The sequence below is a fragment of the Ixodes scapularis genome, unplaced genomic scaffold (assembly GCF_016920785.2).
Source record: "Ixodes scapularis isolate PalLabHiFi unplaced genomic scaffold, ASM1692078v2 PGA_scaffold7__128_contigs__length_106722199, whole genome shotgun sequence".
NCBI lineage: Eukaryota > Metazoa > Arthropoda > Arachnida > Ixodida > Ixodidae > Ixodes > Ixodes scapularis.
Genome location: NW_024609882.1, coordinates 25475863 through 25620041, shown reverse-complemented (window position 1 = coordinate 25620041; position 144179 = coordinate 25475863). Strand labels below are relative to the sequence as shown.

General features: G+C 45.8%; 6 protein-coding genes and 1 pseudogene across 6 annotated transcripts; 2 read left to right on the top strand and 5 right to left on the bottom strand.

Annotated features, from left to right (window-relative positions):
- Nucleotides 1-3585: 3585 nt before the first annotated feature.
- On the bottom strand, nucleotides 3586-4443 carry LOC120851157 (elongation of very long chain fatty acids protein 4-like). The gene has a single exon (XM_040223750.1). The coding sequence runs from the start codon at nucleotides 4435-4437 to the stop codon at nucleotides 3586-3588; it is 852 nt and encodes a 283-aa protein (XP_040079684.1). The 5' UTR covers nucleotides 4438-4443.
- Nucleotides 4444-49388: 44945 nt separating this feature from the next.
- On the bottom strand, nucleotides 49389-54116 carry LOC115310986 (annotated as a pseudogene).
- A 412-nt stretch (nucleotides 54117-54528) lies between these two features.
- Nucleotides 54529-60409, top strand: LOC121833212 (putative nuclease HARBI1). Its single transcript, XM_042286338.1, has 5 exons — nucleotides 54529-55037; nucleotides 55549-55818; nucleotides 56439-56586; nucleotides 57345-57469; nucleotides 60094-60409. The coding sequence occupies exons 1-5, from the start codon at nucleotides 54623-54625 to the stop codon at nucleotides 60216-60218; spliced, it is 1083 nt and encodes a 360-aa protein (XP_042142272.1). The 5' UTR covers nucleotides 54529-54622; the 3' UTR covers nucleotides 60219-60409.
- A 700-nt stretch (nucleotides 60410-61109) lies between these two features.
- Nucleotides 61110-63929, bottom strand: LOC115323692 (nuclear apoptosis-inducing factor 1-like). The gene is made up of 6 exons (XM_029984069.4): nucleotides 63433-63929; nucleotides 62735-62926; nucleotides 62537-62581; nucleotides 62337-62381; nucleotides 61737-61823; nucleotides 61110-61270 (listed from the first exon to the last, which is right to left on the bottom strand). Exons 1-6 carry the CDS (start codon nucleotides 63686-63688, stop codon nucleotides 61110-61112), a joined length of 786 nt encoding a protein of 261 aa, XP_029839929.1. The 5' UTR covers nucleotides 63689-63929.
- Nucleotides 63930-75986: 12057 nt separating this feature from the next.
- Nucleotides 75987-78457, bottom strand: LOC120851156 (elongation of very long chain fatty acids protein 4-like; the record flags this gene model as incomplete). The annotated part of the gene is made up of 2 exons (XM_042286412.1): nucleotides 77696-78457; nucleotides 75987-76001 (listed from the first exon to the last, which is right to left on the bottom strand). Coding segments are annotated over exons 1-2 (777 nt in total), but the record flags the coding sequence as incomplete, so codon positions are not given.
- A 26078-nt stretch (nucleotides 78458-104535) lies between these two features.
- Nucleotides 104536-107322, top strand: LOC120851155. The gene is made up of 2 exons (XM_040223747.1): nucleotides 104536-104551; nucleotides 105884-107322. Exons 1-2 carry the CDS (start codon nucleotides 104536-104538, stop codon nucleotides 107320-107322), a joined length of 1455 nt encoding a protein of 484 aa, XP_040079681.1.
- A 3412-nt stretch (nucleotides 107323-110734) lies between these two features.
- Nucleotides 110735-111789, bottom strand: LOC8037936 (elongation of very long chain fatty acids protein). Its single transcript, XM_040223756.3, has one exon. It carries the CDS (start codon nucleotides 111781-111783, stop codon nucleotides 110932-110934), a length of 852 nt encoding a protein of 283 aa, XP_040079690.3. The 5' UTR covers nucleotides 111784-111789; the 3' UTR covers nucleotides 110735-110931.
- Nucleotides 111790-144179: the final 32390 nt, after the last annotated feature.

Below are 144179 nucleotides of genomic sequence, written 5' to 3'. Positions count from 1 at the left end.
AAAGTTTGAGAACCCCGTACTTATTATACCTTGACATTCTGTATTTCTGCAAACCTGGATTCACAGATGGTTATAGAAGGTTAGTACCTTAATAGATCCATGCAGACATGTGGTTTCGGTGTGTGTGAACGTTTGCAAGGACCTAATAAAGAGTAAATGGCGTCTCCAAACGTGGGTTTTCGGGTCTCGACTAGACAATCGCACATAGACGTCAGTGCCAATGAACTTTTTTTTCACCGAGCTTTTACATTTGGTTATTAAACCCGTTAGATGTCGACATGGAAACTTTCTCACGTGTGAGAGTTACCCTACATTCTTGATAACTGCCAGGAGTGGTTTAATGAACAAATTTTGTGTTTCTGTGGTAGTTTCTGTTACGTTTGTAGGCCCGATTGTTTCAGATATATCTGTGAAGTCACCGTGGAATCATATTTATTAATTGGGATAGAAGAGGCGTCGCTATACATTGTCTCGTCAACGCTGTTCTCAAGAAATACTAATCTAACAATTCGGAATCCGCTCAAAAGAGAGCATTTCACTCAATGCATTGTAATTATCGTACTCACATATAACAACCACGTCAGTCAACTAAACTAGGCACCCTTTTTCTCCGCCGCAGAGTCACAACGGAACACTCAGATAAAATTTACTATCGACTCATGACCTTATTTTTCGTCGCTTCGAATATTCTTGGAAATTTAGTACGGGGATGAGTTGAGCTAGTTGGTTATGATACATTACGGGTGTAACCCGTAATGCATGTTCTCCAAACCACCATCGAAGAAAAAGGGCTCACTAAATTCCAAAAAGCCGCAGGAATGAGCTTAGGCACCTCCTTGGAAATCTTAAGATTCTACCTGTCAGCGACGGTTGTGGCCCAACAAGAGCACCAGTATGTGCAAAAGAGTGGCATTTGCATTGGCTCTCAAGTAACCCCGCATCTATGCTAAATCTTTCGTGCGAGGTGTGGACAAGCCATCCAGGAAGCCATTCAAGATTATTTTGAGGTATGTAGATGATTTTCTTATTTTGTGCACCACAGAAGTCGACGACCAAGCCGATGGATGCCTTAAAACCACCTTGACACAATTCGAAAAAATCTGCATGGGCCTCACTTTCACCCACGAAACTCCAGTGAAAAAATCAATTCGGTTTCTTGATCGGCGTTGAAATCCCAAGCAGGGTATGTCTGTTGGCAATACCAAGCACAATCGGGAAAAGAGCTTCTTCCTTATGAGTCCGAACACTCAAAAAATGTTAAGCAAGGAGTGGCCATCGCAGCCCTCTCCGCAAGCCTAAAGAAGACCCGCCCCCATCAAGTCCAACAAAGCTTTGATGCACAGATTTCACGACTTCACAATGTCAGATATCCAAAAACATTATTGGCCTCCATATGTGAAAAAATATGCCGCAGTGTCAAGAGGAACAATGCCCAAGATGAAGAACAAGCAAGGAAAACAAAGAAGTCCTTCGCGGTAGTTCCGTACATTCATGAGGTCACCCACAAATTTAAAAGAAATAGCAGACTGGCAAAACGTTCAAGTTGTGTGCTCGGCCCCCAGTAAGGCTTATTCCTTATGCCGCAAGATTAATCAGACACAAACGGACATGCAAGACAGGTGCGACACCCGACACAGGACAAAATACCTTCCGGTCCAAAAAGGCGTCGTTTACAGCATACCGTTAACATGTGGACGATGCTATATTGGACAGACCGGGAGACGCATAAACGACCGTGCACGTGAACATGTGGCCAACGTTAACAATCTCGCGGCTCCAGGACACCTCGCTGCCCATTGTCGAACTTGCAAGTGCAAACTGGAAACCAAAGCTTGAGCAAGCCAGCATCATAGGGCACCATAAAAACCAGCTTGCGAGGGAGATGTTGGAGGCCTTGGCTGTAGACAACGAAGAAGAAAACTGCGTGAGCTCCGCTTCAATAACCCTGCAACCGCAAGAAAAACTATTTCTGAAGGGCGCCCTCTCTGGTAAGTAAAAATAGGAATAAGGAAAAACACAACTAGAGAAAAAAAATTGATACCCATAAGATTTAGTAGAAGAGGAGGACGATCTATTAAATTATTTGGTAGTCCAGGGAGTGGTTGACGTTTCTGCTTCTCCTTACTTTATTGTTCAGCTGGTTCCACGCGTAATTCTTGGAAATGACGCGCAATTTCCTTATCCACTGTTTCTTATCAAATGTTTACGTTACCATTAGTGATGAGAGGTGAAACCTATTAGTAACTATATTTATTTATAAAGGACTAATACATTTGCATTAGTGTACTCTCTTTCTGTATAGCCCCAGTGACTACGTTGAAATTAGTTTAATATTCTGTCCCGTTCTGATGATTGCTATTTCATATATGCCCATTTTATTATGGAATTGTCACTCGGACTTTCAAAAATTAATAAACATTATTATTGATTAAACGCCTCGGTTTTCATAATTAATTATTTCAAATAGGGTCGGAATACTTCCCGGTAATCTTATACGGTGAGGAATGGTTTCTGCCGGTGTTTCTTCCAACTCAAGTTTCAGCCCACGTATATAAACTTACCTGTCGCGTGTGCATTCGTTTTTGTACGAAATAGTCTTGCTCAATAGGTATATATTTTATTTATGTGTCCACCCATATAACAGTACAAATGGCGCCTTTAAGCTTCAGTGTTTTTATTCGTTTGACTGCATGATTATGACAAAAAATGGTGAGGTCATGAGATTTTCCGTGACGGGTGAATGTTGATATGAATTGTGTGAAGTACTACGTCAACAGAAACACTTTTGGTTGATAAGAACATCATGTTCCCAAGCTGTGAGTTACAACCCGAAAGAAGGTGCTAATCTACGTTCGGCAAAGAAATATAAAAAAAAATTTACAAGATTAAAGCGAGTATAGAACGAAACATGATACATTAGTAGAGTTTTTATACTCTGCTGAATATTTTACAACATGAAAAATATTTAAAATATGGTCTGTGAGAGTACCGTAAAAAGTATCAAGTGTTCTTATTTCAAAGCACAACTTTCTAGCCTGTCAGAGTTAACAACGACGTTCTTCGTATTTGTCCGGCCGCTGCAATTTATCAAGAATAAAATTATTCACTCTAAAATACGGCATGACTGAGATGTGACTAGTTGGCGAACGTAACGATAAAAATAGTCCTCCATGAATAACTATAGCTGAGCTGAAAGTGCCGTTCATCAGCGTTCACTTGTCGGCGTATACTCTAGAAATATTTGCAAGACGCTTCGACGCTACGATAGACGCTTCATCTATCGTAGCACAAATTCAATAAGAGTATACCGTCCTGTATATCAGATGTTCATCTAGCCTACCTCAGTTGTTCGGAAGTAAGCTCATGTTGGATATAATAATTCGATGTCATCAGAACCAAGCAGATGCTTTTAGCCGTCTTAAAAGATTAGTATTACCCGATTAGAATCATTGGTACACTATTTGAGATACTGAGACAATGATACGATTGAACTGCCTCAAGCATGTCACTACATGGTTCATGAAACGAATCATGAATAATACATCTGTGTTCATTCCTTAGACTCAGTTACGCGGAATTCTCTCACTAATCGCACTTTCCATTGACGGCCTTGCCGTTCGCATGCTGAGCAAGATCGACTTGACCCTTTGTCAGTTTGGGATCTCTTCGTCTCATATACGATTGGATATAGAAGTTTACAAAGAGACTTAAAATAAGAACCGTCTGAGCAATGGCCGCGTGAATGAGGTGCCTCGGGAAACCGCAGTCCACGAAGAGCGGGATGGACATGTGCCCGATGAAGATGACAAACTGCACAATCTGCATCGTGGTCAGGTACTTCTTCCACCAGAGGTACTGCCTGACATTCGGACCTAGCGTGGCAAGGAAGTAGTAGGCGTACATGACAACGTGGACGAACGCGTTCATGGCGATTCCCAGGGCGGGCTGACCCTCTGGAGCGAATAGCACCCAGAACCACGCGTTCACCGCCACCACGGTGTGGTGAATGACGTGCAGATGCGTGATGTGCGTGAACTTCTTGCGCAGGACGAAGAAGACGGTGTCAAGAAAGTCGGCGTACCGCACGGCGACGTACCAGGACGCAGCTTTGTACAAGCCGGCCAACTGTTTTGTCTTCCGGCCCGTGATCCCCTGGCACCAGAGGCTGTATTCACCTCCCGGAAGATAGGTGCAGGTGAGGACGATGTAGAGAAACCTCGCGTTGAGGAGGACCATCGCGAGGTTGTAGAAGCGGATGAGGTTGATGATCTGGAAGGGTTCCTTGTCCTTCATCCACCGTGGACCGACCACTTTGACGAAGTAGAGGTAGGCCATGACTAGCGGGAACACGAAGAGCGGGTTCATTACCAGCGTGAAGTTTCGAGTACGGGGGTCTCCAAGCTGTTGGAGCTCGCTGAAGAACTTAACCGGGTTCATGGTCAGCGTCAAGCCTGTGGTGTCGTTTCCCAACATTTTTGTAGGTCTTGTTTCCTTCAGAACAATAACAAAACAGAAACTTGCGGATTGTCAAAACAAAAAATAACAAACAAAAAAAAACATAAAGCGCGCTTCTTTTTTTTTTGCTTTTTTGCATTATAGCAAAGTATCTATTCTTCGTTTCAGCTTCGGACCGAGCGCGGCCGATGTTATGAGCCGAACGGCCAATCAAACAGCGCAAAAAGCGCAGCGTCATGGTGTGCTCTCTGCGCTTGATAGGACTAGCCGGCGGAGGAGCGCGCACAGAGAGACGGCGAATAGCATCTGGTCCTATCAACTGCAGAGAGCACCCCATGACGTTGTGCCTCTTTTGCTGTTTGATTGGCCCTTCGGCTCATAACATCGGCCGCGCTCGGACCGAAGCTGAAACGAAGCATAGTATGCTCAGTTTTACGTCGTCCGAGCAGAGCCGACGTTACGAAGCTGCTTCAAAAGTGCATACTTTTTGCTTTGAAAAACCGTGTTTTTCGCATGTGTGAAAAACTTTTTCTGTTTTTATTATGAAACCTCCGTGGGATACGAAGGCAATAAATACGTAGATAAGAAAATAAAATCGTCTCGGCGCTCGTACTCTCTGTTTTCTCGCCATCACCGGGTAAACCAGTCCGGCACACTAAACACGCCGTAATTCTGCTCTTTTATCTTTGCGTGATTGGTTTAACCAGTGATTGAAAACCAACAAAAACGACGAGAGCAGTGACGAGGAGCTTTTGACGCTGCTTGACAGGCGCCATCGGATCGTAGCATCGACTGTGCTCGGACTGGGGTGTGAAGCGGACTAGGAACAGGACACATTATGATCCGGCTTCTTGATTCTTGATTCGTTCTTCGCCGTTCTGATTGGCTAACGTCGCGGTCTCATTGGCTGAGGAGCGGTAATTAGATGTCCGAGACTCGCCAAGCGCCGCCTTTCTTGATCTACCAGTGATTTTAGACTCGGTGTTTTATTTTATAGTCTCTAAAATAAGACTTGACAGCCCCATCGAAAAAAAAAAAAAGCCGAGATTCTGAGTCATCGAAAATGGGGAGAACAAAGGGCTAGCGTTTTATTCTTTGGTTGCTCAGTTTCAATTCGAAGCGATCGAAGACCTTGAGCGTGGCTGCCTGCTCCCCACTACAGCTTAGTTCATTCCGTTTCTCATATTAAAATCTAACTTAAATTTTTAATGAAGGCAACTCGGTTTTAATTCAACCTTCACAGTTGGCGTATTCAAATCTCGGCCCAGGTAGCTGCGATCTGGCGAGAGCTAGTTGATTCTTTGGTCGTCCTTTAACCGAGATTTCGCTTCCACGCTGAAAAATAGAGGGTGGTCCGAATTAATCCTACATCCACAACAAGGATCTAATAGGTGACCATCGGTTGTTAGACATCAAAATTTGAGCACGCCGTGAACCCAACGCTGCTCTCTACAATCGGAGCCTGACTAATACGACGAGAAAGTAATATTACTCTTTCTCTAAAAAAATAAAATTCAAGCTGAGGCACTGAGCGCGACGGGTCGCTCGGTGAGTGTCTCCGGTTGGGCATGCCGTCTTGGTAGAAACAACCAAAGCATCAAGACTGAGGAGAGGACGCCACTGATTACCCCTATCCTCGGATACTCACGGCATGAACTATCTTTTAAGCTTGGGCGTTTTATACTCTCGCGTAACTTTTCATCGTACTCAGTAGAAACAACGAGCGAAAATGCAAACGGGTGGACTTCGCCCGTGCTGTCTCAACAGAAAACGTGCTCCGATTTCTGAGGAGCGAACAGGGGCCCTAGGCTCTGGTCATACTCAAAGTTGCCTTCGATGTTTACGGAGCTCACCGATCGAACTCTCGTGATGATGACGCGGCGGCACTTTTGTCGGCGAGTCCGCCATCTTTAGTCTCCCACTTCGTATTTAACGAGTGTATAGCACCCGAACGAGCTAAACGGCACTGATATCACCGCATTTTCCGGGCTATAGTCCGCAGGGCGAATTTGGGGTCAAAATTAAAAGTCTTTGCTTAAATAGTCCGGACACACTGTATAGTCCGCACGCCGTGCATAGTCCGCATTTGGTGCTTGGTCGACGCGAAAATCTCCTCATAGATGTACGGCACACCATGACAAATGTTTGCTTTCTTAGCTTACGAAGAAGCTTGTATTGTACATAAATCCTCGTTAACATCCTGTTTCGTTCACGACATCTGTCACGTCTGGTCATAATAAACGATTTTGAAACACAAGATTCTTGTATAGTCCGCACGTCCTCAAATTTCAAATTTTAAACATGTGTAGTCCGCGGAATCTAGCCGGGAAAATACGGTCCTCACGCACTAACGTCACAACCAGAGCAAAAATGCTGAATGCTTTAGTTACTTTAAGGAACACGTTATCCGAAGGCAAGTTTTCTTCTTGTCCGACGAAGCAGCACCCTTCAGCTCAGCGCCGATCTGGACTCCGGTGTTGCCCGTCGGAGGTCCAGCCGAGCTATGGCAGGCACTGTGACACCAGTCTCCGTTCTTGTAGACTGCCGATCTCACAAGGTCCTCTTCCTCAGTGGTAATCCTCGGGTGGTGCCTTGAAAATGTGTGGACCATGCTGCTTCGGCATTTATTTTATATGCAGGAAACACTTACACGGCCGTAAACAAGAGAGCGAAAACAACCCCTACGCCCGAGATTACATTTTGCCATATCTGTGTCTCTATTTCTTGTGCGCGTTTTTTGTTATGTTAAGTGGAATCGTAAAATCTTTTAATCTCGGGAAAGCACCCCCCCTCCCCCCTCCCTGCCCCTTCGCCATATCAGTGTTCCAGGAGAGCAAATTTGAGAACAAACAAAAGTGCCACTTAAACGTTAATGCCATTGTCTCCCTTTTACTAGAGTCATGGGGTGGTGTTTCCCTCGAATTATGTCGCTCCGTTCGCAAACACGCCTTTTCTGGTGACACGTGGGGATTGTTCTTTCAGCGCATGTTAATTGTCGCTGTCATCGCGAATTGTCGCTGCCAAATTGTCGCTGCTCATTATCGCTGTAATCGCGAATTGCCGCTGCCAAATTTTCGCTGTAATCGCAAATTGTCGCTGCCAAATTGTCGCTGTTAATTGTCGCTATAATCGCGAATTGTCGCTGCCAAATTGTTGCTGCAATCGCGGTTGGCGTCAACACAACACTGCCCGCCCACGTCTTGTTTTATATATTGTCACGGGTGGTGACCAAAAACCAATAAATAAACAGGAAGAAATAAACGTTTAATGTGGCGAACTTGTGCCAAAAATCAAATGGTATAAAAGATAATAATAGAGCGTCGCGAGCGTCGAAGTCGGTGTTAACACCAGAGTCGACCGCTGGGGCGAGACTAAATCGACAAGGTCACGGGCGGCCTCTTATCTAAGGTGAGTCACTATCTCGAAGATTCGGCGGAGAAGGTTCGAGCGTAGCGCGCTCGGGGTGAGAATGAACACGCACTTTCTGGAACAACTAAAGCAGGGATAAATGATAGAAATTACGTCTGGAACAAGAATAAACGGGAACTTTCTAGAGGTTCGTGATCGAGCGTTGCTTTCTCAACCCTGCGCGCGGCATTATCCCCCCCTTTAAAAGTGCATCGTCCCGATGCAACATAAAACACAAAGCCACAACAAAAGGATAGCAGAATCGTGAGTCACAGTTCACGGTTTGACGAGAGTTCAAAGTTCTATCGTTCGTAATACGGCTTGAGGCGCACGACGTGGACTACTTCGGGTCGTGGTTGGCGTTGTCTTGATGGTCTAGTTCCGTCGGGAGGAACCTCGTAGTTTAAGTCCCCGAGACGGCGAAGAACCTTGTAGGGTCCAAAGTAGCGTTTGAGAAGCTTCTCGCTGAGACCGCGGCGCCGTATTGGTGTCCAGACCCATACCCGGTCTCCAGGTTGAAAGTGGGCGTCACGCCGGCGAAGATTGTAGCGGCCGGCGTCGACATGTTGCTGGTCTTGAATTCGTAGTCTGGCTAGCTGGCGGATCTCTTCTGCCCGTTGAGCAACCACCTGGGCCTCATCGCTCCCGTCGTCGACTGACTCGTGCGGCAACATAGAGTCTAGCATAGTCGTCACCACCCGGCCATACACCAGCTGGAAGGGCGTCACTCCTGTGGGCTCTTGCACTGCTGTGTTGTAGGCGAACGTGACATAGGGCAGCACTTCGTCCCAGGTCTTGTGCTCCACGTCGACGTACATAGAGACCATGTCGGCGATTGTTTTGTTGAGCCGCTCCGTCAACTCGTTGGTCTGCGGATGGTATGCCGTTGTTCAACGGTGTTCCGTGTGGCTTAGACGAAGGATCTCTTGGGCCAACTGTGCCATGAACGATGACCCTCGGTCTGTGATCAGTACTTCGGGCGCACAACAAACCTTCCGACGTCTGGAAGGGCAACCCCAGTTCTTCCGCACTGAACAACCGGCGCCAAGAAAGACGGATGTGCGGCGCACGGTCGATCGACGACCGCTGTGTCATCACTGCGGCGAGGCCGATCATGTGTACCGCCGATGCCCATACCGACGACTCGGGCTGCGCGGATTCCACCCAAACGACCCGCACCCCCGGTATGGTGAACGCCCTCGGGAGATCGACGAGTACCTGCGACGACCTCAGTCCCCCGAGCTTGCGTCCCGCCGAGAGTTCCGATCGCCTTCACCACGACGTCCAGCTTCGCCGATGCACCGACCCCGACGTGAAAGCCTGTCGCCCCTCGCTCCTCGCCGGGGAAACTAGGCGCGGCAACTCCTGGAGGTGGAGTTGCCGAAGACGACCGACGTAAAGAGCCTCCAAGAACGACGGAGCGCTCCCACTCTCCCGACGCTACGCATCACAACGACGCTCCTGCTTCGGTGTCCAACAACCTAAACGTTGTTATCGACGGCCTCGACTCATCGGCACTCGTGGACACCGGAGCAGACTACTCAGTCTTGAGTGGGAGGCTCTCCCGCCGCCTTCGAAAAGTCATGACTCCGTGGGATGGACCACAAATAAGAACCGCCGGAGGACACCTGATTACATTAGTCGGGAGATGCACCGCTCGCGTCGTGAATCACGGCGAAACATGCCCTGTGAAGTTCGTCGTTCTGCAAGACTGCTCGAGGGACGTCATTCTCGAAATGGACTTCCTGTGTGAATACGCGCCATTATGGACCTTGCGGAGAACAAGCTGACGCTTCGGAAGCCTGTCCCATCGGTGGAAAATCCCAAACCGACGTTAGCTGCAGTGCAAGTCCTCGCCAGCCACGTAAACCTGCCGCCGCTGTCGAGTGTCTTCGTGCCCGTCGGGACCGAAGGAGCCACCTGCGGTGTAGCACTACTGGAAGGAAGCGTCTAGCTTCTCCTCGGACGAGGGATTGGCATTGCAAGAGGCGTAACCGAGCTCCAGGACGGGCGTACCGTAGCCCTTGTCACCAACTTCCGGCAAGAGTCGCAGCACCTTACAAAGGGTACAGCTGTGTGCTACGTCGAGGAAATTCAAGACTCAGCCGCGATCGCCGTGATCTCAGAAGACGCCTCTCCCACGCAGAAAAAGACAATCACGTCCTTAGAGCTCGACATCGACCCGCCCCACCCAGCCCCACAACGACGACAACTCTGTGACCTTCTCGCCGAGTTCAGTGAGTGCTTCTCCGCGTCGTCGAAGGTGCGCCAAACGACGGTTGCGAAACATCGGATAATTACTGATGACGACGCGCTCCCTGTGCATCGGCCGCCGTACAGGGTCTCCGTCAAAGAAAGGGAAGCCATCCAGCAGCAGGAACAAGAAATGCTCGACGACGACATTGTCCAGCCCTCAAGCAGTTCGTGGGCTTCACCGGTAGTCCTGGTGAAAAAGAAAGACGGGACTTTCGGTTCTGCGTGGACTATCGCCGACTGGACGCCGTAACAAAAAAGGACGTCTACCCGCTGCCACGCATCGACGACACCCTGGACCGGCTGCGCCACGCCCGATACTTTTCGTCGATGGACTTGAAGAGCGGGTACTGGCAGATTGAGGTCGACGAACGAGATCGTGAGAAGACAGCCTTCGTCACGCCGGATGGACTGTATGAGTTTAAAGTAATGCCGTTTGGGCAGTGCACAGCGCCGGCAACCTTCCAGCGCGTTATGGACACCGTCCTTGCCGGCTTGAAATGGCAAAGCTGTCTCGTCTACCTCGACGATGTTGTGATGTTCGCAAGCGAATTTGATGAGCACCTGAGACGACTGCGAGCCGTGCTACAGGCCTTCAAGGCTGCTGGGCTGACCCTCAAGCCTTCCAAGTGTCGGTTCGCCTATGGTGGGCTGAAATTCTTGGGTCACGTCGTGAGTGCTCAGGGTGTAAGCCCTGATCCCGCAAAGATGTCCGCTGTAGCCGAGTTCCCGAAGCCATCAGACAAGAAGACCTTTCGAAGATTCCTTGGGCTGTGCGCCTATTACAGACGTTTCGCTCGTGATTTTTCGCAAATTTCTGCACCGCTGACGCATCTGACGAAAGACGACGTGCAGCTCCAGTGGGGAGAGCAGCAAGAGCAAGCGTTCGGCGAACTCAAGCGAACGCTCCAGTCGCCCCCTATCCTCGTACATTTTGACCAGTCGGCGGAGACTGAAATTCACACGGACGCCAGCAATACCGGTCTCGGTGCGGTAGTCGTTCAGAGACAAGATGGGACAGAGAGAGTAATCGCTTACGCAAGCCGGGCTCTGTCTAAGGCAGAACAAAATTATTCAACGACCGACAAAGAATGTCTTGCTGTCGTCTGGGCGATAACCAAGTTCCGCCCGTACTTGTATGGGATCCCGTTTCACGTGGTCACAGACCACCACGCCCTCTGCTGGCTCGCAAACCTCAAGGATCCGTCCGGACGCCTCGCCCGCTGGAGCCTTCGACTGCAGGAATTCGACGTAACCATTGTGCATAAGTCCGGCCGCAAGCATAATGACGCTGACTGTTTGTTTAGGGCTCCAGTTGAACCTCCAATCTCCGGCGCCGACGACGATGACGACTCCCGTTTTCTAGGCGCAGTTAACGCTACCTGATATGAGTGCACTGCAACGCGACGACGCGGAACTTAGCTCCGTGATCGACCACCTCGAAGGTCGAGGAGGCTGTCCCACGGGTCTTTTCTCGGGACCTACCGAGCTTTGTACTGCGGGGAGGCGTGCTCTTCAGAAAGAATTTCGGAACCAGCGAAACTCCCTGTTGTCCCCACCAGCCTCCGAGAATAAATTTTTCAAGCGTGCCACCACGACCCAAGGGCCGGACATCTCGGCAACAGCAGGACCCTTGCCCGGATTCGTGACAAGTACTACTGGCCAAAGCTTCCGAAGACCGTCCATCTCTACACACGATCGTGCCATGAGTGCCAGCGACGCAAGAAACCGCCATCAAAGCCAGCAGGTCTTCTCCGGCCGATTACCCCGTCAACCAAGCCCTTCCAGCAAATTAGAATGAATTTGCTGGGTCCTTTTCCACTGTTGACGATGGAGAACCGCTGGATAATTGTCGCCACCGATTATCTTACTCGTTACGCCGAGACGAAAGCCCTTCCGTCGGGGACTGCGGTGGAAGTCGCCAAGTTCTTCATCGAGTCCATCGTCCTCCGGCATGGCGCCTCCGGGAGGGCATGAACCCCCAGCCTTCCGGTTAACAGCCGAACAAGCGTTTGCGAACAAGGCCACCGAAGATGTCATTCCTCACTCCTCTCATTACACTTTTAGAAAAAAGGGTATGGATAGTCCTCCCTTAGGCGAGGAACGGTCTTGTAACCTATGTTCCTTTAGAAAGGGAGAAACTTTCGTCCCTGAAGCAGGGGAGCAACTAGTTCCTCCGCCGCCTGCATCTCATTATGGCGGCCCTGAATCGAGCACATCGAGCTCAATAAGGCTTAACGAGGACGCTACGTCTCTTGTACGGGACGAGAGGAGCAGCAAATAAAAGCGTAACACGAGCTTTCCGCAAACTGTGTTTATTTCCGAAGCCAGATCCCCCCACAAGTATAGAAACTTGCGTTTCGAATGCTACTCAGTCTTCTCGTCGACAGCACTGCGATGTTAAACGGAGACAACCGATACCCAGTTACTTCGCGCACTTTGCGTCTTACCTTTGGTGTTCCTCGAGTCACAATTCCTTCGTCAACCGCACATCACGAAGGGCAAACTCAATCCGCAAAACCAAAAGCCGCTCTCGAAAGAACAAACTCGAAGCCGCTGTTTATCGCGTTGCGTGAAAAAGGTTAAGTCGCTAACCACCAGATGGCGGGGTCAAGCAGAGTAATTGCAAGTAGCTAGGCTAGATGGCGCTAGGTACCACCCAATTCATGTTCTACAAAAAATAATTTGCTTTTCTCAGGCCACTGCTGCGCTTGGGGATCCTCTACTATACACACATTACGCTTATTACAAGCATCAGGTGAACCACTGATCTCAATGACAATTGCTGGATCGCGCTTGCCGCTCCCGCAAGTGAAGCCAGCGGACGCAACCCCGCTGGGATACGATTTCCCGTTTTGCTAGCCTTTTGCTGCGGTTTTCCAGCGTGCTGTAGACACTAGAGCACTGCACGGGCCCGGGCCAGCCCGAAAGCCCGAGCCCGGCCCGGCCCGCGGGCCGGGCTCGGGCCGGGTAGCACGTATTTTCTCGGGCCCGGGCCGGGCTCGGGCTTGAACAAAAAAGTTCTCGGGCCGCGCCGGCCCGGGCCGGCCCGGACCGTGCCTGGGCAATCTTGTGCCGTAAATCATAAATTGTTGTTGATAGCAAGAAGTTTGCTCATTAATCTTTTAGGTTCATTGAATACAAAAAAAGCGAAGTGCAAATTCACCACAGCGTCGTTAAAAATAATAACTAAAAGACGTCTTGAAGCTAAAAAACCTTCAAGCTTTTTCCGTGTAAGCGAGGGTTCAGTGTTATAAATTGTAAACAAAATAAAGTCCCAGTCATATGCTTGTCTACCTGTCTGATTCGTCGCTCTCAAAAATATCTAGTTCACTATTAGGAAGATTTAGAAAAACGTACGCAAGCGCTTTGGGTACCGTAAAAATAGCGTTCCGATGTAAAACCTATGGCGATGCTAATTTTAGTTTGCCCAAAGTGCTTCAGTACGTTATTCTAAGACTCCCTTATTGCACAAAGCGCATTAGCGCGAACAAGCGATCGTCGTGTTTTTATGTTTATCTCATAGAATCAAAACGCTATTTTAAACACTATTAGTGTCTTTAGAAGTGCTCATCTGGGCCACAGACCTAAGCGGTATACTTTGGTGCCTACTACCACCATTTCGAAGTAAAATTCGAAAAAAGAGCCAACGTCGTGTTCGCGGTATCAGTGTCGCGCAGTGTACATAGTCCGTTCCGCGCTTGCACGTTTTGGGAACCATTTTGAAAAAAAATGTTTTAAGGGGTTAAGTAGGAATATATTAAACTTAAGGTTGCCTGAAAGGGTTGTATATTTTAAGAACGCGTTGACATGTAAAGCTACTTCAAAACATATTCTTAAACAGAAAAGGTGCGCAGACTAGGCTTAGAACGATGGAGACTATTTGCGAAGAGGTTGCAATGTGCAGGGCCTTATAAAAGTAGGCTGAAACGGGACGCGTTTAAACGCAAAGGGTGTTTCGGAAACTGGTTCAGATAAGAAGGGCGTTTAGGGGATGGGTCGAAACAGGACAAATTCAAACGAGAAGGGCGTTTAGGGAACTGGTCGACACAGGACGGGTTCAAAGCTCGTTTCGGGAACGGGTCGAAACGGGACGGGTTCAAACGGGAATGGGTCGTCTCGGGCTACAGCCATCGGGCCGGGTCGGGCGGGGCCTAGAAATTGAAAATTCTGTCGGGCTCGGGCCGGGCCGGGGCCGTGTCTCTTGCGGGCTGGGTCGGGCCGGGCCTAGAAATTAAAAATTCTGTCGGACTCGGGCCGGGCCCGGGCCGTGTCTCTACCGGGCCGAGTCGGGCCGGGCCTAAAAATTCCGGCCCGTGCAGTGCTCTAGTAGACACGTTTTCTACTCGTTCGTCGTCATTCGCCGAGGAAGTTTTTTGAGACTCAGTGTATTGTTGAGACTTGCCGTTGTGAACACGTGGAAAATTTTACGAAAGTGCAGTGTCGCAGGAAAAAGGCACAACGCGTCGAAAGGAAGGGCTGGCGGCGTGTTCAAAGCTTCCTTGGCACGCCAAAGTGCCGTGTCTCTGTGCCTTCGCGCGCTTGGATACCGATCAAGAATCGACGCCGTGTGGATGTGTTTTGCGAGTGCAATGTGCGTGAAGCCGTATCAAAAGGTACAACTCGTCGAAAACAAGTGTCGCCGGTGTCGCGGCGTGATCAAAGCTTCCTTGGCACGCCAAGTGATGCATCTTTGTGCCTTCGCACGCTTGGATACCGGTCAAGTATTGACGCCGCGCCAAAGTTCTGAACGTGTGTCGCGCGTAGATGCCTTTAGATCATTTATATATATCGGCCACGGAGTTCTGGATCGTCCAGCTGTTCCGGTGAGTTGCTATCAATAAAAGGGGGAGATCCGTACGTGTTCGTATGTACTATATTAACCATGGCTATGTCCCAAATCTACTCTAATAGATTCCGTGGGAGCACGAATAGGGCAACGTTGTGGAGCCAGGGGGTTTTCGAAAGCAAAAGTACAAGGCGGCGAGAATGAAAATCTTTGAAGCGCGGCCGATATGGTCGTGTGCAATCTGTTGACCAATTACAATTAGGCGAGCCGCGCTCAAACGTCAAGTGCAATTAAGTAGGTTGATAATAAGCCAGCACTGATCAGTGATGAGGAGCTGTTGTGCACGGTATTGTGTAAATCGTCTAAGGACGAAAAAAAGACGTACCTTCCCCCCATCTTCCGTCGCTAGTGGACGCTGGATTAAGCTCGTTCCTAAACCGCGAGGGGAAAAGACGCTGATCCAGAGGCACGAACAGCTTCACGCACATTGCACTCGCTAAACACATACACACGGCGTCGGTTCTTGGTCGGTATGCTAGCGTGCGAAGGCACAGAGACACGGCACTTCGGCGTGCCAAGGAAGCTTTGAACACGCCGCCAGCCCTTCCTTTCGACGCGTTGTGCCTTTTTCCTGCGACGCTGCACTTTCGTAAAATTTTCCACCTGTTCACAACGGCAAGTCTCAACAATACACAGAGTCTTCAAAAAACTTCTTCTTCGAATGACGACGAACGAGTAGAAAACGTGTCTACAGCACGCTGGAAAACCGCAGCAAAGGCTAGCAAAAACGGCAAATCGTATCCCAAGCGAGTGAAGTCCGGTGGCTTCACTCGCGCTGCAGCGAACAAGCGGGGAAGCGCGATCCAGCAATTGTCATAGAGATCAGTGAGGTAAACATACACTGAGCACATACACGGCACACACAAATATCTATACAACGGAACACCACACTGACCCGAACACTACACCCGTGCTCTGCGCTCCCGTCTTTTATACTGGTCGTTTTGAACGTACGGACCTTTTCGGTGACTCCCTAAGCAATAAAAATATTCCCAGCATGATGATTTTTTCCCAGCAATGTCATACTTCTGAGAGTATTTAGAATGGCTCAGGTGACGAATCTCTTATTAAAAATTAACGCTCGATCATGCCGTAATTATTTGAAAGCCAATAAATCAAGCCGCTCCAATGCGGTTCGAAGCCATGAGTTTGTTTCCCCACACGGCACGTCGTAGCCTGTATTTCTATTGGTTTTTCTATTTGTGCTGTTCGCGCAAAGCTGCAATTTCCGTCTTGAATTAATCTCTGTAGAGCGGATATTCACTCAGCTGGAAGTGATGCTTCTCGGGCAGAGAAATTGCTTTTCGATCAACTTGAATGCAGTCAAAGCCGCGACTTGCGGCAGGTGTTAAGTGTACGGAGCTACGCGTGGCGAGCCCGAAACCTTCTAGCGCTTATCCCAGCGCGCCACTTGGAGGGCAGTTTCTCCAGGAACCGTAGTATATTTAAACAGCAAAATAAAAGGTAGCTTTTTTTTTTCCGATTTTACCTACTATTGTTTTTTAATGCCGAAATTCCATACTGTAAATATACGTACTCTCCGTTACGATTTCGTACTGTTCAGTCCTTGCCCCAGAGCGCAATCGCTCTCGGGGACGAGACAATTCCGACAGTCACATTGGCCACTGTACGATAGGAGCTTCTACTGTTTAGACCAGCGTTCCAACATGGCTATCCGGACGTCGATCGATTGCACGTAATCCCTCAAATGGTATTAAAGTTCTTAATGTAAAGCGGAATGTCAACCTGCGACACCCCGCCCCCTCCGATCACGGCCCGGGAAGCGGCATCAATGCCCAACAGTTTACGATCTCATCTTCTTGTTACACTACTAATACGGGAACACACGGTCACATCGGCGAAAATTCCAGTCTTCTGTTCACAACCCACAACACTGCCATCACGATGTTGCAGCTATATCGCTGACACGCACAAACACAGATCCACGTTGAACGCCGGTTGCACTCGGCATCGAAAAACAGAACCGAACTCAGCACGGAAGGCACCCAGGCAGCCGGCAGCCAGACTTGTACCGTACGCATTACAAGCAATCAAATTACTTGTAATCGATTACTTTTTGAAGTATTTTGTAATCAGTTAGTTACTTTTATTAGGCAGTAATCACAAGAGTAATCTGATTACTTTTTGAAGTAATAAAATTACTTGTAACCGTTACAATTTATCAGACTTGTACCTAGTTCAACTACTCTACTCAAGTTACTGTAGTTTAACTACTTTTCTAAGTAGTTTAGTAACTTCCAATTACATTTTTATTTCGGTAATTAGTAGTTTGCTTTAATTACTTTTTCTGAGTGAGTTCTACTCAAATTACAAATTACTTCCGAATTTAGTGGTTGTTTTGCCTATCAACAAACATTCCTGCACAGAAGAGGTAAGATTTTGGAAGATCAGCTGATATTTGCAAAGAGGGAGAAGCATCTGGCGTAGGAAGGGGGAGGAAGAAAATGGTGTGGGGATTCCGAAACCTCCGAAACATTTTCACGAGCCGAGTCCCCACCCCCTGCAACAACACTGCTACGAGGCGCGGGGAGCGAACAGACACGACGCAAGAGGGGTCGAGTAACTACGAGATTAGCGCCGAAGACTGGCGTTTCTTTCAGTCCCGAAGACTGGCGTTTCTTTGAGACCCATTTGAACAAATGGCTGGTCTCCGCTTTTCCTCAGCGTAGAAACTCTCGCCCACTACAGGAGGTGCACAGACTGCATCCTCACTCAAAGGAGGCAACAAAATGCAGCACATGCTCTGAAGCTCATCTGGTACTCCCGTAGTTTGTGCTGTACTCGAAGAATCGCGTGTCAAAGGGCAACGCAGAGAGGACCTTTTTGCGTTGCCTTTCCTCCCAAAACTTAGAATATGCAGATCTTCGAAGATTCGAAGATCGTTCGAGAAAAATTAATAATTCCCCCAACGTTTTTATATAAAAAATAATAAACAAGCAGTGTTGGGAAGTACTCTAAGTACATGGTACTTAAAGTACTACTGTTTAGAAAACTTGTACTTTACTTGAAGTACATTCTCTGAGCATGTGCTTGTACCTTCCAAGGAAAGTAAAACTCCCGACTTCAGTGTACATTCCCTGAATTTGAAAAAAAAAAAAGAAAGGTGTATTGCCGTGTGAAAACGCGCTCTTTCAAGATGTCATCTGCTCATTTCTCTGAATTAAGTAATGGCAGCTATAAAACCGATACCAATAAGTGCCTTATAAGTTGATTGTGTCGAATAGCTCGTCAGGGAGAGTACAACTACTCTGTGGTGACATGACTTCATACAATATTTGCTGCCATTTCCGTAAAAACCGATGCACCTCCGATTACCCCTGGAGCAATGCATACCAGTTAAAAGACACTGTATAGGGAATGAAAGGACCTCGTGAAAGATTGTGTTAAAAGTACTTGTACTTTACCTTCAAATATATTGTATTTATAGTACGTTACTTCAAGTACATTGCACCCGGTGTACTTACTACTATACTTGAGGCACATAACGTCTTATTTACTTTGTACTTTCCTTCAAGTACTTTTAAGATGTACTTTACGCAACACTCTACACAAGCGTGCACTCTCTAAAAAATCAATCTCAGGAAGTGCTAAACCTCAAAGTAGAAATGACACATTTGCAGTACATAATTGACCAAACAAACAAGGAAGTACAAAACAATTAGGCACGCAGAAGCAGAACCAGCTATTTAAGCATTTCTGTGAAAGAACAAGCCGATTTATATTTGGCAAGCACAATTTCGCTAACGGATCAAAACCTGTGTACTTTCTTTTTACCATAAAAAACATATAAAAGTAACTTCAAAAGTAACTTTAAAGTAATTCGCTACTTTTTTGCGGTAGTTAGTAATTTACTCAATTACTTTCCATTTGAGTAATTGGTACTCTACTCAAATTACTTTTGAGGCCAATACTCAGTAACTTAACTTAATTACTTTTTTTAGTAACTTGTACATGTCTGCAATTTATCCACGGGACCCCCCCCCCCCCCCCCCAACCCCGCCACACACCATTATTTTTTATAAAATAACAAAAATAAAGAATTTTTTTTTTCGAACGGAAAAAGGAAAGATTTTTGCTGAGCTGTAGGAAACGAGGTCAATCTCTTTCTATGTACAGTTTCTGTAGAATGTCCGTTTTTTTTTTTTTTTTTTTTTTTTGAGCTGGGATTGGGAGTTGGAAGCCCCGGGGAAGCCACAGTGCGTGACAAAGGCTATTCAGGGCGAAGTTTGAGGAAGCAGAATGTAGCTTTGTGAGTCCTTCGTTCAAACTAGCCCCCTCACGCACACACACACAGAAATAATAATGAAAAACAAAATCCTGCTTATGGTACCTACTCGCAGCCCATAGGAGAACCAGAAGCGAAGAATGCTTAAAACGGATGCAAAATATAACAAAGGCAGTTGAAATATTTCCTCATTTCCCCTACGTGGTCTTTTTGACAAGCAATGTTTCGAGCTGAGAAGTGGTCGGGGCGATCTCTTCCGCTAATGGATACTACAGATGATCCGTTTCAAGTCCTGGAACTGCTGCTCTTTTGTATAACGTGCGAGCTCATCCACATGTGAATAATAAAATGAGCGACGCAAACTTTGAGCGACAACCCTTGCTCAAGCTTAACAAGATCTAGAACCTCCTCCGCTCCCCCCCCCCCCCCCCCCCCCCCCCACAGACACACACACACTGGCGAACGCCCAAATCATTAAACGTCTTCAGACGAATTCTATGCTTGTGTCCGCATTGTGAAGGTGCAACGACCACGAAGAGGGAGTCAGTTTTTCTTCTTCAATACTCGTGAAAATGTGAAATATAGGTTGGAAGTAGTTCATTGTTATGAGCGCTAAAGATGTGTCTTCACACAATAAAGTAATCGGAAAAGTAACGATTACTTCTTTAAGTAATGTCCAATTACTTTTGCCGTCGAGTAATCAAGTAATCTAATCGAATACTTTTTAGCCAAGAGTAATAGTAATTGTAATCGATTACTTTTTTTTAGTAACGCGTACAAGACTGCCGGCAGCAAACCCTGCCTGTCTTGGACGCAGTTCCTGCGGTTTCCATAACGTCGAAAACGTCGACACAGTTCCGCGTGGTTTCGCTACTGTAGTGACTGTAGTTCCGTGCCGGCGCGAGTCCCGCAGTCCAGAGACGGCCATCCCCCAGTGTACGCGGCGCTGCTGGCACTGCTCCGGAACTTCGCTGTTTCTAGCGGCTTCGTTTGCTCGTTTGATAAAATTAGTGATAAAAGCGCCAATGCAATTGGAATGTTCTGCACGTTTAGACTAGAAGACAGAATTACAGGCGGCCTTCGCTGCCGCGGAAGCTCAATCAACTCAACAGCTATTTATTAAACAACGTGCGCGACCTGCTCGAAAAACGAAACCGAAAGAAGATGAGTCGGGAGGGCGAAAGCTTTCTCCGGTCTGCCTGGAGAAGGAGAAAAACGTTTCGTTCCTCCCCTTTTCTCGTGTCCGCTTGGGGGCGCGTCAGTAGAAGGGAGGAAGACGCGCCGTTGCTACTTTTTTCCTCCATTTTTTCTTAGTGTAGGACGCGCAGCTTCTTCTCCTCGGTGGACTGAGGGTCGGCGCGGCTGCTCAGGCGGAGGACGTCTTCAACGAAGCTGGTGACCGTTTCGTTGGGCCCTTGAGTTCGTACTTGCAGGAGGTCTTCCGCTCGCTGTCGTCATGTCTGGTTCGTGAATGTCTCCTTCAGGCCAGCGATACAGGTGTCCCACGACGTAAGCGACGCCTCGTGGTTCTCGAACCACTGCCTCGCGGTACCCTCCAAGGAGAAGTAGAGGTTCTGGAGGCGCTGCTCAGTGGTCCATCCATTATGGCGTGCTACACGTTCGTAGTGCAGAAGCCAGTCCTCTACGTCTTCGTGGGTCTCGCCATGGAAGGTCGTCGGGGTTCGCTGGGCATCAGGCAGGTAGATGAAGGCGGCGGCGGTCGGGGACTGCGATTGCTGGTCGTCCATCGTCGGCCTTGTTGGCTGCTTGGTCCTGGGTGGCAGAAGTCCGTATTCCGGGTGTAGACCTTGGGTGCGGCGACTGGTCCGAGTTTCACGTTCCGCGTTGAGTGGTCTTACCGGGCTGGGAATCGGGCTTGCACTGCGGGCCCTGGGAGGGGAACGCTGCACGGGCATGCGGTACCCCGCACCTCCACCAAAATGTCACGGGTGGTGACCAAAAACCAATAAATAAACAGGAAGAAATAAACGTTTAATGTGGCGAACTTGTGCCAAAAATAAAAGGGTATAAAAGATAATAATAGAGCGTCGCGGGCGTCGAAGTCGGCGTAACACCAGAGTCGACCGCTGGGGCGAGACTGAAGCGACAAGGTCGCGGGCGGCCTCTTATCTAAGGTGAGTCACTATCTCGAAGATTCGGCGGAGAAGGTTCGAGCTTAGCGCGCTCGGGACGAGAATGAACACCCACTTTCTGGAACAACTAAAGCAGGGATAAACGATAGAAGTTACGTCTGGAACAAGAATAAACGAGAACTTTCTAGAGGTTCGTGATCGAGCGTTGCTTTCTCAGCCCTGCGCGCAGCAATATATATATATATATATATATATATATATATATATATATATATATATATATATATATATATATATATATATATATATATATATATATATATATATATATATATATATATATATATATATATATAGGGTGTTTTTTTAAGCTTTATATATATATATATATATATATATAGGGTGTTTTTTTAAGCTTAACAGAATTGTTTTTTTTTTAAACATGAAAGCTAGATTAATGCGGCCTGCGCAGGTGAGTCATACGGCCAAGGGGACATACTATAGGAGGCTAATCGTAACAATCAGTCGGCTAATTAGTTAACATTCGTTGATTAACTTCTTAATTAATGAAAATTGACATATAGTTCCAATTAGAAACTTGCTCAGCGTCATCGAAAACCACTAAATCAGTGATCTTCAGAAAGACTTTGAGCGCGTGAGAAGCGTAGTAGTCCACTCAAGTAACCACTCGTGGAGCACGTACAAAGCTATAGCGGTTGCGGTAAGGCGCCCGCGCAATTTTTCCGTCTCTTATCTAGCCCCAGCCTTGTACCTCCTCCACGAGCGGTAACTTTAGTGCACTACTACGCTTCTCACGCGCTGAAAGTCTTTCTGAAAATGACTGATGTAGTGGTTTCCGATGACGCTCAGCAAGTTTCTAATTGGAACTATATGTCTATTTTCATGAATTAAAAGTTAGTTAAGAAATTTTAAATAATTACCCGACTGATTGTTACAATTATTCCCCTATACTATGTCTCCCTGGCCGTATAATACACCTGCGCAGACCGAATTAACCAAGCTTTTATCGTTTTCTTTTTAAAAATTCTATTAAGCTTTAAAAAAAACACCCTTGTATATACATATATATATATATATATATATATATATATATATATATATATATATATATATATATATAAAAAAAATCGGGGACTTTTTTTTTTTTTCTTAGCAGCACCAAATTTTCAGAAAAAAAAAAGGGGGGGGAACGTGACACAGGGTAATTGGAGCCTTGGGGAAGTGTTAGTGGACATGGCGGCCTCTAGAAAAAGGGTGAAATTAGGTAATTAGCTAATTAACTAAGATGTTTCAACTAACTGTTTAATTTTCACTTGAGGACACAAATTGTATTTATAGGATTGAAGATCGACCACAGCATAGTCTAGCCTTGTTGTCAAATTTGGATAAAAAAAATTACTAGTAGGGCGCTACGGGGTCAAGAAATGTCACTTTAATAAATGGCGTCAAACCGAAACTAAACAGGAAAGAGCGCCGGTAAAGTTATCGCTCCCCTCTTCCGGGCATGCGATTCGTCATTATCACGGCCGGCTCCACTTGCTTAGGCGAGCCGGCCGCGATAATGACGAATTATGTTATGTACATTATGTGCCCTCAAGTGAAAGATTGAAAATTAGTTAAAATATTTTCGGTAATTAGCAAACTAATTACCTAATTTCACCTTTTTTCTAGAGGCCGCCATGGGCACTAACACTTCCGCATGGCTCAAATTACTCTATCTCACGTTCCTTTTTTTTTTTTAAATTGGGTGGAGCTAAAAAAGACACTTTATATATATATATATATATATATATATGGGTATTTTCATCTCAAATCGGGCAGGCCTAAAAGAATCTAATTTTTAATTTTCACAAAAAAAAATATATGTTTTGGGGGCATTTCTCAAATGAAGGAGGGCGCAAACCGCATGTTCCCCAGATTTTTCGTTCTCGAGTTACGAGCCGTTGAAGCCGCAGTGGCAGAAACTAGTGTTTTTGCCTGCCGTCGCAGGTCGCTTGTTTGACACCCTTTGCTGGCGCTATTGTTTTCTGTCACCCTTTTAACTTTTCCCCCTCATTTAATAGGTATTATAAAAAATACCCTTGATGTATTCAAATATTTTTAGGAATTTGATTGTTTTCTAAAAAAACATGTCAAACTCGTCACTCCGGTCGTTTTTCGGTTAAATTTGACAGGTCATTAGTTTGTCTGTACTTAAGGTAAATTTTCTTTCTTTGGCTCCACAGAAAGCCCAAAGCAAGCCCATCATAGATATAATAATATCATTATAATCTGTCGACTAGCCACTCCGCTACCTTCACGTAAACGTTGTAAGAAATAACATAAGTTGAAAGTTTGAGGTCGATTTTCTCAACAATCCCATTTTTGTAAATTTTTACTTTTTAAATTCTTTTAGACATATTAGTCGACTACAAAAAAAAAAACAGTCTAGAAATGTAATATTTTGGTTGTATGTCCTCTGCTTGAGCCACAATCGCGTGAAATGTGTGAACATTTGTTATTTTTTACAACGTTTACGTGAAGATAGCGGAGCGGCTAAACGGCAGATAATAATGATATTACCCTATTTATAACGGGCTTGCTTTGGGCTTTCTATAGAACTAAAGAAATAAAAGGTACCCTAAGTACAGACAAAGTAATGATCTGTCAAAGTTGACTAAAATTCGACCTAAGTGACGAGTTTGACATTTTTTTTAGAAAACAGTCAAATTATTAGAAATATTTGAATACGCCAAGTTATCTTTATAGTATTTATTAAATGAGGGCGAAAAGTTAAAAGGGTGACAGAAAACAATAGCGCCAGCAAAGGGTGTCAAACAAGCGACCTGCGACGGCAGGCAAAAACACTAGTTTCTGCCACTGCGGGTTCTACGTTTCGTAACTGAAGAACAAAAACTCTGGAGAACATGCGGTTTGCGCCCTCCTTCATTTGAGAAATTCCCCCAAAACATATATTTTTTTCGTGAAAATTAAAAATTAGACTCTTTTAGTCTGCCCGATTTGAGATGAAACCTCCTTTATCGGGCAGGTTGACACCCCCTATCGGATAGCTTGAAAGGGTCCAGTTTTTAATGTTCATGAAAAAATATGTGTTTTAGGGGCATTTCTCAAATGAATGAGAGCGCAAACCTCATGTTTTTCAGATTTTTTGTTCTCGAGTTACGAAGCGTAGAACTGCAGTTCTGCGCTTCGTAGAACTGCAGTCCTCCAGCAGTTCTACGAAGCGTAGAACTGCTGGAGGACTGCAGAAACACTAGTTTCTGCAGTGGCAGAAACTATTGTTTTTGCTTGCCGTCGCAGGTCGCGTGTTTGACACCCTCTGCTGGCGCTAGTGTTTTTTCTACATCCTTTTAACTTTTCCTGCTCGTTTAATAGGTACTATAAAAATACCTTCACCTACTCAAATATTTCTAATAGTTTGACTGTTTTCTAAACAAAATGTCAAACTCGTCACTCAGGTCGATTTTTGGTCAACTTGTCTGTACTTAAGGTACATTTTATTTCTTGGGCTCTATAGAAAGCCCTAAGCATGCCTAGTATAGATAAAGTGATATCATTATGATGTGCTGAGTAGCCGCTCCGCTACCTTTACGTAAACGTTGTGAAAAATAACAAATATTCACATATTTCACGTGATTGCGGCTCAAATAGAGGACATACAACCAAAATATTACATTTCTAGACTGTGTTTTCTTGTAGTCGACTAAAATTTCTAAAAGAATTTAAAAAATAAAAATTTACAAAAATGGGGTTTTTTGAGAAAATCGACCTCAATCTTTCAACATTTGTTATTTCTTACAACGTTTACGTGAAGGTAGCGAAGCGGCTAATTCACAGATCATAATGATATTATTATATCTATAATGGGCTTGCTTTGGGCTTTCTGTAAAGACAAAGAAAGAACATTTACCTTAAGTACAGATAAAGTAATGACCTGTCAAATTTGACCAAAAAGCGACCGGAGTGACGAGTTTTACATGTAGTTTAGAAAACAATCGAATTCCTAAAAATATTTGAATACGTCAGGGTATCTTTATAATACCTATTATATGAGGGCAAAATTTAAAATGGTGTAGAAAAGCCACTAGCACCAGCAGAGGGTGTCAAACACGCGACCTGCGACGGCAGGCAAAAACACTAGTTTCTGCCACCTGCGGCTTCTACGGCTCATAACTCGAGAACGAAAAACCTGGGGAACATGCGGTTTGCGCCCTCCTTCATTTGAGAAATTCCCCGAAAACATCTATTTTTTCAGTGAAAATTAAAAATTAGACCCTTTTAGCCTGCCCGATTCGAGATGAAAACACCCATATATATATATATATATATATATATATATATATATATATATATATATATATATAACGGGCATGGTGGCGGGAGGCCGAAGGCGTGGGTATAAAACTGAGAATAAAAAAACCTTTAGTGAAAACAGCAACAACGGACGATTTAATCTTCGGCGTTTCGGCCGGAGTCCGGCCTTCGTCAGGAAGAACTTTTACAGATGAACGCGGGTGGTATTTATACAATGCTACGGTCGAGTCCAAATTTCGGAGGGGTGACGGTTGAAGCTTTCGAGAGAGGGAAGCGTAGGGCAGTTCTTATCCGGGTGAAGAAGCTTGACGGTCGGTGCCAAGTTTCAAGGACGGCGGGATGACGGTTGTAGCTTCTTGAGAGGGGGCGCAGGGTGACTTTGTGTCCGGGCCGGCAGCGGTGACCTATATAGACGATAGCGTGCAATAGACGAAAGTTACACGCGCAAACTAAAATGCTGTCTCAAAACAAAAAAAAAAAAAAAAACAATGGCGGCACGGTCACTTGTGTGCATGCAGGCATGCATGAGTCAAACCTGGAAGGGAACAATGTTAAACCTAGAAGTAAAAAGAAAAACAATGGATATCAGAACCTGGAAATAAAAGAAAAGTTGATGGTCCAGTTCCGGCCCCAAACACAGTACCACTGTTAACAACAAAATTAAAAAAAAAAAAATAGTTTTTTGATTGCTGTTGTTATTCGTCTGTTAGCATTTTAATCGATGCCAGAGTACCGGGGCTTTCATGTATTCCTTGTTTAATAGTGTTAAATCGGTAAATTAGGTAGGACTCGCGCTGTTCACGTTCGCGATTTGATTTAAATCCAGATTCTAGGAGCGTCACCGACAATTTATCAAACGAACGTTTTGGGAGAGCGAGATGTTTGGATAAAGGCAGTGCCGGAAGATTTATGGCGTGAGATTTGTGATTATTAAAGCGCAGTCTAAATGACGTTCTAGTCTGCCCTATGTATTGCATTTTGCATACCGTACACTCGAATAAGTAAATGACATTCGACGAGGCACATGTTAAGTTCCCTTTAATTTTGATCGAGAACTGCGAGTGCGTGCTGCTGGCCGTGCTTGTGTGCTGCATCTGTTTACAGATTAGACATCCTGGGTGCCTGCAAGGCCTACATTCGTTAGGTGGTGGCGATGAATTTATCCGAGAGTTTACTAGCGCGTCTTTGAGGTTACGCGATCGTCTGTGGACTACCCCCGGGGCGGATGGAAACGCGCGTTTAAGGCGCTCGCTTTGTTCGAGAATGTTATAATGTCGTCTCAAGACATTGTTTACATTAGGATGGTTTATGCTATAAGTTAGACATAGATTTGTGCGTTGTGTATCGCTTTGCGTGGGGCGCGGGCTGATGAGGTCTGCGCGGTTCAGTTGTTTGGCTTTTCTGATTGCATCGTCGATTATACGGGGTGGATACTTTTGTTTCTCTAGCACTGACTTTAAATTTTGACTGCTCGCATCAAAATCTGTCTCTTTTGAACAAATTCGTTTGAAACGATGAGCTTGGCTATAGGTAGGGTGTGTACTTTCCGGTGTTTATTTGTGAGAAAAATCGGTGGATGTTTTTCGGTGTTTATTTATTTTCAAAACACCGGTGTATTTCGGTGGAGCGTCTCACGACGAAGCTAAAATCGGTGACTATCGGTGAAAAAAAGCGATTGATCACAGACAGAGAATTCCAATTTTATTCACATAGTTCATACACTTCTTCTCTAGGAAGCAACTATTTCTCACACTTGGTTATTATAGTAGATGCAAGCATTATAGTACATGCAAGCAAACATGCCTTGCGTGTAGATGCTTGCATCTACACGCAAGGAACGTGCTGCCGTCATGGCAGCACATTCCTTGCAGTTCGCAACCCGCAATTATGAAAACGCACGCTCCTGTGCGACACGGACGTTGGCCGTGTCTTCCAGGAACCACAGGAACCTCTGAAAACATGGCTTGCACCGACATCACTTGGCCAGACACAATGAGGAAAAGGCACGTGAGAGCCTACCCTCCACTGCGTTAATTTTTCCACAAAAGGGGGCCATGGGAGGCACAATAGGGGAAAGGCGTATGAGAGCTTAGCTTCCACTGCGTTAACTAGACGCTTTTGACCCCCAGAAAGGAGGGCGGACTGGCGCCACCTGCAAGCCATGTATAGGCACTGGAAGAATGCAGGATCCACGAGATAACACGCTTGACGAACCTCTACGGGGGAAGTGTTTTGCCAGGTCAGAAATTAGCAACGACCGGTGCTTTTCGGTTTTAACCAGGGCGAAAATATCCAACCACCGGTGTTTTTCGGTTTTAACCGATTTTATATTTTCGTCACCGACGGATGTTTATCGGTGTTTTTCGGTTAAAACCGGAAAATGCACACCCTAGCTATAGGGAATGCTGTTCTTGCAATGGTGTGGGTGGTCGCTTTGATAATGAAGGTATTGCTGTCGATCTGTTGGCTTACGGTACAGGCTCGTGGCGAGTTTACTTTCGTCTATCTTAACGTTGACGTCTAGGAAGTTTATTTCGGTTTGAGAGTACGAATGTGTAAAGCGGATGCTCGGATGAGCAGCATTGTATCGACCTATGAAGTCCACCAGCTCCTCCTCAGTGTGCGACCATACAATAAATATATCATCTATAAACCTTTTGTATATTAGCGGCTTTACGGGACATTCAGAAAGGAACTGAGATTCTAATTTTCCCATGAATACGTTGGCATAGTTCGGGGCCATTTTGGTGCCCATCGCGGTTCCGCTAACCTGCCTAAAGTATTTATTGTTAAATTCGAAGGTGTTTAGTTCTAAGACAAGCCTCGCTAGGGTAGCGACGACGTGTCCATCTGGGGTGTCCAGTTGTTTGTGGAGTTCGTACATGTCAATTAAAGAGAGTATTCCATCATCATGTGGGATATTCGTATACAGCGATGACACATCGAGTGTAACGAGATATGATTCTTTTGGTATGCATAAATTTGATATTTCTCTTAAGAAGTGAGTTGTGTCTTTAATGTACGAATCAAGACTTGTAGGTATATGTTTAATTAAACTGTCTACATATCCTGATATGGGTTCGGTTACTGTACCTATTCCGGATATGATTGGACGCCCTGGGTTACCAGGTTTGTGAATCTTAGGGAGCATGTAGAAGCGGCCCGGAGAAGGCTGTACCGGTTTCATTAATTTATGTTCGTTAGCAGTTATTCTGCCCTCGTCTAGGAGATCCTTAAGAACCGAGGTCACAATCTGAGTGTGGTGCACCGTAGGGTCATCCGCGAGAGGTTCATAAAACTTTGAGTCATTTAGTTGGCGGTTTCCTTCTCGGATGTATTCAGAGGTGCTAAGAATCACAATTGCTCCTCCTTTATCGGCTGGTTTTATTGTTATGTCTGCCCTATTGCTCAGGGTTTTTAAGCTAGCCCGTTCGGATTTAGTGAGGTTATCCCGTCTTCCCGCCTGCCTGCGATATTCCCGCATTATGTCTTTTTGCACAGCGGCTATGTATAAGTCAAGACAATCATCACGGTTAGCTTTTGGTGTCCAGTCGCTCGTTGCACGCTGCTGAGAGGTGTTGGAGCTAGAAGTTTTGTCCAAGAAGTATTCCCGCAATCTTAAATTTCGAGCAAAGTTGTCGAGGTCGCGTAGTAATTGAAATTCGTCAACAAAACTTGTGGCGGGACAGAAATTTAATCCTCTCGAAAGGAGTCTTTCCTCTTTTGTTGATATAGTCACGCCAGATAGATTAACAATTGTAGTGCCACAAGGGGCACTAGTGCTTGACCTATCGTCTGTTATGCGAAGGGCCGGTTGAGTATGTTCGTTATAGTTAAATGATGTCGTGAGCTGAGGTAAAACAGGGTTAGGAACCTTATCGCGCTGTAGCTTACGTAGCTTGATTGTTGCGAGGTCATGGCCGATAAAGGAGGAGCAATTGTGATTCTTAGCACCTCTGAATACATCCGAGAAGGAAACCGCCAACTAAATGACTCGAAGTTTTATGAACCTCTCGCGGATGACCCTACGGTGCACCACACTCAGATTGTGACCTCGGTTCTTAAGGATCTCCTAGACGAGGGCAGAATAACTGCTAACGAACATAAATTAATGAAACCGGTACAGCCTTCTCCGGGCCGCTTCTACATGCTCCCTAAGATTCACAAACCTGGTAACCCAGGGCGTCCAATCATATCCGGAATAGGTACAGTAACCGAACCCATATCAGGATATGTAGACAGTTTAATTAAACATATACCTACAAGTCTTGATTCGTACATTAAAGACACAACTCACTTCTTAAGAGAAATATCAAATTTATGCATACCAAAAGAATCATATCTCGTTACACTCGATGTGTCATCGCTGTATACGAATATCCCACATGATGATGGAATACTCTCTTTAATTGACATGTACGAACTCCACAAACAACTGGACACCCCAGATGGACACGTCGTCGCTACCCTAGCGAGGCTTGTCTTAGAACTAAACACCTTCGAATTTAACAATAAATACTTTAGGCAGGTTAGCGGAACCGCGATGGGCACCAAAATGGCCCCGAACTATGCCAACGTATTCATGGGAAAATTAGAATCTCAGTTCCTTTCTGAATGTCCCGTAAAGCCGCTAATATACAAAAGGTTTATAGATGATATATTTATTGTATGGTCGCACACTGAGGAGGAGCTGGTGGACTTCATAGGTCGATACAATGCTGCTCATCCGAGCATCCGCTTTACACATTCGTACTCTCAAACCGAAATAAACTTCCTAGACGTCAACGTTAAGATAGACGAAAGTAAACTCGCCACGAGCCTGTACCGTAAGCCAACAGATCGACAGCAATACCTTCATTATCAAAGCGACCATCCACACCATTGCAAGAACAGCATTCCCTATAGCCAAGCTCATCGTTTCAAACGAATTTGTTCAAAAGAGACAGATTTTGATGCGAGCAGTCAAAATTTAAAGTCAGTGCTAGAGAAACAAAAGTATCCACCCCGTATAATCGACGATGCAATCAGAAAAGCCAAACAACTGAACCGCGCAGACCTCATCAGCCCGCGCCCCACGCAAAGCGACACACAACGCACAAATCTATGTCTAACTTATAGCATAAACCATCCTAATGTAAACAATGTCTTGAGACGACATTATAACATTCTCGAACAAAGCGAGCGCCTTAAACGCGCGTTTCCATCCGCCCCGGGGGTAGTCCACAGACGATCGCGTAACCTCAAAGACGCGCTAGTAAACTCTCGGATAAATTCATCGCCACCACCTAACGAATGTAGGCCTTGCAGGCACCCAGGATGTCTAATCTGTAAACAGATGCAGCACACAAGCACGGCCAGCAGCACGCACTCGCAGTTCTCGATCAAAATTAAAGGGAACTTAACATGTGCCTCGTCGAATGTCATTTACTTATTCGAGTGTACGGTATGCAAAATGCAATACATAGGGCAGACTAGAACGCCATTTAGACTGCGCTTTAATAATCACAAATCTCACGCCATAAATCTTCCGGCACTGCCTTTATCCAAACATCTCGCTCTCCCAAAACATTCGTTTGATAAATTGTCGGTGACGCTCCTAGAATCTGGATTTAAATCAAATCGCGAACGTGAACAGCGCGAGTCCTACCTAATTTACCGATTTAACACTATTAAACAAGGAATAAATGAAAGCCCCGGTACTCTGGCATCGATTAAAATGCTAACAGACGAATAACAACAGCAATCAAAAAACTATTTTTTTTTTTTTTAATTTTGTTGTTAACAGTGGTACTGTGTTTGGGGCCGGAACTGGACCATCAACTTTTCTTTTATTTCCAGGTTCTGATATCCATTGTTTTTCTTTTTACTTCTAGGTTTAACATTGTTCCCTTCCAGGTTTGACTCATGCATGCCTGCATGCACACAAGTGACCGTGCCGCCATTGTTTTTTTTTTTTTTTTTTTTTTGAGACAGCATTTTAGTTTGCGCGTGTAACTTTCGTCTATTGCACGCTATCGTCTATATAGGTCACCGCTGCCGGCCCGGACACAAAGTCACCCTGCGCCCCCTCTCAAGAAGCTACAACCGTCATCCCGCCGTCCTTGAAACTTGGCACCGACCGTCAAGCTTCTTCACCCGGATAAGAACTGCCCTACGCTTCCCTCTCTCGAAAGCTTCAACCGTCACCCCTCCGAAATTTGGACTCGACCGTAGCATTGTATAAATACCACCCGCGTTCATCTGTAAAAGTTCTTCCTGACGAAGGCCGGACTCCGGCCGAAACGTCGAAGATTAAATCGTCCGTTGTTGCTGTTTTCACTAAAGGTTTTTTTCTTCTCAGTTTTATATATATATATATATATATATATATATATATATATATATATATATATATATGGCATAGGAGCCAAGGAGCCGAAGGCGTATATGTAACGAAGTGAAAAACTCACGGTGAGAAACAACAAACAGCGGAAGTTTAATCGACAGTTTCGCCGAGAGACTCTGCTTCGTCACGAGATGACTTACAAGTGAGGTCATATCGCTGCGGCAAAGAAATTCAGAACTAGAAAAAAAAAAAGGAGGTGTAGGCAAGGTATGCGTTCCTACATAGCAAGCAACTTGGCTTGAGCCCGCTCTTCCTGCGGGGCGGCAAAATACAAAGTGCGCTTGAGCACTTAGAACAGTGGCTACAATAAGCCGTGAACGGGCAACGTCTTCCTGGCTCATGGCCCCCAACGAGCCAATGCATCCCCGCGACGGTCACCCCTGGGGCTCCAAGCGTCTCAAGGAAACCCAAAAAGCAAAACATCCCAAAACATGTTTAACCCATCTTCAAATTGCAAAAAAAAAAAAAAAAAAAAGGAGAGAGGGTATGGAGTTGGGGAGGGGGGGGGGGGGCGGGGGGAGGGGGTACGTTTGTGAGATGTGGTTAATGAAACACGCGTGTAAAGGCGCATTCCCACCGGCGATGTAAGCAGTCGCGCGGTGCGACTAGATCGCATGGCAAAAAAATTATACTCCGTTTCATACATGGCGTGCAACGCAGTCAAAGCTAGCGCACCGGTTTGCACTGCCGACCGCCTACGTTCGCCCCATAAAAAAGTGCTGCCTCTGAAAAAAAAAAAAAAAAAAAAAGTCGTAAAATGTGCATTTTTGGAGCTAGTAACTGATAGTGGCGTTATGATTTCGACGGAACACCGATTTTTTTTTTTCAATAAAAAGGAAAAGATAATATAAACTACTCCAAAGTCCAAATTGTTTTCCGTTTTCGTCCGCGCGGCAGTTGCTTCGGCTTTCCTCTCCTGCTCGGATATTTTCGGAGATTCGTTGTGTGATCTCCAAAAAGTGCAAGCAGGTGATCGCCAACGTGTGCGCGAGTTCAAGAACGCGTTTCCCGGACACGTCGATCCGTGAAGTCCTGGAGACGGTCAGCAACGACACCGGAGTGTCTGGCAAGGTGGCGTCCCCGAAGCGAGGACCTCGCAACGTGAAAGTTTCGAGCACGCGGACCGTGTTGTGAACTGCTTTCTGTTATTTCTGGTGTTAAAATCGGCCTTGTGGCTTCAAAGTGAAACAAGCCTCAAGAAGGAACCGTGTCGGTGATGAATCGTGCCTACGGCTTCGTCTTGATCGGCTAAGCGGACGATGCCCGTGGTTGCATTCCGAAGCATCTGGGTTCGTTTGCCTGCCGGACCGTAACCTCGGTCGGCTCCGTCTGCCTGAGGCACCTTAACCTTGGTCGGCTAAGTGGACGACGCACATGCCCGTGCCTGTATTCCGAGGCCCCTGCTTCCTCGGAAAAGGAAACAACACTCGATCCTGATCTCGAGTGCCGTGCGTTGTGTACGCGTCTATTGTGAATCACTCTCGGTTCATGGGGGCGCCGGCACCAGAGCAGCGAGATACTGACGTCTGGATGACTTCCATACACCGGCGAGTATTTGGACTCTGAAAGAAACTTGCATGAAGTCACATCACGCGAGGGAATGCCAAGCCGTCTGACCAATGGCAGTGCGGTCCCCTAATCCCAGTATTCGTTGCATAAAGGACCGTCCACCGCACTCTCAAGGTACTCTCTGATTTTCACGCTACCATGTAAATAAACGGCTTTATATAGAGACGCCCTGGATCTCGACCGTTCTTCCGTTTTGACGAGGCCGGCGCAGGGTTCAAGCGGAACACCAGCCCCTAGTCTACCCCCTTATAAATGAAAAGCAACAAGAAAATAGGAATTGAAATATACACTTCCGCAGTGCGCACAATTTTGCACAAAAAATATGTCGGAAAAAAAAAAATCCTTTCCGCCCGAAGTAGATTCGAAGCACCGCCACCGAGACGTCGGTATCGCCAGAGCAGCGCCTTGTACCGCTCGTCCACGAAACGCCCGGAGTAACACATTTTTTTGTGTTTTTTTATGCGCACTACTTCAGTACCTTTCCCAGCGTTGCACGCTATGTTTGAAACGGAGTATAGATAGTCACACCGGTGTGCGTGATGAGCGAGTCCAACGTCTTCGTTGGCGAGTCGTTTCTCGAAAACTCTCGCTCCGAACGCGGTTGATTGGCTCAGCCGCTCCGCAAGATCGCATCGCAAAAAAGTCGGGTCCAGAGCCGTTTATCGAGAGAGTTTGGCCATACATTGGTTTGAATAGGCGAGCATCTCGGGGCCAACCACAGGCCGCGAAACAGCCCCTAGCGGTGGTCGTCAGCTCTAAATTTGTGACACGACTAATTCAAGCCGTTTTAGCGTCGCTAGAGTTAAAAGGTGCGACTCTCAGTGACTGAAAACTTTGTACGTGCGAGGTTTTTGTCACGCCAATATTCAAGTGTAGAATAAACGAACGTGCGCTCCAAACCAGGGCCAACTTGCTAGAAACAGCGTCTCAGCTGAGACGGTGAAAGAAAGCACTGCCAAAGCCAGCGCACGAGCCGAGCGGGACACCGCGTCTCCAGACGCTCGCGCGCCCCACCCTTTGCACTGTTTTCTTTCTGCCAGTCACAGGACGCTGTTCTAACAAGCCAACATCAGCAGTGCAGAGAAAGGCATGGGCACGAGCGCGTGGCTTTGGAAAGTGGCTCCTACGCACGAGTTCACGTACAAACAAAAGCGTTTTGCTGAGCTAGGTTCACGCGCCTGTACCTTTGTCTTCACTGCCAACATTTGTGAGATGGAGCAGAGGGGCCGAGATTGAACGCCTATATTTCACGCTTTGAATGTCGTTTGCAATATTCTGACGTCGCGCTCTCCTGATTGGTCGACGCTGTGTCACAAATTTAGTTTACGCTCTAAGCGCGGGGGGAATATTCGGCGCTGGCGGCGGCCTTTGCTCCGCCTGTTGGCCAAACTCTCCCAATTCACGGCTCTGGTCGGGTCGAGTAGCGACTGCCCAAATCGCGTCGCTTTTTGCCCGCGATGGTCGCTTTTGCGATGAAAGTTATCGCGCGACTAGGTCACGCGATAACACGAGAAAAGCACGGGAACAGCACGGTTCCATAGAAGATAACATCCGCAATATAGGAGTCGTAATAGAATAATCACGGTGGTCCCATTCCAGTCGAAAACACAGTATTACTATGAAAAGCTAGTCCAGGTTAATGCTCTACATTATGTTCCAGCTTCATGATTCGTGATTCGTTCTTCGTCGTTCTTATCGGCTAACGTCGCAGTCTCATTGGCCCATTAGTGATAATTAAATGTTCGAGACTCGCCAACCGCCGCCTTTCTTGACATGTCAGTGACCTTAGTCTCGGTGTTTTATTTTATAATTTTTACTGTGAAACTTGATAGCCCCATTAGAAAAAATTCAACCAGAGACTATGAGTTAACGAATATGGGAAGAAGAGACCACTAGCGTTTTAGTATTTGCTTGCTCAGTTTCCAGTCGAAGATATTCAAGTTCCTTTAGCGTGTCTGCCTGTTCATCAAATCAGCTTATTTTATTCCGTTTCCTGTGTTCAAATCAACCTTGAACCTTGAATAAACAGTGATATGGTTTCAATGCAGCTTCCTGAGTTGGCGAGTTCACATCTTGGCTGAGGTAGTCGCAACCTGAGAGAAGCTAACTAGTGTATAAGCGTCGTTTGACTGAGATTTTGTTTCTAAACGGAAAAATAGAAGCTTGTCCAGTTAATCTTCCCTCCGTCACCAGTACCTCCTAGGTGACCATCGGTGGTTGTAGTAGATGTAAATTTGACCATGCCGTGAACCAACCGCCGCTCTTTACAGTCGGAGCCTAATTTATGCGGCAGTAATATTACTTTTCACCCAGATATAAAGTTTCAGTTGAGGCACTGCCCTTGACGTATCGCTAGAAACCCATAATAGAGAGTTTTAGTATACCGTTTTCATTTTCCGCTCCGCTCCGGGGGTGCCAAACTGCGCATGCGCGGCCTGCTTCGCCGGAATGGAAAGCAGAGGTCCAAAAACGGGTTTTAGTAGAGCGTTTTTCTTCAGCGTAAGAGCGTTTTGAGCGGGTTCGAAAAATTTGCTTGCGTAGCCTCACAAGTGGACGTTTATAGTACTAGTAAGACAAAACAACCTAAACGTGAACACCAAGAGAGTGAAAGGGAGCTTGTTTGTAGAGGTAGTAAAAACGAAGGCGACAATAATGAACACAAAAGAGTAGGCACACACCTGAAGAAATATTATGCTATAAAATATAAATATAATCGTTCTACCTTGTCTGCGAGTGAAGCCGAAGGTATAAGCATGTGCATGTTGCTCTAAACGGTACTTGCACTCCACGAGCGCGCGTGCTTATCAAGGACGCTGAAAGGCCAGCACTCGCTCTTGTAGCTTCTGCTCCACTCAAATTAAAAATGACACAGATTTACTTATTCGAAGTAGAAAAATAAAAGAAAAGGACGAAGCTTGCGCATTGCGAGTACATCCTTTTGCGTAGTACGAGTACAGTGTTGCTCAAGGCTAGCAAGGCTTCTGCACGATGAATCCCCGCTGTTCTCAAGGAAGGAGACTTCTACTAACTAGATAAAGCTGGCGAGACATCGAATCTATGATTCGTATCCCTCGTGCCATCAAGCGCCGAAGCTTCCTTTCCGAACGCGGTTTGCTGGATATTTCCAACGTAGAAAAGAAATCCTTTAGGAAGCTATCCTGCTTAAAGAAGGACCTGGCTGCTCTGTATGCGGGCCTCCAAATACCAGCACCCGACAGATCGGCGCAGGGTGTTGCCAATCTGGCGAGACGCTTTGCAAAGTTCTTCCTCGACTGACCTACCCCAACCGTCTGTTCGTACTTGGATGAGCGTTTGGACGGAACTTGTCGGTGTTCTTCAGTTCTGTGAACCTCATCGTGGGTCACATCAACGAGAGGTTCGGCTACCTGCTCGCTGACATGAACAAACATAGGTGGTTGACGCCGGCGAAACTGGAGCTGTGCTCACAGGTGAGACCCTGCATGGTTTGTGTAAATTTCGCATTTCCATTGTTTCTAGCACAGCTGCTCTGTCTGGTGAAAATGTGTACATGGGCAGTGTCAGGACAAGGCACGACGAGCGCGTTCGTAATCTGTGAGTATTAGTAGGCCACTTTTATGAGCCCTCTTTGCTCTACTTTACGCTCTGCGAGAAGCATCGTCCCCACCGCGCATGCGTGGCCCACTCTGAGTTGGAGCGTATAGTTAGCGGAGTGAGCGTGCGCTCCGCTTCACAAGTTGTAGAGCGGACTGTTCTCAGCGTCCTTAGCGTGATCGCTTAGATCTCAAGATGGCTGCACTTACTCAATACGCGTCGATGTTTTTGACCGTGACCTCAGCTTGAAAGAGGCCGAATCAAGAAGTAAAGCGTACGCCCCGCGCGTCAAAAGTAAACCATTCGATTTGAGTTCTATGTAACACAAAACAGCATAATCAAACGAAGTGAACGAGCATCACTTTGCAACTGCAACCAGCACGGCGTCGGTAAAGTCGTCGCGTTTTGTGGACGGGCTATGCAGTCAGATTTACGGGTGCGCGTGCTTGAACGCCGATTATATCTGTGCATGCGCCCTCCTGTCGAAAATGCCACTGAAAGCTGACCACGAGCATAGCGCTCGCAAGCTGCACCAAAGAAACCATTCCCCCTCTCAGCTTTATTTATTCACACTCGCTCGCAACTTTTGAATTGTTTAACTTTCCCCAAAAAATGTACGCAGTGGATTTCCTTGGTAGATTTAGAAAATAATAGAAACTTGAATGCAGCCTTTTTAAAAGTGCAACCCATGGTGCCGCTAGTCTTCAAGGCCGCCTTATTTTGGCCAAGTGCCTAGGGAGCAAGAGAGCTACGTCATTGTTTGTTGCGGATGCGAGTCTAAATGTATTAGACACGAATGCTGCATCAATACTGAATATGAAATTGGTTCTAGTCACAAGTCTCGCACTAAAAGCGATGCCCAAAATATGGCGGCCGAATATGTTACCCGGTGGTGTTTTGAAAAGAGTTACCAATAACGGTCGAAAGAATATATTCCACGTCAATTTTCTGTCTCTGGTGAAAACCAGACAGGCATAAACAATGCAAAATTTAGCAAACACAACCCTGGACTTCTAAGCAATAGCGGTAGATAAGAACAGTTTTCAGAAGTTTCGTTTTGAATTCCGGCGTATCGGGCCTCGCATGCACAGTTTGACGGCCTCAAAGCTAGCAGAATTAAGGAACAACTATATATATATCAATTTACGATACCCAGTTTTATACAACCCTACAATGGAAATACGCTTTATCTTAGAGGAGTAACAAGTCCCATATCACATGTTTTGGTAGTGTTTAAATACTGCCGTGTTGTAAGAGTGTTTTTCTTTGTCTTTTTTATTAGGCCGTCAAGGACAAGGAAACACCCCTGAACAACTGTTGTGGTTTTGTTGACCGCACAGCATGCCCATATGCCGTCCATCAAAAAATCAGAAGACCACAAGAGGGTGCTCGTCGTGAAGCACCAGGCAGTGATGTGCGCAGACGGCATAATTTGACGGCTGGACGAAACCTACAAAGACCATGGGCATTTTTTTTTTGTTTAATATTAGAATGCATAAAATATCACAGTAAATCATATTCAAGCTTTTGTACTGAGCGAAACACCTGTCCAACTGCGCTGAAAGGCATCTAGAAATATTTTAATAAAAAACGTTTACTAACGACTCCCATTTTACTTTCAGATGTGCGTGTGAATATTGCATCTAACCAAATTACAGTGTTACTGTTGAATTCAGCATTGTAAGAGTAGCCTATGTTGCGTGGCCTTCTATTGCAAGAAAAGACCGTAGCACAAGTGAGGCAGAAACTAGGGAAACGCACTTTCATAAAAACACAAAAGAAATAAAAAGAAGTGTATAGTCAAGCAAAATAATTTCATGTCACCCCCCAAGGCAGATACATACACTGCGCTCCACTGTTAATACAAACACGAAAAAAATCGCATTTATTTGCAGTTTATTTTTTTGACAGCTATTGAAAAAGTTGAAAATTTGTCGCTCAGATTAGTGCCCCAAACGAGCGCTTTATTCCACACCAATAGGCAAATGTCAGCCCCTCGAATTTAAGGTGAAAAATGAAAACAGGATATTGAATGCTCCCGCTAACAATGTCGCGCAGTGTACATAAACACCAAGGCACTTTATCACAAGCCGAAGCATACCAAGAAGAAGAGACTCATTTCATTGGGCAAAAAAAAAGTAGAGATATAAATAGAGCACTCGCTTTCGCTAATTTTCACTGTCTTGCTGCCTGAAGTAACCAAACAAAATATCTGTCCGTTTGCCGACTGTTTTAGTCTTTGGTCTTTAACCTTTAATTGTTGGCTCTGAAGAGCCGCGGCACCGCGGAAAGTAGCAGCCCGTACCAGCGAGGCCCGCGGTGCCGCGTCTAGGGAACATGGTAATGTGACGAGTATATACGTGCAAGATGACGACGACATGGATTGTTGATATTGGGGAGGGTGGCAGTCCGATTCGCAGAAGTCCAGACTTCGTGGAGGCGGGTTGGGCGGGTGAGCAGCGAGCTATGAGGATCTTGCACGCCGTTCGATCAGTGCATGAAGGAGCACCAGGAACATAATGGCGCTATTGCTCACTGGGGTCCACTGGGGTCAAAGAATCATGATCCAAGGAGGTAGTCCAGCCGAAGTAGAAGCTGCCGCCTCCGAGGAACCGAGGCCCAGGGACCAGATTGAGACACCGCCGTCGCCCGGTGTGTCATCCTCTCAACGTCGTCGTCGTCCTCTCGCATAGAAAAATCGAGCCCGCTGGCTTAGACAAGGCAGCACCTGTTCCCACCGTTCAGGGGCCGTGAAAGGATTGCGGCCATCGATTTCTCGAAGCAGCCAGAGGTTCTTGACCACCGTGAAACGTTTTCTGGGGGACGCCTTCCCAAACAAAGTCTGCGCAGCCATCTTAGTGCAGTGAGGTTCATAACGGTCAAGCGCGCTCCCAAGCATGATTTCAAATAGCGAGCACCCACCTTTCCAGAAAAGCACCACCTAGTGAACCTTTACTGAGAGTGGAACGTACTTCTTAAAATGGCGACGATAGCGGAGCTGACGCTACACGCTCAAATCCCAGAGCGGGTCACGCATGCGCGATGGCGACTCCGCTTTCCATAGAGCGGAGCGGGAAAGCGAAAACGGTCTACTAAAACTCTCTACTATGACGCCATTGATTACCTCTAGCTTCGCATACTCTCGGCGGGTACCAGCTCTTATGCTTTGGGGGTTTTGATCACTTATGTAACTTTAAATGGTACTCACTAGAAACTACAAGCGAAAATGCAAACCAGCAGTCACCGCTCATATTGTCTTTGCAGACAACCTGTTCCGAGCTCTGAGGAGCAAACAGGGACCCTAGGCTCGTCATACACAAAGTTGAGTTCGAAAAATTCGGAGCTCGCTGATTGAACGTCAGCGAGCTCCGAATTTTTCGAACTCAACTACGTGAAACGCGAAAGTCCAGCGTCATCATCATGAGAGTTCATCTGATGATGATGACGCTGGACTTTCGACGGCGACCTCGTCAACTTTCGGCTCCAACTATGTGTCTGGCGACTCTCGAGCGCCCGAACAAGCTATCGGGTAGAGAGCCGCATATGGAGAGAGTTCGGCCTTTCATTGGGAAGTATAAAAGTCAAACGAGGAGACGCCATTGGCCGAAAGCGTGCTGGGCGTGTTCCAGGGCGTCTTCACAAATTTGAATATGGTCAACCAGAAACCGGAAATAACGCCCTGGTGGTGGTCGGGAGAAACCAAATTAACAAGTGCGTCGGAGTGACTCTTGGTGACTGAAAATATGGTGCACGGGATGTTTTAATCACGTTCATCCAGAATCATGGCGGAAGAGCACGGCTAGCGGAACGATCGACATAGTCCGTATGCCAGGCACCGAGGGCCGGAAATCTGCCGTCCGAGGGGTCAGACTCTGTTCGAGCAAAACAGAGTTCGAGCGACACGTTTGTTTCTCACACCTTTCTGAATGATCAATATCGCAACATCACGTGAACCCTAGTGTCAACCGTAAAGGGTTTCTACGTTTAAGTCTTGCGCTCTTATTACAGCCACATATCTATGCTTGAAACTGTTTCTCGCTACCACCGCTAGGGGTTTCTTTTCGGCTTCTGGTTGGCCAAGAGAGTGTAGGGCCAGCAAGAAGGAGAAGAAGAAGAACCAGGGGCTTGAGATAGAGAGCTCGAGACCGAGGACACCATCGCGGACTGTCGACCGAGATGGAATGTACATATAAGTAAATATATGAAGGGCAGATGAACAACCCTTCATATGGTGACCCGGACGTGATCCCGACCTCAGCAAACTGAAATCAACACCTGACAGGACAACGCAACGGCAAGTCACCGTCGTTTTTCCCTTCACAGCTCTTCCCACAGTAGCCCGACATGGCTGACGCTAACGCCGGAGGTGAACAGCCGACCACCGAACAATTGGTCCACCAACTCGGCACTATCAGCCGCCGACTACCCACATTCTGGCCTGCGGACCCGGAATTGTGGTTCGCGCAAGTAGAGCAGGAGTTTGCCCGTAGAAACATCACCGCACAAATGACAAAATTTCGTGAGGTCGTCACGTCCTTGTCGTCTGCAGAGGCAATGGAAGTGAGAGACATCGTCATTTCTCCACCAGACCAAGAGCCCTATGAACACCTCAAGCGAGAATTGATCCGGAGAACCACCGCGTCAGAACAGCGACGCCTGCAACAATTGATCACGGCTGAGGAACTTGGAGACCGCAAGCCGTCGCAGCTCCTACGACGCATGACACAACTTTTGGGCAGTCAAGCCTCCTTGCGGGATTCTTCCCTTCTACGAGAACTCTTTTTGCAGCGTCTGCCTTCGGATGTCCGCAGGATCCTGGCAACATCCAGCAATATTCCTCTCGACGACCTCGCCGAACTCGCCGACAAGATTCTAGATACGGCCCCACCAATGATTCAGGCGACCACTTACCCCACAAGTGGCCACCCGCTGCCTGCGACAGAGGCGTCTTCCTTTGATTTTCAAAGGCTGCAAGATGACGTAGCCCATTTGATAACTGAGGTGGCTGCTCTTCGACAACATCGTCCTAACCTGCCTCAACCGAATCACATGAGACGCTCTTTCTCAAAAGGCCGAGCAGACACACCACCAGTTTGCTGGTACCACCGTACCTACAGACCCCGTGCGCACAACTGCTCTCCACCTTGCAGCTGGCCGAAGGAAAACCCCAGAAGCACTTACTGAAGGTGACAAGTCAAGTGCTTCCTCCCTCTCCAGGTCACCTTTTCTTTATCGTGGAACAGAACACAAAAGTGAAATTTCTAATTGACACCGGAGCCCAAGTAAGCGTAGTACCACCGTCTCCCACAGAACGGAAATCTAAAAATGTCGCTTCGAGCTTACAGGCAATAAATGGATCCGGCATAGCTACATACGGACAGAAGTCGCTCACTCTCAATCTTGGGTTTCCGCGAATTTTTCGCTGGATTTTTCTTATTGCTGATGTCCACCATCCCATCTTGGGAGCAGATTTTTTGTCATATTTTGGTCTCTGCGTCGATGTACGCCATTCACGTCTTTCTGACACCACAACCCGACAAACCGTTACAGGGGCCATCACAAAGGCATCTCTGTCACCCTCACCTGCTCTTCACAGCACCACTTCTATCTATGACAACTTGTTGAGAGAATTTCCAGACCTCGCTAGACCAAGCAACATTATGCGGCCTTTAAAGCATAATGTTACACACCATATTGTAACCTCCGGGCCACCAGTTTACGCTAGAGCTCGAAGACTAGCTCCGGAACGCCTTCAGATCGCCCGTCAAGAATTTGACCACATGCTGGAACTGGGCATCATCCGACCATCTTCGAGTTCATGGTCTTCTCCACTTCACATGGTGCCTAAGGTGACTCCAGGGGATTGGCGTCCCTGCGGCGATTATCGCGCCTTAAACAACGTAACACAAGCTGATCAATACCCCGTGCCTCACATTCAAGACTTCTCAAGCAAACTCCACGGGATGAAAGTGTTCTCTAAAATAGATTTAATCAAGGCTTACCACCAAATTCCCATCGAACCAAGTGACATTCCCAAAACGGCTATTACCACTCCATTTGGACTTTACGAATTTATCCGTATGCCATTTGGACTTCGAAACGCTGCACAAACGTTCCAGCGATTTATCGACCAGGTGACAAGAGGACTCGATTTTTGTTTTGCCTACCTTGACGATCTCCTCGTTGCAAGCAGAAATCAAGAAGAACACCTGGAGCACCTCCGCCTTCTCATGACACGTCTGGAGGAGAACGGCGTCATCATCAACCTAAACAAATGCCAGTTCAGCGTTCAGGAATTGATTTTCCTTGGGCATCGCCTTGACACCAACGGCATTAGACCACTACCGGATAAAGTAGACGCAATTATTCGTTTTCCGAAGCCCCAGAACCTCAAGAAATTGAGAGAATTCCTGGGATTCATAAAGTTTTTCCGGCGTTTTCTTCCTAACTGTGCTACTACCATCCAGCCTCTTACAGAGGCCCTGTCTCCTAAGAACAGCAAAGACCAAGACATCATCTGGACGGATCGCAGAGTCCTCGCATTTGAGAGGATTAAGGACGACCTCGCGAGTGCCACGATGTTGATTCACCCGGTGCCTAACGCTCCAACGCGTGTCATGACCGATGCGTCCGAAGAAGGCGTCGGGGCTGTTTTACAACAGAACATTGAGCAGCAATGGCAACCTCTCTCCTTCTTTTCTCAGAAACTACGCCCATCAGAAAAGAAGTATAGTACTTTTGGAAGAGAACTCTTGGCAATACATCTCGCATTGAAACATTTTCGATACTTCCTCGAAGGACGCTCCTTTCACATAGTCACCGATCACAAGCCCTTGACTTATGCCCTAACATCCAGTGGACATTCATACTCTCCTCGAGAAATCAGGCAAATGGCGTTCATTATAGAATTCACAACCGATATCAGATACGTCAAAGGTTCTCGCAACAACGCAGCCGACGCTCTCTCCCGCGCAGATATACAGTCGTTGGAAGGAACCTTCTTGAGTACCGTCGATTTTCATGAGATGGCGCGCTCCCAACAGTCAGACCAAGAACTTCAAAATCTACGCTCTGGACACACCGCGCTCAGGTTCGAAGATCTTCATCTTCCATGGTGCAGTGCCACTCTAACGTGCGACATCTCTACAGGCACACCACGGCCGTTTGTTCCTCAGCGGTTCCGTCGTCAAATCTTCACGGCTCTGCACTCACTCGCACACCCTGGCATTCGGGCCACACAACGCCTAGTCACATCACGATTCGTCTGGCCCAAAATCAATGTCGATGTTCGCACATGGACACGTACTTGTCAGCAGTGCCAAAAGGCAAAAATTAATCGCCATACCGTTGCGCCAGTCGCCAGGTTCAAGCTCCCAGATACCAGATTTTCCGAAGTTCATATCGACCTTGTTGGACCCTTACCACCTTCAAATGGATTTACGTACATTCTCACGTACGTTGATCGATTCACACGCTGGCCAGAAGCAACACCACTAACCAATATCACAACTGAAGAGGTCGCCCAAGCCTTTATGACAACATGGGTCTCACGCTTCGGCGTACCGGACAAAATCACAACTGACAGAGGCCGACAGTTTGAGTCCCGCCTTTTTGCACAACTCCTACGGATTTTAGAAGCAACGCGAATCCGCACCACGTCCTATCACCCGACCTCAAACGGTCTATTGGAACGGTTTCATCGGCAACTGAAGACATCGCTAAAGGCCTGCAAAAATCCAACAAACTGGTCAGAAGCACTCCCACTCGTTTTACTGGGTCTTCGTACGGTCTACAAAGCAGACCTCTCCTCTACACCGGCTGAACTCGTTTATGGTACGACCCTAAGGCTGCCAGGCGAGTTTTTCCATACTCTCGAAGAAGATGCGGTACCAGACATGCAGAACTACGTATCAAGACTCAGGACGACAATGAAAGCTTTGCGCCCACCACCTACACGACAACCGCTTAACAGAAAAGTTTTCATGAGCAAAGACTTAGATACGTGTACACACGTTTTCGATCGCAGAGACGCAATGCGGACACCTCTGCAGGCCCCTTATGAAGGACCGTTTTCCGTCATTCAACGGGGCCCCAAGGCTTTCCTTTTAGACCTAGGAAACAGACACGACATGGTGTCTGTTGATCGACTGAAACCCGCGTACATTGAGAGTGTACGAGTTTCACCCCAGACACCATTGAAACCATCGTTGCGACACCCTCCACGACTTCAGACCAAGTCATCAATTTGCCGACATGTGCATTGGCAAACCGTGCCTTGGCCTTCCCGGACGGGGGAGTAATGTAGGGCCAGTAAGAAGGAGAAGAAGAAGAACCAGGGTCTTGAGATAGAGAGCTCGAGACCGAGGACACCATCGCGGACTGTCGACCGAGATGGAATGTACATATAAGTAAATATATGAAGGGCAGATGAACAACCCTTCAAGAGCATGTCAAGCTCTCTTTCTGCGTCTGGTGCACGCTCTCGCTCCGCCCGCTCCTTCCATTGACCTAACTCTCTCTATACACGGCTCTGATCGGGCATTGAGATAACTCGGGGTACTCACACTCCAGTGTCGCAAACAGAGCAGAAACGGTGCTTACCTTCGGTACCATGAGGGACACGTCACCCGAAAGGAAGGTTCCTTCTTGTCTAACGAAGCAGCACTCTTCAGCTCAGCGCCAGTTTGGACTCCGGTGCTGGTCATCGGAGATCCTGACGAGCTATGGCAGGCACTGTGGCACCAGTCTCCGTTTATCTAGAATGACGGTCTTACAAGGCTCTCTTCTTGAGTGGTTATCCTTGATCCGCGTCTGGGAAACGTGAGGTCTAATTTGCTCCAGCAATTAGTTCATATTTATACTTTGTCTTACCCTACGATGGACTGAAGGCAGAAGCTACGAACCGCCAGATCAAATCACGAGCCACTTACAAGTTGCGTGGTATTTCGCTTCGATGCACGTATCGGCGCCCGAGTCTCGAATCACTAATGGGGAGGGGCGAACGGTAGTTCGGATTGAATAGCACTGAGTGACTCAACAATTTTACATTGCAAAGAAAGCTATGTCACACAAGCTCTTTGCAGTGTCGAAGCTATAAAAATGATGCAGCGTTTTTAGACTCGGAGGATCATTCGTCTACCCCAGAGCCTTTTAGGAGAGTTCGGCGGGTGGGAGGGGCTTACGGCCCGCTAGGTCCAGCGGACTCAGCGGGCGCCGCTTCCGCCATGATGTGCCTCCGGGCGAGTGGGTCCCCATTGACATGCGATGTATACGCGTGTAGGTTTTGCCGTTTGCGCTTTTGTTGGCGTAAGGAGAAAGTCGAAAAATCAAGCATTTTGTTACGTTAATCATACGTTAATCCTAAACTTACCTCGCACAATCGAGAACTCGGCTTCCAGTCAGCCCTTCTTGGTTTGGTTTCCCAGATCTTCTGCCTTGCGCGGTTTTCTTTTCCTTGAGGGAACCGGTACATCCTGAACCCCTTTTTCGCGTTGTTCGAGCAGCCAACGGCACTGCAGCCCCCCATTTCTTTTTCATCTAACGTCTGGCGGAGCGCAGCGCAGAACGATCATTTTCATCGTCGTCTCTCGCTCCATGGACTCTAGCGAGCCGACTGCCGGCTCGAGTCAGTAGGGCAAACGGGTTTTATCAGCCGCCACCAGCCTTACACCAAACAAGGGTGAAGCTTGCAATTTAAGGTTATAATTATAATGCAGTTAAATGCAAAGGTGCAATCAAGCTAGACGGCAAGGCACATCATGGCGGATGCGCACAGTTGCCAGACTGTTTGATCAGTGCTGCCAGACTGGCGGCTGGATCAAAGAACCGCCGAACTCTCCCAGTATAAAAGGCTCTGGTCTACCCATAACCAATGCTAAGCGTGTCATGTTTTAGCTTGCAACAAGATTGGACCTTGCGGCCCGTGGCTTTGGCCTTTAGTCCATCGTAGGATGAGACGAAGTATAGGAGACAATTACACGGCCATAAACAACTGACGACGAAAAAAAAAACGACACCCGAGATTTCATTTTCCAATGTCATTTTGTTTGTTTTGTTGCGTGTTTGCTCTTATATTCACAGCAATCGTAAATGCTTTTAGTCTCAGGGAAACATCACAATGCTTCCCCCCCCCCCCCTTTTCCCCAATATCAGTGTTCCAAGCGAGCAAATTGAAAACACAATTCCAGCGCCACTTAAAATTTAACGCCATTGTCTTCCTTCCTTCACAAATGCCGCGCGGTGGTGTTTCCCTCGAATTATGCAGTTCCGTTCAGAAACACGGATGCTCTGGTGACACGCGGGAATTTCTCGAGAACTCGAGTTAATTTCGCTGACAAAAACATCCCATTCATCGTGGAGTCTCTCGACACGGTACTGCCCGTAACCGTCTCGTTGTTGTTGTTTTTTCGTTTTGTTTTTACTATAAGCGCAAGTCTGTTCAGATCCTCTTTGTGGTACTAATTGTTCTGATATGTTACTAGCTGACACGGTTTCTCTGTTTTCCTATGGGCTAAACAAAATATTGTACTTTACGCACTATGGTCTGCGGACTATACATGTTTAAAAAAGATTATTCTCTTCTTCTCTTCCTCTCAAGATACTCTACGTTCTCGCCCTTGTACGTTAGATAACACTGCGCACAACTATAATGAGATGGAGTATACTAGTCGCTGGAACCTTCAGAAGGTATGTGTCTCTACCCTTGCCGAGGAATGCCGAACCTTAATCCAAGGCCGGCTATTCGGCCAACCATTGTGGTGATAACCTAGATCCAACATGTCGCTCATGTGCTTTAATATGGTTGTTAGGAGGGACACCTTTAGCCGGGCCGCTGCTGCCGTCCTTTTCAGTCACACATGCTGTACTTACTTCGCTTGCTACACTAGCCACACTACGTGCTCGTATCGTCTGCTGAGATCATTTGCAATACATACGTATTGCACCAAACGTGCAATACGGAGCGGACAAAGCGCACACGAGTGTTACTAAACACGAGTGTGGTACTCCACTCAAACCCTTGTCGTCGGCTTCTCCCTCTTATATGCCTTGCATTGGAAAGGCTGCAATCTCACCTTGGACCGCTTCAGTCATAGATGAGGTTACTACGACTATACTCCGCGACAACTTTTGTTGGCAATGCAGTGGAAGGTACGTCCCGCATCCCCTCTCCCATCTTGAGTGTACACAGGCTCTCCTCCACTCCCATTTCCGGGGAGAGGAGGAAGGCCTGCGTACACTCAAAACGGGAGAGGGGACGCGGGACGTACCTTCCACTGCATTGCCAAGAAATGTTGTCGCCGAGTATAGTAGGTTGCTTGTTTTGCATCATTAGTTCACATGAAACATAATGCTTTTAATGTCTCCTGAATAAAGCTCCAATTAAGCAGCATTAGTACAGATAGGATTTTGTTGACGCCGGCGCTAGTGCCGCTTTCTCGCTCACCACACACAAGAAGGTGACCCCCGGAGTTCCGGAAACGTTTCTGTTTTATTAACGCCGTTCTAGTGAAGCACGCTCTTTGTTATGATTCTTTTTTAGCTAAAATATTCTAGTATTGTTGTTAAAAGTGAACTTTATTTATCGAAACAAGTGTCATTTCTGCTTCATTTGCTTTAACTGTAAATATTTACGAAGTTGTCGCCTTTTTACTAATCTATGTTTCGTTTTCGGCATTTAGTAAAACGAATAGTATAGCGGGTATTAAACATAAAAAAAACTTTGCGAAGCGATACCGTCTCGCTCGATATTCGTTTCAATAATGACGTAACTACCACGATTTAATTTATTTGTTTGGTGGGCCAACTTTTATGTGCGTTTTATTTATTTCCATGTAATACATTAGACAGTGTCATTTAAAAGCTCGTCATTATTTACTGCTATCCGAAATATTCTGGTCATGCTTTAAAAAAGTTATAAAGAGTACGTACGGTATTTCAGACATCGACTTGTAATGATTACTGCCTCAAGCGGTTTGATTATTGAGAACCCCATTTAGTGCCAGTGACGTTTTTGACATAGTGAACAGAAAGTAGAAACGAAGCGCTTTGTCTGTGCACTTCTTTCACTGTCCTTTGTTCAATTTTTTGCGCTGTTTTCACGTTTGACGATGTTCAACCAACTAGCCCAACTTACCGCCTTGTAGAAACGTTCGTTGTAACTCCTTATGGGGGAAATAAGTGCTGCAGTTGCTTCATGTTTACTGGATTTGCTAAGCGTGTGACTCATACGTAAGGACCCAAGGAATTCGCCGGTTCAATTACATAGCTTATGATGGCCGGTTTGAGATTTGGTATGCTTCTACTGGAAGCAGTGATTCAGTTTGGATGACACTGGAAATAAATTGGTCATTGCAGACACGTCATACCATGATTTATTTTATGGCTCAACTAAATGGGGGGGGGGGGGGGGGAGGGGGACAATGAGGATCACGCTGTCAACAAGCGCACTAGTTTGCTTTATGAAGTTCCTAACAATGAAAAAAAAAAAAACGTTCAAAACGAGAGACCAAAAAATAAGAACAGTTTGTAAACTACCCATAAAACTTCATAAACACTTAGAAACATTTCTATCTCATTAATTAAAAGAAGTTAAGGTGATGAGCTTGATTTGTTCGAATTACTAGATCCTTAGAATAAAAGTGATTTCTCTACATATCACGCAGTTCGCAGTTTGCAACATTTAACCCTGCGTTGCGGAGAGATATGTTTACCAACATATTCACATTTCCCGGATATACGTAAGAATTAAAACAACATCAGTTACGGCTCTACAAATGTCCAAGCGGCTTTTATATTTAATTACTCTTTGCCTGACATAAAAAAGCTCAAATTGACAAAACCTGCATTTCCTCAGCCATGTTGGAAGTTTTGTTCAGGGTTTGATGACAAGGTACAGCTGCCACGTCTTAAACAGATGTTATGAAAGTTTTTAAAACATGGCAAACCAGGAAATATTTTAAATATTTGTCAGTCTGGGGAGAGGGGGGAAGGGGGAAATCCGACGCGTAAAGCTGCATATTGGCTATTCAAGCCAAAACGTATTTTTTTCAGAGTTACGTAGCCTGCAGACTCCCTTCCCAAGACGCTCATAATCATTATTCATGAGAGTATGCGAGTTTTTACGGCTATGGGTATATAGCTATAAAAGGCGCATTCATTTTATAATAATTTATCTTATGTTAGAAATCTCCCTTGCTATAAAAAAAATACTCCACATTTTTTCCGCAACACTGAGGGATATCCTTTTTTTGTAAGATTATGAATCGCCCACATATCTAGACCCTAGGTTCTCAAACTTGGTTTCCAAAGACCCAGGGATTCCCAGGAATTCCCTCAAGGGTTCCTCGAGGTATCGAAGTTCCTGGACCTAATTGAAGAGTTCTTTCATTTTAAGCACTATTTTAGTTACACAGCAGTGAACAACCGCTCACTGCTGTGTAACTTCGAGCCAAGCGCTCCCTAGTATGCAAATGATCGTTTGCGAGGTCTACTTCTTCACTGTTGTACTGTATCAGTGCCAAGACCGAGAAAGGTTCTCCGGCTGCCATTCGAGGCTAATAGGGGTTCCTTGAAAAACCTACAAAGAAAAATAAATGCCAGCTTGGTTAAAACAAACGTGCCAAAAAAGAAAAAAACATTTACGCGCAAAAACGTTAGAGCAGTATTGACGGCGGAAGAAGCGATTTAGTCGGGAGTCACCTCCTTTCCACTTGTTCTCTCTCGGTATTTAGGGCATGTGGAGGAAAGGTGGATCGGCTTCACCTTCACGACCGAGATGGTCCTTTCGGAATGACCCGTGACGTTTTGGACTTCGCGCGCAGAATTTCAAATAAATCTCTCGCCGTGAATTTTGGTCTAAACTTTTTTTTTCGCGTAAAACATATTTATTAACTCGCGTGTTCCAACCGGACTGCTTTAAAAAAGATTTCTTTTTCTTTTTATGTTTTTTTTTAAGATCTGAATTTTGAAAACCCCGGATTTAGATGTTGACATTCTTTATTTCTGCAAACCTGGATGCAAAGCTGGTAATAGAACGTGAGTGTTTTAATAGATCCATGCAGAAGCATGAGTTTGGTATGTGTGTGTGTGTGTGTGTGTGTGTGCGCGCGTGTGTGCGTGTGTGTGTGTGTGTTAACGTTTATAATGACCTACAAAGAGTAAATGGCCAATAAACTTGTTTTTTTCTGTATTTTTTACCAAGCTTTTACATTTGGCATAAAAACCCGTAATAGGTTCGACATGGAAACACTCCTCACGTGCGGGAGTTGCCCTACTTTCTTGAAAACTGCCAGGAGTGGTTCGAAGTGACACATTTCGTGTTACTGTCGTAGTTTGTGCTACAATTGTAGGTGCTATTATTTAAGATATATTTTTGAAGTCACCGCGTAATCAGATTTATTATTTGGGGTAGAAGAGGCGTCGCTATACATTAATCTCGTCAACGCTGTTCTCAAGGAATACTAATCTAACAATCCGGAATCCGCTCAAAACAGAGCATTTCACTTAATGCATTGTAATTATCGCACTGAGAAATAAGAACTACGTCAGCCAACTAAACTAGGCACCCTTTTTGCCGCCGCAGAGTCACAACGGAACACTCAGATAAAATTTACTATCGACTCATGACCTTATTTTTCGTCGCTTCGAATATTCTTGGAAATCACGCGCAAGTTCCTTATCCATTGTTTCTTATCAAATGTTTACGTTACAATTGGTTATGAGAGCTGAAACCAATTAGTAACTATATTTATTTCTAAAAGACTATTACATTTTCATTACTATACTCTCTTCCTGTATAGCCCTAGTGACTACGTTGAAATTAGTTTAATGTTATGTCCCGTTGTGATGACTGCTATTTCATATATGCCCATTTTATTATGCAATTCTCACTCGAGCCTTCAAAAATTAATAAACATTATTATCGATTAAACGCCTCGGTTTCCTTAATTAGTTATTTCGAATAGGGTCGGAATACTTCCCGGTAATCTTATACGGTGAGGAATGGTTTCTGTCGGTGATTCTTCCAACTCAAGTTTCAGCGCACGTATATAAACTTACCTGTGCGTGTGCAGTCGTTTTTGTACGAAATAGTCTTGCTCAATATGTATATGTTTTATTTATGTATCCACCCATGTAACAGTACAAATGGTGCCTTCAACGTTCAGTGTTTTTATTCATTTGATTGCATGATTATGATTGAAAATGGTGAAGTCATGAGATTTTCCGTGACGGGTGAATGTTGATATGAAATTATGTGAAGTACTACGTCAACAGAAACACTTTTGGTTGATAAGAACATCACGGATGGGACTTCATGCCCTGTTGCAAAGCTCAAAGTTACTACCCGAAAGAAGCTGTTGATCTACGTTCGGCAAAGAAACATTAAAAAAAAATTACAAGTTCAAAGCGTGTAGGAAGGAAACATGATACATTAGTGGCGTTTTTATAATCTGTTGAATACTTTTTCCAAAATAAAAGATATTTGAAATATGGTCTGTGAGAGTACCGTAAAATTTTCAACTGTTTTTATTTCAAAGCAAAACTTTGTAGCATGTAGTACGTTAACAATGAGGTGCTTCATATTTTTCCGGCCGCTGCAATTTATGAACGATTGAATTATTCACAATAAAAGACAATATGACTAAGGTGTGACTAGTTGGCGAACGTGGCGATAAAAACAGTCCTCCATCCATAACTACAGCTGAGCAGGTGAAGGCGCCACTCATCAGCGTGCACTTGTCGGCGTATTCTCTCGAAATATTTGCAAGACCCTTTGTCTATCGTAGCACAAATTCGATAACAGCATACCGTCCTGTATTTCACATGTTAATCTGGCCTACCTCGATCAGTTGTTCCGAAATAAGGTCGCGTTGGATCTAATAAACCGATGTTATTAGAACCAAGCAAGCAGATACTTTCGGCCGTCTTCAAAGGTCTTAAATACCCGATCAGAAACATTAGTACACTACTTGAGCTACTGAGACAATGATATGATTGAACTGCCTCAAGCATGTCACTGCATGGCTCATGAAAGGAATCATGAATATACTTGTGTGTTCATTCCTTAGACTCAGTCACGCGACTTTCACCTCACTAATCGCACTTTCCGTTGACGGCCTTGCCATTCGTATGCTGAGCAAGATCGACTTGACCATTTGTCAGTTTGGGACCTCTTCGTCTCATATACGATTGGAAATAGAAGTTTACGAAGAGACTTAAAATAAGAACCGTCTGAGCAATGGCCACGTGAATGAGGTGCCTCAGGAAACCGCAGTCCACGAAGAGCGGGATGGACATGTGCCCGATGAAGATGACAAACTGCACAATCTGCATCGTGGTCAGGTACTTCTTCCACCAGAGGTACTGCCTGACATTCGGACCTAGCGTGGCAAGGAAGTAGTAGGCGTACATGACAACGTGGACGAACGCGTTGATGGCGAGTCCCAGGGCGGGCTGACCCTCTGGAGCGAACAATACCCAGAACTACGCGTTCACCGCCACCATGGTGTGGTGGATGACGTGCAGATGCGTGATGTGCGTGAACTTCTTGCGCAGGACGAAGAAGACGGTGTCAAGAAAGTCGGCGTACCGCACGGCGACGTACCAGGACGCAGCTTTGTACAAGCCGGCCAACTGTTTTGTCTTCCGGCCCGTGATCCCCTGGCACCAGAGGGTGTATTCACCTCCCGGAAGATAGGTGCAGGTGAGGACGATGTAGAGAAACCTCGCGTTGAGGAGGACCATCGCGAGGTTGTAGAAGCGGATGAGGTTGATGATCTGGAAGGGTTCCTTGTCCTTCATCCACCGTGGACCGACCACTTTGACGAAGTAGAGGTAGGCCATGAATAGCGGGAACACGAAGAGCGGGTTCATTACCAGCGTGAAGTTTCGAGTACGGGGGTCTCCAAGCTGTTGGAGCTCGCTGAAGAACTTAACCGGGTTCATGGTCAGCGTCAAGCCTTTGGTGTCGTTTCCCAACATTTTTGTAGGTCTTGTTTCCTTCAGAACAATAACAAAACAGAAACTTGCGGATTGTCAAAACAAAAAATAACAAACAAAAAAAAAACATAAAGCGCGCTTCTTTTTTTTTTTTTTTGCTTTTTTGCATTATAGCAAAGTATCTATTCTTCGTTTCAGCTTCGGACCGAGCGCGGCCGATGTTATGAGCCGAACGGCCAATCAAACAGCGCAAAAAGCGCAGCGTCATGGTGTGCTCTCTGCGCTTGATAGGACTAGCCGGCGGAGGAGCGCGCACAGAGAGACGGCGAATAGCATCTGAGGCCAGATTCCCGAAACGTTCTTACGACAAAAAAGTTCGTAAATTTATCTTACGACAAAGTTACGAACTTTTGAGTATTCCCGAAGCAAAATGTTCGTAAGTTTTGCGTAAGTTAAGACGAAATCCTACGACAGGGGTCCGATCGATCTTACGAACATTTTGGCGACTTTCAACCAAAATGGCTGCCGCGTACGTCGTCTACCTACTTCAGCAGCAGCGCGACGCGGAGCGGAATCTACGGCAGCAACGTGTGTTCCGCACTCCTCGGACACTCGACACCATCGCCGATAACCATCTGGCGAGGTACTACCGTCTCCCGAGGCCTGCCATGGAGAGACTCTGCGAGGCGCTCGCACCTGCGCTCCGCCGTCCGACGGCTCGGAACTGTGCGCTCCCCGTGGACGCCCAAGTACTACTGGCGCTTCGCTTCTATGCGAGCGGCAGTTTTCAGTCGGTCGTGGGCGACGTGGGGAATATGAGCCAGACGAGTGCTTCGCGCATTATAAACTCGGTGAGCAGCGCGCTCTGCAACTTTGCTGAAAAAGGGATCAAGTTCCCCGTGACCCCGCAGGCAGCAATGCGTACTGCACGCGGTAAGTGTTTTCCCAATGTCGTGCTCGTTAGTTACCCCTGTTATTTTATTTCAGTGCGAATTGTTAGCGCGTTTACTCAGCCTGATCAGCTTTAGTCGGGGGGAACGTGGGCGTTCGCTAAAACGTCATTCGATCAAGTGAGTGCATCCCGCATGACCCTAATGAGTGTAACTTTCATTGACGCGAACGAAGTTGTATAGATTGACGTGAGCAACGGCATTGTGTGGAATGGTCGCCGAGACTCTCAGTCAGCAATGCATTGTTCATGCAATGCCCATGACAACTAACAAAAGCACTCTTTGCCCCCCCCCCCCCCCCAAAAACCCTTCTTTTTTTTTTGGTAATAGTGTTTAAATGGGTGCGATAGTGCTTTAATTGAGGTATGAATGAGTATTTAGAGGTCATCTCTTTGATAGACCAATTTTTGTATATATTGTAATGTGGTAAATAAAATATCCAAGATGTCCACTGCTTCACAGAATGTTGAACACTTCGTTGTTTTAATCTGTAGGCTTTGCGGAAATCAATGGATTCCCCAAGGTGCTGGGGTGCATCGACGGCACGCACATCGCCCTCAAGATTGCGAAGAAGGACCAGAACATCTACCGAAACAGGAAAGGATACGACTCCCTGAATGTGCAAGCGGTCTGCAATGCGTCGAACGAAATCACACAGCTCACAGTGAAGTGGCCGGGGAGCACGCATGACAGTTTTATGTGGCGCAACTGCGACTTGTCGGAGAAGTTCGAGGCTGGGGTCATGCCCGATGGCTGGTTGCTGGGTAGGTATATTTTAATTTGGATTTCATATGAGTATTTAATAGTTGACAGGCTGAACGACCATATGCTTCGTAGCCTCTTGGTATCCAGCCTTTTTTGCATTTGGATCTTGGCAAAGGTTTGAGCCAGCTTGCACATTTTAGTGTAACTCCTAGATAATTATTAGTTAAATATATAATAAGTTAAACCAGGACAAAGGGAGCCAGTCATTTCCTTTGTGCTACTTGCGTGTCCACTAACAAGTTAGGAAGGAATTAAGCTTAAACCGATGCAGCTTTCTTCCATGAATCTCTTCTCGTTATCTACTGTAGTGAGCTTCCATCTGTTCAAGTCTGGAAATGTACTACAGCTGTAGTGGGGAATTTCGGGCGAGCGCTGCAGGTCTGCCGTCCTGGAAGTTGTAGGGTGCCCCTCGTAGTAGTGATCTACAAATCCACGCAAACAGAATGCCCGTTCATGTCGAAACCGGCAGAGCTTGGGAGACGAACTTGCAACCCTTTGGTTACCAGTTCAGGTATTGCTGGAGCGCTTTGTTTGCAAGCCCAAACCCCAAGCAGTCATATCTATTGTATTACTTATGCATGGTTTTACGTGATATCTCATATTATTTTTAATATTTTAGGGGATGCAGGCTACCCCCTGCAGCCATGGCTGATGACGCCATTTCGCAAGCCGAAGGAGGAAGAGGGCGAAGAAGCCTACAACATGTGCCTCACCAAGACGCGTCAAGTTATAGAGAGGACATTCGGGATATTGAAGTCCCGCTTCCGGTCAGTAGCGTCAGCAGAGTCTTAGTTTGGGAGTTAAAACTTGTTCTGAAATTTCCTCAGAACTACCTTCTCTCCTTTCTGCATGTGCGGCGTAAAACAAAAACAGTTCTTTTTTTTTTTTTTCCCTATTTTATTTCTCTACCCTCATGCTAAAAGGGTGCAGTTAACACTGTTCCCACTTGGAGACCAAAAAACTAGTTGGAGCTAGGCACATATCCAGGGAGAAGGCCCAGGTAGCCTGATCTGGGTCCTCTTCAAAGTCCTCCAGTTTTGCTGGCACCTCCCCTTTCCCCCCCTTTACCCGCCTGGCTATGTGCCTGGCTGTAGCAGACTCCCCATAAAGGCTATCTTGGAAGAGAAGTTTGGTTTCCAGCATCGTGCAGTACTAGCTGGAATCCGAGAACATATAGTGTTGCTTCAGCATGTTAGACAGCCATACTTATGATTGCTCCTCTTCGTCTGATAGTTCAGTGAAAGTTGCATAATGACTGAGCCTGACCTGTTCTTTACTTTGGTGCCTTTGGATTGCACCTCAGCACAACATATACGCTGAAAGTGGGATCACACAAAGTATGAACTACGGTATAGTCAAATCGGAAATGCAGGCAATGGGGGGAACGCATATAAAAGCAGGGACTTCGAGGAGCAGTAAATAGACAGGAGTGCAAAAGGGTTCTGGGGGCTGCATAAACTTCATATAGTCATCACTAACAGTAAATACTGAATTAACAAAATTCCTTACTACGCCACTGCTTCAGGTGTCTCGACAGGTCCGGAGGGGTCCTACAGTACACCCCAAGCGTGTGCTGCCGTATTATCGTGGCGTGTGTGGTCCTCCACAATTACTGCATCCGGCACCATGTCTCCCTCACAGATCCACCAGGTAAGAAAGACATGTTCTCTGAAGAGTTTATGCATTAATCACCTGGTCATATCACATGAATGAGGCTGGTGAAAGCATTGTTTGCTGTAACTCTGGACTTGGGTTCTGCAGAAGGTTCGCCCACTTTTCTTGTCACAGGATTGCAGAGGGGCAGCTAAGCTGAGCTGACTACAGCTTTGACTATAATCTCTTTTAGAAGCTCTCCACTGGCAGAATAGTTTTAGGTTTAGTAACCCATTAAGTGCCACGTTATAAGATTTGTTACGTGACGCTTAACAGGTTACCAAAGAAACGGCCGTAGCTGCGGAGTAGTGCGTACGCTGTGCTTTTTTGCAAAACTGACACTGCTCTATATGAAATGGATAAGGCTCATTTAACCCATATGAGTGATGTTTTCCAGGACAAAATTGTCAGTCATCTGGAGACTCGCCGAACTCGGATAGCAATGTATTTTCTAGACTTTGGGGGCAGTTCCAGTGGGATGAAAATGATTCTCAATGCCTCTGCAGAGGATGTCCGTGAATTACAATGTTGGAACAAGACCATATTTCGTCACTAGCTGCCAGACCGCACAGGCGGAGGCCAGCAAGATACTTTGCAGTGGACGTTTCAGCTGCCATGGGGCCACATTTTTCAAACATACAGTGTACAGACGACTAAATGAGCCCGGCTTTTACACTCGTAGGCCTGCGAGATACTTCTGTTAGCTGGAACTCTTTGAATAGTCTGTGCAGCCTGATGGAACAGTCATTATTCTTAAATTGTGAGCCTGATCTAGTATACGCAAACTCATCTCTGTTACGTCACGGCGTGGTGGTGGCGCGCCAGGCGCACTTCCGGTCTGAAGCTGTGGGCGGAAGTCCCCATGTCAGACGTGTATTCCTGCATTGTTTTGAAAGGAACCAGACAAAAAAAAACCTGCCTTCTCATCAAAATGCCGCGACTGGGGTTGTACCAAAAGGGTTGAGAAAGGTTTAAAGGTCAGTTTTCATGTACTCGGTTCGTCCGAGAACGTGGAAATGTGCCGTGAAAAGGGAAAACCAGATGCCGTCGACCCACGATTGCTTGGGCGGGTAGCAATTTGGGTTGAATTCACGAATACTTGTGGTCATCAGATTTATTTGTTTTGTTCCAACATGAACGCCTGAAAACCGTCATGTTGTACGGACCACCTGCAAACTACGTTCAGTGCGTCTTCAAGTTCAAACGGCCGCCTAATCGTTCGAATCGTCATCTGCTCTTTCAAACGATTCTGCTTGTCTTCTGCTCTTTTAGACTACACCGGCTCGTAGACCAAATATTGGTCCGGTACTTGCGATAAGAAGTAAGTGCAGACCTCAAAAGACTCGAGTTTGGAGGTTGGTAAGCAGTCTTGATGCAAACAGTAGATACAAGGAGATATTAATTGTTACCAGTGGCCATCACCGACTTGTTAATGCCTGATTCACTTGGTCCGATTCTGCTTGCGATTTTCAGTATCGATGTCGACCATCTCAGCTACGGTTCACACTTTCGCAGCCCGAGCGACGACGTGACTGAAAATTGCGAGTGAAATCTCATCATGCGAATCAGGCCTTGGCGTACATTCTGTGGCGTCTGCGCAGAATGAATCGCCGCATGTCACATTATTCACGCAACGTTTTACGGTGTAACGAGCCTCGGTGATTTCTCTGAGGCCGCTCAAGCAGTCAGACATCGCCAGGAGGACATAGAATCAACAATTCGAATGCGAAAAAGGGCTGGGGGACTCACACCGACGCCGACAACATTGCATTTCAATGGTTTGTTTATGGGTGACGGTGAGCTTCTTGGCCACACTCCATCGCGCAAGTGTTGCGTCGGTGGCATCTGCTAGGGGCGCTCCGGTTTGTTTGTAAACATGAATTGGTTTATGAGGTAAACCTGCCCTTTCTGTTGGTGGGTACAATGTTGTTGTTGAGCCATTGAAGCTAGCAAGTGGAAGCGGCTGTTTTAGTCGCCTGCCTTTCTTCTGAAATTGAAGCATCTATACATTGAGATTGTGAGTTCCTCTCATAAGAGGATCGGGTGAAGCAGAATATAGAATACCATTCATGACATGTTGACGGAAAGTCTGCCAGGGGAGCTCAGCCAGCACATTAAGCAACAGTAGCTAATGCAGCACGTGTACTCTAATTCGAGCCTTTGGACAAATTTGTGAAGCCTATAATTTATTAGGACTGTTCTCAGAATGTGTTTTCTGCAGTTATTATTCAGTTACTGTTGTATTATAATCATGCTTGAAAATCTTGAGATGTCCTTTTGCTGCTGTGCAAATTACGACTTTCTGAACAGTAGCGGGTGGTGAATGATTGGGGGCCGAGTGGGCTAAGTGCACACCAGCTCGTAGCATGTGGAGCGAAAGCTTGTGCAGCAGAACACAGAAATCTTGGCTCAAATACCCACCCCTTTCGTTGTGGTTGCGGCTCGTACTGGGGTGTGGTCATGTATCACTACTGCGTGGTGCACGCTGAAGATGCCATGCAAGCAGTTTTACTAAACTGACTAAATTGCTGGATCTATAGCGTAAGCCAGTGTTGCCCTTCAATGGCAGATCAAACTTACGCCGTATAAGCACCAACATCAAATTCACTTTTTTTTTACAGTTGTGGAATCCGATGAGGAGGAGGAGGAGGAGGAAGAAGACGAAGAAGACAGGCCGAGCACCGCCAGGGACACGCCTGCTGGCATTGTTGTAAGGAGAAACCTTGTTAACGAAGTATTCAAGTGAAAGCTTATGAAAGCACAAAAGCGATCACTGGGTGTAGATGACACCCACTGATCTCCGACGATTTTCTGGATCACGCATCACCACTTCGGGGGTGAAGCCACTGGAAGTTCTCAATAGACCCTTTTCAAAAATCCCAAAAGCCCGCGCGTGCGAGAAATAATGGGAGTTTTTGGTATGCCACTCCTCCCGCTACCACGTGGCATACGCGAGCAGGCGCAGGTTACCACGGCAACAACTTTTGAGCAGTTGAGTCGGGTGAGCGACGAGCCAACGGCTTCCCCATTCTTATCCCTCCCCTTTGTGCTGGCTCTGTCGTCTGCTGCACCAACGCTTTGTCGAACCTGCCACGGTTGCGGTGCAAAATAATTGGATTCGGTGACACTGCAATACGTGAAGGTAAATTACGACGAATAGCATATTCAAATAAGTTTACCTGTCGCAATGCCTTTAGGCTGCCGCAGATACGGTACACTGCCAACAACGTTCAACTCGGCAGATGGGCGAGATGGCAGATGGCTGCTGCCGGGACATGCACGCAGTTGTGGAGGCTCATCGAGAAAGCATGTTTGTGCAGCCTATAATTTATTAGCAATTCTTGGAAACTAGCCACTGGAAATGCAGTGGCTAGTTTCCAAGAACATCATGAAACTTTTCAATCATGACGGTGATGAAGCTCAAAATGGGTTTTTCCATGGATGTACTAGTCTTCACGGCACTACGCTCGGCTGACTTTTGCATGGCATAAGACGGCCGATTGAGAACTTCCGGTGGATTCACCTGCGCTACAAGGAGGAAGAAGCGATCCAGAAAATCATTGTAGAGATCAGCGGTGACACCAGAAACTTCGTGTAATAAAGAAACAATGTATTGCTGTTCTATACAAGTGCCCTTTTATTCATATTTTGGAACAATTTTTCCATTTTGAAAACATACATTAAGTTTGTAAGCTTTTAGAGCCACCATCTGCTCGTGCAGCTCCACAAGCCTATCCAAGCGGGCTGTGATAGCCTGTTGACCCTCGATGATCTTTTGTGTGGGGTCTTCCTTGATCCCTGCAGACGACGGAAAAGATGTTTGCACGGTTCAAAGCGGTCACACCACTGCATTGTCACATTTCCATTATATAGCTATGAAACCAGCGCCACGCACAAATCACATAGCTGCTGTTGGAGATTTGTGTTTGTCCCTTGTCCCCTTCAGGGAATATTTATTGGTTCTTATTATCCAGCTTGCCTGCATTTATTGCATTAACTATGCAGGCCATATCTAACTACAGGAAGCATGCACGAATCATCATCACAAGTTGCTAATGAGAGAACTTGCACCTTAATAGTTATAAGCAGCACAAATTTCTACTCTGTTCCTTTTGACAGTGGAGATTTTTTTTTTTTTTATGGACTTGAACGCTTGTTTTGATCAGATGCTGCAACATATCTATTTTGGTTCTGCATTAAGTGTTATGTTCGTATTGCTGCATGGTGTGGTCTGCATCTAGCAGCATTTAGGATTGCTACTCACTTTCTTGGCGTGACTTTGGATTTCCCGAAGAGTGGGCCAACATGTCGCCCACTTCTGGTTGGCCACTTGTGCTCGCTTCTTGGCTATCTAAATAGAAAAGCCAACAGCCTTGAGTACCGAAATATTTGCTGTTAGGAAATACAGGCTCTGCATGGAAAAAATGCTAACACAGGACTGAGAGATTGCAGGAAGTTGTACCAACTAAGCTTGATTGCTCAACCAGCAACACCTGCACCTGGCGGCCACCGTATTCGTTGACTACCAACCAGGTTGAATGACCGAAAAGGTTGTGATTAGGTAATGTAATTATAACCATTATAAGTAATGTTATGATTTCTATGGTAAAAACCGTGGACCTGCTTGCCGTTATGGTGGTGCCTTAAACAAGATCCAGAAATGCACTGTACGGATCCAGCAAACAGTGTTTGGGAAGACAGTAACGTACTGCTTGTCCATACAATGTGGGTCCCAGTCCAAATCACTTGGATAATCAGCTACCCGATTGATAATTCAAAACTGGAGGTTACGGGGATTGTTTGAAGAGCAGTAATGAAGAGGAACATTAACCATGCAACTAATCAGCCCACATTATTAACTCACCAAGTGAGGGAACTGGCCTTGCTGAGCTCGGCCTGGCAGGAGTACCTTAAAAATTTGTATTTAAAGATTAGTTTGACCAAGAAAAGCAACAAACGTGACAGGTACATACTAGGCGGGTACATACAAATTAACTGGTAGTTTGCTTGGACGGCACTATTATTTTATATTTTGCAATGGAAGTAGAACCCTTGCTAACTCACCAGCTGAGGGAACTGGCTTTGCTGAGCTCGGCCTGGCAGGAGTACCTTGAAAATTTGTATTTAAAAATTAGTTTGACCAAGAAAAGCAACAAACGCGACACGCACATGGTAGGCTGCTAATAATGTTTTAACTACATAATTCTGGGCCAACCATTAATGAAGAAAGGTAGTGTTTAATCCAGGCTTGTGCAAACCTACCCGAGAGTGGCAGGGAGAAGGGCACACCCACAAACACCTCTTGAATTGGGGCAACGCCAATGTCAAAGGCGCCTGGAATGCCCTCCACCGACTCCACGTTGAGCAGCCCCACGATTCTCTCCTCCATCTCGTTGAGGGGCTCGTCGCCTACGCCGCCTCCAGTGGCACACTGACTTTTTTTCACGGCTGCACCTGCGTATTGTGTCAGTATTAAATAACGTAGCAGACAAAGGAGGCTGCTGTAAGCGCGACTGCTCGATCACCGGTTTTCATTGCCTAGCCAAGGCTTTTGGGCAACAGGTATGCCTTTCGAACGTGCATAAGGATGACCTCAAACTTCGCGACATTTTTCTGTGTCGGACACCAGCTAATATCTCGAGCAAAATTGAACTGGTTTAACACTGTTAGTTGTCACTACACGCTTGCTAAAACCTCCCTCGTAGCTAACAGAAGGCGGGAACCTTCCACAGTGTATGACAGCATAAAACAAATGTTCTCAAAAGAATGATGCATCTAGCTAAGTCATCTCCGCTAGCGCGTCTAATGTCAACAACATTATTAAAAGCACTATTGTGAAAGAGTAAAATGTGCTCGTGCGTTGACTCAGCGCTAGCGCCGAACATTTTGCCTCTTACATTAGTACAAAGCATATCGTATCATTTAAGTTCGCGAACTCCAAAACTTGAGGATTGACTTACCCCGCTTCTTGTTGATGCTCTTGACATCGGCCCATTTCTTTTTTATGTCGGCCACTTCTCTTCGGATGCCGGAAACTGCGAACACATCGCGAGTAATTTGTTCCCAAGCCCGCTGCTTGGCAATCGAGCCATGCGCGGTGTTCCCTTTTCCCTCAATCGCCACTTTGCGCTGCTCGTATCCGTCTACCAGAGCCGACAGCTCGTTGTCCGAAAAATTGGCCTTTCGGCTCTTTTTGACGGGTGGTGGAGACGCCATCAGATCTCAACTACACGTGGTACTATCAAACCAAAAGTGTTATTGTCGTCAGAATCGCCATAGCAACACACCCCTCTCGCTTGTTCTCGTCGGTTACGAGACACCGGAAGCTTCTCTTTCTCTCGCTCCTCTCGCGCCTTCTGTCGTTCCCTGGTCGTTCCCTAGTTCGCAGCTAAGAACACGCTAAGAAGCCTTTCGAGCATACCGATTTCGGCTGATCTTACGAACTTCTTAAGTTACGAACTTCTTGGCTAAGATTTCGTAAGATAAGATGTTTTTTGAGAATCCGGCCTCTGGTCCTATCAACTGCAGAGAGCACCCCATGACGTTGTGCCTCTTTCGCTGTTTGATTGGCCCTTCGGCTCATAACATCGGCCGCGCTCGGACCGAAGCTGAAACGAAGCATAGTATGCTCAGTTTTACGTCGTCCGAGCAGAGCCGACGTTACGAAGCTGCTTCAAAAGTGCATACTTTTTGCTTTGAAAAACCGTGTTTTTCGCATGTGTGAAAAACTTTTTCTGTTTTTATTATGAAACCTCCGTGGGATACGAAGGCAATAAATACGTAGATAAGAAAATAAAATCGTCTCGGCGCTCGTACTCTCTGTTTTCTCGCCATCACCGGGTAAACCAGTCCGGCACACTAAACACGCCGTAATTCTGCTCTTTTATCTTTGCGTGATTGGTTTAACCAGTGATTGAAAACCAACAAAAACGACGAGAGCAGTGACGAGGAGCTTTTGACGCTGCTTGACAGGCGCCATCGGATCGTAGCATCGACTGTGCTCGGACTGGGGTGTGAAGCGGACTAGGAACAGGACACATTATGATCCGGCTTCTTGATTCTTGATTCGTTCTTCGCCGTTCTGATTGGCTAACGTCGCGGTCTCATTGGCTGAGGAGCGGTAATTAGATGTCCGAGACTCGCCAAGTGCCGCCTTTCTTGATCTACCAGTGATTTTAGACTCGGTGTTTTATTTTATAGTCTTTAAAACAAGACTTGACAGCCCCATCGAAAAAAAAAAAAAGCCGAGATTCTGAGTCATCGAAAATGGGGAGAACAAAGGGCTATCGTTTTATTCTTTGGTTGCTCAGTTTCAATTCGAAGCGATCGAAGACCTTGAGCGTGGCTGCCTGCTCCCCACTACAGCTTAGTTCATTCCGTTTCTCATATTAAAATCTAACTTAAATTTTTAATGAAGGCAACTCGGTTTTAATTCAACCTTCACAGTTGGCGTATTCAAATCTCGGCCCAGGTAGCTGCGATCTGGCGAGAGCTAGTTGATTCTTTAGTCGTCCTTTAACCGAGATTTCGCTTCCACGCTGAAAAATAGAGGGTGGTCCGAATTAATCCTACATCCACAACAAGGATCTAATAGGTGACCATCGGTTGTTAGACATCAAAATTTGAGCACGCCGTGAACCCAACGCTGCTCTCTACAATCGGAGCCTGACTAATACGACGAGAAAGTGATATTAGTTTTTCTCTAAAAAAATTAAATTCAAGCTGAGGCACTGAGCGCGACGGGTCGCTCGGTGAGTGTCTCCGGTTAGGCATGCCGTCTTGGTAGAAACAACCAAAGCATCAAGACTGAGGATAGGACGCCACTGATTACCTCTATCCTCGGATACTCACGGCATGAACTAAGCTTGGGCGTTTTCTACTTTCGCGTAACTTTTCATCGTACTCAGTAGAAACAACGAGCGAAAATGCAAACGGGTGGACTTCGCCCGTGCTGTCTCAACAGAAAACGTGCTCCGATTTCTGAGGAGCGAACAGGGGCCCTAGGCTCTGGTCATACTCAAAGTTGCCTTCGAAGTTTACGGAGCTCACCGATCGAACTCTCGCGATGATGACGCGGCGGCGCTTTTGTCGGCGAGTCCGACATCTTTAGGCTCCCACTTCGTTTTTAACGAGTGTATAGCACCCGAACGAGCTAAACGGCACTGATATCACCGCATATTCCGGGCTATAGTCCGCAGGGCGAATTTGGGGTTAAAAATAAAAGGTTTTGCTTAAATAGTCCGGACACACTGTATAGTCCGCACGCCGTGCATAGTCCGCATTTGGTGCTTGGTCGACGCGAAAATCTCCTCATACATGTACGGCACACCATGACAAATGTCTGCTTTCTTAGCTTACAAAGAAGCTTGTATTATACATAAATCCTCGTTAACATCCTGTTTCGTTCCAGAAATCTGTCGCGCCTGGTCATAATGAACGAGTTTGAAACACAAGATTCTTGAATAGTGCGCACGGCCTCAAATTTCAACTTTTAAACATGTGTAGTCCGCGGACTCTAGCCGGGAAAATACGGTCCTCACGCACTAACGTCGCAACCAGAGCAAAAATGCTGAATGCTTTAGTTACTTTAAGGAACACGTTATCCGAAGGCAAGTTTTCTTCTTGTCCGACGAAGCAGCACCCTTCAGCTCAGCGCCGATCTGGACTCCGGTGTTGCCCGTCGGAGGTCCAGCCGAGCTATGGCAGGCACTGTGACACCAGTCTCCGTTCTTGTAGACCGCCGATCTTACAAGGTCCTCTTCCTCAGTGGTAATCCTCGGGTGGTGCCTTGAAAACTTGTGGACCATGCTGCTTCGGCATTTATTTTATATGCAGGAAACACTTACACGGCCGTAAACAATGGAGCGAAAACAACCCCTACGCCCGAGATTACATTTTGCCATATCTGTGTCTCTATTTCTGGTGCGCGTTTTTTGTTATGTTAAGTGGAATCGTAAAATCTTTAAATCTCGGGAAAGCACCCCCCCTCCCCTCTCCCTGCCCCTTCGCCATATCAGTGTTCCAGGAGAGCAAATTTGAGAACAAACAAAAGTGCCACTTAAACGTTAATGCCATTGTCTCTTTTACTAGAGTCATGGGGTGGTGTTTCCCTCAAATTATGTCGCTCCGTTCGCAAACACGCCTTTTCTGGTGACACGTGGGGATTGTTCTTGCAGCGTGTGTTAATTGTCGCTGTCATCGCGAATTGTCGCTGCCAAATTTTCGCTGTAATCGCAAATTGTCGCTGCCAAATTGTCGCTATAATCGCGAATTGTCGCTGCCAAATTGTTGCTGCAATCGCGGTTGGCGTCAACACAACACTGCCCGCCCACGTCTTGTTTTATATATTGTCACGGGTGGTGACCAAAAACCAATAAATAAACAGGAAGAAATAAACGTTTAATGTGGCGAACTTGTGCCAAAAATAAAAGGGTATAAAAGATAATAATAGAGCGTCGCGGGCGTCGAAGTCGGTGTAACACCAGAGTCGACCGCTGGGGCGAGACTGAATCGACAAGGTCGCGGGCGGCCTCTTATCTAAGGTGAGTCACTATCTCGAAGATTCGGCGGAGAAGGTTCGAGCGTAGCGCGCTCGGGGCGAGAATGAACACGCACTTTCTGGAACAACTAAAGCAGGATAAACAATAGAAATTACGTCTGGAACAAGAATAAACGGGAACTTTCTAGAGGTTCGTGATCGAGCGTTGCTTTCTCAACCCTGCGCGCGGCATTATCCCCCCCTTTAAAAGTGCATCGTCCCGATGCAACATAAAACACAAAGCCACAACAAAAGGATAGCAGAATCGTGAGTCACAGTTCCCGGTTTGACGAGAGTTCAAAGTTCTATCGTTCGTAATACGGCTTGAGGCGCACGACGTGGACTACTTCGGGTCGTGGTTGGCGTCGTCTTGATGGTCCAGTTCCGTCGGGAAGAACCTCGTAGTTTAAGTCCCCGAGACGGCGAAGAACCTTGTAGGGTCCAAAGTAGCGTTTGAGAAGCTTCTCGCTGAGACCGCGGCGCCGTATTAGTGTCCAGACCCATACCCGGTCTCCGGGTTGAAACTGGGCGTCACGCCGGCGAAGATTGTAGCGGCCGGCGTCGACATGTTGCTGGTCTTGAATTCGTAGTCTGGCTAGCTGGCGGATCTCTCTGCCCGTTGAGCAACCACCTGGGCGTCATCGCTCCCGTCGTCGACTGACTCGTGCGGCAACATAGAGTCTAGCATAGTCGTCACCACCAGGCCATACACCAGCTGGAAGGGCGTCACTCCTGTGGTCTCTTGCACGGCTGTGTTGTAGGCGAACGTGACGTAGGGCAGCACTTCGTCCCAGGTCTTGTGCTCCACGTCGACGTACATAGAGACCATGTCGGCGATTGTTTTGTTGAGCCGCTCCGTCAACCCGTTGGTCTGCGGATGGTATGCCGTTGTTCGACGGTGTTCCGTGTGGCTTAGACGAAGGATCTCTTGGGTCAACTGTGCCATGAACGATGACCCTCGGTCTGTGATCAGCACTTCGGGCGCACCACAAACCTTCCGACGTGTGGAAGGGCAACCCCAGTTCTTCCGCACTGAACAACCGGCGCCAAGAAAGACGGATGTGCGGCGCACGGCCGATCGACGACCGCTGTGTTATCACTGCGGCGAGGCCGATCATGTGTACCGCCGATGCCCATACCGACGACTCGGGCTGCGCGGATTCCACCCAAACGACCCGCCCCCCCGGTATGCTGAACGCCCTCGGGAGATCGGCGAGTAGCTGCGACGACCTCAGTCCCCCGAGCCTGCGTCCCGCCGAGAGTTCCGATCGCCTTCACCACGACGTCCAGCTTCGCCGATGCACCGACCCCGACGTGAAAGCCTGTCGCCCCTCGCTCCTCGCCGGGGAAACTAGGCGCGGCAACCCCTGGAGGTGGAGTTGCCGAAGACGACCGACGTAAAGAGCCTCCAAGAACGACGGAGCGCTGCCACTCTCCCGACGCTACGCATCATAACGACGCTCCTGCTTCGGTGTCCAACAACCTAAACGTTGTTATCGACGGCCTCGACTCATCGGCACTCGTGGACACCGGAGCAGACTACTCAGTCTTGAGTGGGAGGCTCTCCCGCCGCCTTCGAAAAGTCATGACTCCGTGGGATGGACCACAAATAAGAACCGCCGGAGGACACCTGATTACACCAGTCGGGAGATGCACCGCTCGCGTCGCGATTCACGGCGAAACATGCCCTGTGAAGTTCGTCGTTCTGCAAGACTGCTCGAGGGACGTCATTCTCGGAATGGACTTCCTGTGTGAATACGGCGCCATTATCGACCTTGCGGAGAACAAGCTGACGCTTCGGAAGCCTGTCCCATCGGTGGAAAATCCCAAACCGACGTTAGCTGCAGTGCAAGTCCTCGCCAGCCACGTAAACCTGCCGCCGCTGTCGAGTGTCTTTGTGCCCGTCGAGACCGAAGGAGCCACCTGCGGTGTAGCACTACTGGAAGGAAGCGTCCAGCTTCTCCTCGGACGAGGGATTGGCATTGCAAGAGGCGTAACCGAGCTCCAGGACGGGCGTACCGTAGCCCTTGTCACCAACTTCCGGCAAGAGTCGCAGCACCTTACAAAGGGTACAGCTGTGAGCTACGTCGAGGAAATTCAAGACTCTGCCGCGATCGCCGTGATCTCAGAAGACGCCTCTCCCACGCAGAACAAGACAATCACGTCCTCAGAGCTCGACATCGACCCGTCCCACCCAGCCCCACAACGACGACAACTTCGTGACCTTCTCGCCGAGTTCAGTGAGTGCTTCTCCGCGTCATCAAAGGTGCGCCAAACGACGGTTGCGAAACATCGGATAATTACTGATGACGACGCACTCCCTGTGCATCGGCCGCCGTACAGGGTCTCCGTCAAAGAAAGGGAAGCCATCCAGCAGCAGGTACAAGAAATGCTCGACGACGACATTGTCCAGCCCTCAAGCAGTTCGTGGGCTTCACCGGTAGTCCTGGAGAAAAAAGAAAGACGGGACTTTTCGGTTCTGCGTGGACTATCGCCGACTAAACGCCGTAATATAAAAGGACGTCTACCCGCTGCCACGCATCGACGACACCCTGAACCGGCTGCGCCACGCCCGATACTTTTCGTCGATGGACTTGAAGAGCGGGTACTGGCAGATTGAGGTCGACGAACGAGATCGTGAGAAGACAGCCTTCGTCACGCCGGATGGACTGTATGAGTTTAAATTAATGCCGTTTGGGCTGTGCACAGCGCCGGCAACCTTCCAGCGCGTTATGGACACCGTCCTTGCCGGCTTGAAATGGCAAAGCTGTCTCGTCTACCTCGACGATGTTGTGGTGTTCGCAAGCGAATTCGATGAGCACCTGAGACGACTGCGAGCCGTGCTACAGGCCTTCAAGGCTGCTGGGCTGACCCTCAAGCCTTCCAAGTGTCGGTTCGAATATGGTGGGCTGAAATTCTTGGGTCACGTCGTGAGTGCTCAGGGTGTAAGCCCTGATCCCGCAAAGACGTCCGCTGTCGCCGAGTTCCCGAAGCCATCAGACAAGAAGACCGTTCGAAGATTCCTTGGGCTGTGCGCCTATTACAGACGTTTCGCTCGTGACTTTGCGCAAATTTCTGCACCGCTGACGCATCTGACGAAAGACGACGTGCAGCTCCAGTGGGGAGAGGAGCAAGAGCAAGCGTTCGGCGAACTCAAGCGAACGCTCCAGTCGCCCCCTATCCTCGTACATTTTGACCAATCGGCGGAGACTGAAATCCACACGGACGCCAGCAATACCGGTCTCGGTGCGGTACTCGTTCAGAGACAAGAAGGGACAGAGAGAGTAATCGCTTACGCAAGCCGGGCGCTGTCTAAGGAAGAACAAAATTATTCAACGACCGACAAAGAATGTCTTGCTGTCGTCTGGGCGATAACCAAGTTCCGCCCGTACTTGTATGGGATCCCGTTTCGCGTGGTCACAGACCACCACGCCCTCTGCTGGCTCGCAAACCTCAAGGCTCCGTCCGGACGCCTCGCCCGCTGGAGCCTTCGACTGCAGGAATTCGACGTAACCATTGTGCATAAGTCCGGCCGCAAGCATAATGACGCTGACTGTTTGTTTAGGGCTCCGGTTGAACCTCCAATCTCCGGCGCCGACGACGATGACGACTCCCGTTTTCTAGGCGCAGTTAACGCTACCTGATATGAGTGCACTGCAACGCGACGACGCGGAACTTAGCTCCGTGATCGACCACCTCGAAGGTCGAGGAGGCTGTCCCACGGGTCTTTTCTCGGGACCTACCGAGCTTTGTACTGCGGGGAGGCGTGCTCTTCAGAAAGAATTTCGGAACCAGCGAAACTCCCTGTTGTCCCCACCAGCCTCCGAGAATAAATTTTTCAAGCGTGCCACCACGACCCAACGGCCGGACATCTCGGCAACAGCAGGACCCTTGCCCGGATTCGTGACAAGTACTACTGGCCAAAGCTTCTGAAGACCGTCCATCTCTACACACGATCGTGCCATGAGTGCCAGCGACGCAAGAAACCGCCATCAAAGCCAGCAGGTCTTCTCCGGCCGATTACCCCGTCAACCAAGCCCTTCCAGCAAATTAGAAGGAATTTGCTGGGTCCTTTTCCACTGTTGACGATGGAGAACCGCTGGATAATTGTCGCCACCGATTATCTTACTCGTTACGCCGAGACAAACCCTTCCGTCGGGGACTGCGGTCGAAGTCGCCAAGTTCTTCATCGAGTCCATCGTCCTCCGGCATGGCGCCTCCGGGAGGGCATGAACCCCCAGCCTTCCGGTTAACAGCCGAACAAGCGTTTGCGAACAAGGCCACCGAAGATGTCATTCCTCACTCCTCTCATTACACTTTTAGAAAAAAGGGTATGGATAGTCCTCCCTTAGGGGAGGAACGGTCTTGTAACCTATGTTCCTTTAGAAAGGGAGAAACTTTCGTCCCTGAAGCAGGGGAGCAACTAGTTCCTCCGCCGCCTGCATCTCATTATGGCGGCCCTGAATCGAGCACATCGAGCTCAATAAGGCTTAACGAGGACGCTACGTCTCTTGTACGGGACGAGAGGAGCAGCAAATAAAAGCGTAACACGAGCTTTCCGCAAACTGTGTTTATTTCCGAAGCCAGATCCCCCCACAAGTATAGAAACTTGCGTTTCGAATGCTACTCAGTCTTCTCGTCGACAGCACTGCGATGTTAAACGGAGACAACCGATACCCAGTTACTTCGCGCACTTTGCGTCTTACCTTTGGTGTTCCTCGAGTCACAATTCCTTCGTCAACCGCACATCACGAAGGGCAAACTCAATCCGCGAAACCAAAAGCCGCTCTCGAAAGAACAAACTCGAAGCCGCTGTTTATCGCGTTGCGTGAAAAAGGTTAAGTCGCTAACCACCAGATGGCGGGGTCAAGCAGAGTAATTGCAAGTAGCTAGGCTAGATGGCACTAGGTACCACCCAATTCATGTTCTACAAAAAATAATTTGCTTTTCTCAGGCCACTGCTGCGCTTGGGGATCCTCTCCTATACACACATTACGCTTATTACAAGCATCAGGTGAACCACTGATCTCAATGACAATTGCTGGATCGCGCTTGCCGCTCCCGCAAGAGAAGCCACCGGACGCAATCCCGCTGGGATACGATTTCCCGTTTTGCTAGCCTTTTGCTGCGGTTTTCCAGCGTGCTGTAGACACGTTTTTTACAGTTCGTCGTCATTCGCCGAGGAAGTTTTTTGAGACTCAGTGTATTGTTGAGACTTGCCGTTGTGAACACGTGGAAAATTTTACGAAAGTGCAGTGTCGCAGGAAAAAGGCACAACGCGTCGAAAGGAAGGGCTGGCGGCGTGTTCAAAGCTTCCTTGGCACGCCAAAGTGCCGTGTCTCTGTGCCTTCGCGCGCTTGGATACCGATCAAGAATCGACGCCGTGTGGATGTGTTTTGCGAGTGCAATGTGCGTGAAGCCGTATCAAAAGGTACAACTCGTCGAAAACAAGTGTCGCCGGTGTCGCGGCGTGATCAAAGCTTCCTTGGCACGCGGAGTGATGCATCTTTGTGCCTTCGCACGCTTGGATACCGGTCAAGTATTGACGCCGCGCCAAAGTTCTGAACGTGTGTCGCGCGTAGATGCCTTTAGATCATTTATATATATCGGCCACGGAGTTCTGGATCGTCCAGCTGTTCCGGTGAGTTGCTATCAATAAAAGGGGGAGATCCGTACGTGTTCGTATGTACTATATTAACCATGGCTATGTCCCAAATCTACTCTTAACAGATTCCGTGGGAGCACGAATAGGGCAACGTTGTGGAGCCAGGGGAGTTTTCGAAAGCAAAAGTACAAGGCGGCGAGAATGAAAATCTTTGAAGCGCGGCCGATATGGTCGTGTGCAATCTGTTGACCAATTACAATTAGGCGGGCCGCGCTCAAACGTCAAGTGCAATTAAGTAGGTTGATAATAAGCCAGCACTGATCAGTGATGAGGAGCTGTTGTGCACGGTATTGTGTAAATCGTCTAAGGACGAAAAAAAGAGGTACCTTCCCCCCATCTTCCGTCGCTAGTGGACGCTGGATTAAGCTCGTTCCTAAACCGCGAGGGGAAAAGACGCTGATCCAGAGGCACGAACAGCTTCACGCACATTGCACTCGCTAAACACATACACACGGCGTCGGTTCTTGGTCGGTATCCAAGCCTGCGAAGGCACAAAGACACGGCACTTCGGCGTGCCAAGGAAGCTTTGAACACGCCGCCAGCCCTTCCTTTCGACGCGTTGTGCCTTTTTCCTGCGACGCTGCACTTTCGTAAAATTTTCCACGTGTTCACAACGGCAAGTCTCAACAATAAACAGAGTCTTCACAAAACTTCTTCGGCGAATGACGACGAACGAGTAGAAAACGTGTCTACAGCACGCTGGAAAACCGCAGCAAAGGCTAGAAAAACGGCAAATCGTATCCCAAGCGAGTGAAGTCCGGTGGCTTCACTCGCGCTGCAGCGAACAAGCGGGGAAGCGCGATCCAGCAATTGTCATAGAGATCAGTGAGGTAAACATACACTGAGCACATACACGGCACACACAAATATCTATACAACGGAACACCAAACTGACCCGAACACTACACCCGTGCTCTGCGCTCCCGTCTTTTATACTGGTCGTTTTGAACGTACGGAACTTTTCGGTGACTCCCTAAGCAATAAAAATATTCCCAGCATGATGATTTTTTCCCAGCAATGTCATACTTCTGAGAGTATTTAGAATGGCTCAGGTGACGAATCTCTTATTAAAAATTAACGCTCGATCATGCCGTAATTATTTGAAAGCCAATAAATCAAGCCGCTCCAATGCGGTTCGAAGCCATGAGTTTGTTTCCCCACACGGCACGTCGTAGCCTGTATTTCTATTGGTTTTTCTATTTGTGCTGTTCGCGCAAAGCTGCAATAGCCGTCTTGAATTAATCTCTGCAGAGCGGATATTCACTCAGCTGGAAGTGATGCTTCTCGGGCAGAGAAATCGCTTTTCGATCAACTTGAATGCAGTCAAAGCCGCCACTTGCGGCAGGTGTTAAGAGTACGGAGCTACGCGTGGCGAGCCCGAAAACTTCTAGCGCTTATCCCAGCGCGCCACTTCGAGGGCAGTTTCTCCAGGAACCGTAGTATATTTAAACAGCAAAATAAAGGGTAGCTTTTTTTTTTTCGATTTTACCTACTAATTTTTTTAATGCCGAAATTCCATACTGTAAATATACGTACTCTCCGTTACGATTTCGTACTGTTCAGTCCTTGCCCCAGAGCGCAATCGCTCTCGGGGACGAGACGATTCCGACAGTCACATTGGCCACTGTACGATAGGAGCTTCTACTGTTTAGACCAGCGTTCCAACATGGCTATCCGGACGTCGATCGATTGCACGTAATCCCTCAAATGGTATTAAAGTTCTTAATGTAAAGCGGAATGTCAACCTGCGACACCCCGCCCCCTCCGATCACGGCCCGGGAAGCGGCATCAATGCCCAACAGTTTATGATCTCATCTTCTTGTTACACTACTGATACGGGAACACACGGTCACATCGGCGATAATTCCAGTCTTCTGTTCACAACCCACAACACTGCCATCACGATGTTGCAGCTATATCGCTGACACGCACAAACACAGATCCACGTTGAACGCCGGTTGCACTCGGCATCGAAAAACAGAACCGAACTCAGCACGGAAGGCACCCAGGCAGCCGGCAGCCAGACTTGTACCGTACGCATTACAAGCAATCAAATTACTTGTAATCGATTACTTTTTGAAGTAATTTTGTAATCAGTTCCTTTTATTATTCAGTAATCACAAGAGTAATCTGATTACTTTTTGAAGTAATAAAATTACTTGTAACCGTTACAATTTATCCACGGGACCCCCCCCCCCCCCCCAACCCCGCCACACGCCTTTATTTTTTATAAAATGACAAAAATAAAAAATAAAAAATTTTTCGAACGGAAAAAGGAAAGATTTTTGCTGAGCTGTAGGAAACGAGGTCAATCTCTTTCTATGTACAGTTTCTGTAAAATGTCCGTTTTTTTTTTTTTTTTTTTTTTTTTTTTTTTGAGCTGGGATTGGGAGTTGGAAGCCCCGGGGAAGCCACAGTGCGTGACAAAGGCCATTCAGGGCGAAGTTTGAGGAAGCAGAATGTAGCTTTGTGAGTCCTTCGTTCAAACTAGCCCCCTCACGCACACACACACACAGAAATAATAATGAAAAAAAAATCCTGCTTATGGAACCTACTCGCAGCCCATAGGAGAACCAGAAGCGAAGAATGCTGAAAGCGGATGCGAAATATAACAAAGGCAGTTGAAATATTTCCTCATTTCCCCTACGTGGTCTTTTTGACAAGCAATGTTTCGAGCTGAGAAGTGGTCGGGGCGATCTCTTCCGCTAATGGATACTACACATGATCCGTTTCAAATCCTGGAACTGCTGCTCTTTTGTATAACGTGCGAGCTCATCCACATGTGAATAATAAAATGAGCGACGCAAACTTTGAGCGACAACCCTTGCTCAAGCTTAACAAGTTCTAGAACCCCCTCCACTCCCCCCCCCCCCCCCTTCCCCACAGACACACACACACTGGCGAACGCCCAAATCATTAAACGTCTTCAGACGAATTCTATGCGTGTGTCCGCATTGTGAAGGTGCAACGACCACGAAGAGGGAGCCAGTTTTTCTTCTTCAATACTTGTGCAAATGTGAAATATAGGTTGGAACTAGATCGTTGTTATGAGCGCTAAAGATGTGTATTCAAACAAGTAAGTAATCGGAAAAGTAACGATTACTTCTTTAAGTAATGTCCAATTACTTTTGCCGTCGAGTAACCAAGTAATCTAATCGAATACTTTTTAGCCAAGAGTAATAGTAATTGTAATCGATTACTTTTTTTTAGTAACGTGTACAAGACTGCCGGCGGCAAAACCTGCCTATCTTGGACGCAGTTCCTGCGGTTTCCATAACGTCGAAAACGTCGACACAGTTCCGCGTGGTTTCGCTACTGTAGTGACTGTAGTTCCGTGCCGGCGCGAGTCCCGCAATCCGGAGACGGCCATCCCCCAGTGTACGTGGCGCTGCTGGCACTGCTCCGGAACTTCGCTGTTTCTAGCGGCTTCGTTTGCTCGTTTGATAAAATTAGTGATAAAAACGCCAATGCAATTGGAATGTTCTGCACGTTTAGACTAGAAGACGGAAGTACAGGCGGCCTTCGCTGCCGCGGATGTTTACGTTACGATTGGTTATGAGAGCTGAAACCAATTAGTAGCAATATTTATTTCTAAAAGATTGATACATTTTCATTACTATACTCTTTTCCTGTATAGCCCTAGTGACTACGTTGAAATTAGTTTAATATTATGTCCCGTTGTGATGACTGCTATTTCATATATGCCCATTTTATTATGCAATTCTCACTCGGGCCTTCAAAAATTAATAAACATTATTATCGATTAAACGCCTCGGTTTCCTTAATTAGTTATTTCGAATAGGGTCGGAATACTTCACGGTAATCTTATACGGTGAGGAATGGTTTCTGTCGGTGTTTCTTCCAACTCAAGTTTCAGCGCACGTATATAAACTTACCTATCGCGTGCGCATTCGTTTTTGTACGAAATAGTCTTGCTCAATAGGTATATGTTTTATTTATGTATCCACCCATGTAACAGTACAAATGGTGCCTTCAACGTTCAGTGTTTTTATTCATTTGATTGCATGATTATGATTGAAAATGGTGAAGTCATGAGATTTTCCGTGACGGGTGAATGTTGATACGAAATTATGTGAAGTATTACGTCAACAGAAACACTTTTGGTTGATAAGAACATCACGGATTGGACTTCATGCCCTGTTGCAAAGCTCAAAGTTACTACCCGAAAGAAGGTGTTGATCTACGTTTGGCAAAGAAACATTAAAAAACAAAATTACAAGTTCAAAGCGAGTAGGAAGGAAACATGATACATTAGTGGCGTTTTTATATTCTGTTGAATACTTTTTCCAAAATAAAAGATATTTGAAATATGGTCTGTGAGAGTACCGTAAAATTTTCAAGTGTTTTTATTTCAAAGCAAAACTTTGTAGCATGTAGAACGTTAACAATGATGTGCTTCATATTTTTCCGGCCGCTGCAATTTATCAACGATAGAATTATTCACAATAAAAGACAATATGACTAAGGTGTGACTAGTTGGCGAACGTGGCGATAAAAATAGTCCTTCATCCATAACTACAGCTGAGCAGGTGAAGGCGCCACTCATCAGCGTGCACTTGTCGGCGTATTCTCTCGAAATATTTGCAAGACCCTCTGTCTATCGTAGCACAAATTCGATAACAGCATACCGTCCTGTATTTCACATGTTAATCTGGCCTACCTCGATCGGTTGTTCCGAAATAAGGTCGCGTTGGATCTAATAAACCGATGTTATTAGAACCAAGCAGATACTTTCGGCCGTCTTCAAAGGTCATAAATACCCGATCAGAAACATTAGTACACTACTTGAGCTACTGAGACAATGATATGATTGAACTGCCTCAAGCATGTCACTGCATGGCTCATGAAAGGAATCATGAATATACTTGTGTGTTCATTCCTTAGACTCAGTCACGCGACATTCACCTCACTAATCGCACTTTCCGTTGACGGCCTTGCCATTCGCATGCTGAGCAAGATCGACTTGACCATTTGTCAGTTTGGGACCTCTTCGTCTCATATACGATTGGATATAGAAGTTTACAAAGAGACTTAAAATAAGAACCGTCTGAGCAATGGCCACGTGAATGAGGTGCCTCGGGAAACCGCAGTCCACGAAGAGCGGGATGGACATGTGCCCGATGAAGATGACAAACTGCACAATCTGCATCGTGGTCAGGTACTTCTTCCACCAGAGGTACTGCCTCACATTCGGACCTAGCGTGGCAAGGAAGTAGTAGGCGTACATGACAACGTGGACGAACGCGTTCATGGCGAGTCCCAGGGCGGGCTGACCCTCTGGAGCGAACAATACCCAGAACCACGCGTTCACCGCCACCACGGTGTGGTGGATGACGTGCAGATGCGTTATATGCGTGAACTTCTTGCGCAGGACGAAGAAGACGGTGTCCAGAAAGTCGGCGTACCGCACGGCGACGTACCAGGACGCAGCTTCGTACAAGCCGGCCAACTGTTTTGTCATCCGGCCCGTGATCCCCTGGCACCAGAGGCTGTATTCACCTCCCGGAAGATAGGTGTAGGTGAGGACGATGTAGAGAAACCTCGCGTTGAGGAGGACCATCGCGAGGTTGTAGAAGCGGATGAGGTTGATGATCTGGAAGGGTTCCTTGTCCTTCATCCAACGCGGACCGGCCACTTTGACGAAGTAGAGGTAGGCCATGACTAGCGGGAACACGAAGAGCGGGTTCATTACCAGCGTTAAGTTTCGAGTCCGAGGGTCTCCAAGCTGTTGGAGCTCGCTGAAGAACTTAACCGGGTTCATGGTCAGCGTCAAGCCTGTGGTGTTGTTTCCCAACATTTTTGGTAGGTCTTGTTTCCTTCAGAACAATAACAAAACAGAAAATTGCGGATTGTCAAAACAAAAAAAATAACAAAAAAAAGCATAAAGTGCGCTTTTTTTTTTTTGCTTTTTTGTATTATAGCAAAGTATTTAGTATGCTCAGTTTTACGTCGTCCGAGCCTAGCCGACGTTACGAAGCTGCTCCAAAAGTGCATACATTTTGCATTGAAAATCCGTGTTTTTCGCATGTGTGAAAAACTATTTCTGTTTTTATTATGAAACCCCCGTGGGATACGAAGGCAATAAATACGTAGATAACAAAATAAAATCGTTTCGGCGCTCGTACTCTCTGTTCTCTCGCCATCACCGGGTAAACCAGTCCGGCACACTAAACACACCGTAATTCTGGTCTTTTATCTTTGTGTGATTGGTTTAACCAGTGTTTGAAGACCAACAAAAACGACGAGGGCAGTGACGAGGAACTTTTGACGCTGCTTGACAGGCGCCATCGGATCGTAGCGTCGACTGTGCTCGGACTGGGGTGTGAAGCGGACTAGGAACAGGACACATTATGATCCGGCTTCTTGATTCGTGATTCGTTCTTCGCCGTTCTCGTTGGCTAACGTCGCGGTCTCATTGGCTGAGGAGCGGTAATTAGATGCCCGAGACTCGGCCAAGCGCCGCCTTTCTTGATCTACCAGTGACTTTAGACTCGGTATTTTATTTTATAATCTTTAGAATTAGACTTGACAGCCCCATTAAAAAAAAAAACCAGAGATTCTGAGTCATCGAAAATGGAAAGACTAGAAGACTAGCGTTTTATTCTTTGCTTGCTCATTTTCAAGTCGTGAGCGTGAGCGTGGCTGCCTGCTCCCCACTACAGCTTAGTTCATTCCGTTTCTCCTATTACAATTTAACTTAAATTTTTAATAAACGGCAACTAAGTTTTAATTCAACCCCCACAGTTGGCGTATTCAAATCTCGGCCCAGGTAGCTGCGATCTGGCGGGAGCTAGTTGATTCTTTAGTCGTCCTTTAACCGAGATTTCGCTTCCACGCTGAAAAATAGAGGGTGGTCCGAATTAATCCTACATCCACAACAAGGATCTAATGGGTGACCATCGGTTGTTAGACATCCAAATTTGAGCACGCCGTGAACCCAACGCTGCTCTCTACAATCGGAGCCTGACTAATACGACGAGAAAGTAACATTACTTTTTCTCTAAAAAAAAAAATTCAAGCTGAGGCACTGAGCGCGACGGGTCGCTCGGTGAGTGTCTCCGGTTAGGCATGCCGTCTTGGTAGAAACAACCAAAGCATCAAGACTGAGGATAGGACGCCACTGATTACCTCTATCCTCGGATACTCACGGCATGAACTATCTTTTAAGCTTGGGCGTTTTATACTCTCGCGTAACTTTTCATCGTACTCAGTAGAAACAACAAGCGAAAATGCAAACGGGTGGACTTCGCCCGTGCTGTCTCAGCAGAAAACATGCTCTGATTTCGGAGGAGCGAACAGGGGCCCTAGGCTCTGGTCATACTCAAAGTTGCCTTCGAAGTTTACGGAGCTCACTGATTGAACTCTCGCGATGATGACGCGGCGGCGCTTTTGTCGGCGAGTCCGCCATCTTTAGGCTCCCACTTTGTGCTTAACGATTGTATAGCACCCGAACGAGCTATACCGCACTGATATCACCGCATTTTCCGGGCTATAGTCCGCAGAGGCAAATTCGGGGTCAAAAATAAAAGTTTTTGCTTATATAGTCCGGACACACTGTATAGTCCGCACGCCGTGCATAGTCCGCATTTGGTGCTTTGGTCGACGCGAAAATCTCCTCATAGATGTACGGCACACCATGACAAATGTTTGCTTTCTTAGCTTACGAAGAAGCTTGTATTATACATAAATCCTCGTTAACATCCTGTTTCGTTCCCGAAATCTGTCGCGCCTGGTCATAATGAACGAGTTTGAAACACAAGATTCTTGTATAGTGCGCACGGCCTCAAATTTCAACTTTTAAATATGTGTAGTCCGCGGACTCTAGCCGGGAAAATGCGGTCCTCACACACTAACGTCGCAACCAGAGCAAAAATGGTGAATGCCTTAGTTACTTTAAGGAACACGTTATCCGAAGGCAAGTTTTCTTCTTGTCCGACGAAGCAGCACTCTTCAGCTCAGCGCCGTTCTGGAATCCGGCGTTGCTCGTCGGGGGTCCAGCCGAGCTGTGGCAGGCACTGTGACACCAGTCTCCGTTCTTGTAGACCGCCGATCTTACAAGGTCCTCTTCCTCAGTGGTAATCCTCGGGTGGTGGCTTGAAAAGGTTTGGACTATGCTGCTTCGGCATTTATTTTATATGCAGGAACACTCACACGGCCGTAAACAAGAGAGCGAAAAAAAACCTACGCCCGAGATTACATTTTGCCATATCTGTGTCACTATTTCTTGTGCGCGTCTTTTGTTATGTTAAAAGGAATCGTAAAATCTTTTAATCTCGAGAAAACACCCCCCCCCCCCCCCTCCCTGCCCCTTCGCCATATCAGTGTTCCAGGAGAGCAAATTTGAGAACAAACAAAAGTGCCACTTAAAAGTTAATGCCATTGTCTCCCTTTTACTATAGTCATGCGGTGGTGTTTCCCTCGAATTATGTCGCTCCGTTCGCAAACACACCTTTTTTGGGGACACGCGGGAATTGTTCTTGCAGCGCGTGTTAATTGTCGCTGTCATCGCGAATTGTCGCTGCCAAATTGTCGCTGTTAATTATCGCTGTAATCGCGAATTGTCGCTGCCAAATTGTCGCTGTGAATTGCCGCTGTATTCGCGAATTGTCGCTGCCAAATTTTCGTTGTAATCGCGAATTGTCGCTGCCAAATTGTTGCTGCAATGGCGGTTGGCTTCAAGACAACACTGCCCGCCCGCGTCTTGTTTTTTTTTTTTTGTGTGTGTGTGTTTGTTTTTTTGTTTTTAGTAAACGCAGCGCGTCCAGGTCCTTTTCGCGTTGGTAATTGTTCTGATATGCTACTAGCGGACATATGTCAACACATACGTGTTTTCGGACATATCTGAGCATATGAAAACACAAACGTGTTTTCGCCTGGGCTAAACAAAATAACGCTTTTCCGCACTATTGTCCGCGGGCTATACATATTCATACAAGTTGTTGAATTTTACGGGGTGCGGGCTTTTTACAGGCGAGGGCTACGCAAGATTTCTTTTTTCTAGACGACCCATTATGACGAGACGTTTCCTACTTCGTGAAGGAAAGAGTATGTTAATGGCAGTTTGTGTATGAACCAATCTTCTGTAAAAGCTACTAAAGCAGACATTTCTCTAGATGTGGTGAGTACAAAATTGTTTTGCGCGCAGACTGGGCGCCAGGGAGGGACTATGCAGCGAGCGGGGAACGTGCACCGGTTGCCAACTATCTAAGGGAAAACTTTATTTTCAACCAAAAGTTTTCCCTGCGGGAGCCGATTGTAATCCGGAAAATACGATACAAAGGTAGTGATATGTTCTGTTGTTAAGGACACACACACACACACACACACACACACATATATATATATATATATATATATATATATATATATATATATATATATATATATATATATATATATATATATATATATATATATATACCGGGCTTTTTTGCGAAGACTTTCGAAAATCCTAAAAATTAGGGCGATTGAAAAAAGAAGAAACTCTCTTCGGGAACGAACTACCAGCCACGGCGGACGTCAGGAATTGCCAAAAACCTACTAATTAGCCCGATAATTAATTAAAACTTGTTAATTAACTTTTTAATTAGTGGATATAGACATATGATTCCAATTAGAAAGTTGCTGAGCGTTATCGAAAACCACTAAATCAGTCATTTTCAGAGACTTTGAGCGCGTGAGACGAGTAGTAACGCACTAAAGTTACCGCTCGTGGAGCAGGTACAAGGCTAGCGGTTGCGGTAAGGCGCCCGCGCGATTTTTCCGCCTCTTATCTAACACCAGCCTTGTACCTGCTCCACGAGTGGTAATTTTAGTGCGCTACTACTCTTCTCACGCGCTCAAAGTCTTTCTGAAAATGACTGATTTAGTGGTTTTCGATAACGCTCAGCAACTTTCTAATTTGAACCATATGTCTATTTCCCCTAATTAGAAAGTTAATTAACAAGTTTTAATTAATTATCTGGCTAATTAGTAGGTTTTTGGCAATTCCTGACGTCCGCCGTGGCTGGTAGTTCGTTTCCGAAGAGAGTTTCTTCTTTTTTCAATCGCCCTAATTTTTAGAATTTTTGAAAGTCTTCGCAAAAACACCCGGAACTATATACGGTGTTTTTTTAAGCTTTACAGAATTTTTTTTTTAAACATGAAAGCTAGATTAATGCTGTCTGCGCACGTGAGTTATACGGCCAAGGGGACATAATATAGGAGGCTAATCGCATGGGCGTACCAACCGGGGGGCGGGGGACAAGGGGGGGCGCTTGCCCCCCCCCCAGTTCTCAGAGTGGGGGGGGCAAGGCATGGTGTTTTGCCCCCCCCCCCCCCCCCCCCCCTGAAACAGCCGCCACTGGGCAGGGGAAACACTGGCCGGCGGCGCCCAAGGAATACTAAGGGCACCGCCCCGGACCCGCGGGGGCATACTTTTGACGCGCAGGCGATACAAACCCTATAGCAACGGCGCTCACGCCGGATTGGCTGGTTCGTGGAGATAGGCGCTCCTGCCGTCAACATAGGCAGTGGTTACAATGTGAGTTTCCGAAGCGGTAGCGTACCTTATTTGCTTGATATCTGCCTCATACGTAGCAGACCCGGGTTTTATTCACCGTGTGGGCTTATTATTTTTTTTTTTTTTTGTTTTTGTTCTGAAACATTTTGTTTTGTGGAGACATTTGGCGATATTTACATTTCTTTTTTACGATTAACACTGAAAAAAAAAAAAAAAATGTTGTCGACGAAACATCGCCGAACTAAATCGTATGGGACTCTATTTACGGATGTGCATGGGGGACAGCGGGGCTTGGGCTGCCTGCGCCGTAAAAGTTAGTCATGAATCGAATCTGCCGAACTTCAAATTGGGCAAAGTTCCGCACGTGCCGAAATTTAGAAGGAAAGTTCGGCAAAAATTTGGCAAATGTCTGCGCGCGCGCACGAACGCGACGGGGCCATGGATCGCAAATGGACGCCGCGCAGTCGCGCGGGTACATCGTACAGTTTAGTACAACTAGCGGTTACGGCGAGGTGTGGAGTAGGCGACACGATAACTGTGCGTTTGTGAGCTTTTTCGAGTGTGGTTCTCTTCAATACTTTCTGCCTCAAGAACAGAAGATCGACCAGTAATTTACGCAGTCCACTGCGCAAGGGACAAATGATGCGGTGTATTCTGGAAAACGTGATACTCATTTGACCTTTCCATTGATGAAGCGAGGTAGTTGAAACATTGACTGACAACTGAGAATTACACTCAGCGTGCGCAGCCCACTGCCGTCAAACGGGCCAGAGTCACGAGAGCTTGCCAGAATGAATGGAATGCAGCTGGCATCCTCGTCATAATGTGATATATGTTTTCCCCCTTCTTTTCTTACCATTTTACGCACTTTTACATATCGGTTTTGTTTTTTCACATGTGGTGGCGGGCTGGCAGGCGCTCTGTAAGGGTTCTCACCTACCTCCCTAGCCAGAGCCGCACACCACCACATGGGCCTCTTCCAGTTTGTGCAAATAAAATTATTATTATTATTATTATTATTATTATTATTATTATTATTATTATAACAATCCTATTTTCGGTTCCCAAGTAGTTTGTGCCAAAACAGAATAGTATTGCTTTTTCGCGTTATTTCGCGATTTTCATGTATCTGCATAAGACTAAACACAAAACTATCTATCATGCTCGACGTTGTACATCCGACCATTCCTAACTCTCCTCATCTTTCTAAACGTCCGTGTGTGTACTAACACCAGAAACCGGAATTTTAAAGGTTAAAAGCGGCACATTGTGAATATGGAACGCACACTTTCATGCAAAGCTGACGTCAAGTGACTCAACTAAAAAAAAATGCATATTTACAATATTGTTATCTTTTCTGCTGAAGGCTCAGCAACCGTTGCATTTGTTTTCGCACACGAAACGGCGACTCCCAGAGAAAGTAAGAGCGCAGTGATTGCCTTTATTTTAACAATGTAAACACACTTGCAGGCGTGCGCTGATGAAGTATCAAAATCAAAACTCTGTTTACGATAAGGAAAGAGGGACATTTAAGACAAACAGACAAGACAGGCTTTCGTTTGTCTTAAATGTCCCTCTTTCCTTATCGTAAATTAATAAACAACACGCTCAACCATCTACTTCAGAACTCTGCTAGCGTGATTCGTGACTGCGCCGGCGGCGGCTACTGCCCAACCTCGTTGTCACGCCACTTTCTGAAAGCAGACACTAAAATTGCAAGTAAACACACAGAAGCGACACCGATACAATTATCTTGCAGAATATCACCTTATTTAGTAATAACTGTGTCGATAGGACTACATGTTGTAATTTAAGAAAAAAAAAAACATTTTTCGTGAGAAAAACTAAATATCAACGTTAAGTCTGGAAAATAGCTAACGTAATACCTGTTCACAAAACTGGTGATCGCCACCTAATAAGTAATTACCGTCCCATCTCTCTCACCAGTGTTCCATCTAAGCTCATGGAGCACATACTTAACTCAAATATAATAAAATTTCTTGAATCTCATAACCTTCTTTTTGAACATTAGAACAGATTTCGTAAATCTTACTCCTGCAAAACCCAGCTAACCGCCTTCCTTACTGATATTTATTCAAGCTTCGATTCGAATACTCAGACCGACGCCATTTTCATTGACTTCTCCAAAGCATTCGACAAAATACCACACCAACGTCTTTTAACAAAGCTTAACGATATTAAGATTCATCCCTCTGTTGTTAAGTGTATTTCTGAACTCCTAATTAGCCGTTACAATATTCCTCCGTTAACAACGTAAAAGCTCCCACGTCTATTGTAACGTCAAATGTCCCCCTTCTGTGCGCTGTTCGCCGACGATTGTGTCATTTACCAACCCACTTTTTCATCCCATGATCATCATGCTCTCCAGGAAGACCTTCAGTCTGTAATCCACTGGTGTGAAAAATGGCGGATGACGTTAAACTTCAATAAATGTAGATCTCTATCATTTTCCCGCAGTTCGCGTGCCATTCCATTTCCGTATTACCTAACACTCAAGTAATAGCATGCGCATCTTATAAATGACTGGGTGTTCATCTCACCTCTGACCTATCATGGACTACTCACATAACTTCTGTTATTTCTTACACTAACCGTTCTCTCGGATATTTGTGCCGTAACCTCAAACTTGCTACACGCTCCGCAAAACGACTAGCGTATACTACTCTTATGACATCGAAGTTAGGATACGCCTCATCTATATCGTCCCCATGGCAGTCCTACCTTGCAAATAATCTAGAATCCGTCCAAAACAGAGCCCTTAGTTTTATTTATAACAACTACTCACCATAGACCGGCGTATCAGGATTACGCCAATCAGCTAACCTTCATTAACTTTCCTTTCGCCGCCTAATATCACGCTTTTCTCTCCTCCATCGAATTTTTTTTTATCACAATAGCCACCTCAAAGAATCACTGCTATTACCTCCCCATTGAATTTCCCCGCGTCTAGGTCACCTATGTAAATTATGTCCAATTCGATCATCAAATGTTTCTCACCAGACTACCACACTACCATAGGCCATCGAGGATTGGAATTCACTACCTCGTAACATCGTTTCTAGAACTGATTCTACTAAATTTGTTGAAGCCATTACCCTCTCTTTATCTAACCTACCTAGCTAGCTTACATCGTTATAATTGTGTTTACTGTTCTGTTTGTTTTTGTTCTATTGCCACCCCCTTGTATAATGCCCCACGGGCCCTCAAGGAAGATAAATAATGTTGATGATGATGAACAGTGTATTTTTGCCGAATGTTTAGAAAAGTTCGGCAAAAGTTCGGCTCCGCCGAATCCCAAGAATCGGCAAAAGTTCGACCCATCACTTGTAAAAATATACGACCCGGGGGGGAGGGGTTGGTTTGCCCTCCCCCCCAAAAAAAATCACGTTGATACGCCACTGGCTAATTGTAACAATCAGTCGGCTAATTAGTTCAAATTCGTTAATGAACTTTTTAATTTATTAAAATAGACATATAGTTCCAATTAAAAACTTGCTCAGCGTCATCGAAGACCACTGAATCAGTAATCTTCAGAAAGACTTTGAACGCGTGAAAAGCGTAGTAGTGCACTAAAGTAACCACTCGTGGAGCACGTACGAAGCTAGCGGTTGCGGTAAGGCGCCCGCGCAATTTTTCCGTCTCTTATCTAGCCCCAGCCTTGTACCTGCTCCACGAGCGGTAACTTCAGTGCACTACTACGCTTCTCACGCGCTCAAAGTCTTTCTGAAAATTACTGATCTAGTGGTTTCCGATGACGCTGAACAAGTTTCTAATTGGAACTATATGTCAATTTCCATTAATTAAAAAGTTAATTAACGAATTTTAACTAATTAGCCGACTGATTCTTACAATTATTCCCCTATACTATGTCCCCCTGGCCGTATAACTCACCTGCGCAGACCGAATTAACCTAGCTTTTATGGTTTGTTTTTAAAATTCTGTTAAGCTTAAAAGAAACACCCTATATATATATATATATATTGTTAGAAAGGAAGAAGTGAGGCTGAGCCAAAAAGGCCCCGCGCATCTCGAGCAGCAGCGAAAACGCTCGAGCTGCGCTCGGACGATTGCTCCAACGATTCTCCTGGCGACACCATCGTAGTCAAGTCTCTCTTCATTGTATTAAACTCATCTATTCACCAAGAGCCTGACAGATTGGTGGAGGTCCGTGGCTCCTTGTATACCTCTTGCGATCGCCTTCAAGACCTGGAGCTTCGTAGCGGACGCACGGCCCGTCCACTCGCCATGCCCGATGAAGAAGGAAACACGATCAGGCCCCGGGCTCCCACGGTCACCATCAAACACCGCCAGCGGGACCCTCCGATATTTACGGGATGTCCTGACTCGGACGTGGAGGATTGGCTAAAGAATTATGAACGGGTAAGCCAGCACAACGGGTGGGACGACTCATTTAAGCTCGCCAACGTTGTGTTTGCCCTCAAGGATACATCCCTTCGATGGTTCGACAACCACGAAGAAGCCATAAATTCATGGGACGGCTTCAAGACAGCTTTTGCGGAGGCTTTCGGTCAACCGGAACACCATAAACTAAAAGCACGAGATGAACTGCTCCGCCGTTACCAATTGACAACCGAGACATCAACAGCTTATATTGAAGATGTTCTCCGACTATGCCGCCGAGTCGACCCCCACATGAGTGAAGATGACCAGATCCGTCATCTCTTCAAAGGACTTTCCCAACAATTATTTTCCATCGTTGCTCCGAAATCTCCGCAAACCGTGGTCCAGCTCGTCTCAGAATGTCGGAAATATGAGCAACTGGACAACGCGCGAATATTTAAGAGGCCCTTCGATCGTCTCCCTGAGGTGTCTCATGGGTCATACCCTGACACCACCCTTTCAACCATGATACGCACCATCATCCGAGAAGAGCTGAGATTTTTTCTGGGACAACAGCGTGGACCATCGCCCCCTTCGGAACCCTCCGGTCATCGCCTTGACATCCAGTCCACGGTTCGTGACGAGCTTCGTGCTGCTCTAGAGCCCCTGCCGAACGCCCCTTCTGTCTACACATCAGTCGCACCCCCTGCAACACCCCTGTGCGCATACCAGCCATGTCCACCTCCATCCGCCTCGCCACCCTGGCAACCTCGTCAAACACGTCGCCGATCGGACATCTGGAGAACTGACGACAACCGACCGGTATGTTTCTATTGCAACACGCCCGGTCACGTTCTCCGGTACTGCCGACGCCGCATCGCCGACACTAGCCCACCAGCCCCTAACAACCAGTACACCAATAACTCCGGAGACCGCCGCTCTTCCTATGAACACCGCCGCAATGATAACTCCTCTCTCCGGCCCTTCCCCGCTTCTCGTGGATCCTATTCAGAAAACATTAACGCCGGACAAGATCTTCATGACCGCCGCTCGCCCAGTCCCGTCACGCCAGCACAGTCCCGCCGTGGTCGTTCACCGTCACCCTATCCTGCTCGCCGCCGCTCAGTTTCGCCCTTCAATGACCCTTCCACCTCGCACCAGTCAAACTAAACCCCGCAGCCTGCATCGACAGTGGAGGTCAGGCTGCATTTTCACAAATTATAGAAAATCCTCCGTTTCTTGGACCGACGAACATAACTGTGGAAATTGGACGACAAACCTTTCACGCTCTGGTGGACACTGGAGCAGCGAAATCCTGCATTCCTGAACATATTAGAAGGCGCTTGCGCAAAGTCCTTACTCCCCCCTCTGGGGGGCACCTGTTGCGCATGGGAAATGGCGAACTGGTACAGCCGCTCGGATATTGTACAGCATCATTGCAGGTGGGTCGCAACCGATATGTGGTCATGTTTACCGTGCTCTCGACCTGCATCGCAGACGTCATCCTTGGATGGGATTTTTTATCTTCAACCGCCGCTTTTATTGACTGCGCCAATCGTGAAATTCACCTTAATTCCACAGACGACCCCAGTCCCCATTCTGATGCGTCAATCGCTGCTCTTCACATCGACGATGATTTACTCCTACCACCTCAGTCGGCCGTCGCCGCGACACTGGTCATGACCAATCCAGTTCAAGGATCTGTTGGCCTCATTGAACCTATAGATACCTGTTTAATAAGAAAGGAATCGTCATTCCCTATAATCTCGCCACAATCACAGACGACAGATGTCACATCTGGATAACAAACACTTCGACGCAGCGCCAAATCCTTCCGCGAGGTAGCCGCGTTGCCACTCTTCGGGTGCATATTGAAGACGACTTTGTTGCACTTGCCCCCGCAATCTGCGGTACCAAACCATTAACTGAAAATAATTCCAGCGAGGCAGTAGAGAAAATGATGGCTTCAACACTCGTCGAAGCCGAGCGTCACCAGATGCGCTCCCTTCTAACTTCATACAGAGATGTTTTCGATTTCGGGGGCCAAGTGTTAACCCGTACCACACTTGTCGAGCACCACATCGATACTGGAGACTCCCCTCCACTCCGAAGCAGACCATACAGAGTATCTGCCCCAGAACGTAGACTGATTCGAGATCACATCACTGACATGCTAGAAAAAAAAGTGGTTGAACCTTCATCTAGCCCCTGGTCCTCCCCCGTGGTGCTTGTAAAAAAGAAAGACGGCACCTGGCGCTTCTGTGTCGACTACCGCCGCCTCAACAAAGTGACACAAAAAGACGTCTACCCACTGCCCCGAATAGACGATACCCTCGACACGCTACAAGGGTCGTCCTACTTTTCATCCATGGACCTCCGAAGCGGGTATTGGCAAGTTCCTCTTGCGCCCGCTGACAGGCCTAAGACAGCATTCATAACACCTGATGGCCTTTACCACTTCAACGTCATGCCGTTCGGCCTCTGCAACGCGCCTGCGACATTTGAGCGCATGATGGACGCCCTCCTCCGTGGCCTTACCTGGAACATTTGCCTGTGTTACCTTGACGATATTGTTGTCTTTTCTTCTACATTTGACGAACACTTATCTCGGCTTCGTAGAGTTCTTGACTGCATGCGTACTGCTGGCCTGCAATTAAATTCCAAGAAATGTACTTTTGGTACCCAGAAAATCAAAGTCCTCGGCCACGTGGTCACCGCAGACGGTATACGACCGGACCCAGACAAACTGCGGGCGGTATCGCAGTTCCCTGCCCCACAAAACATCAAGCACTTACGGACATTCCTGGGTTTGTGCACCTACTTCAGAAAATTTATTTCAGGATTTTCCGATATCGCTGAGCCTCTCAATCACCTGCTACGGAATGGCATCGCTTTCACGTGGGGTCCCAACCAACAAACTTCCTTTGAACGCCTCAAGACGGCCTTAACCTCGGCTCCCGTTCTTGGCCACTTCGCCGAAGGTCAAGACACCGAAATCCGAACCGACGCCAGTGGCCATGGAATAGGCGCTGTTCTCGCCCAAACTCACAACGGACACCAGCGCGTCTTAGCATACGCTAGTCGAACTTTAACCAAAGCTGAACGCAACTTTTCTACCACCGAGAAAGAATGCTTAGCCGTCATATGGGCTGTATCCAAGTTTCGCCCTTACTTATATGGCTCCCCTTTCCGTATTGTAACTGACCACCACGCCCTTTGTTGGTTGGCTAGTTTGAAAGATCCATCCGGACGTCTCGGCCGCTGGTCATTAAAGCTCCAGGACTACAGCTTCACTGTCGTATACAAATCAGGGAAGCGGCACCTCGACGCCGACAGCTTATCTCGATGTCCGCTTCCAAACGAAGCGCACCTTCCCCCTCATGCACAAGGGACAGATGACACAGCAACTCTAGACAACATCAATATGGCTACAGCGCAACTCTCAGACGATTCCCTGCAGCCATTGATTCATTATTTGCAAGGCCAACCAACTTCGTGCCCTCAGCGCACCAAACGACGCGCACGTCTATTCACTCTTCGTAGTGACATTCTTTATAGACGAAACTACGAGCCCCAAGGACGACCATGGCTCCTTGTAATTCCAAGACACTTACAAAAGAAAATAATAGCGGCAAATCACGACGACCCCACAGCCGGACACCTTGGATTTGCTAAAACTTATTTCAGAATCCGTGAAAAATTTTTCTGGACCGGCATGCACCGTACTATTAATAAATATGTGCGCGCATGCCATTTATGTCAAGCAAAGAAACGACCAACAACTGCACCTCCTGGACCACTGAGGCCGCTTTCTCCACCAAGCCACCCATTTCAGCGCATAGGACTCGACTTCCTCGGTCCGTTCCCCCAGTCGCAAGAAAAGAGTCGATGGATAATTGTCGCTATCGACCACCTAACCCGATATGCCGAAACGCAAGCGCTCCCCGCCGCCACAGCTCTTCATGCAGCCCATTTTTTTCTTCATTCCGTCCTCCTCCGACATGGCGCCCCCCAATCTATTATCACGGACCGCGGCACGCCGTTTGTAGCAAGCCTTCTTCGAGAAGTCTGCCGCCTTGCAAACACAATTCATAACGTCACCACTGCATATCATCCACAAACAAATGGCTTGGTGGAACGGTTCAACCACACGCTGACCGATATGATCTCCATGTATATCACAGATGACCAAGACAACTGGGATTTAATTTTACCATACGTTACATACGCCTACAATACGAGCCGTCAAGCCACCACCGGTTACTCTCCGTATCACCTCTTGTATGCACGCGAGCCACTGTCTACAATCGACACGCTTCTGCCATACATAGACGACTCTTCTCTGGATGTTTACACCCAAACCATCCTTTACCGCGCGGAAGAAGTTCGGCAACTTTCCCGCATTCGAACATTACAATCACAACAGCAACAAACTATGCGTCACGCCGAGCACCACACTCCCGTTACCTACAACATTGGTGACGAGGTTCTCATTTGGACGCCCTCTCGCAAGCCAGGAAAATGCGAAAAGTTCCAAAAACAATTCCGAGGCCCCTTTCGCATCTCTCGCCAGCTATCCACAACGAACTATGAAGTGACTCCAGTCATTCCCCCCCGGGACAACCGCTCCAAACCTACTGATGTCGTCCACGTCGCTCGACTGAAGCGCTACCACCGCCAAGTCTCCTAGCACCATGGCCGGCGGACCGGCCCTTTTTCAGCGGGGAGGTAGCTGTTAGAAAGGAAGAAGTGAGGCTGAGCCAAAAAGGCCCCGCGCATCTCGAGCAGCAGCGAAAACGCTCGAGCTGCGCTCGGACGATTGCTCCAACGATTCTCCTGGCGACACCATCGTAGTCAAGTCTCTCTTCATTGTATTAAACTCATCTATTCACCAAGAGCCTGACAATATATATATATACATATATATATATATATGGGGCCGAAGGCGTGGGTACAGAAGAGGAAAACATCCCTTAGTGACAACAGCAACAACGGACGATTTGATCTTCGACGTTTCGGCCAGAGTCCGGCCGAAACGTCGAAGATCAAATCGTCTGTTGTTGCTATTTTTCACTACGGGTTCTTTTCTTCTTCTATAAATATATATATATATATATAGGGAGTTTTGTTTTTTCTTAGCTGCACCAAATTTTCAAAAAAAGGGAACGTGAGATATAGTAATTTGAGCCTTGGGGAAGTGTTAGTGGACATGGCGGCCTCTAGAAAAAGGGTGAAATTAGGTAAATAGTTAGCTAATCAACTAAGATGTTTTAACTAACTGTTTAATTTTTCACTTGAGGGCACAAAATGTATATATAGGATTGAAGATAGACCACACCATAGTCTAGCCTTGTCGTCAAATTTGGATAAAAAAAAAATTACTAGTAGGCGCTACGGGGTCAAGAAATGTCACTTTGGTAAATGGCGTCCAACCGAAACTAAACAGGAAAGAGCATAGAAACCGAAACCGAAACTAACCGAAACTAAACAGGAAAGAGCGCCGGTAAAGTTATCGCTCCCCCCTTCCAGGCATGCGATTCGTCATTATCGCGGCCAGCTCCACTTGCTTAGGCGAGCCGGCCGCGATAATGACGAATTATGTTATGTACATTATGTGCCCTCAAGTGAAAGATTAAAAATTAGTTAAAACATTTTCGTTAATTAGCAAACTAATTACCTAATTTCACCTTTTTTCTATAGGCCGCCATGGGCACTAACACTTCCGCATGGCTCAAATTACTCTATCTCACGTTCCTTTTTTTTTTAAATTGGGTGGAGCTAAAAAAGACACTTTATATATATATATATATATATATAGGTATTTTCATCTCAAATCGGGCAGGCCTAAAAGAGTCTAATTTTTAATTTTCACAAAAAAAAAATATATATATATGTTTTTGGGGGCATTTCTCAAGTGAAGGAGGGCGCAAACCGCATTTTCCCCAGATTTTTCGTTCTCGAGTTACGAGCCGTAGAAGCCACAGTGGCAGATACTAGTGTTTTTGCCTGCCGTCGCAGGTCGCTTGTTTGACACCCTTTGCTGGCGCTATTGTTTTCTGTCACCCTTTTAACTTTTCCCCCTCATTTAATAGGTATTATAAAGATACCTTGATGTATTCAAATATTTTTAGGAATTTGATTGTTTTCTAAAAAAACATGTCAAACTCGTCACTCCGGTCGCTTTTCGGTTAAATTTGACAGGTCATTAGTTTGTCTGTACTTAAAGTAAATTTTCTTTCTTTGGCACCACAGAAAGCCCAAAGCAAGCCCATCATAGATATAATAATATCAATATAATCTGTCGACTAGCCGCTCCGCTACATTCACGTAAACGTTGTAAGAAATAACAAAAGTCGAAAGTTTGAGGTCGATTTTCTCAAAAATCGCATTTTTGTAAATTTTTACTTTTTAAATTATTTTAGAAATATTAGTCGACTACAAAAAAAAAACAGTCTAGAAATGTAATATTTTGGTTGTATGTCCTCTGCTTGAGCCGCAATCGCGTGAAATGTGTGAACATTTGTTATTTTTTACAACGTTTACGTGAAGGTAGCGGAGCGGCTACACGGCAGATAATAATGATATTACCATATTTATAACGGGCTTGCTTTGGGCTTTCTATAGAACTAAAGAAATAAAATGTACCCTAAGTACAGACAAAGTAATGATCTGTCAAAGTTGACTAAAATTCGACCTAAGTGACGAGTTTGACATTTTTTTTAGAAAACAGTCAAATTATTAGAAATATTTGAATACGCCAAGGTATCTTTATAGTATTTATTAAATGAGGGGTAAAAGTTAAAAAGGTGTAGGAAAAAAACTAGCGCCAGAAGAAGGTGTCAAACACGCGACCTCCGACGGCAGGCAAAAACACTAGTTTCTGACACTGCGGCTTCTACGTTTCGTAACTGAAGAACAAAAACTCTGGAGAACATGCGGTTTGCGCCCTCCTTCATTTGAGAAATTCCCCCAAAACATATATTTTTTCGTGAAAATTAAAAATTAGACCCTTTTAGTCTGCCCGATTTGAGATGAAACCTCCCCTATCGGGCAAATTGACACCCCCTATCGGGCAGGTTGAAAGGGTCCAGTTTTTAATGTTCATGAAAAAATATATGTTTTATGGGCATTTCTCAAATGAATGAGAGCGCAAACCTCATGTTTTTCAGATTTTTTGTTCTCGAGTTACGAAGCGTAGAAGCCGCAGTGGCAGCAACTAGTGTTTTTGCTTGCCGTCGCAGGTCGCGTGTTTGACACCCTCTGCTGGCGCTAGTGTTTTTTTTACATCCTTTTAACTTTTCCTGCTCGTTTAATAGGTACCATAAAAATACCTTCACCTATTCAAATATTTCTAATAGTTTGACTGTTTTCTATACAAAATGTCAAACTCGTCACTCAGGTCGATTTTTCGTCAACTTGTCTGTACTTAAGGTACATTTTATTTCTTGGGCTCTATAGAAAGCCCTAAGCATGCCTAGTATAGATAAAGTAATATCATTATGATCTGCTGAGTAGCCGCTCCGCTACCTTTACGTAAACGTTGTGAAAAATAACAAATGTTCACATATTTCACGTGATTGCGGCTCAAATAGAGGACATACAACCAAAATATTACATTTCTAGACTGTTTTTTCTTGTAGTCGACTAAAATTTCTAAAATAATTTAAAAAATAAAAATTTACAAAAATGGTTTTTTGAGAAATTCGATCTCAATCTTTCAACATTTGTTATTTCTTACAACGTTTACGTGAAGGTAGCGAAGCGGCTAATCCACAGATCATAATGATATTATTATATCTATAATGGGCTTGCTTTGGGCTTTCTGTAAAGACAAAGAAAGAAAATTTACCTTAAGTACAGATAAAGTAATGACCTGTCAAAGTTGACCGAAAAGCTACCGGAGTGACGAGTTTTACATGTAGTTTAGAAAACAATCGAATTTCTAAAAATATTTGAATACGTCAGGGTATCTTTATAATACCTATTAAATGAGGGCAAAAAGTTAAAATGGTGTAGAAAAACCACTAGCACCAGCAGAGGGTGTCAAACACGCGACCTGCGACGGCAGGCAAAAACACTAGTTTCTGCCACCTGCGGCTTCTACGGCTCATAACTCGAGAACGAAAAACCTGGGGAACATGCGGTTTGCGCCCTCCTTCATCTGAGAAATGCCCCCAAAACATATATTTTTTTCGTGAACATTAAAAATTAGACCCTTTTAGCCTGCCCGATTCGAGATGAAAACACCCATATATATGGCATAGGAGCCAAGGAGCCGAAGGCGTATATGTAACGAAGTGAGAAACTCACGGTGAGAAACAACAAACAGCAGAGCTTTAATCGACAGTTTCGCCGAGAGACTCTGCTTCGTCACGAGATAACTTACAAGTGAGGTCATATCGCTGCGGCAAAGAAATTCAGAACTAGAAAAAAAAAAAAAAAGAGGTGTAGGCAAGGTATGCTTTCCTACATAGCAAGCAACTTGACTTGAGCCCGCTCTTCCTGCTGGGGCGGCAAAATACAAAGTGCGCTTGAGCGCTTACAACAGTGGCTACAATAGGCAGTGAACGGGCAACGTCTTCCTGGCTCATGGCCCCCAACGAGCCAATGCATCCCCGCGACGGTCACCCCTGGGGCGCCACGCGTCACAAGGAAACCCAAAAAGCAAAACATCCCAAAACATGTTTAACCCACCTTCAAATTGCAAAAAAAAAAAAAAAGAGGAGAGAGGGTATGGAGTTGGGGGGGGGGGGGGGGGGGGGAGGGGGTACGTTTGTGAGATGTGGTTAATGAAACACGCGTGTAAAGGCGCATTCCCACCGGCGATGTAAGCAGTCACGCGATGCGACTAGATCGCATGGCAAAAAAATTATACTCCGTTTCATACATGGCGTGCAACGCAGTCAAAGCTAGCGCACCGGTTTGCACTGCCGACCGCCTACGTTCGCCACATAAAAAAATGCTGCCTCTGCAAAAAAAAAAAAAAAAAAGTTGTAAAATGTGCATTTTTAGTGCTAGTAACTGATAGTGGCGTTATGATTTCGACGGAACACCGATTTTTTTTTTTTTTTTTTCAATAAAAAGGAAAAGGTAATATAAACTACTCCAAAGTCCAAATTGTTTTCCGTTTTCGTCCGCGCGGCAGTCGCTTCGGCTTTCCTCTCCTGCTCGGATATTTTCGGAGATTCGTTGTGTGATCTCGAAAAAGTGCAAGCAGGTGATCGCCAACGTGTACGCGAGTTCAAGAACGCCTTTCCCGGACACGTCGATCCGTGAAGTCCTGGAGACGGTCAGTAAGGACACCGGAGTGTCTGGCAAGGTGGCGTCCCCGAAGCGAGGACCTCGCAACGTGAAAGTTTCGAGCACGCGGACCGTGTTGTGAACTGCTTTCTGTTATTTCTGGTGTTAAAAACGGCCTTGTGGCTTCAAAGTGAAACAAGCCTCAAGAAGGAACCGTGTCGGTGATGAATCGTGCCTACGGCTTCGTCTTGATCGGGTGTAGGCCCGTTTGTCATGTGCGCATTCGTCATAGGCCAACTGGTAATAGGCCCGTTCGTCACAGCGGAACATTCGTCATAGGGGAATTTGTCCCTAGGAACGTTTGTCACTGTGCGAACCGGATATTTGAATTTGCCCAACATATATTCACCTGGCTGTGCATGCAATGAAGATTAGTACGGTATACTTAATTTTACTAAAGAGAGGAAACATCCAAACAAGTCATCGTTGTATTTAGAAAACAACTGATTTATTGAGCGAAATAAAAAAAAAATTAAAAAGCGATGTTCCGAACTGCCACCCTCAGTGTTTCTAGACGATTGCGACCATTGTAGCGGCTCACAATGATTTGAAGACGCCGGTTGCTGTCGTCGTGCATCTTGGACACCCTCGAAGATGCGTGCCGCCCTCTGCTTGAGCCAGCTTTATCTCCGTTAAGGATAAAAAGAAAAAAGAACACACCCACTCGTGGAGAAAGCTTTTTGAGTGGGCAACGCACTGAAATTTTGAGCCACAAATGCAAAAATGTACTACAGAAAACCTCCAAGTTCTCAGAGGATTATGTCAGTTCTTACGTGCAGTCCCCGAAGCCACGCTTCGATGCTGTTGTTCGTCCTTGTTGGCCTTTCTGCTAGTGTTGATTTTCTGACTGACCAAACCAGAGGAGGGGAGGTGGCCGACGACAAGCCGTTTTGACGGGGTCTCCCGATATACACGTCCTCGAAGTAGTCCGCCACGAGTGAGGCATCGGTGGGGAAAACCTCGAGAAGTTCCTTGAAGGCCTCGGGAACGTCGGCAATTGGCAAGAAGGCCAATGCGGGATGCATTCCCATTTGAAAATCAACAAGAAATAAAGTAACCAATTGACCTTTTTCAGAGTTCGTCAAAGCGACCGAGGCGCACCCTAGTGGAGATAATTCAAAACCTTTGCGGGCTCAGTCCGTCCTCCCGTCACCCCGTTCGCTTCCTAGACGCGATCGTTTTGGTGCGTTCGGTGTGGAAAGGTTTTCTCGCTGTTTTCCGGCTGTCGTTCTCTACGAATGGCTGATGACGATCCCGGAGGATTGAGTAAAGCAACCGTCTTCGACACTTCGGACTTTATCCGTCTGTACGCTTTTCAAGACGGATGGAGTGCCGATGCTGCATCGGTACCGGTCGTCAACACAGCGTTCGTCGATCGGTACTTGGCGAAGGACTGCAGACAACGGAAAGGATGGGCCTTTAAAGAAGCCTACGTCAAGAAGGTCATGGTGAACAACTTTGATCCCGACCACACCGTTCACTTTGTAAGGAGTCTATGAAGCCGGGACATTACAGGCAACTGATATCGCTTTCCAAGAGCGCCGATATCGTTCAAGCGTCTTGCGACTGCGTTGCGGTGTGAGTTTATTACTTCGGTAAAACCCGTGGCGATGTAATAATGTGTCTTAAGGATTACAAGGTGTGTCAATATTTGTAGGGCGTGAGCCCCATAGTCGCTATCCTTTCGGCAGATTTGTATCAAGATCCGTGTGTGCCAATTCTTTGATCATATTTTATTCGTGACGCGATAAGTTATCTAAAAAAAAAAAGCAAGATTTGTCGTTTTCGTCTTTTTTGTGGTACTTCAGCATGCAACTAAAAAGGGCCAAGCTATGTCATCGATCTACTTATCGAACTAGGTGACGTGTTGATATAAAATTCTGTAGTAGGACATTTTTTTATTCCATATTTTAATGAGTTTCAAGCGTAAATATATACTTTGCAGGTTGAGCGGAACATGCCAGCACATATCTGGCCTGCTCTTTACACTATGCGACAGTGTAAAGATTTGTTTTCCGTGACAACGGCTTGGCGTCCCGCCTCTTCGCTGCCCTGCTGTACCGTGCAAGCAAACTCGGTGCGGAGGCAGGTGTCGGCTTCTATGTAAACAAGGAGGGAGCGAAGTCTGGGTGATTCTGGTCTCGTGAAGATACCCCTGCGTCGTAAAAATGAGGAACAAAAACCTTGCTATGAATGACTAGCCTGCACGGAGTATGACGGGCATATCCTGAGTTCAAACAAATATGAATGAACTAACCTCCAATGAAGTGGACGCTGCAAACACGCGAGTTCGCAAATGGCTGCCAAGGCGTCCCGTCGGAGTTCTGGCGTCGCAGCGCTTGAATCCATTTTTCTCTCTTCTTGAGGTGCGCGATAGCTTTCGGGAATCTAAAGAAGCTCACGTTCGGCGTGTTTTTCTTGCTGCTTGTACATCCAACAGCCGAGCAGCGGTGAGGCATCGCGACAGTGCCGGCCAGGCGCGCCTAGCGATGCGAGCGAAGCCAGGCAGCGACGAGGAGAGCCCGCAAAGATGGCGCCTTTCCCTTTCCTACTCCCTCCTCAAGTTCAGGCATGCGCACAAAATTCTCCGAAAAAGGTCAATTGGCTTACCTGAAGACAACAATAAGACATATAAATAGAATGCCGCATACCAGAACAGCAAACTCTTCATCTGAATCGTAGCGACTCTGGTGACCACTGGAGCACACCTTCCTATCCTTAACTGGGATAAGTGAAAAAAAACATCCTTGTATCGTTGATAGCCGCTATCTTGAAGTCCGTGTAAGCCACCTCAAGGCAGTTGTCCCCCCATGTGACTCAGAACGACATCGAAAAACCTTAAAACAAGCAAACATATTTTGAAGTGTTTGAACACATATCCAATAATAGGACCACCGAGTGTTTCTTTTTATACGTTTACCAGAGCTCTTGAATGCTCACCTTTTGTAGGTAGCTTCAGATTTGTTGGGCAGCAAGCCGTAAACCATTGGCTTTACCACGCCGTTGACGGTGGCATGCTCCGTTTTCAGTTAGTAGAACTGTGCCGGGTCACTTTAAAGGTCCCGTCCGCGAACCACGTAGTCGCCTGAGCAAGACAGCGCAAGTTGCGCTCGGTAGCAAAGATCAGGATTCTTTCGCCGTCGCCCTCTCCGCTATCGTGGAGGAGAAATGAGTCTCCTTTGGCTGTGGTCTACATGCAGGTAAAAGTCATTATTATCATAATATGTCGCGCACTGTGATATTGCGCTGCAATACACTTTGCTTTGAACTCTGTGGGCATTCGATCGTATGTCAGCTCTGCAAGATGATACGCTCAAAATTTGCCCGCTGCCTTTGCTTCCGGATGGTGCGCCGAAGTGTTGGCGGTGCGGGAATTTGCAAAGCAGTGTCGTCACTGACACAAGCAACCGCAGCCAGAAGTATTTGGTGTGGTGCTAGACGGCCTTCCACTGGAATAAAGGACTTTAGTGACCTTGTTTTGGGAATATAAGAGCAGGAACAGATTTTGGTACATACCAGATTTTTCCTTCATCTGATGACGAACCCAAGCACGTTTATCTTGGTGTTGTCAAATGCATGCGTATGGTCTCCTGAATAAGAGATTACACGAGTCTTGGCGTGATTGGTGACTATTTTAGTTTTACGAACTCCTCTTCGCCGGCAGGCTTAATACAACATAGTTTCGTAAACCTTATTGCAAGTGTAGGAATGTCCATCGTGAAGAAGCATATCGCTACCTCTCTTAGTAGTAACTACCTCCATTTAGAAATCGAGAGTGATATTTTTATAATCGGAGGGCAACCTGCATAATAAGTCCTGAAACGGGGCACAAAAAAAGAAGAAAAAAAAAAGAATCGCGTTCGGTGCGCTTTTTTCTATTGTGAACTTTATGTTCTCGAAGTTCTTTTGTAAGAAAGGTGACCCCGATAAGACAATATGCAGGCAAAAGGCTGCATGCTGCCTTAACTTGGGGTCATTGGGACATGCTTTTGTTTCCCGTAGTCAACCTCACTGCCCTTGTACGGATTTAATTAAGTGGCCCCCTTTCGTAACTTTCCTAAGAAAACAAGGTAGAAAAAAAACAAAAAACGTTTAACAATCTTGAAGTCATTGTGTGACGAACTGCCAGCGTGACGAATCACCCTATCACGAATGTTCCGCTGTGACGAACGGGCCTGTTACCAGTTGCCCTATGACGAATCGACATGTGACGAATGGGCCGTATCCCGTCTTGATCGGCTAAGCGGACGATGCCCGTGGTTGCATTCCGAAGCGTCTGGGTTCGTTTGCCTGCCGGACCGTAACCTCGGTCGGCTCCGTCTGCCTGAGGCACCTTAACCTTGGTCGGCTAAGTGGAGGACGCACATGCCCGTGCCTGTATTCCGAGGCCCCTGCTTCCTCGGAAAAGGAAACAACACTCGATCCTGATCTCGAGTGCCGTGTGTTCTGTACGCGTCTATTGTGAATCACTCTCGGTTCATGGGGGCGCCGGCACCAGAGCAGCGAGATACTGACGTCTGGATGACTTCCATACACCGGCGAGTATTTGGACTCTGAAAGAAACTTCCATGAAGCCACATCACGCGAGGGAATGCCAAGCCGTCTGACCAATGGCAGTGCGGTCCCCTAATCCCAGTATTCGTTGCATAAAGGACCGTCCACCGCACTCTCAAGGTACTCTCTGATTTTCACGCTACCATGTAAATAAACGGCTTTATATAGATGCGCCCTGGATCTCGACCGTTCTTCCGTTTTGACGAGGCCGGCGCGGGGTTCAAACGGAACACCAGCCCCTAGTCTACCCCCTTATAAATAAAAAGCAACAAGAAAATAGGAATTGAAATATACACTTCCGCAGTGCGCACAATTTTGCACAAAAAATATGTCGGAAAAAAAAAATCCTTTCCGCCCGAAGTAGATTCGAAGCGCCGCCACCGAGACGTCGGTATCGCCTGAGCAGCGCCTTGTACCGCTCGTCCACGAAACGCGCGGAGTAACACATTTTTTTGTGTTTTTTTATGCGCACTACTTCAGTACCTTTCCCAGCGTTGCACGCTATGTTTGAAACGGAGTATAGATAGTCACACCGGTGTGCGTGATGAGCGAGTCCAACGTCTTCGTTGGCGAGTCGTTTCTCGAAAACTCTCGCTCCGAACGCCGTTGATTGGCTCAGCCGCTCCGCAACTAGATCGCATCGCAAAAAAGTCGGGTCGAGTAGCGACTGCCCAAATCGCGTCGCTTTTTGCCCGCGATGGTCGCTTTTGCGATGAAAGTTATCGCGCGACTAGGTCACGCGATAACACGAGAAAAGCACGGGAACAGCACGGTTCCATAGAAGATAACATCCGCAATATAGGAGTCGTAATAGAATAATCACGGTGGTCCCATTCCAGTCGAAAACACAGTATTACTATGAAAAGCAAGTCCAGGTTAATGCTCTACATTATGTTCCAGCTTCATGATTCGTGATTCGTTCTTCGTCGTTCTCATTGGCTAACGTCGCAGTCTCATTGGCTCATTAGTGAAAATTAAATGTTCGAGACTCGCCAACCGCCGCCTTTCTTGACATGTCAGTGACCTTAGTCTCGGTGTTTTATTTTATAATTTTTACTGTGAAACTTGATAGCCCCATTAGAAAAAATTCAACCAGAGACTATGAGTTAACGAATATGGGAAGAAGAGACCACTAGCGTTTTAGTATTTGCTTGCTCAGTTTCCAGTCGAAGATATTCAAGTTCCTGTAGCGTGTCTGCCTGTTCACCAAATCAGCTTATTTTATTCCGTTTCCTATGTTCAAATCAACCTTGAACCTTGAATAAACAGTGATATGGTTTCAATGCAGCTTCCTGAGTTGGCGAGTTCACATCTTGGCTGAGGTAGTCGCAACCTGAGAGAAGCTAACTGGTGTATAAGCGTCGTTTGACTGAGATTTTGTTTCTAAACGGAAAAATAGAAGCTTGTCCAGTTAATCTTCCCTCCGTCACCAGTACCTCCTAGGTGACCATCGGTGGTTGTAGTAGATGTAAATTTGACCATGCCGTGAACCAACCGCCGCTCTTTACAGTCGGAGCTTAATTTACGCGGCAGTAATATTACCTTTCACCCAGATATAAAGTTCAAGTTGAGGCACTGCCCTTGACGTATCGCTAGAAACCCATAATATGACGCCATTGATTACCTCTAGCTTCGCATACTCTCGGCGGGTACCAGCTCTTATGCTTTGGGGGTTTTGGTCACTTATGTAACTTTAAATCGTACTCACTAGAAACTACAAGCGAAAATGCAAACGAGCAGACATCGCTCATATTGTCTTTGCAGACAACCTGTTCCGAGCTCTGAGGAGCAAACAGGGACCCTAGGCTTGTCATACACAAAGTTGAGTTCGAAAAATTCGGAGCTCGCTGATTGAACATCAGCGAGCTCCGACTTTTTCTAACTCAACTACGTGAAACGCGAAAGTCCAGCGTCATCATCATGAGAGTTCATCTCATGATGATGACGCTGGACTTTCGACGGCGACCTCGCCAACTTTCGGCTCCAACTATGTGTCTGGTGACTCTCGAGCGCCCGAACAAGCTATCGGGTAGAGAGCCGCATATAGAGAGAGTTCGGCCTTTCATTGGGAAGTAGAAGAGTCAAATGACGAGACGCCATTGGCCGAAAGCGTGCTGGGCGTGTTCCAGGGCGTCTTCACAAATTTGAATATGGTCAACCAGAAACCGGAAATAATGCCCTGGTGGTGGTCGGGAGAAACCAAATTAACAAGTGCGTCGGAGTGACCCTTGGTGACTGAAAATATGGTGCACGGGATGTTTCAATCACGTTCATCCAAAATCATGGCGGAAGAGCACGGCTAGCGGAACGATCGACATAGTCCGTATGCCAGGCACCGAGGGCCGGAAATCTGCCGTCCGAGGGGTCAGACTCTGTTCGAGCAAAACAGAGTTCGAGCGACACATTTGTTTTTACACCTTTCTGAATGATCAATATCGCAACATCACGTGAACCCTAGTGTCAACCGTAAAGGGTTTCTACGTTTAAGTCTTGCGCTCTTATTACAGCCACATATCTATGCTTGAAACTGTGTCTCGCTACCACCGCTAGGGGTTTCTTTTCGGCTTTTGTTTGGCCAAGAGAGCATGTCAAGCCCTCTTTCTGCGTCTGGTGCACGCCCTCGCTCCGCCCGCTCCTTCCATTGACCTAACTCTCTCTATACACGGCTCTGATTGGACATTGAGATAACTGAGGGTACTCACACTCCAGCGTCGCAAACAGAGCAGAGACGGTGCTTACCTTCGGTACCATAAGGGACACGTCACCCGAGAGTAAGGTTTCTTCTTGTCCAACGAAGCAGCACTCTTCAGCTCAGCGCCAGTCTGGGCTCCGGTGCTGGTCATTGGAGATCCTTACGAGCTATGGCAGGCATTATGGCACCAGTCTCCGTTTATGTAGAATGACGGTCTTACAAGGCTCTCCTCTTGAGTGGTTATCCTCGATCCGCGTCTTGGAAACGTGAGGTCTAATTTGCTCCAGCAATCAGTTCATATTTAGGAGAAAATTACACGGCCGTAAACAACCGACGACGGAAAAAAAAACGACACCCGAGATTCCATTTTGCGAGGCCATTTTGTTTTTTTTTTGGTTCGTTTTTGCTTTTATATTCAGAGCAATTGTAAATGCTTTTAGTCTCAGGTAAACATCACCACGCCCCCCCCCCCCCCCCCTCTTTTTCACACAATATCAGTGTTCCAAGCGAGCAAATTTAAAACACAATTCCAGCGCCACTTAAAATTTAACGTCATTGTCTTCCTTCCTTCGCAATAGCCGCGCGGTGACGTTTCCCTGGAATTATGCAGTTCCGTTCAGAAACACGGATGTTCTGGTGACACGCGGGAATTTCTCGAGAGCTCGAGCTAATTTCGCTGACAAAAACATCCCATTCATCGTGGAGTCTCTCGCCACGGTACTGCCCGTAACCGTCTCGTTGTTGTTGTTTTTTCGTCTTTGTTTTACTATAAGCGCGGTCTGTTCAGATCCTCTTTGTGGTACTAATTGTTCTGATATGTTACTAGCTGACACGGTTTCCCTGTTTTCCTTTGGGCTAAACAAAATATCGTACTTTACGCACTATGGTCTGCGGACTATACATGTTTAAAAAAGATTATTCCCTTCTTCCCTTCTCAAGGTGCACTACGTTCTCGCCGTTGTACGTTTGATAACACTTCGCACAACTATAATGAGATGGGGTATACTAGTTGCTGGAACCTTCAGAAGATATCTGTCACTACCCTTGCCGAGGAATGCCGAACCTTAATCTAAGGCCGGATATTCGTTCCACCATTGTGGTGATAACCTGGATCCAACATGTCGCTCAGGTGCTTTAATATGGTTGTTAGGAGGCACACCTTTAGCCGGCCCGCTGCTGCCGTCCTTTTCAGTCACACATGCTGTACATACTTCGCTTGCTACACTCGCCACACTACGTGCTCGCATCCTCTGCAGAGATCATTTGCAATACATACGTATTGCACCAAACGTGCAATACGGAGCGGACAAGGCGCACACGAGTGTTACTAAACACGAGTGTGGTACTCCACTCAAGCCCTTGTCGTCGGCTTCTCCCTCTTATATGCCTTGCCATAGTTTTGTTTAACCCGAGACTGGGGTATTTCAGAAAAGGGACGAGAAGAAAAGAGGCCACAAGGAGGCGACGTCTCAAACACAGCTAAGGATTTTATTCCATCGTACGCACTTTTATACACACCACGTCCACACACCACCAACCAAGTCGACCAATGACAACACCCGGAATACGCTAAGCCAAACATAGGCCCAAAACAAAAGAAAAACCTTTCAGCCAGACAAAAGGACAAGATAAGCCTCCGACTACACAAAGTCAACAAAGAACTGTTAAAAGGTTTTTTTTCAAACCCGCAAACACACGGAACCAAAGGGAAAGAGGGTATACAAGACCTAATTACACAAAGCCAAGCAACAGTGTTGCTTGGCTTTTGTAATTAGTAGTGTTGGACGCTGTAAAAAGGTCGAATGTTGGGTTTGGAAATAGTTGTAGTTTTGTGAATGGTGACCAATCCGCTGAGGCTCGGAGGTGCGGTATTGTGAATCCTTGTAAAGTCGCACTTACAGAGAGGACGGAGGAATTGTTGAGAGGAGGACCGAAGTTTTGTGTAAATGTAAAACCGTCGAGAGTAGATGTTTTTTCCGCGATCCAGACAATTGCTAGAAAAGTAGGGTTAGACGAAAGGGTTGCTTTTGTGGACTACGCGGTCAGTAGAAAGGAAAGAGTAGTGGATGATTCGTATAAAAAAGACAGGAGGAATTTTCAGGCCATCACGGAAGTAAGAAAGGACTTTAAATCTAGATCACTGGAATTGTTACAGACCGATAAGAGCGGTATGTTTGCCGTCCTTCCATTGGCGGTTTTTGAAAAAAAGTCAACAGAGGCATTGGACTCGGTATTCATGGCATGGCAAGGCAAGTTGGGAAAATTAAGGAAGGACATCTCAGCTACACTTAAAGACGAGGGTTTAGAGACCTTAGCCAGGAAAGTCCTGATTCAGCCGAGAAGTACTTTAAGTTTAAAATTCTTCTTAAAGGACCACAAGCCGGAAATGCCGTTCCGCACGGTTATTAATGAGAACGGAACGTGGCAAAGCATGGTTTCGAAGTTTCTTCAAAAAGGTTTAGACTTCGCTAGATTGGAAAACAGTCTTTCGTTAAGAAACTCAGACGATTTTGTTCAGATTTTAGATGCTCACCATGGGAGGCAATGCTCGTTGATCTCGATGGACATTAACGATCTGTACTATTCTCTTGAAAAACAGCTGTTGATGAGTAGGGTTAGAGAGGCTTTGGAGCGTAATTTGGTAAAATTTCAACCAGGTACGGGGATTCCGGTAGATAGTTTTTTAGCGATCCTGGATCTTTATCTTAAAGCCACGGTAGTGGAGTTCAAGGAACGCATGTGGATTCAAAAGAAGGGTGTGTGTATTGGGTCTGCGGTGGCACCTATTTTGGCAGAAATTTATTTAAACTCTTTGGACAACGCGATCTCGGAAAGGCTGGCAGTTTGGGGGTCGGGTGAAGTTTTAGTGAGAAGGTATGTTGATGACATTGTGGTCATGAGCTTTCATGGGAAGGATACGGGAGCAATAGAGAGTCTGGTGAGAGCCTCAGCACCGGAACTTACCTTTACTGTTGAAGAGCCAGACAGAGGAGTTTTGCAGTTTTTGGATTTACGTATTCACGTAATGACCAATTCAAATTGGTCATTACAGACACGTCATACCATGATTTATTTTATGGCTCAACTAAATGGGGGGGGGGGGGACAATGAGGATCACGCTGTCAACAAGCGCACTAGTTTGCTTCATGAAGTTCCTAACAATGAAAACCAAAAAAACGTTCAAAACGAGAGACCAAAAAATAAGAACAGTTTGTAAACTACCCATAAAACTTCATAATCACTTAGAAACATTTTTATGTCATTAATTAAAGAAGTTAAGGTGATGAGTTTGATTTGTTCGAAGGACTAGATCCTTAGAATAAAAGTGATTTCTCTACATATCACGCAGTTCGCAGTTTGCAACATTTAACCCTGCGTTGCGGAGAAATATGTTCACCAACATATTCACATTTCCCGGATATACGTAAGAATTAAAACAACATCAGTTAAGGCTCTACAAATGTCCAAGCGGCTTTTATATTTAATTACTCTTTGCCTGACATAAAAAAACCTCAAATTGACAAAACCTGCATTTCCTCAGCCATGTTGGAAGTTTTCTTCAGGGTTTGATCATAGGGTACAGCTGCCACGTCTTAAACAAATGTTATGAAAGTTTTTAAAACATGGCAAACCAGAAAATATTTGAAATATTTGTCAGTCTGGGGAGAGGGGGGATGGGGGAAATCCGACGCGTAAAGCTGCATATTGGCTATTCAAGCCAAAACGTTTTTTTTTTTTTCAGTTACGTAGCCTGCAGACTCCCTTCCCAAGACGCTCATAATCATTATTCATGAGAGTATGCAAGTTTTTACGGCTATGGGTATATAGCTTTAAAAGGCGCATTCATTTTAAAATAATTTATCTCATGTTAGAAATCTCCCTTGCTATAAAAAAAATACTCCACATTTTTACCGCAACACTGAGGGATATCCTTTTTTTGTAAGATTATGAAACGCCCACATATCAAGACCCTAGGTTCTCAAACTTAGTTTCCAAAGACCCAGGGATTCCCAGGAATTCCCTTAAGGGTTCCTCGAGGTATCGAAGTTCCTGGACCTAATTGAAGAGTTCTTTCATTTTAAGCACTATTTTAGTTACACAGCAGTGAACAACCGCTCACTGCTGTGTAACTTTGAGCCAAGCGCTCCCTAGTATGCAAATGATCGTTTGTGAGGTCTACTTCTTCACTGTTGTACTGTATCAGTGCCAAGACCGAGAAAGGTTCTCCGGCTGCCATTCGAGGCTAATAGGGGTTCCTTGAAAAACCTACAAAAATAAATGCAAGCTTGGTTAAAACAAACGTGCCAAAAAAGAAAAAAACATTTACGCGCAAAAACGTTAGAGTAGTATTGACGGCGCTAGACGGGATTTAGTTGGTAGTCACCTCTTTTTTATACTTGTTTTCTCTCTCGGTATTTAGGGCATGTGGAGGAAAGGTGGATCGGCTTCACCTTCACGACCGAGATGGTCCTTTCGGAATGACCCGTGACGTTTTGGACTTCGCGCGCAGCATTTCAAATAAATCTCTCGCCGTGAATTTTGGTCTAAACTTTTTTTTTTCGCGTAAAACATATTTATTAACTCGCGTGTTCCAATCGGACTGCTTTAAAAAAGATTTCTTTTTCTTTTTATGTTTTTTTTAAGATCTGAATTTTGAAAACCCCGGATTTAGATGTTGACATTCTTTATTTCTGCAAACCTGGATGCAAAGCTGGTAATAGAACGTGAGTGTTTTAATAGATCCATGCAGAAGCATGAGTTTGGTATGTGTGTGTGTGTGTGTGTGTGTGTGTGTGTGTGTGTGTGTGTGTGTGTGTGTGTGTGTGTGTGTGTGTGTGTGTGTGTGTGTGTGTGTGTGTGTGCGTGTGTGTGTGTTAACGTTTACAATGACCTACAAAGAGTAAGTGGCCAATAAACTTGTTTTTTCCTGTATTTTTTACCAAGCTTTTACATTTGGCATTCAAACCCGTAATAGGTTCGACATGGAAACGCTCCTCACGTGCGGGAGTTGCCCTACTTTCTTGAAAACTGCCAGGAGTGGTTCGAAGTGACACATTTCGTGTTACTGTCGTAGTTTGTGTTACAATTGTAGGTGCTATTATTTAAGATATATTTTTGAAGTCACCGCGTAATCAGATTTATTATTTGGGATAGAAGAGGCGTCGCTATACATTGTCTCGTCAACGCTGTTCTCAAGGAATACTAATCTAACAATCCGGAATCCGCTCAAAACAGAGCATTTCACTTAATGCATTGTAATTATCGCACTGAGAAATAAGAACTACGTCAGCCAACTAAACTAGGCACCCTTTTTGCCGCCGCAGAGTCACAACGGAACACTCAGATAAAATTTACTATCGACTCATGACCTTATTTTTCGTCGCTTCGAATATTCTTGGAAATCACGCGCAAGTTCCTTACCCACTGTTTCTTATCAAATGTTTACGTTACGATTGGATATGGGAGCTGAAACCAATTAGTAACTATATTTATTTCTAAAAGACTAATACATTTTCATTACTATACTCTCTTCCTGTATAGCCCTAGTGACTACGTTGAAATTAGTTTAATATTATGTCCCGTTGTGATGACTGCTATTTCATATATGCCCATTTTATTATGCAATTCTCACTCGAGCCCTCAAAAATTAATAAACATTATTATCGATTAAACGCCTCGGTTTCCTTAATTAGTTATTTCGAATAGGGTCGGAATACTTCCCGGTAATCTTATACGGTGAGGAATGGTCGGTGTTTCTTCCAACTCAAGTTTCAGCGCACGTATATAAACTTACCTGTGCGTGTGCATTCGTTTTTGTACGAAATAGTCTTGCTCAATAGGTATATGTTTTATTTATGTATCCACCCATGTAACAGTACAAATGGTGCCTTCAACGTTCTGTGTTTTTATTCCTTTGATTGCATGATTATGATTGAAAATGGTGAAGTCATGAGATTTTCCGTGACGGGTGAATGTTGATATGAAATTATGTGAAGTACTACGTCAACAGAAACACTTTTGGTTGATAAGAACATCACGGATGGGACTTCATGCCCTGTTGCAAAGCTCAAAGTTACTACCCGAAAGAAGCTGTTGATATACGTTCGGCAAAGAAACATTAAAAAAAAAATTACAAGTTCAAAGCGAGTAGGAAGGAAACATGATACATTAGTGGCGTTTTTATAATCTGTTGAACACTTTTTCCAAAATAAAAGATATTTGAAATATGGTCTGTGAGAGTACCGTAAAATTTTCAAGTGTTTTTATTTCAAAGCAAAACTTTGTAGCATGTAGAACGTTAACAATGATGTGCTTCATATTTTTCCGGCCGCTGCAATTTATCAACGATAGAATTATTCACAATAAAAGACAATATGACTAAGGTCTGACTAGTTGGCGAACGTGGCGATAAAAATAGTCCTCCATCCATAACTACAGCTGAGCAGGTGAAGGCGCCACTCATCAGCGTGCACTTGTCGGCGTATTTTCTCGAAATATTTGCAAGACCCTTTGTCTATCGTAGCACAAATTCGATAACAGCATACCGTCCTGTATTTCACATGTTAATCTGGCCTACCTCGATCGGTTGTTCCGAAATAAGGTCGCGTTGGATCTAATAAAGCGATGTTATTAGAACCAAGCAGATACTTTCGGCCGTCTTCAAAGGTCATAAATACCCGATCAGAAACATTAGTACACTACTTGAGCTACTGAGACAATGATATGATTGAACTGCCTCAAGCATGTCACTGCATGGCTCATGAAAGGAATCATGAATATACTTGTGTGTTCATTCCTTAGACTCAGTCACGCGACATTCACCTCACTAATCGCACTTTCCGTTGACGGCCTTGCCATTCGCATGCTGAGCAAGATCGACTTGACCATTTGTCAGTTTGGGACCTCTTCGTCTCATATACGATTGGATATAGAAGTTTACAAAGAGACTTAAAATAAGAACCGTCTGAGCAATGGCCACGTGAATGAGGTGCCTCGGGAAACCGCAGTCCACGAAGAGCGGGATGGACATGTGCCCGATGAAGATGACAAACTGCACAATCTGCATCGTGGTCAGGTACTTCTTCCACCAGAGGTACTGCCTCACATTCGGACCTAGCGTGGCAAGGAAGTAGTAGGCGTACATGACAACGTGGACGAACGCGTTCATGGCGAGTCCCAGGGCGGGCTGTCCCTCTGGAGCGAACAATACCCAGAACCACGCGTTCACCGCCACCACGGTGTGGTGGATGACGTGCAGATGCGTTATATGCGTGAACTTCTTGCGCAGGACGAAGAAGACGGTGTCCAGAAAGTCGGCGTACCGCACGGCGACGTACCAGGACGCAGATTCGTACAAGCCGGCCAACTGTTCTGTCATCCGGCCCGTGATCCCCTGGCACCAGAGGCTGTATTCACCTCCCGGAAGATAGGTGTAGATGAGGACGATGTAGAGAAACCTCGCGTTGAGGAGGACCATCGCGAGGTTGTAGAAGCGGATGAGGTTGATGATCTGGAAGGGTTCCTTGTCCTTCATCCACCTCGGACCGGCCACTTTGACGAAGTAGAGGTAGGCCATGACTAGCGGGAACACGAAGAGCGGGTTCATTACCAGCGTGTAGTTTCGAGTCCGGGGGTCTCCAAGCTGTTGGAGCTCGCTGAAGAACTTAACCGGGTTCATGGTCAGCGTCAAGCCTGTGGTGTCGTTTCCCAACATTTTGGTAGGCCTTGTTTCCTTCAAAACAATAACAATACAAAAAATCTTGCAGAATATCAAAACAAAAAATAACAAAAAACAAATCGCGATTTTTTTTTTTTTTTTTTTTTGTGTTATAGCGAAATATTTAGTAGGCTTAGTTTTACGTCGTCCGAGCGGAGCCGACGTAACGAAGCTGCTCCAAAAGTGCATACTTTTTGGTTTGAAAAACTGTGTTTTTGCATGTGTGAAAAAGTATTTCTGTTTTTATTATGAAACCTCCATGGGAGACGAAGGTAATAAATACGTAGATTAGAAAATAAAATCGTTTTGGCGCTTGTACTCTCTGTTCTCTCGACATCACCGGGTAAACCAGTCCGGCACAATAAACACGCCGTAATTCTGCTCTTTTATCTTTGCGTGATTGGTTTAACCAGTGATTGAAAACCAACAAAAACGACGAGGGCAGTGACGAGGAACTTTTGACGCTGCTTGACAGGCGCCATCGGATCGTAGCGTCAACTGTGCTCGGACTGGGGTGTGAAGTGGACTAGGAACAGGACACGAAAGGGTACAAACACACGAGGGTACAAGTGTCGCACTGAATCTTAATGTACTTTTGTGACATATCCACATTATGTTCCGGCTTCTTGATTCGTGATTCGTTATTCGCCGTTCTCATTGGCTAACGTCGGGGTCTTATTGGCTGAGGAGCGGTAATTAGATGTCCGAGACTTGCCAAGCGCCGCCTTTCTCGATCTACCAGTGACTTTAGGCTCGGTGTTTTATTTTATAAAACACCGAGCCAGAGATTCGGTGTTTTATTTTATAAAACCGAACCAGAGATTCTGAGCCGTCGAAGATGGGTAGAACAAAGGGCTAGCGTTTTATTCTTTGCTTGCTCAGTTTCAAGTCGAAGCGATCGAAGACCCTGCAGCGTGGCTGCCTGCTGCCCACCACAGCTTAGTTCATTCCGTTTCTCACATTAAGCTTAACTTAGATTTTTAATGAAGGCAACTCGGTTTTATTCAACCTCCACAGTTGGCGTATTAAAATTTCGGCCAAGGTAGCGGCGATCTGGCGCAAGTTATTTGATTCTTTAGTTATCCTTTAACCGAGATTTCGCTTCCACGCTGAAAAATAGAGGGTGGTTCCAATTAATCCCACGTCCACAACAAGGATCTACTAGGTGACCATCGGTGGTTGGACATCTAAATTTGAGCACGCCGTGAACCCAACGTTGCTCTCTACAATCGGAGCCTGACTAATACGACGAGAAAGCAATATTACTTCTCGAAAAAATAAAATCCAAGCTGAGTCACTGAGCGCGACGAATCGCTCGGTGAGTGTCTTCGGTTAGGCTTGCCGTCTTGGAAGAAACGACCAAAGCATCAAGACTGAGGATAAGATGCCACTGATTAACTCTATCCTCGGATACTCACGGCATGAACTATCTTTTAAGCTTTTTGCGTTTTATACTTTCGCGTAACTTTTCATCGTACTCAGTGGAAACTACCAGCGAAAATGCTAACGAGCGGACTTCGCCCGTGCTGTCTCAGCAGAAAACATGCTCTGATTTCTGAGGAGCGAACAGGAGCCCTAGGCTCTGGTCATACTCAAAGTTGCCTTCGAAGTTTACGGAGCTCACCGATTGAACTCTCGCGATGATGACGCGGCGGCGCTTTTGTCGGCGAGTCCGACATCTTTAGGCTCCCACTTTGTGCTTAACGAGTGTATAGCACCCGAACGAGCTAAACGGCACTGATATCACAGCATATTCCGGGCTATAGTCCGCAGGGCGAATTCGGGGTCAAAAATAAAAGTTCTTGCTTAATTAGTCCGGACACACTGTATAGTCCGCACGCCGTGCATAGTCCGCATTTGGTGCTTTGGTCGACGCGAAAATCTTCTCATACACGGCACGCCATGACAAATGTTTGCTTTCTTATCTTACAAAGAAGCTTGTATTATACATAAATCCTCATTAACATCCTGTTTCGTTCCCGAAATCTGTCGCGCCTGGTCATAATGAACGATCTTGAAACACAAGATTCTTGTATTGTGCGCACGTCCTCAAATTTCAACTTTTAAACATGTGTAGTCCGCGAACCCTAGCCGGGAAAATGCGGTCCTCACACACTAACGTCGCAATCAGAGCAAAAATTCTACATACCTTGGTTACTTTAAGAAACACGTTATCCGAAGGTAAGTTTCCTTCTTGTCCGACGAAGCAGCACTCTTTAGCTCAGCGCCGATCTGGAATCGGGCGTCGCTCGTCGGAGGTCCTGCCGAGCTATGGCAGGCACTGTGACACCAGTCTCCGTTCTTGTAGACTGCCGATCTCACAAGGTCCTCTTCCTCAGTGGTAATCCTCGGGTGGTGCCTTAAAGACGTGCGGACTAAACTGCTTCGGCAATTAGTTTATATACGGGAGATAATTACACGGCCGTAAACAAGAGGGCAAAAAAAACCCTACTCTCGAGATTTCATTTTGCAATATCAGTGTCTCTATTACTTGTGCGTGTCTTTTGTTATGTTCAGTGGAATCGTAAACGCTTTTAACCTCGGGAAAACACCCCCCCCCCCCCTCCCTGCCCCTTCGCAATATCAGTGTTCCAAGAGAGCAAATTTGAAAACAAACAGAAGTGACACTTACAAGTTAATGCCATTGTCTCCCTGTTACAATAGTCATGCGGTGGAGTTTCCGTCGAATTATGTCGCTCCGTTCGCAAACACGCCTTTTCTGGTGACACGTGGGGATTTTTCTTGCAGCGCGTGTTAATTGTCGCTGACAAAACCATCGCTATAATCGCGGTTGGCTTCAACACAACACTGCCCGCACGCGTCTTGTTTTTCCTTTTTATCATTTTTATATTTTTTTTTGTAAACGCAGCCTGTCCAGGTTTTTTTCGCGTTGATAATTGTTCTGATATGCTACTAGCGGACATATATATGTATGGCGTTCGTGTTTTCGCCTGGGCTAAACAAAATAACGTATTCTCCGCACTGTTGTCCGCAGGGCTATACATATTTCTGCAAGTTGTTGAATATAAAGGGGGTGCGGGCTATTTACAGGCGAGGGCTATGCAAGATTTTGTTTTTTCCTAGACCATCCATTAGGACGAGACGTGTCCTACTTCGTAAAGGAAAGAGTATGTTAATGGTGATTTGTGTATGAACCAATCTTCTGTGCGAGCTACTAAAGCAGACATTTCTCTAGATGTGGTGAATACAAAATTCTTTTGCACGCGGACTGGGCACCAGGGACTGACTATGCAGCGAGCGGGGAACGTGCACCGGTTGCCAACTATCCAAGGAAAAACTCTATTTTCAACCAAAATGTTCCACTGCGGGAGCGGATTCTAGTCTGGAAAATACGATACAAAGGTATATTGATATGTTTTGTTATTAAGGACTGATATATATATATATATATATATATATATATATATATATATATATATATATATATTTTTTTTTTTTTTTTTTTTTTTTTTTCACTTGAGGGCACAAGATGTATTTAGAGGATTGAAGATCGACCTCAGCATGGTCTAGCCTTGTTGTCAAATTTGGATAAAAAAAATTCCTAGTAGGCGCTACGGGGTCAAGAAATGTCACTTCGGTAAATGGCGTCCAACCGAAACTAAACAGGAAAGAGCATAAAAACCGAAACCGAAACTAACCGAAACTAAACAGGAAAGAGCGCCGGTAAAGTTATCGCTCCCCCCTTCCGGGCATGCGATTCGTCATTATCGCGGCCGGCTCCACTTGCTTAGGCGAGCCGGCCGCGATAATGACGAATTATGTTATGTACATTATGTGCCCTCAGGTGAAAAATTAAAAAGTTAGTTAAAATATGTCCGTTAATTAGCTCACTAATTACCTAATTTCACCTTTTTTCTATAGGCCTCCATGGCAACTAACACTTCCCCATGGCTCAAATTACTCTAGCTCGCGTTGTTTTTTTTGTTTTGTTTTTTTAAATTGGGTGCAGCTAAAAAAAGACACTTTATATATATATAGAGAGAGAGAGGGAGAGACTGTGCGGAGATAATGGCCGGTCTTCTGGGGAGAGTATGTCGCTTCCGGTTGGCTATTGTTTTGGTTTGTTTTTAGCCCGCAGTTAGTAGCGAGTACTTTAAAAGTTTCACCACCGAGGACTACCTGCGGTACCGCCGGAATTTTACTTTTACGGAATCGACACGCCTTCTTAATGATCCCTTAAATATATACACACAAAAAAAAAAACTTCTTCCTAGAAAAAAAATTACAAATATGCCTAAGGTATCGCAGGCGCATCTTCATGACTACCTATAAGAGCCGCCTGGTTCGTATACCTCAGAAAGACTTAAAACCTACGCGTCCTTAAATACGCTCAACTACCTCGATCGTGAATGGCATGGCATCGGCGATGGACACCTAACTCCCCCAAACGCCGAAGATATCCACCGAGCTCCCCGCATGGGTCGCCGACCCCGGCCTTGGTCTCAGCAGACAATCTTAATTCTGAAAGGTTATATTACACTTCCTTCAGCGCGACGGGATTATCTGTAGTGCACTATAGTCTAATGTTTTTACTCGCTCGCTTTGGTATTCAATGTTTCTTTTCCAGAGCAACGTGTCACCTTGGATTTCTACGTGCTGTGATGGCCCGGTTGGCACCTATCACTTTGGAAGACGGTTGGTTGAGGCGCCACTGGTGGCGTAGCCTCCAGTCTGTCGCTTTGCGCCATCTGTCGGCAGCACCTCAAAGCAGGCTAGAACCGTCTGCTAATGCCGCCGCCCTACAGTCACCAAGGCTCGGCGGCGAACGGTGGCGTCTCGAGATAATCAAAAGAACTTTACTTGTGCACTAAAGTACGTGCGTCTGCTTTCCCGCACAACACTCCGAAAGCCAATCACCGCAACTTACAGAGGCAGCTTAGCGAATGACGATGCCGAAACATATGTTTCGGCATATGTATATATATATCTTTTTTTATCATTGTTTTATGTTTATTGGTGGTGCATCACATGGGCTGAATTCTTTCTGCTCTTTTGTTCGTGACACCGCAAATATATATTGCGATTTTGCGTTCAATAAACTCAGTTGTAAGTGAGCGCTACGTCCGTGTCACTTCTTTGTCTGGTCCTCGTCTTTCCGCGCTGTTTTTAATTCCGATGCATTTTTTGATCTAAACATATGTTTCGGCATCGTCTTTCGCCGAGCTGCCTCCATAAGTTGCAGTGATTGGCTCTCCGAGCGTTGTGCGGGAAAGCAGACGCACGGGCTTTTTTTAGAGTGTGGCAATTCGTTCGTGCAGGTGCGAATCGGCATCTTTTAAGCACGATGCATTTGAGCATTTCTTGAGCGAAGCTCTCGCGCAAATGCTCGTTAGGGAACCATAAGAGTCGTGGCGAACCCACCCAAACACAAGGTAAACATGGGAGAACGGGAAGCATCCCTCTCCCCTTGTCATGGCGGACGGAAGTGGCGTGAACACCCTTTATTGATTTCTGTTTTGTGCCTAATTCGAGTTGGACATGTTTTGACCATAACTCGTATTATTCGCTGTCGCGGAAGACACGTTAATTCATCACTAGGCAGGAGCGCAGCAAATAGCATCTCCGAACTCGTTAACTTGACGCAAAAATTCCTGAAAGAAAAAGGTGCATTCACTATTACAGTATGCAAATGTACCTACGCAATTCGATTGTCTCGTATCCGCCATTATTTTGATTACACAGTACCTCAGAGTACTGCCACACAGCCCTTGCAGCATCTACACGTGCGACCTGCGCTATTGTACTCCAAACAATAGGAAGCACGAACTGGCGAAAGTCAAGAAAATGAGAAAATCATAGTGTTTTACACTCGACGCAGGGTGCGCATGTTTAACACCTGCTAAACATCAAGGCCGTCGTGCTGGATTTCTTCTCACCTCAAGTTCACCTACAGGAGTCTACCGAGGGGCACAAATGTGTTGTTGTGAGAGACAACGCATCAACCTTGATGTGTTGTTGAGAGCAGTCAAAAGACATCCACATTCACAAATTCTTATTTCATCCGCATGGACAAGGAGGTTCGTCGATATTCTCCGGCGATAATGACCTCCATTGATTGTCCTCAATAGTCTCTACTGCGCTAAATGGACACTTGAACGGCCTCGAACAGGCTGGGACAAATATCATGTCGTTTAACACCTAATACCGCGGTGCAGAAAAGAAAAAAAAAAAAAAAACTTTGAGTCGAAGGAACAGATACAGAATGGAACGTCTCAATCGTTCTCTTCTGTGTGTGCTCTTCGACTAAAGGTTTTTTTTTCCCCCTTTTCTGCACCAGTCATCCTTACGCACTTACAGTCTTTTAACAGATATAGCGTTTTACAGATCTCATCCCTACAGTTCACGTTAGGTCACAATTTCACCTATAGTTGGCCTTCATACAGGTGTACTAGTCCACGTCTACTTGGTGAAAGCGCTGAATTTTTAGTTTGTCAAACTTTAACTGATTTACCGGTTAAAAAATAGTAAACGCGATTAAAGCGTTAATCGATTAATCGATAATATAATCGATCGAGTGCCTAGCCCTACACAAATGCTTGAACTGATCATTAGCCGTCACCTGAATGATATCACAGGAGAGGTATAAATTGAATTCAATACAGTCGTAGCACAGCTATAACGCGTAAATGGTACACATGAACTCTGACAAAAAGAACAAAGGCATGCGTCCGAAAAGTAAACTTACACATCTACGCACTATTCTAGTATTGTTTTATTTTACATTGGCAATGCAATAGCATTTCAATTTTATTGGGAAAAAATTTTCGAAACAAATTTGAAATAAACCCCATTCAAATATGCACTCATAATTTAAGAACGTGACTCCGGTAGACGCACTGTTTATGAACAAAGCCTTCACATTCACTTTTCCATGGAACATGAGGATTGCCAATCATCACGATTAACAAAAGGAGCCCAAGGACTTCTGTTGACCCAGCGTCGCCCCGCTCTGACAACAGAGTGATGCCACTCCGAGAGTTTCCATGACAAACATTGTATGGGCTGAGCGCGAGAAAGTAAGAACAAGCGATAGCCTATTTCTTCAAAGAAAATATACCTGCATTTGCATCCTGAACTTTATTTAGCGATGCCGTCTGCTCTGCTTCTTTTTCTTTTATTTTAATTTTATTTTATTTTTGGTGCCTTCACACATATTGAAAGTGTCGGGGGGTACAGAAGTTGTGCATTCTAAGCTCACTTTACGCACCTTAACAATTTTGGGAAAACACAGCTGACGCGTGAGAGTTGCCATTGTCTCTCCTTGTTTACAACTGCGCGCGCGTGCCCGCGTCTTTTCTTAATTAAACGTTTCTCCTTCTGAAAACACGTCTGTTCCTGCTCACTCGCTGGGAACTTTTTGTTACTCACCTTAATTGTTGAGTTGTTGAAGGAACTCGGTTTACACCCTGCGTGTAGTGATGAGACACTATGTGATGGTGTCGAATACAAATTTCCCTTTAATTGTTTATACGGCAGATGTTTAGTCTGCCAGAATATGACGTCATTGCTACCCAGTGTAGATTGCAGATTTAGTAAGTGCGGTGCAACTGCTGTTTTCAGTGACAGTATGATAAACGTTTTCTGGTTGGGGAGGAGGAAGCAGACGGAATGCTGTAGAAAGAAGGTGATTTTCCTCCTCACCTCTCCAGCATTTCGTCTGCTTCCTCCTCTCCTGCCGTCCTTTCCCTTGAAAACTTTTCTTAACCTGTAACTGAGTGTAGCGTGCTCAAAGGAGTAGTGATAGACGACCGCGCGCCGGTACGTTGCTCTTCCGGATCAAAACGGGCAGGGTTGGGGGGCTAAATCAAGGACCGCTGGGTTTTGCATCGCGAGCTTTAGCTCCGTGTGCTCCGAGCAGTGGTGCGTTAACGAAGATGTCCAATGATCCTCTTTTTGAGGGCGATTGTTAGTGAGTCTTCGAAAATATGATGGCAGCTAAGAAGAAAAAAAGGCAAGGAGGTACCAAGGGTACTTTAAGCGCCTGAAGCTGAAAACCGCCGAGCTGACAGAACGAACCCAGACGGAGGTCCCTTTCTGTAGATGCCGAGGGTTCAATATGCGTTCTTGGGGCACGAAACAGGATGCCCCGGAAACAATTTGGGTCGCGAAGTTGGTATATGAGGTTAACTTTTTATGCGGCTCTTGTGTATTGCCGTATTGAAAGAGTTTCAATTTCACTCTCATCTTGAAGGACGCCATCTTGAGGAGATTATGAGTACCGTTACGTGTTTTCTTTGAATATACCCAGACTTCTGCTCATTACTTGACAAATGTGATGGATTACAATTACAAACTACCGAGCCTCAAATGTAATGAATTATCATTACAAGTTACTTTCGCTGAAAAATAACGGAATACCTAACTCAATACTTTACAAATTACTTCCACGTTACGTTTTCTGTACGCTTATCCAGAAAACAATAGCAACAATATTTATATTTTTCAAAAATGTTCAGCAACAAGGCTTCTCATTTCTCAACCATCCGTATTATGGTAGTCATTTTAAAAATAAAATAATGTAATTAAGAGAAAGAGTGTAGGGGGCACTCTGTTCACCTGTTAGCTGAGAAGGTACCGAAAGCTGCAACCACACCCGCCATCCCGCTAGCTTACGGTCTCTAGAAATGATCCCCGGAATTCTGCAGACAAAGCTAGCGGTGCGCATGCTCAGTAGCAGCGTCTACATCTGCTACGAGATTCGGAGCTAAAGAAGCGATCTACGAAAGCTCCCTTCTGACTAAGGTGTATCGCCTGTCATTCAAAACGAAAAAAAAAACTTGGTACTAACGTTACAATGTATAGCTATTGCAGAATACAGATGTCGCAGCTTACCTTGATGTGTTTTCGTAGATTAGAGTTTGTCGTTCTTCCCGATGAAAATGTGTTTTTTTTTTTTAACACGCAAAGTATGCACTGGAACTCTAGATTTACTTTCTCTTTAATGCCCTGAATTTTGAACACCTCATGAAGAGATGGCCATGGAGACGACGGACACTCCATGATCGAAAACTCGACCAGTCAGAGACAAAATGGTAGTTACGGATATCAATCGCCCATCGGTTGTCACTTTCATGCCAATATTCGTGGAGGCCAGGGAGGGGAGGGCAAAGAGAGCGAGAAAAGCGGTGGCCATCGGTCTCACAAAACAATAGAGGATCACACCACATTTACGCATTCTCTCTCTCTCTCTCTCACTTTATCTCTCTCAGCACTCCCTAGATGAACAACCCCCCCCCCCCCCACACACACACATACACACACACTTTTATGCTGAGAGTTGACTGCAAAGTGAGGAGTGGACTCGACCACCATGCCCAGACAAGTAAACCAAAAGAAGTATCGTCCGCACCCTCGAACAGGATGCTCTTAGCCTCGCGCCGGACACTTTTCAGTCGTGCCTCAAGAGCGTGCTAGAATACAGCAGCGCACATCAAAGACAAAAAAAATACGACCACCTCACGCGAGGCTACATCGTCTGTTACTTGAGTTGTGAACCCGTGAATCGAGGGTGTACGGACCCGCGTTTGATGTCTCTGCAGGTGGCAGGAGACGTCGAAAAAGTTGGAAAGGGGGAAACAGTGTAAAAAATAAAAACAAATAAACACGAAGAGCTTTCTCCTGCTCGGCAGAAGAAAAACACGATGGAAGACGACGGAGAACCTACTCGGCCTTGTCTTGCTTGATCTTTGTCTTTCTATATTTGTACGCAGACTTGGAAGTAATCCGTTAAAAGTAACGGAATCACTTGCAATTAATTACTTTTCTAGTAATTTTGTAATTAATCCGTTACTTTTTTGAAATTGTAATATGTAATCTAATTTCATTACTTTTCAGTAACGCGTTACTGAAATTACTCGTTACAATTCTTCCGCCCCGTCAAAGGGAAAAATAGAGAGGAAGAAGGGCGATGCAGCAGCCTTCGCGCTTTTAGCATGGTAACACAAGAGGGGGTTCGCTCGCGAAGAGATCTAGTGCTGGTGAAGGAAAGGAATTCCCGGAAACCGCGACAGCCCAGTTAGAGCCCGTTTCTGGGCTTGTTCGTACGGTCACTCAGGCTGGGAAGATTCGACTGTCTACATGAATGCAACAAGCTTCGACTTGGAAAACGAATGAACTGCTTCGAGCGCACAAAAGAGCAGAAAACTAATGGCCCATAAAACCGTCGAGTGGGAGTCGTGAAGAGTACGAACGTGCGAACGTGGACACTGTGACCGCGGTGCAGATGTAGGCTCGCCCCCTTCGCCCCCCCCCCCCCTCCTTTCCGCCCCACTCCCTGCGTGTTGTCCCCCAAAAACCAATCAGCATTTTTTTTTTGTCACACGAGACCATCCTTTGATTGTCGCTTTTCTGCCTACACACACCCACCCAGCACACAAAAAAAAAAAATTGTGACGAGATCTTGACCCTGTTCATCTTTGACAGCGTTGTGAAAGCTAAATACTGGCTGGACCAACCAGCTTTGTGGTTTCTGTCACTTGACTTCGCCCTAGCGGATGCGTAAGGCACAAACATAAGGGAAGCGATGGCAGCAGCTCATTAAAACAGTAAAAAATATAGCATAACACTAAAATATAGTTCAAACAGTAACTTTAGACAGCAGGCGATAATGTGGCCGGGAAGCACAGCGAAAATGGCTTGGGACTTCGAAGCTGAACCCATATTCCTAGAAACGAGAATGTTGGGGCGTCAGCGGATTGTGCCTACGGGAACTTAATCCCACATTTTAGGGAAAGGGAACACAGCCCGAGTTTTCTGAGAATAAACAGTGGCTGACTTGGACATAGTAGGATGCCTCCACAGGAGTTAAGGCAGCGCAAGGCGGCTGTAAACGCGTGAGATACATTGAAGCCTGCTGTTCACTGAAAAGTTGTGCTTTTTTTAATATTTTCTAAACGGAAAAATCAGCTTAGATGAAAGATTGTGGATGAATATTTCGTGTTAAGTTTCAGTTTTGATTAGTTTGATGACCAAGAAAAAAGATCAAGTGGGTCAAGGCCGGATAACAACCTTCAACAAGCGGTACTCTGAAATCTGCCCAAACGCAAGTACCGTATGTACGTCTTACAGCCAGTTGGTTTTAGTGGCCAAACCAGCCCCTATTTAGGCAATATATAGCAACCGTAGAAAACCCACATCTTCAGGAGAGTCGTGTTCTAAAGTTTGCCGTTGCCATATTTGGAATGGTGTGCGTGGCTCCGCCACCCATGTGCATTCGTCGCATGTTCATGGGATTCAGTTCTGTCCCGGGTGGACAGCGCTAGATTCGTTTATACCGAACACCTCTTCCAGTCCTTTAGAGCTTTATAGATACATCGTCGTAAAATTATTATCCTAAAGTAATCGGTAGATATAGTACTGAAGCTGTTTTATTTTTGATGGGGCCCGAAATTCCCCCCACAAACACGCAGTAGATATTGCAGGTATTTTGCGTGTTTCTTTAAAGTAACGCAAAAGTAATTGAGTAAAGTAACGAAGTAATTAATCAGTTACTTTTTACGGGGAGTAATTTGTAACGGTAATCCACTACTTTTTAGGCCAAGTAATTGTAATTGTAATTAATAACTTTTTAGGAGTAACGGGCACAAGTCTGTTTGTACATGCCTTGCCCGTTTTTCTAGTGGTTCTAGTGACCGGTCAAACAAAAAATCGTGTTTTCTTCTCGGCTATTTTCTCCTTCATGATGTTTTTTTTTTTTTTTGAACTTGCAAGTGCTCGTATTGCTCCAGTTACTGTATTACATTTTTTTTAAAAGTAAAGAGTAATTAAATTTATCCGTTACCAATATTTTGTAACGAAATTACATCACAAATTACTTCAAAAAAAAGTTACGCTGCAATTACAAAATTACTTGTAAAAGTAACGAATTACTTCAAAAGTCTGAATATACCGATAAACCCCAAACATCATCCCCTGAAATTTTTCTTTATAAAATCGTTGAAACCTGAAAAAAAAAGAAGAAAAAAGCGTTCAGTCTTTCCACTTTGTTGAAGATGGAAGACCAGTGAAGCCGTACTATGGTGGGACTGTAGTTTATACAAAAACTGTTCAGACGGCGTGGCGTCCTGTCGTCGCCGGGCCACACTGTTGCACTTGTCTTCCGTGGCACGAACGTCGTCCGTGACGTTGGCCCGACGGCGCCGGTCACATCGCCGCTTCTCTTCTCGGCGGCGTTCCAGGCGAGCGATCCGCTCTTCTTTCGCAAGGAATTCGGAACCACTCGACGCGGTGGAACTCGAGGCGATAGCGGCTTCGCGGCGTTTGCGCGGCCATTCGCTCTGCTGCGCACGTCGCCGCTCCTTGGTCTCCCGCTCTTCTTCCACCGAACGAACGACTAGTGGCCGACCCATCGTAAGTCCAAAGGGCAACTGATAAGAGTGCTAGCGCGATCTCGACGTCACGGAACACATGCAGGACACACACGATTGGTAGGTGAGATGATGACGTTTTATTCTAGAAGGGCGGCGCCAAGCACGGGGCGTGCTCGATGGCACGATCCCAGGTGGCCGCCGACGCGAAAGCCGGGAAAGAAGGTGAAGCTCTGTGAAAGCACAATGGACCGGCTAGCCTCTGTTGCCGACAGCGTTGGGGGAGGGACGGCACGGAACACAATGGGCGACTCTCCTCGTCGTACGCGAGTGAGGGCAACCAGTTAACCGAAAGCTAAGCGAAAGCTAACAGTTAGGCGAAACTAGGCAACCAGTTAACCGGAAGTTTTAATTTGCTAGAATCGCGAGGTCTCCATTGTAACCTGAAAATCCCGAGAAAACTACATTAAACTCAGTCATGGATTTCTTGTTGACAAGAGGTGAGTTTCCGGATCTCTTGAACGTTTATAACAAATTTCCTGGAGCACATATTTCTAGCTCAACCTGCAAATTCTCGCAAAACGAAGTCGCTGATTTGCGCGTTTGGTGCTATCTGGATTTCGTAGAGTTTTAGAGAATGTTCCGGTACTTCCTCGGTGCCCAATGGCGATAAGATGCATGCGCAAAGACGTCGACGGTGTGTCGAGTATTGTTATCGGTGTCGTCAGAAGGACCTGTTGAAACGCAAACACCCTGATGTTTCAGACGTTAACGTTAAAATGTATGACTCCGATGAAGCACTTAGACGTCCTTCATCGGACGTCTAAGTGCTTCGTGAAGGCATTTCCAAGTTTATGGCTCTTATATTCATAATGGCCCGAAGAATCAACTTCCTACAAATGCTTAGAAGGAGCTGTTAAAATTATCTTTGCGTTTGACAGATCCCACATGTTTATACCCTTGTTTGAGGCTACAAATAAAATCTGCGAATCGCTACAAATCGCCATGAACATTGTTTGTTTCCTCTTACCTCAACATTCCATCCTAGACTCGGTTGGATATTTTTCGCAACTAACTGTTAGGCACAAAATATACATGGTTTTATTCGGTGCTCCACAAGCTAATCCGAGAAATGACTCGCGGAACGGCCTCGAAAAATAAATATGTCAATAAAAAAAAAAAAAAAACGAAACAAAAAGAGTTTTTTTTTTTAAAGGCTGCGGCTGTCAGGCAGTTTTTAGAGCTGCGGCTGTCAGGGCCATCTCTCGAAAGCGTCGGCCGATACTTGCCATACTTCGGTTCGCCTTTCTGCCGCAACGCGCCTCATGTCTAGTTTCGCCCGACCTCAATGAAATAAATCGTCTAGCTTTGTATGTTTATTATGGCTTGATGTTGGTACGCCTCAACGGGTGACCGGTCGCTTAGCTGCAGGTGAGAAATTTAACCAGTGCAGTTCAACCGCTAGCCTGGGGTTTTTGACGTGCATCACGCAGTAGTGATTACACGAACGCGTGCCGGTACGAAACGCATCCAGATCAAAACGAGCGGTAGCGGTGGGGATTGAACCCAGGAGGTTCCCAGCGCAAGCTTTAGCCCACTAGACCACCGATTCCCTTCGACCTCGATAGGAATCGAGGTAGAAGGGAATCCTGCCCACACTCCTTCGTTTCTTTTTTCCTAACTGTACTAGAACGTTTTTCAAGTTTGGGTCATGCGTATGTTCCCCGGGGGTATAGAATCACAAGACTGTCTCCTGTTTTCTTCAAGGTAAGCCTTGATAAACGCCGAATTTTGGTCCGACACCCAATATTGGAGCCGAAAAACACCAAATTTGAGGGAAAAACATTAAAGACGTAAAAAAATGCACCCGAATTTGAGAAAAATATAAACCCCTAAAATACTCAGTGCAAAGGTTTACCTTTGCGTTCATTGCATTATCATAATAACCCTAAAAAACCTAAGCCTAATTATCAGTTTGCAGTAGGCTTTTCTGTTTTATGCGAAACGCACCGATAAATATCCATAAGCGCATGAATACAAGATATGTCAAGGTCGAAAAACATTGATTTCTGGAACTTTTCGTTCTAGGCGAGGACTATTTTTGTCGAAACTTTTCCTTCGTAGATGTTTGTCTGGGGCGTCCTGTTACCTAGAGTCAAACACACTGCCAGTCTTGAATTCGTGGAATCACTGACGTCGGGGGGCAATGTCGACAGGGAGTTGAGTCAATCAGTCGCTCACCATGGACTGTCACAATGTATTCCTTCTATTAGGGTCATAGATCAACGAAAGTGCCTGAAACTACACTGGTGGTCGTTATCGGTTAAATCACGAGAAAGAGACAAGAGCCTTCCTCCTGGTGAAAATAGTTTGCTTAAGAACAATTCACTATTCGTCATTACACCAAGCAGAAGGGTAGCAGGATACGAAGTAAACAAAGAGCTCAGAATAATTACGTTAAAGGTTGCTCAAACTTTGTCTCATGTTCGGACACGCGCGAAGCGTTATAAGGATGTAAAGACACCGTAAACAAAATTCAAGCTTTTCGATTTGTTTTTTTTGTTTCACCGGTAATTATTGTTTTTTGTTTTTTGACCGAAGAAAAGAGATTGCTGAAATACTTTTTTGCAAAAATAGTAAACACCAAAAAAGAATTGCTGATTTTCTGAGGCGCATCTGGTACTTGTAGTATGAACCAAACGTAACTTAAAGTCAATAATAGGAAAAGTGTGCGTGTTGGAATTTAATTTTTACCCGAACACATTTTATTTTTTGTTATCTTGGTCGTTCACACTGCCAACAACTTCCCAGAGAGGAGGCGTCACCCTAGCAAAATGGCTAAAAGTCATCTAGGTTTTCGTGATGGTTCAGTCTAGGTAGTAATCTCCACCAGTTCATTTGCATCCGGGCTTTCTGTTAATCAATATTCATTCGTTTTGTATTTTTTTTATGAACCGCAGGTAACACTTGGAATCTTATAAACGTCATCCCCCTCAAAACAATTTTGAGACAACTGATCCACTTTAATTCATGACCTCATGTTTTATATTCCCTAAATTAGTATTTTATTTGACACGTTATCACTGTATCGTCTAGTATTGCCGATAAGACATGACGGGCCGGGTGTGGGGTTGCAACCTTGGTGGCGAAATGCCGCCAAGGTTTGCGTTTGGTTAGAAGATTCCGATGGGTAGCGATGACGGCCAAAGGGCGTTGCAAAGGTGCAAATCCTGGACGTCTGGTCATCCAAAGGGATATCATGGAATCCTGAATTCGCATCAAGGCGCGTGAACACTCTTGCTCCTGACAGCTCGGCTTCTATGCCTTCCCGCCGCGGCATGATGTAATGTTCCCTTTTTATGCATTCGTTTATTTTCCTGGGGTCGACGCATACCCGTATCTTTCCGTCCTTCTTTCGAACCATGACAAGTGCACTTACTCAATCTGTGGGCTCGGCTGGGCACTTCTGACACCATGTATCGTCTCGTATATTGCCGATAAGACATGACGGACCGGGTGTGGGGGAGCAAGAAGCGAGAACCTCTTCGTCTTTATTTGCCACGCGCTTATCGGTCCGCTTTAAGCAGTACGCGCAAGATACGATACTCTCACGTTATTTTTTTATAAATTTTATTTGCTGGGCGAACCCTTAGATTTATCTACTCAGCAATGCTGCCGTGCATGAATGTGTCCGTGACATCAACGGTGCACCCTATGTGCCAGTGTCCCTACACTCTGCGGAAACTAGAAACTCCATATCATTACTTTCTCGCCACTGCACATTAATTGCAAATATTAAAACATTATTTCTACGATTACTGGTTCTCTAAACATCTGCTATTTGGGTCTGCGCTAAGTAGACTACGAAGATTTTTTTTATTGAAAAAGATGTAACTCGTTCAGGTTTCGTTGCATGAACAACTCTTTCAAGAAACATTCAAAGGGTTTGTTTCGGTGCTATCGCGCGTTCTAGACTTTATCTGAAGGCGGAGATACCTACTTACACTTTTCGAGATTCAATTATAACCTCAACCATTAGATAGTCTCCGGACTTCACCTTGAAATGGAGCTTTAACGATGAAGCATATCTCAGTCACAAATGATTTCTACTGCGAGCGCAGGCTTGAAGCTGCAGTGCCTTCTCGGAGGAAAGTAGCGTAACCAACTTTGCGACAAATGGTGATCTCTTGGAATGCTTCTTTGGTTTAGTCACGTCCGAGACTTGCCTGGAATAAAAGCGATGACCAAAGGGACTAAAGGGTCTAGTGGGTAATAAAACAATCGGAAAAACACAAACCCACCCCTTGAAATCACGTATTTCTGAAAACAAGTCACTTTAACATTGCAAAAATGCATCAGATATTAGAAAATCAAATGTTTGATAATCAGCTCCAGTCTGTTATCGTTCTTATTGAAAGGGAACTCTCAGAAACGTTGCGGGCGGTTCGAACCTCTGAAGCGATAAAAACGCATATTTCAATCCATAATCCGTTTTGTCTTAAATTCAAGCGCCACTAATGCTAGCAGAAAATTTTGCCAATCAGAATTCTTGGCAAGCGCTTGATCACGGCATTTTTTTGTGTTTCTATTGGTGCGTAGCTGCTAACTGATCAAATCAAGCGCGAAGGATGTCTTTGGACATTGCGTTTTTTTTAGTATGTGCGTTTGTGTTGAACGGGGCTTTGTTTACCCTGCTAGGAATTAAGATAAAAGCTACTAAATGAGATGTATAATTATACTTAAACATACCATCAGCGCAGAAATGCCCGTGGATGAAGATTATTTTCTTTGCCCTTCATGAAAAACCCGACAAATATCAGGTGTTGGCGCAAAACGTTTTCACATGAACACGTGTTTGTTGACAGTACCAGATGTTTTCACTATTTCCGTTCGTACTTTCCCGAGGTAACACTCTGCACATCTCACTTGTCTAAAAACAATGGGCTGAACTAGAGAAGCAGCTACGCGACCTTCAAACCCATTTTTTAAAGTACCGCCGCTGTGAAGACAATCGTCCGCGTGGCGTCATGCTTTTGCATAACCGTAAATCCCACGCATCATTTCCAAGTAAGTGTTAAATGTGCCAAAGCATTGTTAGAGAACTAACAAAAAAAGCATGTCTTGATTATATTTGACAAGCTTGCGGAGACGCACAGAATGCGTTACGAATGATCTGGGCATATCCTATTTATTTATTTATTTATTTACAATACCCTCAAGGCCGTGAGGCGTTAAAGAGGGGAGTGGGTAATACAATATTGATGAATCACTTCGCGAAATGCGGCGGAATCCTCGATGGCTGCGATGTCACCGGGAAGGCCATTGCAGTCCACAATTGCGTCGGGGAGAAGGGCGTTTTGATGAGCTGTGGAAAAACATCGTGGCCGGGCTATTTTTTTAGGATGATCTAGTCTAGAGGATGAATAGGTTGGCGGAGTGAGAAGAGTCTGATGTAGTAGAGGGGAATAATAGACTTTATGCAATAGGCACAGGCGAAACATTTTCCGTCGGGTAGCAAGTAAGGGAAGAGAAAGGTCAGATTTCATTCGAGTAACACTAGAAAAACGTGAGTAGTCAGATGCAATGAACCGGGCAGCACGGTTTTGGACAGCCTCAATAGTGTCTGTTAGTGAAGAAAGGTGAGGGTGCCAAATGGAGGATGCATACTCTAATTTTGATCGTACTAAGGAAATGTAAAGGAGTCGCTTTAGGTTACTTGGGACAGATCTGAAGTTGCGACGGAGGTAACCTAGGCTTCGGTTAGCAGCAGACACCACTGAATTGATATGGCTGTCCCAAGAGAGGTTTTTTGTTAGAAGAACACCAATATACTTGTACGTGTCAGTTTGTTGTAGAGGAACATCATTAAGAGTAAGAGTAGAGGAAGTTTGGAAGGTGGAACGAGAGAAGCGCATGTGTTTACATTTGTTAACGTTGAGGGACATTTGCAAATTACTACACCAGTTATTAATAGAGTTAAGGTCATCTTGTAGCGCTACAGAATCAGAGGGAGATGCTATTTTACGATAAACGACACAGTCATCTGCAAACAAACACATTGATGAGGACACCTGGAGTGGAAGGTCGTTGATGTAAATAAGGAAGAGTAGGGGACCAAGGACTGTTCCTTGGGGCACACCGGATGTTACAGGGGCCAAGGCAGATGAAGAGTCGTTAGCATAAACAAACTGGCTTCGTTGCGAGAGGAAAGATTTAATCCATGATAGTACGTTGGTGTCAAGGTTTAACGATGAAAGTTTTAGTAGCAGCTGGTTATGTGGTACTTTGTCAAAAGCTTTAGCAAAATCAAGAAATACAGCATCGGTTGGTAAACCGGAGTCGAGGTTAGTAAAAAGGTCATGGGTTAAGCAAAGAAGCTGTGTTTCACAAGAGAAATTTTTACGGAAGCCGTGCTGTGCCTTGTTAAAAAAGGAAGTGGAATCGAGGTGAATGGATAGATTCTTATGGATTATGTGCTCCAGTATTTTCGAAGATACAGAAGTAAGAGAGATAGGCCTATAGTTTAAGGGAGATGATTTATTACCGCTCTTGTGGACCGGAATGACCTTTCCGATCCTCCAATCGTCAGGAACTGCCGCTGTATTCAAGGACTGCTGGAAAATTTTGGTTAAAAAAAGACTCGACGAACACACTGTGCCCTGCAGTATTTTAGAGTTGATGTTGTCGACGCCACAGGATGAAGACACTTTCATAGATTTGATAATTTTTACAATACCGTCAAAATCAACATGTATCGGATCCATATAAGGGGCGTTGTTAGCAATGGTTGGTAACAATGCTAAAGGACGTGGGATGGTGAACTGAGCAGAGAACATGTTATTTAAAACTGAGGCACATTGACTCGCCTCTATTTTGTTTTTAAATTCATCTTTCAGGTTAAGTGGCGAGCGTGGGGTATGATTAACAACTTGCCAGAATTGGCGAGGGTTATTAAGGAGCAGGGATGGGAGGGTTTCCTGGTCGAAAATACGTTTCTGTTCCGCAAGCATGCGCTTGTACTCATTTGCGCATTCATTATACCTGTCCCAAGACTCAGTGGTGTTATTATTTTTGGCTGTCCGAAAACGGCGTTTCTTTTTATTGTTGAGTGTTTTCAGCGAGCGCGAGTACCAGGGGTTAGAAGATCGGGAACTTATGGTGGTGCTTGGGACATGTATTTCAACAAGTTCTAATAATTTGTTCTTAAATTTACACCAGTTTTCGTTCACATCCCTTCTATCAAACTTATCTAAGAAGACTGAGAAGTAATTTGAGAGGTCCATGTTAAACTGCTCATAATTTCCTTTGTTGTATAGCCTTATCGTTTTAACAATTCTTATACGTTCAGGCGCTTGAAATGCTAGGTCACAATGTACTGCCTTGTGATCACTTATGCCTTCGAATCCAGACAGCGACGAGACACACTCAGGTTGATTCGTTAATACCAAGTCTAATATATTTGAGCACACGTCATTTACACGTGTTGGAAAAGAAACCATCTGGGACAGATTGAAATCTAAACAAAATTTAACAAACTCACGACAGTCACTGGTAACACAATCTTGATCAGGAGAATTCCATTTAATATCGGGGAAATTAAAATTACCAAATAAAAGAACAGGATGGTCAGGAAGTTGCACACATAAAGTGGACAGCTCGTCAGGCAAAGAAGGCACAAAATTAGATGACGCGTCGGGTGGCCTGTAACAGGCGCCAAGCAGGATTGATTTAAAACCGCATTTCATTGATACCCAGATTGCTTCGATAGGGCTCGAGATAAAGAGAAGGGAACTTTGAATACTTTCATGCACGCATATTACAACACCACCACCACGACGGCCGCATCGATCTCGCCTATAAATGATAAACTCAGGGTGACTCGGCAATATTTCATTGCTGTCTATACCGGAATGAAGCCAAGTCTCGGAGATGAGTACAATTTTAGCATCACAAGAGGAAATAAGAGAACAAAGTTCCTCTCGTTTTGGCATTAGGCTACGCGCATTTAAGTATAAAACACTAATTTTGGAGCTAACAGCGGCAAAAATTGGGGATGTAACAGCGGCAACATTTCTGCTCCTACTCCCTGCCCGGTCCTATGGGAGAGTTTCAATTACGGAATCCGAAAGTGCGTCGTAGCTGAAGGTCTTAGGGCCCATGTGCAATTTGTCAAACCGAAGTTTAAATGGGAGACCCTGCGGTTTTGCGAACGAGTAAAGTTTCTTTCGTGCGATGCGGATATTCGCAGAGAAATCCTCAGAGAGAGTGATTGGTGTACCTCGCAATTTAGGCCCACGAAGAAGTAGTTGATTTTTCGTCTTGTAGAGGAAAAGCATACAATAACCGGCCTGTTTCTTTCTTGCGAGTGCGATCCCAGTCTGTGCGCACGCTCAATTTGGGAGCTATCAAGCGTAACACCTAGATTATTTTTGGCCAAATCTATTACTTTTTGTTCAGTGGATGACCAAGATTCACCTACGCTATCGGGTATTCCATGAATTATCAAATTACATCGGCGGGAACGATTTTCCATATCTTCGAGCCGGGACGTCATTTCTTTAGTTACAGCTGTTTGTACAGTGGCCAAATGCTGAAGGGCACAAATATCCGTTTTCGCCTGCGCGATGGTTGCCATTTCTCTCTCAAGAGAATTGAGCTTGGTGGTAAGGGCAAAGACCGAGTTCTCGAGTTGCGTCTGGTTATGAAGTACCCTCTCAACATCGGTTTTTAGAGCAGCCTGGCCCGTCGTCAGGTTCGTTACATTGGCGTCTAGTCTTAGTAGCAATACATGCATATCCTCAATGTGCTTTGGATCAACCTTTGGAGGGCCGGGGTTGGTTTCGACGTCACCAGAGAGTAATAGTAGTTTAGCAAAAACATGAAAACAATCACAAGCAAAACAAAACAGCACTTTGGGGCACGGGAACCATAAGATGAATACGTAGCTTGAATTTTTTGTATGTAGCGAGAAACGTTTACAGACCTGCACAAAGGGAAGCATGTCGTGCGTGAGCGTCGGTGTCGTTACGGCGCTCCCGTGCCCACTGAAGGGGGCAGCGCTGGGTCCGTCCTTATGTAGGCCGGCGGCCGGGGATTCTGGGGGCGTTTTCGGCCAGGTTGACGTCACTGTGTCTGGACAGAAGTTTTGGCGGGGCTCGATGGATGACACGGCTGGAAGCGTTGGCGATAGTGGCCCATGGGGACAGCTGATGAAAGAGGCAGAGCCCAGTGACAGCGCTAAGACGATGACTTTCTTGAACAACGGGAGCTGCACAAAGGGAAGCATGTCGTGCGTGAGCGTCGGTGTCGTTACGGCGCTCCCGTGCCCACTCCTGACGCGTGACGCTATCTGAGTGTGTTCCACGTGACGGGACGTTAGAAGGTCATGTGACTCTGTGACCTCACTGACCCTATGACGTCACGCGAGTTTGCGAAGTTCCGTAGTCATGTGACGTCATGAGGTCACGTGATATTGTGATGTAATGTGGCGTCAGGGGGATTAGTTCAGCTCAGTTTGGTTCATTAAACTTGAAACTACGTGTAACGGTCCAACGAAACGGTTGAGCGAGACAGTCGAGCGTGGCGGATAAACCTAAAGGTTTTTTTTTTGTTTTTTTTTTATAGAAAGAGTCACGTGACATGAAGTCGTGTGGCATTATTTTCCTCGCTAAATTTAGCCGGGAAACTGAATTGGCGTTGGGGTCACGTGACGTCAATTTTCCCGCTAAATCTAGCGGGAAACGGGAAGTCACGTAATGTAACAGGTCACGGCTTCACGAAATCCGGAGCAACTGGCCAAAGAACGTTTCACGTTAAATGTCATAGTAGAGTAAGGTGAGCGTTACTGTGGGCCAACGTTACCAGAACAAATCAGTTGGGAAACTGCCATAGAGCCTGCTTTGAAAAAAATGGCTCCGATCCGTACTCGAGAACCAAACTAAAGGCGATCGCAACGCCGCCATTTATCTCGCAGCGGCCACTCCGGGAACTGCACGGCTGCACGTATTGGTTCAGGTCCCGTCGCGCAACGGCCGATGACGCCATCTCGCAGTGCCATTTGGCAGTATCCATATAAATCATCTTTCATGTTTTGACTCGTCGCTGAAGGGCGACGCTGTTATCATATCTAGTTTGGCCTCGATGGACGCGAACGGTCCGGGTTTCAAGAGTGAATTTCCCAACTGAGCGTTTTAGTAACCTTGCTATAGGTGTAATAATGAGCACAGAGGCTCCGGAAGTCTTTCTTCAGAGGGGGGGCTCGACCACTCCGAAATCCTCAAGGTTAGGTTGGTTTCAGGTTGACATTAATTGCCACATTTTAATGAAAACATATTAATGCACCGCGTTCGCATATTCACGCACATATCCATGGAAAACAAATTAAAACAATGGTTCAGTAAAATAACAGTAAGAAGCTTGCACTGACAACTCATACAATGATTGGATAACCACTGAAATCAGCCGCACCATGTGTTCTTTATTTTTTCTTTCCTATACCAACTGTTACATGTCAACCGCAGCTGTGCCTATGCCAAATGGACTTCTTCCAAAACCGACGCGCCCCATCGCGGCGAAATGCCACGCAGTGCACTCTGGGAACTAGTTGGCCACTCAGTTTCGGTTTCGACTGAGCAGCTTCATCTCATGCTATCACGCCGCGACCGAACGCGCTGCTTGCGTTTTCGATTATCTGACTTTTCACGAACGTACACATCGCGACACTGTTAGCGCGAACACGACGTCGGCGCATTTTCGCATTTTATTCCTAAATAGTATTAGCGAGCACGAAATGTTATCGCTTACATTATAGAAGTTAATGAGCTCTTTCCATACCAATAATAACTTGAATGACATCTTTTGGTTTCAAAGAGAAACACTCGAAAAACCGGCGATCGCTTGTTCGCGCTAACAGTGTCGCGCTCTGTACAATACACTCATTCTCAAGCGATACAAAACGAAGACCGGGGCACTTTCCTTGGTTCCCGAAACACCGGATATTGTGCGTGCGTATGCGAACGTAGTAAGTCGTGGCTTAGTCACCTCACCCCACGAGTGCATCTTTGAGCTCAATGTCAGTAATCCCGTCTAGTACCAGTGAACTACAACTGAAATTTGTTCGTCTGGAGCCTTACACGCATTTTGTTTGTCAAACGCCCGCTTCTTGTTTCTTCATTGGGCAAAAAGCAAGCCGCATCCTCACAGGGTATCAAAGTTGAGGCCAGCGTTTACGGATGAACTTTTAAGGAAACGCAATAAATTCGACCTCATTACTGCACAAAAGTTACTATGATGTCTTCCTCGTGTCATCATATATCTCCCACTCAAATTTTATGCTGATAGAAGGTTAACTTCTCGCAAACGCTGAGATCGGCTAGCTACGACGAAGGCCCTTAACAAGCGTCCCCTACTCCTCGCTAAGCCTTTTTGGACGAGCTTTTACTGACGCCCGAGATCTGTGCCGGGAACGGTGTCTGAAATTATCTCGGCATACTTAGTCAGGAAGAAAGCAAACACATAACAAATATCATGGCCATTACCAACCGTCAAATGCGCTTTGAATTCGTTCGAGCACTTGTCTGAAGAATGTCGTACCGTGCCCCGGACGGGCATGAACCCCAATGCGGTGCGCATAGGGGTTCATGCCCGTCTGACGCACTTCCGGCGAACGGAGCGACATTCTTCACACAAGTGCTTGACTTTTGCATTCTTAACACGGTCTGTATGCACGAATGTGCCTATATGATTGCAGGATAACTTTATGCGCATACGCGATGTTGAATATTAGTGAAATGCAAGCGGGTGGGGACTTCACTTCGTGCAGTGCTGCGTGTCAGTACAGATAAGAGATAAGAAGTGTGTTAAAATTGAGCTTTTCAATGGCACCTCCGAGTTTTACCTCGCATAATCAGGCACATTAAGAAAAACAGTAATTGCAAAAAGAAATATTTCGTCTATGGACGCACGAAGCAAACAAACTTCCTGATCAACAACACTAATGTAAAGGCGCGAGCTCGATATATGCATACTTATTGTTTGCTACAGCTTGTTGATTCGTACACAAGCAAGATCCCCGAGCACCCGAGCTTCGCAGCGTCGAGACTCCCAGCACTGGCTCGTCCACATACCTCGATTGGAGCGCTAACAGGAAGGCTCAAGTACAAAAATACAACGAGCATGTGTTCAGACAAGCTATACGTCTCGGGCTTGTGCTAAAGCTTCGAGGTCTGGCAATTTAGGCTAGTTTAGAGACCACAAATGACGCTCTCGGGACCAGAAAACAATCTCTTGTCGACGTGTCGATCGAAACCGAAACCATGCCACCCTCCTCCCTGGCCAACTAGTTCCCAGAGTGCAACGCGCGCCGTGTTGCATGCAGGGCTTTATGGAAGTAGTCTATTGGCTATGTCTAAAAATGAAAACCTTCCTTCATTTAGGGATTCTCGGGGAAGAATGATGTATTAACGCAGACGTAGACAAACAAGTGTTAAAAGTTTTAGACAAAACCCCGAGACTCGGGGGAAAAAAGTACAACACAACACGGAGTCTCAAACACCGCAAGTTGGGCCATCGGATGTCTCAACTGGAGGCAGAGATTGCGTACATCGGTATGTGCCTCAGGATCAAGTACAGCGACCGTGATCGCTTCGGACTCCTGGCGTCAATGCAAGTTGGGGGGCATCACAAAAGGAAGGTACTGAAGGATAAGAGCTGTGTTTCAGACTTCGTGTTGTGTTGTCCTGAGTTTGTAAACATGTGTCGCCTCATGCCTCACCACCCTGCGGGCACGACGCCGCATGAGCGCAAAGCTTTCACCATCGAAGGCGCCTTGTCAAATTTTGGTGCTCGTAGACTTTTGCCTTTTCTAAGCACTCCCGAATCCCCACTCAAGCTCACCAGCCCCCCTTTCTCTCCTAATGATGGCCTTTAAGCGCCGCGGTAGTACCGCCTGCCTGTTTTGTCCGCGGGCCAGAGAACCACCATGCATCTTCTGGGCTTCTTGCTTCCACACCGGGGAAGCAGACAAACGCTCGCCGACGTCGTCTTGTCGGAATCCATTCCTTTCGCTGTCCCCTCTTTGCTCGCTTTAAACTGGTTGTCAATCAGGCTCATGAGTCCTGCCTGTCATTTTCTTCTGGTTTTGACTTTTCAAGCAGGCCTCTCCGTCGCCCCGGTGCTTTTTGTGCTTGGCGGAGGTGAGGAGGGCGGTAGGTCAGCATGCATAAAGAGTCATTTCATTTATTTCGGCTCAGGAGAGACGAAGGTACAGCAGATAGGCCGAAGGCCCATATTAGATAACCTGCAAACACACAAACTAAAAAAAAAAGAGGGAGGGGGAGGGGGAGGGGGAGGGGGGGCTCGGCAGCTTGGTCCTGAGGACAGGAGGGGCTCAAACCTACCCTGCCCCCCCGCTTCCGGAGCCCCTGAATGAGCAGGCGCCGTATGCTTGCGAAAAGAGCGTTCGTACTAAGGGCAATTCAAACACTTCCGTCGAGTCCGACCGCTTGCAACTACAACGGCTTGGGACATACGGGTTGCTATGCCCCTACAAAAACGATTTTTGACCTTTTATTGAAAACGTGTTGACTTCTTGTTGACTGATTACTTTCTTCTGACTTCGCCTTTCTGTTGACATGGTCAACAGAAAGTTTGTTGACTTTGTGTTGAAACATTTCTGGTGATTTTCTTCAGCCTGAGTAAAAAAAAAAAGGTGTTGACTTTCTATTAACTTTATGTTGATTTCTTGCGGCTGACTTTCTGTTGACATGGTCAACAGAAGGTTTGTTGACCTTGTGTTGAAACTTTTCTGATGATTTTGTTCAGCCTGAGTCAAAAGGAAAGCTGCTAACCTTCTATTAACTTTATGTTGATTTTTTTTTTCTGTTGACTTTCTGTTGACAGTGTAATCAGATGGACTGCAGACGTTCTGTTTACTTCGTCTTGAAAACTTTCAGTTGGCTTTCTGTAGCCAGTGTCAATAGAAAAGCTACAGACTTTCTGTTGATTTTTATTAAACATTTTACACCTCGACTTGATCTCAAGAGTCCCTAAGTTTTTCAATAGTCTCTGACAAGGTGAGAACGGAAAGCAGCTTCAGTTGTCCGGCCTCCAGCGCGAGCCTACTACCCTTGACAACGCTGCGGCGTGGAACCGGCGCGACGATGACGGTGCCGTTCACGAAATTCCTACTGCTTACGCTGGTTAGTAGATTAGTGCCTGGCGCACGGTTTGCTGTATATGCTTTGCCGGTTCCACCCCAAAATCTTTACAACAGTGTCAAAAAGCACTCGATTCGAATGTCGCGTGTGCGAAGGCGTTTTCTTTTGTTGCGACGGCTTTCGTTTTACTTGTTACTGCTCTTGCTGTGCGGGGACGTTGAGCTAAACCCCGGTCCCGGGCCAACTTTACAGATGATTTTTGATGGACAAGAAGCAATTAAGGCCCAACTTCAAGGCATTGAGGCCAATCAAGTAACGCAAAATGTGGTTTTGGAAGATGTAAAAAAACGGCTCTCATCGTTGGAAGCACAGGTTGCAACGCTGACAAACTTGGAGTCAGTAGTGAATGAGTGTAGAAAGAGCTGCGAAAACCAGCAGCGTATCACACATTCGCTCATGTCAAAGGTTGACGATCTTGAAAACCGTAGTAGGCGATGCAACCTAGTGTTTTACGGTGTTGCGGATACAAATGCGCAAGAAACATGGTCTGTATCTGAAACATTGGTTCGGGAAATATGCGAGACAAAACTTGGCGTAAAGCCTACAACAATCGAAAGAGCACACAGGATTGGCAAATTCCAGGCGGATAAAACTCGACCTATAATTGCTAACTTCGCGTCGTTCAAAGAAAAGCAAACTATCCTAGGAAATGCGAAACACTTGAAGGGAACTCGTATCAGTGTATCGGAGGATTTCTCTGACATAGTGCGCAGAAAACGACGGCATCTCTGGGAATTTGCCAAATCACGCAAAACTGACGATACACGAGTTAGACTCAGGCATGATGTTCTGTATCTAAATGATGTTAAATATGTTTTCGACGATGATACAAGTCAAGTAGTCCAGTTCAAGTGACCGAGTACTGGCTTGCCCAAAACTGCTTCCTTTGTTGTAATTAACTGCCGGAGCATCAAAAACAAAATTGAAGATTTCAATAGCCTGATACAAACTGTTAAACCGTCGGTTGTTATCGGGACGGAATCCTGGCTGGACGAGGATATAGCTGATAGCGAGGTATTTCCCGAGCATTTTACGTGTTATCGAAAAGACAGAAATTGTCACGGCGGCGGTGTGTTTATCTTGGTCGACCAAAATATTCCTTCAAGCAGAATAGAAGTTGAAAGCTCGTGCGAGGCGGTGTGGTGCCAATTGAGACTTTGTAATGGAAAAACCTTATCAGTATGTTCTTTCTACCGGCCACCAGCAAGTTCAGTTGAGGTATTATCAGAATTCACAACCATGACTGAAGCAATAAAAACTGATTGTATTGTAATGGGTGGTGATTTCAATCTCCCTAATTTTGACTGCAACCAACAGGGCGCTTTTTCTGGCGCAACTCGAGGGCACGCTACAGTTATGTCCAATTTTATGAATTTGTTTGCACTCACTCAGACTGTGTTGCAGCCAACTCGAGGAAACCAAGTTCTAGATCTTTTTCTCACAAATGAACCAGACCTGTTACAATCTACCCTAGTAATACCAGGTATTAGCAATCATGACATTGTTGTTTGTGAAATGAATCTAGGGCACATAAAAATTGACAACAGCAGTACTAGACGCATTTACAATTATGCGAAAGCCAACACAGCGGAGATTTGCAACGCGCTAGGCTCGTACTTTATAGTTTTTGAAACACTTGCTGAATCTTGTACTGTAAGCGACCTTTGGATATTTTTTAAGAGGAAGATACTAGAACTTCAAGAGCGCTTTGTCCCTACTTGGATCCTAACTATCAGACGAAATAAAAGCAAGCCTTGGTTTACAAAACAACTTCAAAGGTTGACACAGCGAAAACAAAGAATTTATCGTGCATTTAAGAAAAACCCGATTGCTGTAAATCTCAACAAATTGAAAGCAATATCCAGCGAATTAAAAACTAAAATAGTCGAAGCGAAATGTGTTTACTTTGAATCATTTCAGGGTAAAGTTAAAGAAAATCCGAAAGAACTTTGGAAGTACATTAAGAAAAATAAAAAAGATAACGTATCGGTTCCTACTCTTCTAGATAGTGACAATATCATTAACAAACCTATTGATAAAGCGGAATGTTTCAACAGTTATTTCAGCTCCGTATTTTCGTTACCAGTGGCAGATAATGTCCGAACTGAAAGGCCTGTTTGGGGTGGAGTAGCGCCCATGGAAGACATATTGTTTGATTCACATGGGATAAACATTTTACTGGAGCGATCAAGTGTTTCAAAGGCTGCAGGCCCGGATGGCTTACCAAATGCCCTGCTAAAATCCTGTGCACGTTCGATTACTCCATATTTGAAAGTGATTTTTGAGAAGTCTTTGCATGATTGCGCTCTTGCTAATGACTGGAAAATAGCGTCTGTTGTTCCCGCTCACAAATTAGGTGCTCGTAATGTTATTTCAAATTACCGTCCTATTTCTTTAACTTCCGTTTGTTGCAAAATTCTGGAACATATTTTATATACGTCTATTCTAAAGCACATTGATGGTCATTCTTTGTTTAACCCATTTCAACACGGCTTCCGGAAAGGGCTGTCGTACGTGACACAGTTAACAGAATTCACCCACGATATTGCACAAGCACTGGACAACCGTGCAACTGTAGACTGTGTCTTTATAGACTTTCGGAAAGCATTCGACTTGGTTCCCCATACATTATTGGTGCAAAAATTATCGAATTTTAATATTAACCCTAAAGTTATTTCCTGGATTGCTGAGTATCTCCGTGAAAGGCGTCAGTACGTCGTAGTTAGTGGTGCAGCATCGACAATTGCTGATGTGACATCAGGGGTGCCACAGGGATCAGTCTTAGGACCTTTACTTTTCTTAATTTATATAAATGATATTAATGAAAACGTTACGTCGTGTATGAGAATGTTTGCCGATGATTGCGTACTGTATAAAAAAATAACCTGTGAAACTGATAATCAGATAGTACAGAATGATTTAGATGCAATATACACCTGGTGCGAAAAATGGGGGATGAAACTGAATCTAGATAAAACTGTGTCCATGACGTTTTCGAGAAAGCAAGTTAAAACTAATTTTCGTTATGAAGTCAACAATATTATTTTACAAACAGTGTCTGAATATAAGTATTTAGGCGTCTACTTCACAACCTCGCTGAGTTGGCATCGACATGTGGATTTCACTATTGCAAAAGCTAGCAGATCTTTAGGGTTCATAAAGCGCAACACTAGACAGTTTCCGCATGACATCCGAGAACTCTTGTATAAAACTAATGTGCGCTCCATACTAGAAGATGCCTGCACGGTATGGGACCCTCCGACAAACACCGACAAAGAGAAAATAGAGAAAGTGCAAAACCTAGCCGCTCGGTATGTGTTAGGAAAACCAAAACGGGGTGGTGATTTTAGCGCGACGCGTGCAAGACAAACATTAAAATGGGACACACTCGAGCACCGTCGAGCAAAGCTTCGTTTAAAGCTTTTCCATAGCATATATCATTCACAATCTGGTATTCCATGCGAAACCTATATTTCTTCACCACATTATGTATCTGCTCGTGTGGATCATGCCCACAAAGTGCGTGAGCTTAGATGAAAGACTGTAGCATACAGTAGCTCTTTTTTCCCTAAAACGATTTCCCAATGGAATCGGTTGCCTTCAACCATAGCGTCTGTTATAGACAATGATGCTTTTTATGCTGCCCTAGAAACAGTCACGTCATTCGATTGAAAAGGTTCATAGCATGATTCTAATAATGTTTTTGTAAAACTTGTTGCAATCTGCTCCGTGTGTCGCGATAGTTGTGACTTTGTTGTTTCATGTTTGCGAAATCCTTTTTGTTCGATTGGTTGTCTTTTTATGAATGTTTCCAATGTAGTACCTGTGACTTCATACTTGATTTTTTGTGTATAACCCCCCCACTGTAATGCCGAAAGGCGCTGTGGGTATCAAATAAATAAATAAATAAATAAATAAATAATAAATAAATAAATAAAACAACGCAGGAATACACGTCTCTAATGGGCACTTCCGCCCACAGCCCCGGACCGGAAGTGCGTTCAACGCGCCACCACCGCGGTGTGACGTAACAGAGATGAGTTCGTGTATATAAGGCTCTGGAGCAGTCAGTGGGACTGCGATTCATGTCTTCAGTGCAAATTAAAAAAATATCAGGTGTTCAGTGCTTCGCGGTGTTTGTGCTCGTTTCTAATGTGTAGTTGTGGAATGTTATGTAGTAGTGCCTTCAAATACCACAGGAACCATTTACTAAAAATATATTACAAATTTGGCGTGTTTTGTTTTACGTTATTTTGCTGCAGCTAATTTGGAGGAGAGAGAAAAGCCATAGTAAGCTTCCAAAACATTGTTGGATGAATAGCTAAGCTGTAAAGAATTTTTTTCTTTTTAATCTTCTCTAGCTTTTCAGTCGAAAAACTGTAGCCTTTCTATTGAAAAAGTGAAGAAGAAGCATCTTGGGAGCGACAAAATGTCTGTAGACTTTCTTATTACAAAGTGGGCCAATATTCAAAAGGTAGTCAACAGAAAAGCTTGAGAAAGTCAGATGAAAAGCTATTGATATTTTTTATTCTCTAATGACTTTTTTCAACGACTTTTCAACGGAAAAGCATCACGGGAAGTCTGTTGACTTCCATTAGAAAAGTGGGCCAAAATTCAAAAGAAAGTAAAGAGAAAAGCTGTTGACATTCTATTTCCTTTATTGACTTTTTTCAACAGCTTTTCAACAGAAAAGCGTAACAATTTTTTTAAGGGTGGCAACAACTGCATCGGCTCTAACGAAACCGGTTTTTACCCCGTTTTGTTGGAGCCGATGCAGCTGTTGCCATGGTAACCCGTACGCCGCAAGCCGTTGCAGTCGTGCTCGGTCGGACTCGCGCAAGTGTGTGAACCAACCCTTACGCTTCTGTGACAGATCTTTGTGTAAGATTATCTTCTCGTCAAATTTCCCCCTCTCCACTACAAAAACAACAAAACGGTATTCCAGGCGTTACCAAAAGAAGTAACGCAATACGTTACTCATTATTCGTAAAATTACAGAAACTCGTTACCGACCTACGTTCCATCAAACCAAAGATAACGCGTCACCACAAAGAAGTAACGGTATTTTTGAGTTTTGAAAGTTATGCAATTAAAAGTTTTACCATTCTGACAAACAAAAACTATTATGTCCATGCAGAAACATAACACCTTGTCTTTTCTAATGATTCCATCTGAATACTCCCGAGATAAACTAGAAGGAAAAAACCGAAAAACGAAAGCATTCGTAAAATTCGGCGCCTAAACACCCGCCTTTTTTCCCAGTTCAAAAAAAAAATCTAAGCGTAATATTTTTTTTTTTTTGGAAAGAAGGTGTTACGTGTAACGTAACTACCTTTCTCGTGACTCTAAACTAGTAACGTAATTATGTTATCGATTAAAATGTTAAAAAATGTAACCAGTATGTTACTAAGTGAAAAAATTAACACGTTACAAGTAGCGCCATTACTTGTAATGTGGTACCGCCAACGCTGCAACAAATACGCTGCTGCGTCTGCGTGCCGTTAGCCTTGAGTAGAACCGCTCCCCAAATGCAGCGGCTGTGGTTGACTGCAGAGTTCCGGATCTCCTTGTGGTTTCCATAGAGCTAAACGAGACGGTGAAAACAATCAACGTAAACTCCCCATCATCGACGCCCGTCCCATCTTATCGCTTTTCAGCAAAAATGATTATATGCCCATGCACCTTGATTACATCTCTTCTGCAATTCACTTAAAACACCATGACATCAATTATCGCCACTTTTTTGTGCAGTTTCACCAATTAGAGGGACGACTGATGTCACACTGCAATAGCACGTGGTCTCAGTCGCAAACTT

What these genes read in the sequence shown, in the direction of transcription:
- LOC120851157 (XM_040223750.1), bottom strand. Translation starts at nt 4,437, where the DNA reads ATGAACCCGGTTAAGTTCTTCAGCGAGCTCCAACAGCTTGGAGACCCC.
- LOC115323692 (XM_029984069.4), bottom strand. Translation starts at nt 63,688, where the DNA reads ATGGCGTCTCCACCACCCGTCAAAAAGAGCCGAAAGGCCAATTTTTCG. An exon ending in GAGCATCAACAAGAAGCGGG is followed by an intron (nt 62,927 to 63,432) that starts GTAAGTCAATCC and finishes CACAATACGCAG; the next exon opens with GTGCAGCCGTGAAAAAAAGT. An exon ending in AAAGCCAGTTCCCTCAGCTG is followed by an intron (nt 62,382 to 62,536) that starts GTGAGTTAGCAA and finishes CAAATTTTTAAG; the next exon opens with GTACTCCTGCCAGGCCGAGC.
- LOC121833212 (XM_042286338.1), top strand. Translation starts at nt 54,623, where the DNA reads ATGGCTGCCGCGTACGTCGTCTACCTACTTCAGCAGCAGCGCGACGCG. An exon ending in GCCCGATGGCTGGTTGCTGG is followed by an intron (nt 55,819 to 56,438) that starts GTAGGTATATTT and finishes TTAATATTTTAG; the next exon opens with GGGATGCAGGCTACCCCCTG. An exon ending in CTCCCTCACAGATCCACCAG is followed by an intron (nt 57,470 to 60,093) that starts GTAAGAAAGACA and finishes TTTTTTTTACAG; the next exon opens with TTGTGGAATCCGATGAGGAG.
- LOC8037936 (XM_040223756.3), bottom strand. Translation starts at nt 111,783, where the DNA reads ATGAACCCGGTTAAGTTCTTCAGCGAGCTCCAACAGCTTGGAGACCCC.